Below are 144179 nucleotides of genomic sequence, written 5' to 3' on the forward strand. Positions count from 1 at the left end.
GAAATTTGACTCTAACATTTCCCTATCCTATTAGCCCGGGATGAAAAAAAAACAGAGATAAAAACTAATAAGCGCAAAAACTCTGAAAAACCCTAGGTGGTAACAAACGTTGTTACCAGACTTAAAGGGAGATGAATAATGGATTTTTAAAATATCAATTATTATCTCTGGTAACTAATTTGTTTTTTTAAAGACGTGCAAGTATTATGGTATTATGCTGTAGAAGGCTAAAATGATTCTCGGCGTTCTCTACGCCCAACTCAAGACGTCATCAAGACCGCTACGCTTGCCTGACTTAGCATTCCTACGTTGCCGTCCAAACAAAATTTACCAGCTATACTCCGTAACACTGGAATATAATATAAATATTTGTACTGCAGGGCCATAATAAAACACCGCCCAGAGAACACCATGCATGGGTATACATTTTGACCTGGTTGTCAACGTGGTAACTGAGACAGTCTATGATTTTTAGTGTTTTTACTATGCATGCACAATAATAATTGTATAATCAATTCGGTCTACTCACCATTCTCGTTCTCCTGTTTTATCCCATTCCAAAATAAACGATTGCTTAAAAGCAGAAGAAGTAGTTCTATAAAACCGCTTGGATAAAAAATTATACAATAAGTATTTCACCAAACAAGAATCTGACCATAATGTTCCCTATTTAAGTTTGGCATGGTTATCATTCTGTATTTGATTTCATTCGACAGTGTTCACTTTACTGGATAAAATATATTTAAAAAAACACACACTAGCGTAATTTCGAATCGACGTATTTTAAGTGATAAATCATGAACTCCGTTTGTTTTTGGCAGGAGGAAAATGCAGCTAGCCTCCGTCATTACAACATCCTTAATTTCATATGCAATCATTGTAGTCTTTATAGTCAATGGTATCTACCCTTGATAGTGCATTTTCATCCTTCTGATCGTTTGTGCAGTTTACGTCAAAGAAATTTCCCGGAGAAATTTGATCCAGGATGTTTTGCTCAATGAACATAAATATTGTAGGAAAACTACTTATTGCTGGATCTCACTGAAAATTAACACAGGTCGATATTGCGACCTCATTCGTACAATCGGTGTAGTCTCTTCAGTCAATGGAATTGTCATACTTAATGTATGCCCAATCACATAGATTTCTCATTGCTGAATTTCATCGAAAATCAACACAGGTAATTGGTCGATATTGCGACCTCATTCGTGCAATCATCTTTTAGATGAATTTGGAATGTGAAAAGCCAGAGCCGCGAGCAGAATAACATGAATGATAATGGCTGTTATTGTCTGTGAGAATAATAGAGAAAAAAACCGTTAATTTTCTGCGAATTTTCTGCGAATCGAATGAATGGGAAATTTGCGCTAGCGTAATTTCTTTTTTAATCAACCTATATTCAAAATGATGAATTGCGAAATCATTTGTATTTAGCAGGAGGAGGTTGCTTCCTACGTCCTTACAACATCCTTTATTTCATCTTTCATTGGTGTAGTCATTTCAGTCAGTGGAATTGTCATACTTAATGTATGCCTTATCCAACTTTGATATTACATAGATTGCTCAATGCTGAATCTCACCGGAAATCAACACAGGTAATTGGTCGATATTGCGACCTCATTCGTGCAATCATCTTTTAGATGATTTTGGAATGTGAAAAGCCAGAGCCGCGAGCAGAATAGCATGAATGATCATGGCTGTTATTGTCTGTGAGGATAATAGAGAAAAAAACGTTTAATTTTCTGCGAATCGAATGAATGGGAAATTTGCGCTAGCGTAATTTCTTTTTTAATCGACCTATATTCAAAATGATGAATTGCGAAATCATTTGTATTTAGCAGGAGGAGGTTGCTTCCTACGTCCTTACAACATCCTTTATTTCATCGGTGTAGTCATTTCAGTCAGTGGAATTGTCAAGCCCCATCCAACTTTGATATTACATAGATTGCTCAATGCTGAATCTCACCGGAAATTAGCACAGGTAATTGGTCGATATTGCGACCTCATTCGTGCAATCATCTTTTAGATGGTTTTGGAATGTGAACAGCCGGAGCTGCCAGCAGAATGACATGAATGATCATGGCTGTTATTGTCTGTGAGGATAATAGAGAAAAAAACGTTTAATTTTCTGCGAATTGAATGAATGGGAAATTTGCGCTAGCGTAATTTCTTTTTTAATCAACCTATATTCAAAATGATGAATTGCGAAATCATTTGTATTTAGCAGGAGGAGGTTGCTTCCTACGTCCTTACATGGATAGGATCCATGGTCCTTACAACATTCTTTATTTCACCTTTCATCGGTGTAGTCATTTCAGTCAGTGGAATTGTCAAGCCCAATCCAACTTTAATATTACATAGATTGCTCAATGCTGAATCTCACCGGAAATCAACACAGGTAATTGGTCGATATTGCGACCTCATTCGTGCAATCATATTTTTGATGATTTTGGAATGTGAACAGCCAGAGCTGCCAGCAGAATGACATGAATGATCATGGCTGTTATTGTCTGTCAGGATAATAGAGAAAATGCATTTACGATGCACAATGTCTTTAAGAAAATAGAAAATGTATTGTCAAACATGTCAAATGCCCTCATGAGAACCAAGAAATCTTTGTCGAAAATTGGTGCATCAAATCAAAGATTCTACAAGGGGGGGGGGGGAGATACTACAAGGGATGCAGAGCGCGCGCAATGAAACGCTTGGCAAGAGCTCCCTACGGGGGGGGGCACTTTCATTGACAAGTGGATGCCATGCGCTACCCCAAAAAAAAACACCAGAAAGGACTTATATTTCTAAGATAGGGCACGTTACGTACGTAGCGTAATAAGGGTGTCAAAAACGCTAAAAAAAAATCCGGGAAAAGATTAGCACTTCCCACGCAATACTTTCTTTAATTCAAACAGTTGCCAAAGCTTATGACAAGTCTTCGAATACGATTGGTTTGTTTTTAGATTTTTCAAAAGCATTCGATACAGTTGATCATAACATTATCCTGTATAAACTTTCTCATTATGGAATTGGAGGGGAACCACTAACCGGGCGTTCAAATGTTCGTTTCACTTGATTGTAATATTTCTGAACGTAAAAATGTCCTTTGTGGAGTTCCACAGGGCAGTATTCTTGGCCCACTTTTGTTCGTTACTTGTATAAATGATATTAATTGCTTCAATTTATACTTTTCGCTGATGACTCCAATATATTTCTGTCGCACCCCGACCTAGAGCAATTGACGTAAATATTTAATGACGAACAAAAAAATATTTCTAATTGGATAACAGCTAACAAACTCTCTCTTAACCTAGAAAAAACTAACTACATGCTATTTAGCAACAAGATTATGACTGTCCAAAAGACGTAATTTTAAATGATACTGTCACTCAAAGAGTGTGATCTACTAAATACATGCTATTTAGCAACAAGATTATGACTGTACCAAAAGACGTATTTTTAAATGATACTGTGATTCAAAGAATGTGATCTACTAAATTTATGGGACTGATCATTTGATGAAAAACTTTCTTGGAAAGCACATATTGACAATATTTGTAAAATCATTGCTCGCAACTTTGGTGTCATTAGAAAATTGAGTCATTTCTTACCCCATTATATTTTGTTATCACTATATTCAACATTACTTAAATTATGGACTTGTTGCATGGGGTAACGCATCGAATTCTCAAATTAATAGACTTTTCATATTACAAAAAATAGTGATTCGTATTATTAGTCATGCAGAATTCAGGGCACATACAAATATTGTGTTATTGAGAAATAAAGTCTTGAAGGCTAAATATTGATATTCTTTTCAACTCGGACAATTAATGTACAAGTTTATCAATGAACAATTACCATTATATACAGTAGCGGACCGTGACCCGGACGAGACAAAGCATTGGGGGGGGGGGGCACTGCATTGTCTGTGAACAATGCTGTGCCCCCCAATGCTTTGTCTCCTCCGGGTCACGGTCCGCCACTGATTATATACCTTTAAATGATTATGATTATAAAAAGGATAATACAGTTCATAAGCACTCACTAGCCAGGCGAGTTCCTTTCATTTACCTCTGAATAGAACATCTTTTGCACAGAAGACATTTGTTTTTACTGGTCCAAAATTGTGGAATTCTTTTTCAAAGGATATTATGAAATGTAATTCAATACAAAATTTCAAAGGAAAACTTAAAAATATCTTCTGAATTTATATATGATTATCGTTTTTTCCCAAAAGTAATGTAATTCAGAACTTTATATGTAAATTTGTTTATCAATTTCTCTTTGTATATATTTCTAATCGTTTTATGATTACCGTATACAGTTTATACTGAATAATTAGTTTTTGCATTATCTATTTATTTTTATTTTTGTTTACTTTTTATTCATTATACATATATTTTTTTGTTTGTTTATCTCTTTATTTTATCTTATTTTTTTAAATAAATGGACTTATAAAAGGGAATCTTCACCCTACAAACTCTACTTTTTAGTTGGTCTCCTTCCCTTTCGATTTTATGGTATCATTGTATTATAAAAATTGATTGAAATGTTATATTTTGTAAATATGTATATGGAACTATCATTACAAATGTAAAAAGATTGAAAGAGGAAATAAATGAATTGAACTAATTTAACACTACGTGTTTAGAGTACGATTTGCGCGAGGTAGGGCCGTACTAAACTCGATGTATGTAAAGGTAAAATCGACGACCGACGACCGTGACATAACAATTAAAATTTTGCTGTACTTGTCAGGGGGGGGGGGGTTCCAATACCTGTTAAGGGTAGGGTTTCACACGCCAATACTTGTTAAGGGTTGCATTAGTCAGAATATGGAAAATACTTGTTTAGGGTGCTTTTCGAGACCCCATGGTCGCGCATGGTATCCACTCGTCAATGGTAATGCCCCTATACAGCGTTGAGTACGTAACGATTCTTTTTTACCTTTGAGTATCTCGATCTGGTTGTGTACAAAACATAAATTATGAGAGAAATTGTGGAGTAGTGAAGAAAAAGATGATTTTCACATTTTAATGTTTTTTTTCTTCAAATATTTCTTTCTTCTTTAAACATTGTGTTTATCAAATTAGAGATGAATATATTTTCTGGGTAATAAATATAATTTTCTGGGTAAGGTGAAATTATTCCCATACGCTGCCCGAGCATTTTTATCTTATTGAGAAAAAGAACAACGAAAGCCGCTCCTAAAGCACAGCATAGCATTAAACAATATTCCTCTTAATTTTGATATACTCTTACCGGAACTGGGGGTTTTGATACTGTTCATGGATCTACGACCCACTTAATATGCATTGCAATTGAAATTTACACTTAAATCAAAGGAGCTTTCCTTGATAGGACTAAAAATCATTGAAACAAGAATTTGGGGGTATGTCTTTCAATCATAATTATTGTTTATAAAATCTTTTGCATTTTTAAGAATACTTTGATGAAACACCCATCTGTAGATTTTCACTTTTATTTGGCACCGATTTACTCCTATTACGTACGAAAATTTATAGGATAATTGCTACTTATTTCACTTTCTATTAATGGTTAAAAACGTTTTAAATTGAAAAGTTTAGATTGAATAGTTCTGCATTTTAAAAATATCAAGACAGCATGAATGGAGGGGGTAACGTAACTGACAGAAATATGAAGACTAGAATCTCATTCCACCAATCCAATTGGGGTTTCTTTAAAATAATTATTGTAGCGCAGCTACAATAATTACTGCACTGCGCTTTATATTGGGTATTATTATTACCCCTGCTGTAGCTGAGCCGCTATAGGCGCTTACCGTTAAAGCATTCAAGGAATAAATCCTACCGGGTACCCACTCACCTCACATGGTCGAATGCAGCACAATGTGGGTAAATGTCTTGCTGAAGGAAAACGCCATGGCTGGGATTCGAACATACGTCCCGCTGATTGAAAGACGAGACTCGTCACCACTACACCACGACGCCCCACTCCAATTATTATTATCATTAATAATTATTATTTTCATTATCATAATTATCATTATCATTATTTTCATTATTAATAATATTATCATCACTATTATTATTATCATGATTATAATTACTATCATCATCATCATCATCATTATTATTTATTGGTATATATACACAAAAATTGACCAGCAGCACATGCTAAAATGGTCAATTTACAAAAAAAATCATGAAGTACAATATAAAAAACCAAATGAACGAACACGTCATTACAGTAGGCCCTTTTCTATATTGGTATATATACACACCAAAAATGACCAGTAGCACATGCTTTAACAACAAATCATGAAGTACAATAAAAAAAATGAACAAACGAGTCATTACAGTAGGCCCTGTTCTATACCAAAACTTTAGTCAAATTAATAAAATATCAGGCAATTCCAAGAGGAGACAGATTTTTTAAAAGTAATAGTTATATTCATGAAATAGTATAGAACAAAATACAATGACAGATGAAAAGAGTTTTCTAGGGATCAGTACACAAGACAACACGACTAAAGCGTCACAAATTTCTGCATGCATTGACCATGTTGACCAGACGGACTATTCAGTTTCGCAGGTCAACCGATGTTATCGAATGATGGAAATATGGTACCCTTTTGTGGTCATTTGCTGTGTCCATCCTAATTTTGAAATTTAATATTTTTTTTTCAAAACTAGATTTTATGACAGAGTTGATATCCGTGACCCACTGTCAGAGTGGTTTTCTTACATAATTATTTGAAATACATGTATGTACAAGTGAAAGAAAAAGTCATTTCATCATGACTTTACAAAAACAAAAAGTGTACACTTTACAAAAACCAAAACAACAACAACAACAATAAAGGGCGCGTCGTGGTCTAGTGGTTCTGACTCTGGCCTTTCAAACAAAGGGTCGTGGGTTCGAATCCTAGCCATGGCGTGTTTTCCTTCAGCAAGAAATTTATCCACACTGTGCTGCACTCGACCCAGGTGAGGTAAATGGGTACCCGGTAGAAGTAATTCCTCATATGCACCAAGCGCCTTTAGCAGCTGCATGGAGCTACAGCCGGGGTAATATAGTGCGCCATTGATAGATTGGCGCTTCATAAATGCTATATACTATTATTATTATTGATAAAAAGGGGTCAGATTGCCTAAAAAACAAAGTGTGGCACCAACAAATTCGGTCAATCTTACCAGACACAGGGGGCGCGAAATAGGGGGGTGTTGTTTCAGCCTTCCAGTTTTCTTTTCCAAAACCGTGTATAAAAACGTAAAATTTACAATTTTACTGCGATTGTTTGCATGGTCAGTCCCACCCACTTTAGGTCTTCGGTTCAGCCCCCCCCCCAACGGGCCCCACCCCTTTCAAAACCGTACCGCAGACCGTGATCGATCAAAGCTTTTGGTTTATTTTGTAGGAGGGCTCCACCCCGAGATGCGTTAAAGTCCTTTTCTTCCTCAGAATCTATTAATATTTCGATGGTCTATATCACAAATTCGAAGCCGAAAATCGACTGCCTATATTTCCATGATTGCACAGACTGTCATATAGCTTATGAAATGTCAAATAAAGTTTGACTTCATAACAAATATGAAACTAAAATACAAGATAAAAATAATTAATACTAATTATACTTATCAATACGAAGTTGTAAACTTCCGAAAGGAGGTAGCATAATACAACTGTACTCTATATACGAGGGCTTGGGGCGCCATCATAAAAAGATAATGACGCGAGAGGCTCCATTGATCTATAAAGGTCATGTTTGGGTCAAGGTGAATCTATGGTTATGATCCCATGTGAAGCTTTCACAGAAGAATGGAAATGACTGTGACCCCACCCCCTCCAAACAAAAAATAAATAAAAATAAATAAATAAAAAATGAAATTAAACTAGAAATGAATTAAAAAAAATAGAAATAAAAAAATAATTGTTAAAAAATGAAGTGCTCAGACTTTATGAAGTTAATTGAAACGAAAAGTAATTGTTGAATATATCTGTAGATGTGACTTCTTTATAATCTTGAATAAAATCTGGAATCCATAAGTGATCTGCGAGGTCCCACTTCTGAGGGCAACACTAGCTTCGACAAAAACTTAATGGTTATAGATGTATCTAACTCACAAATATTACAAGATGAACATTGACGGCTTCAAAATAATTATGCCAATCCTGAAATTGGTTGTCTCAATAATGTGGTATTTCAAAGGAAACCGGAGAGACAATTCATGCGGACAGAAAAAAGGAAGAGAGAGAGAGCGCGCGCGAGAGGGAAGATGGGAGAAAATGGGACATCAATAAAAATATAATTGCAATGCATGCTTCGGTAACCTAATATTCGGCAAACATTGAACAATATCGGTCAAAATTTATCCACTCACCTATGACTTCCCATGCGAGCAATTGTATCCAGATATTAAAAAAATATTTTCCTCAAAACGCGGTTTATTGGAAGTTGTAAATTCTATTGCCTTTTGTCCGTGCATATATTCTACCCTTTTGAATCTTGCTCCTATTGTTCATCTCATAAAAGAAGGGAGAACCCCATTTTAGTACCGAAACTGCGATTTTATTGCTGCCCCACCCCGACAGTTTCCAAGTGACCCTCATTATTGAAGCAGTGTCCCATTAATGTAATGTCTACTTCCCCTTTCACTGATTCTTCCTTATCCACTTCCAAATCTATTTCTACATCCTTCATGCCCTCTTCCACTTCTGCTTCATCATCAACTTTTACTTCCGCGTCTACTTCCGATTATATTTCCCACAATTCCTTGTCCATTTAACTTCCTCCTTCATATTTTACTTCCTGGTACATTATCACCCCTACGCCGATTGGGCTCCGTTCCTCCAATCCATTTTCACTTCAACCTCCACTTTAAAAACACAGGCCTATATACTCCCACATTCTGCCACGTCGATGTACTTCAACTTCCGTTCACCTTCATCAGTGCCAACACTTCCCTGTCAATATCCAGCTCAACTACAACTTCCACTTCCGTTTTCACTTCCACTTCCTCTACCAGTTCCAGGCTTTCACTTCCTCTTCCTCTATTCAACTCTCTTTCTGTTTCGCACCCACTTCCTTTTTTTCATTAACGTTCACTTCCTCCCCGTTTCTTATTCCATCTCCACTCCTATATACTTTCATATTAATTTCCAAACCCGTTTCCATCTCAAGTTTACTTTACTTCCACATCTTCACTTCTTCTTTCACTCTTACTTCTTCTCTCACGTTCTCTTTTTCACTCACACTTTCTTTTCACCACTTCCTCTCCTTTCCGTCTTCATCATCCATACCCATTTCCACTACCACATCCATGTCAACATCCAGTTCCTCTTTCATTCTCACTTTTACTTCCATGTCCTATACCACTCTCACTTTCCCTTCTTCCTCCCTCCCGCTCCCTTGGCTTCACACCTAGTTCCATTTTCACTTTCACCCTCATTTCTATTTCCTATTGCACAAGGGGTCCGTTGCAGAAAGAGTTGCGTTTAAACGCAAGTCAAAAAATCAATCGCAAGTCCCAAATACGCGCTGTTGATTGGTTGAAAATCAAGTTGCGCATGATTTTTAGAGTTGCGTTTGATTGCAACTCTTTCTGCAACGGGGCCCAAGGCCCCGTTGCAGAAAGAGTTGCACTGCCAGTATACGTACACTCCCTTCCCGCTTCCACATCCATGCCAATTTCCAATTCCACCTTAATTTCCTCTCTTCTATTTCCTCTACAATTCCGCCCCATTCCCACCTCTGTTTCCCTGTTAATTTCAATTTCCACATGCAACTCAAAGTGACTATTCTACTCCTATTTCACTACACGATTTCTTGGTGGGTTTTTTTTCATCCATAATTTACGAATGATATCAAGTACAACATGAATCAAAGCTCTTTTTTTCAAATAAGAGCTTTGGAACGTCAACGTATGCTGATATTTTTGTTATTCTTCAAATGAACTACATGGCACAAATTGAAAAATCTAATTTTTCGAGGAATCATTGTTTTGGAGAGTCGTTCGTTGAAATGTATTGTTCACAATGTATTCATAGAATTTCAATGACAATCACGTGATTCGTCCCCTAGAGGGTGAAATTGCCTGTTATCACGCGATCATTGCATGGGCACAGAAGGTTGCGTCGCAGTCAAACAAAACAATCACGATATTTAGAGTAATGTATAAGGTGTCTTTCTCAATGCCGCAATATTTTCAGTTTTTTGTGTGTGTGTGACTCCCAAATGAAGCCCATTTGATACGGTAGCTAGGCCCTACAATAACTGATTAGGGTCGGTTATCACCTTCGGAAATGCCTCTAGATCCCTCTTCTAAAGATAAAATGAAAATAACAAAATAAATAGTTCAACTTCAGTTAAACTATTTATAAACTAAATAAATAGATTAAATTCAGTGAAAAGAATATTGAAATCGATGGCCCAAACATAGATGGCCATAAATTAAAAGAATATACTATGAGAAAGTGGTGGTGCTGGGGGTCCTGACCTAATTACCCTAAAAATCAGGTTAGCATGCTAAAATGATCCATTCACTTAAGGGCGAAAACTTTCTTTGGGGGGCGGGGGGGGCTGTCAATTTTCTTTTCCAACCACAACCCACTTCATTTTGTGGTGTTTTTTTTGTTGTTTTTTTTGGGGGGGATTTTTAACAAATCTACACACCCTCTTTAAAATCGTTCCCAGCCCCCTGACTCAACAACAAAATTGTATGTTCTTTATCTATTACCATTATATTGTTTGTGTCACTATACCACTATATCGTTTATGTTACATGCAAATATTATTATCTCCATGTATACATATTTCTACTGAAAACCAAGCAATCACAACTTTTTTCCTTGGTTGCCTGTTACTTCCTTGATATCCACTTTTTCTTTTTGACGGGGTCGCATTTTGGCCTACAATTATTTCATGCAAGTTTTCAAAAAATCAATGTATATTTTCGAAGAATTCAGTGGGTAAAATTGTTGAACTTCGAAAAATGACCCACAAAGCAGAGCAAAAGTTACAAATATATGAAATAGATATTATTTTCATTCTTATTCAGATGATTACGGGATTTTCCCTTTCATTGTCGTATGAAATAGAGCTTGGCAATGAAGGGTCACTTTTTACAATTTAAAATAAAAGTTTTATAAAGTATTATTAATCCCTTTTCCACTGAATGACCATGTCTTGACCTGGCAGTGGGTCAATATCATACAGGAAGCCTTGAGCCACTTCAGGTAAATCGGTGTTAAGTATATGTCATGTCATATCGTGCTTCCTTTCCCTTATTCGTTATGTTTTAATCAATAAACATTCCGCGTTTCATACAACTGAAGACTGTATCTCATGATCTGTATCCTTATTTTCCCTTTTTTGCATATATTGATAAAATTAAAATAATTATTTTTCGTAATCCAGGTCAAAGACTTGAACTTGACAAAACCTCCAAATCAATATGTAAAAACAAATTTGTTAAAAACAAGCTTTAACTTTTTTTCTAATGTAGGCCTATGTGTCATGTTCCTTTTTCACGTGGAATTATAGTCTCTAATTTGATAATGGCTGGTCGATTATGAAAATTTTTAGTATCATTGGTCCTCTTCTTCATTTCTTTATAGATAAAAATCTAATAGTCATCCTTCGGTTACTTTTGTCTGATATACTGACAGAAGTTGGTCTTTCAGATTATTTACAGAATGATGAGAAGTTATTATGATTTTATGAGAGAAAATGTTGTATACTTTTTCTTTCTATTTCTTACTCTCATACCTTTTTGGTACAGGTCTATATCATCTTCGGCAATTTCGGTTGCGACTTTTGATATAATTAACGCCATTTTGCCCCCCCCCCCCTTGATGCATGCTGAACATTTTAGGACTACAAAGTTCAATATATTGTTTTGCATGATGCTCAAAATGAGGCATATAAACTGGGAACAAAAATGACCCCTGTTTTATTGAACAAAAAAACCAATAATTTGCCCCAACATTAACACAAGAAGCGGTAACAAAGAGTAATTATTAAGCAAAATGGCACCATTTTAGGGTAAATGTTATCTTCTCCTTCTTAAGATAAATCTATATACTGTAAAAATGGATGGAAGTCCCAAAAGCATGGATGGAATTTAAACTGCTACCATTTAGATGTATGTAAGATTATGCTCGTCTCTTAATCCTAAACTGATAATTACATTTTAAAGATGGAAATTATATATTTCTTATCAGTAATTTCAATCATTCTCCAACGAATTCCAATACCAATATGGGACCAGCCGCCCAAAACCAACAATAAGTCGCCCACATTGATTTTTTTTAAGTTTTCATTAAGCATGGTAGAGAACAACTTGTCAAATTGATCAAAAATAAGCCTCACATGTCCTTGATTGAATGCAGAAGAAATTCAGCGAAAACTGACCGACCACTTCATTTTATTCCCCGCCCTTTCTCTCCACACACACGCGCACCCCCACACCCACTCTCTCTCTACCTTCTTTGCCTCAATTTTTCCCCAACTCTCTTCCCCTCTCCTTTCTTTGATATGGACATAGGATCCATGATATGGACGGTGTTTGCATCACTTTTGCAGTAATATTGTGTCTATACATTGAATTTTTAATCAGGTATTTCGTACATAATTTTCATCCTCATGGATGTTCAATATAACAGATGAAACCTTCAGAAAGCCATAGAATTCTAGACTAAAATTCTTGTTCGGTCTGGAAACCTATTTCTTAAATATTAACAATAGTAACTTCGATATTATGGTAACTACCATGGAAAGCTTGATTGAGATTGGCTGCGGAACCCTGTTATCATGGTAAAACCTACCGGCGATGATACCACGCGTTTTATTGGAATACTATTCTTTTTATTACTCCACACAGGAGCGGATACAGGATTTACCAAGGGGGGGGGGGGGGGGCATTTCCCAGATGAAAATTTGACTAGCCAAACAAAAAAGTTCATCTCATTCGTTCATTCAAATTGAAGGTAATTTCGTCGGCGGGAAATTTGACAATAAAAAAAAATTCCTTACTTTCAAGGGGGGGGGGCAGACTGTAAAAACCGTATGTTTACATTACAAATTGTGATTATGGCTCTCAAAAGGATTGGGCACACACGGTCCGGCTGTGTCCCCCCCCCCCGGATCCGCCACTGACTCCTCACGTCAATGTACATGAATAAAGAGAACTATTCACGTGATTTGGAATTTTTAATACAGCGTTTAGCATGAAAAGGAAAGTATTTTTCACCCCAAAAATGTACTCTGATACAAGTCGGGGTTTTTTCATAAAGCTGTTTTTGAGCCATGCACAACGATCTTGTGCGAAGTGGGATATCCAATATTTCCCTGGCGTTTCAACAAAATCGGGACAAAATTTGCAATAATCATAATCAGATTTTGGCAAAATCATCTTGCCTTCAGATGCTAATAACAAGATAAAAAATATGGATTTCAAATTTTTCTGATGGGATTGCATGATTGAAAAATGAATAGATTATAGCGCCCAAGAAAATCTTCCGGTCGTGCGTAAGGTTGTGAGTTCGGAGCGACAGTCACACCGACACATCGGTCTCAGAACGATCAAAGTTATTACGTTATTTCCAATAACATATCAGCGATATTGGTCCGACTGCATAATTTACAGACAGCTTTATGAAACATAACAGCTTGTTACACTTTCTCCGACAAATAATATCAGTTGTATTCACCTTGATCATTATAGTTTCTTATTTTCTCATTTGAAAATTACATTAAATTTTCATAAAAAACAGAATTCAACCGCTGTTCCTAATTTTCACAGACATACTAGGCATATACGTGAAAAGTAATATTCTTAAATGTACGTTTAGTAACACACGTTAAGCTTGAAACTGCGAAGTTCTACTCGATCGTTATTAAATGAAAACCGAGGGAACATGCATGTTTTGTGTAAAACAAAAATCACTAAAAGTCCATATAATGTGTTAATTTTACGCAATGTAGTACAAATTTCTGCCTATGAAACATACCTTTTACCATGATTTTACCCAACAAACACACATGTTCCCTCTTTACACATTATTGGCTATATGATTTAAAATTTCAAAGAAGACGAGGAAAGAAATATTCTCATTCATTGAATTCGAATAAATGGTGAGATTTCAAGATGAAATAGTGCATATTCAACTAAGCAGTTTTTAATCCTGATATACAAAGCTGCCCGACACTGCAAAAACACTGGTGTCAACTTAACACCAGCCCGGTATCTATATTACGTGTCCATATCGAAGAAATGTTGAAACACCAGTTCGGAATCAAACCAATGCTGTTTTAATAATGATTGATGTGGCTATCTGGTGTTAGGCCAAAGCCAAACTGGTGTTGTTGAACACTTCTCTGGTGTGGACACAATAGATTCCGGGCTGGTGGTAATTTGCAGTGCAGTTTGAAAATCACTTATTTTCAGACATCGAGAGAGGCAGAGATCTACAATAGTGGTAAATTTATTCGTGACCCTTTGTTTTGCTTGCACGGGGTCACGACACGATTTACCGTTGATATCGATATAAAGCACCTGTATATTTTCTAATCTTCTCTCATAAATCTCATATTATTTTAATAACTTACAGGTTTCTTTTCAGAGTTTTCTTTGTGATACAACCATCAAGAAATGGTGAATAATTTGTTTTTAGGTTGTACTTTTTTTTCAATTAGACATATGTATTATGTATGTATAAAAATGTAAGAGAAAAGAATGTATATCAGATACTTTTACAACAAACTGAATTGATTTAGAATTTATTTATGACATTTTTTAACTTTATTTTTGTTAAGAATTGACTAATGTAATCACAATATTTGTACGTTCAAATCAAACTTTGTAGTTATGGTTAATTTGATTTGATATCGCTTTTTAATTTATGATCATGAATGTTATATTTTACTATGTTCAATTTTGTGTTATGACAGAACAAAATAAAAGATTACTTAGATAATGTATATTTTCTGCGGAGATATCCATGTAATTCGCAGTTTAAAATAATATCTAAAATAATAAAAACCAGTTTATTTATTCATTTATTATTCATTTATTCATCTTTAATTCAACACAATCGATAACAAACGATGGAGGTTAGTCGGGTTCAGTTGAAAAAAAAAACTGTTTTACAACGGAGCCCTCCACCTATGGTACAAATACAAATAAAAGAACATTAACCCGTTTAAAATGTTCACAATTTTGTTCAAAATTACGAATTTAGGCATATACGTCTTGCTGTACAAAATCATATTGCAATCAATGATCACTGATATTCTCCTTGAGCATGATTTGACCTCTGTGCACTGATGGTCAAGTAACTTTCAAATTGACACATATATCAGTATAAAAATTAAACAAAGTCACCGTACAGATATGGTAGGTTATTATGTATAAAAATGGACTTTAATAAACAGGGATTATAGAGTGGATAAAATGGTTTAATAGTGTTGAATTATAATTCAGACACTGAAACATCAATTTAAAATTCAGCTTTTTTTATTCACAAGCTATGTAAGAAGCATCGAATCTTTACTCAGGACCAGTAACTTAGAACAATATTACGGTCAGTTTTATAAAAAAAAAAAAAATACGCAGACACAGGCATGACAGGTAATGTAATATGAACTAAAACTGCACTTCAAATTATGACAGAGTTAAATTCTACAAACTAACACAAAAAAGACTTTTGAAAATATAATTAACAAATGAAAATCATGATCACTTCGAAAACAAGGTGATCAGGCAATGAGTGAGAGAAAAGGGAGAGACGAGTAGTTTGAATTTCTCCAAATATACTTTTTTTTCCAAAGTCAATATAGGCCTATTAGACAAACTGGAATAAAAAACAAGTTAATTTTTAAAACAAAATGATCATGCCGAGGTATTGTGAAAAGAGAGAGGCTGGTGACAAATATTGTGAGTCTCTCCAAATATATTTCATTATATTCAAGTACTGAAAATCATTTTGTTACCTTTTTTCAAAAAAGCGTAATTATAGGCCTATATTGGTTTACAGCACAATGAATGAACACTATTTAATCGATCGGACTTGCACCAATCTTGCGCCGCTGCTCTCGGCGGGGAAACTAATGAGCAATCGACACTGATGATGCTCACCATGCAGCGGGTGTCTGTCAGCAAAATCTGTGGTGCATGGATGCTCTTTGAAGGTGGTAAAAACGTTTTTCTTTTTTTTAGGTGGTAGAATTCTTCATGATTCTTGACCAACATAATTATACTAAATTTTCATTGACATGATTGATCAATATAGGCATAATAACAAAATAACACAAAATCTTTTAAGCAAACCTGTTGGAAAATATGCAAATATCTTACAAATGTAAACTAAGAAATTATTAATTTGAATACAAGTGTCAAGATAAATCTCTCGATGAAAGAAAATTCTCTTTCTGTATTACAAGTAATGTTTACTGCAAGTATGTTTTACGTCTGTTAAGCAAAGCCTCTTCATGATTGAAATGCCCACTTCAAGATTTTTTTTACAATAAGCCCAAGCTCTCAATGAGGTAGGCATATTAACATATTTTTTTTTCAAACAGATTGCTAAAAAAATATATCATAAGTATTTTATAACAAGTAAAACTGATAGAGGTATAATTGGGCATAACAACTCAAAGAGCAAAATAACTGATTTTTGGGCGCTGTATGAGCATGATGGGAAGGCGATATCCTGACCCGAGTATAGCCTTCATTATGCTTACTGAAAACATGTTTTTTGTTGTTGCTGTTGCCCGAGCGTGGCTTTTCACGTGGAGTTACATTTCATTTTTTTTTCATCAAAGTTCCATTTTTGTTGAATGGATCATCCATTCTCAAATCCATAAATCGTTGGGTATGACTGTAGTATTTCAGATAGGAAACATATTGCATTAATTGCATCAGGTTTTATAGTAGTCGATATATTTTTATATGGTTTGATGTCATGATCAACGAATTAAATATCAGACTATTACTACATAAAAAAACACGAAAGCAAAATTGAACAATTCAAAATTAAAAAGTTACAAAACTTCTGGTCAAACATTCGAGAACACACAGAAAATAGTTAATACAAAGCCAGTCTAAACTTGATAGGATTCAGCTTACGAATTAACAAAAATGAGGTAGGCATATAGATCTGTTATTCGCATTCAATAATTATTATTGATCCCTGAAATTTACATAAATATTACTGAGAGGACATAGTATTTTCCCTTATAAGTAAAGTAAAAGAAGATAGATAAAAATTGAAATGTAATCATATTTTGTAAACAACATGCAATCCAACGTAAAATATTTCACGTTTTGCATATGCAATGTGGTAACATAATTATGGAGGTATAATATCTTAGCTGTTTCGACATTTTGTAAAAATAACTATATAATTATACACAAATCACATGAATATCATAAAATTTAATCTAAAAAATGAACTGATAAATATGATACAATAATCATCATCTTAAGAGCGACAATTGGCAAAAGATATGTTTATATTACTTCGCTCACAACAAACTCACAAAAACACAATTTAGAAGGAATCAATATTTCAACAAAATGACAGTAAACTGACTGTACGTAACGCTATTTCAGATCATATGCGCTCTAAAAAATATTGGGTAAAAATGCTCCATGGGGGTAATTATGTGTCCATCCAACATTGGGTATTTCCTTTCGGCATTTACATTTATCCAGTGTGATGAAATTTTGCCCATTCTAAAGTAATTGCTGCTTATATTTCAACTTTATTGGACAATATACTTCCCGCACTGGGTAAAATACTATCCCAAATCGGTTGGACACAATTACCCTCAATATTTTTTTTTACAGCGTGGTGATATCATCGTATCACTGCAGCAATAGAAGAAGATATTTCAGCTTTTCAGAGTATGCATACTATAGTTATAATTTTATACATTGAAATCACATTAACAAATTAAAGGATTTATTATACTAAATGTAGATAGTCTTCGGTAACACAATTCAAAAATACATGACAAACACTAAATGTTAACTAAGAAATAAAAGCTTACTCAAAATAAAAAAATGATGACATTATTATTTGATACATTTCTTTCTTATAAAGAAATTACAATAAAGTTGTTCATCCTTCATTATTGCAAAGATTTCGCCAAAAAAAAAAAAGAATCAACCTTTGATGTATTTAACTTTATCATCCAATATGCATTACACCGGTGTGTCTCTCTATTAATGAATAGATAAATAAATGATGATGATTATGAAGAATTGATTGTTTTGGTCGCAAAAAATACACTAATAGTATATAGTGCAGTGGTAAGTAATAACGGAATAATAACAATAATAGTGAATCTACATGGTAAGAAATGTAAAATGACATTAAAACCTATACACAAAAAAATTACAAACAGATATTACAAACAGATGTATGTATGTATGCTTTAAACATATGCACATCGTATTGTGTAATAAAGTGCAAAAATCGCACGAAAAAACCCAAAACATCCCCCATGAAAAGATGCTCAAACGAAATATCATGAACGATATTGCCATATATTGTGTTTGATATAATTCTATAACGATTGCATGATTTTTTTTCAATTCGCAAAACCTATGAGCTTTCTATCGAAACAAAAATTAAACTTCTAACAGAATTTTCAATTTTCTCCAAGTCGCTACTTTATTGGTGATATAAATCATTATAATATGATTATTAATGAATTTCGAACACGAAAAGTAAATCATTCCTCTGCTTGTTCTCTTAACTAAATTATATATATAGCTTATGTTTTCTAGGTCTTTTATTTACACTACAAGCTCATCAAAGATTTTAATTGGATGCGTTATATAGTATTAAAAAAGACATGATTTTTCGTTACTAAAATGTTCGTGAATTTCAACATTTTTAACTGCTTACAAATTAAACTTGGCTCGAAAATGAACCCTTATTCTCTCTACGACCTTTACAAAAAATGAAACCAAAATTGTCTATACTCTAATCAGCAGGGATCAGAAGCGTACAAATTTCAGGGATATTTTTTTTTCAGCTTATCAAAACTGGATGGTAAATGAAAATGTGTAAATATCATTGGGTAAATATTTGAAATCCTAAGTAACGCACTGGCTTTGAAATCCGAAATTGGCAATATCCCCTATACGCAAAACGACTTTTCTTCAAAATTAGTCATAATTTATTATTTATGTTTATTGTAGGTGATTTTCATGATTTTATTGTTCAGAATCTCATGCAGAATTAACCATCACTACCTAAAGTATAGAATCAACATGATAAAAGCTCTTTACTACAAATTTTTATTTTTATGAATACCACTAGTAGTATTACGAAATAAATGCTGTTCTCTGTCTCATTTACAAAACGATGATGATCTTTTTGATAACAATGAAATTCAGGGTTTTATTCAAAAAACATAATCTACAAAAACAGAGCTTAAAGTATAAGCATATTGATATAATCAAAGTGTTGGCAAATTAAAGGACAAGTCCACCCCAACAAAAACTTGATTTGAATAAAAAGAGAAAAATTCAACAAGCATAACACTGAAAATTTAATCAAAATCGGATGTAAAATAAGAAAGTTATGACATTTTAATTTTTCGCTTCATTTCACAAAAAAAGTTATATGAACGAGCCAGTTACATCAAAATGAGAGATGTCACTCACTCACCATTTCTTTTGTTTTTTATTGTTTGAAATATGAAATATTTTGATTTTCTCGTCATTGTCATGTGAATTGAAGTTCCATTCCCCCCTGAATACGTGGAATTCCATTATTTTAACCATTCGTGCTTCAGGCAAGGAGGTCCTAATCATCAAATTCGTAAAAATTGAAATATTGTATAATTCAAACAATAAAAAACAAAAGAAATAGTGAGTGAGTGACATCATCGACTCTCTCATTTGGATGTAACTGGCTCGTTCATATGACTATTTTTCTTTAAATAAGCAAAACTTTGAAAAGTCATAACTTTCTTATTTAACATCCGATTTTGATGACATTTTCAGCATTGTGCTTATCTGATTTTTCTCTATTGATTCTAACCAACATTTTTCTGAGGTGGACTTGACCTTTAAGGTTGTTTAATCTTCGTAACCTTATCTTAACTTACTTTCCGATCCTTTTCCAACTGTATTTTCAGATGTTTTTATTGCATAAATAAAAATCTTATTGCATCTTGACTGATTAGAGCATAGAATGTCAGGTATCATGATATTTGAAAATAGTAAAGATCGTAGTTTCATTTATATGAATAATAACAATAATTACAATGTATTTACACAATTACACAAAGCAGCATCAAAAATCTAAAAAGAGAGAACAAAGGTATTTTGTGAATGTACCAAAGTCTTGCCCATTTGGAATGATATTATTAAGATAATTAATGCAAAAGATAAAACGAAAAATCCACCTTCAATTTTTCAGAAAATGTTTGGTATGCAGGATGATAAATTATTAACTTATATCTTTCTTTTGTTGAAATACTACTTTTATGTCTGCAAATTTCAAGGTAATTCACCTGTATTTGAGGGTTTCTAGGCTTTACTAAAATCTAATAAGGTTTTATAATATTTCATAGCCAAGAAAAAGAACAACATTCCTCTGCATTTCAAAAATGGAGTTTTTATTTCAATGACTGAAATACCTTCATTTATAATTCTGATGATAAAAATGGAAGTTTCGGGATTTTACTTCCTTTGAATAAATCAAGTTAATTGTATAATTAACCCTGAAATTCATACCTTGTGAGCGCCAGTGGAAGAGGTTGGCAGAAATATTGATGGCATAGAGAGGAGGTGTGGGATGATTGGTTCCCTTGGTGATCTTTGAGTGAGACATTGAGGTTTGGCTGCTTCTTTCGAGCGCCAGTCTGTTCCATTAGGCCTTGGTTGAAGATGCTTGTAGGGGTAGACTTCCGGGGCTTGAGGGTGCTTTACGTGCCTGTCTGGTTGACTACGCGGTTGGCGTGTGTGATTCTGTTCGGAGAATGCTTTCCAACCAAAATTCCTTGGTGGCTGAAAAACTGGTGAGGAATTGCGATTGTATTTGGTGATACAGGAATCATGCATCTCCTCGTCCTTTTCGAATTCGTCGTCAACGTCGTCGTCAAAGTGTGAAGAGTACATCTCGCGAATTCTCAGCTCGTTTATGACTGCCAGGTTGAAGTCTCTTCCAGAATTTTCCCGCCTTCCATTGATCTGTTTTATGGGGAGACCCAGGTTGTTGTATTTGCGCCTAAGCTGAATTTCGGCAATCTCGAGTTCTATTTGGAACTGTCGCTCGAGTTCAAGTCGCAAGTACGGATCTGTAGGTAAATCTACGTCATCTTCGTGGTCATCCACGGAGTAACTTGATACTTGTGGATCTTGTACGTTGAAAGAATGCCGGGAACCGTTGGCGAAGTACTCGGTAAGATGTTTTCCATCTGGGTTCGGTAACGGGTTCGGTAATTGCAATGGGAATCGCTTGTGAGTCAGTTTGGAGTAAGTTTGATTCTTGGTCGTCATGATCGCGCCCTGGTTAGGCGACATAAATCTATCTGGAGATGAAGTAGAACTTGACGTGAGTCTTGGCTTAGGAGAGGTGTAAGCTTGAGGTTCGGGAAACTTTGTATGAATATGGCTTTTCAAGAACCCATCCTCCGCTAACATGGTTACTGGTGCAGTTGCTGATGATTTTATACTTCGCTGTCCTTGAGTCATAGACAGATCGAGTGGAAGGTCTTTCGAGTTATCAGTTTCTTTGCAATCAATGTGGGATTTGGTGTCTGGCTTGTATATAGGGTCACTTGATGGAACCGCACTGGGCCGAGAAGGTGTAAGAGCCCCGTTGGCTTCGGCAATTGGCTGCTGACTTGTTGCAGTTGATTGTGATGGTATTGATGGTGACGGTTGTGGCAAAGATTGTGTCGAAGTATGAGGAGGGGGTGCTAGGGCACCTACCAGAGAATGTGAAGGTTTAAGAATCTTAGAGCCCCCTGCAGCAGGAAACAGTGCCGAGTCAGTCTCTACCAACACCTTCATCGATTTCAAAGACTGATTGGTAAAATGAAGGGAAGAGTCGGTGTTATAACCCCTCGATTTAAGTGGTCTTGGTTCCTGCACCTCATCTTTCTTCGGCGTGGTATCCACCCAGCCTGCTGGAAGCAAATTTGTAGGCACCCTTGCAATCATTGTGTCTTCACTTGTAGGATGGATGCTCGTCACGTGTGCCAGAAGTGATTTCGGCAGCTTGAACTTTCGGAAGCAAATCAAGCATTCGAACGGCCTTCCCTTGAGACGTACTTCGTTATCAGGGATGCTCTCTATCAAAGTTTTCTGTTGATTGACAAGTACCTTCATACTTCGCTCGCCACCGTGCATACGAATATGGATATAGATATCGAAATAGTCCAGGAAAGACACCCCGCATATTTTGCATGTGTAGCTGATACCCCCTTTATCATTCTCAATCTTTGAGATTGAGGACGTGACAGACTGCGCTCCTTGGTTTCCAATAACTTCCTTGCTCATCACCTCGCTTTTCATTCTCTGTCCTTCAGCGATGTCATGCCTCAAGAACACAGGGTGATTGTCTGCTCCCATTGCCATGGCTTTACACAGTTGAATTGAAATGTCTAGACCCATTTTTCGGGAGACTCTTTCTGCAGCACTCCAAGACGAACTAGAGTCAGAATCCTCGTCGCCATCTTTCCCGTCAGTTAAATCTGATACTATCCCATCGCTCTGCGATCGACTGAAGCGAGCTGGATCATCTTCGTAGGATTTAAACCGTTTGCAATGCCTTGCGTGCCCTTGATCATCAGAGTCAGTGTTTACTTTCTGAAAGCTATCATTGGCATCCTCTGACTCCATCTTTCGTGTCACGTTCTCCTCATCATCTGGGGAGAACACAGCCAAAGGTTGGTGCTTCCTTCTCAGATTCATCCCATGTCTTCGCATTTGCAGATTGGCGTCTACACTCATCGTTTCTCCCGTTGATGACATTCTTGAAGGAATTTCCGCACTCTCCAAGATAATGATTGTCACTCCCTGTACCAGACAATTATTGGGACTCTGTGTAAATAAAAAAGGATAAAGGCGTATATATACTGTTGTATTGGTTTCGAAATAAAGGGATTGGCTTCCCAAGCAGCAAGATCATTAAATAAAACTCGTCAACAAATGAACAAAATATATTCATATAGTGTTCATTTACGCGTGTCTTATTTTTCTACGTAGGAATACGACCTATGTCTGTAAATGATATGGATGAATAGATATTTATTGTACCCCCGTCTCGCCGTTGCTGTTATGATATGCGACAGGATTTGAAATGAGAAAAAAATGAGGGGGGGGTATAGGTCAATAGACAGGTTGAACCTTAACACTGTTCTAATAGAGATAACCACTGATCGTGGCTTCGTTGTATCAAAGCACCAGAAATGGTAACTTTGCCTTAAACTATAACACGTATAAACATTATAGAGTGAGTGTATGAATGAATGAATGAATGAATGAATGAGGAATTGATGAATGGATGAATAAATGAATGGATGGATAAATAATAAATAGATGAACGAATGAAGATGCAAGTGAATTAAAACATAATGTAAACGAATGCCTATGGAAATCAATCAGTACATTATCAATAGAAATGTTCTGACTGTTCTGCATGGCTTTTCTCTGGTACGCATCGGATTAAGACCATGGGCATAACTAAACTTTCGTAGGAGCATAAATCATCGAACATTGCCGATATTAAACTTAAGCCAGGCTGACACTTGCACGACTTTTGGCCACGATTTTGACGTGGTAAGTCGTGCAATTTGGGGGCACGAACTGGAAGGCTCCCGCAATGTTTACGACTTGTTCACACATAGTTCACGACTAATTCACGAATGTGTGCCCGTCAGTGTCCACATTGACACGAACTGGCACGACACGTTCACGCATAGTTTGCGCATAGCTTACGCACTTCCCGCATTGGCACGACGAGTTTGTGCGATTCGGACGGTGTCGTGCTGAACTATTCGTGGACCCAACGTGAGCTGTTCGTGAACTATTCGTGACAGTCGTGGCATGGCGCGCACTGCCACGCATCCTTCCGCATCGTCCCGACGAGTTCACGAACAGTTTGCGCATAGTTCACGACCCGGTCACTAAATTTTGTCGTGACCAAAATTTTGAACATTTCAAAATTCTCGTCCCGACATGGCACGCAGTCACGACGTGTTTTAGTACACTTCACGCCAGCTGACGACTAGTTTGCGCACTGGTACGACTTGAGTCGTGCCAATGTGTGACACAAAATCGTGCAAGTGTCGGGCTGGCTTTAGATTCTGTGATACTATTTCTATGATAGCTCATATTTTCTTTTTTTATATAAATAGCCACGTATGAAAACCTTTATTCCTTTTCATGCTTCACGTCGATGGGAACTAAAGGAATAATGACCATATTTTTAGCTTTATTTTTAGAAATCGAGATACGTTTGGTGCATTGTTCCTATTCACTTTGTGCAATCACGCATTTCTATTTGTTGCTACGATATAATAATTCCTAAACTTCACACGCTATAGTGCTTTGGCCAGGGGTCTGTTGTACTAAATTCAGTTAACTTGGCTGTATGCACCAACCTATTATTTCATGTAGTCAGGGCCGTCGCCAAGGGGGGGGGGGTGTCGACACCCCCCCCCCCACACTTATTAAGATATCGTCGTAAATCAGCGCTGCCGTCGGAAAAATTGAAAAAGGGGCAAGAAGAAAAAAAAGAGAAGGGAGAAAGAGGAAAAAAAGAAGAGAAAGGGGAAAGAAAAAAATAATAAAATGAAAGAAAGAAATAAAGAAATGAAGAGACAAATGAGAAGGGGAAAGCAAAAGGAAAGACAAAAATCATAGAAGAGAATGGGGTAGACAAGGTTTTGATTAGGTAAACTAGCTGGGTGTCGGTGTAATTATAAATGGGGAGTATGAGATGTTAGAAAATTATAAAATGTCTGTTACGCAAGCGCAGGGCTGATTATTGGACTCGTTTGTTTGTATTCATTTCCATTTAAAACAAGATATATACATGATCAAATTAAAAAAGAAAAATCGTCAAATAAAATATGGAGGATTGCCCATTTCAGCGGTATTAACATGATACCACTGACTGAACGCTTGTCGGGAAAATGACAAATTTTAGGGTCACGCAGGGCTGTTCCAACTGCTCCATGTACCTTGTTTTACTTGGTCTTTGAGCTCCATTATCTTCATAATCTTTGTCAATAAGATAAGGTCAAATTTATTTATTTACTTATTACGTTGTGATTCATTTTCCATTGCGATCGTGGGGGGCTTTCTGCAGGCTACCGACAACGTTTATAATGTCCGGGTTTAAGGTCTAAAGCTGAATCGAAATTCAGCTCGCGCTTCGCGCTCGCATTATATTTTTAGTGAAAATTCTGCTGAAAATGTTGCTTAAATTTCCCTCAGAATATCAAAAACTTCCGCTCGCGCTTCGCGCTCGCATTATGTTTATTGAGATACACAGCTTGTAATATTACAGACACAGAAACTGAGTTGTTTTAATGTAAACACATATAAAAAAAAATAGATTTAAAATCAAAATATCCAAAATTTTCAGCTAGCGCTTAGCGCTTGCATTATGTTTATAGAGATACACAGCTTCTTCAGTCAGAAATGCAGAAACTGAGTTTGTTTCAATGTAAAAACATGCAAAATGTTTAGTTTTCAAGTCAAATTTTTCAAAATTTTAAGCTCGCGCTTCGCGCTCGCATGCATGGTAATTTATATTCAGGCCACATGAAATACTATATGTTGCTTCTAAAAATGAAAATTTAGTGAGTACTAACCCTTTGAAAAGAAAAGGAAATCTGATTTTGACGTCCGCGACGGGAAGTTTGGATGAAAATACCCCCCCCCTCCCCCCATTCATGAAAGCTGGAACTGATCCTGGGTATGACGAAAGAAAATGTGACTAAGGAAAATGAAAACACTTCAAAGATTCATGGTCGCCGGATGTCGGTGATCGGTACTGACATATAATCAGGGCCTCCACACCCCTACTGGACAAGGCCTAGCGACGCCCATGCATGTAGATGAACTTTAACTGCAGTATTTCAATAATGATTGCAGATGGAGTTGTCGGAATAAAACAAAATAAATTCAAAGTAAATGACGTAGGCCTATAAAATCAATGCACACAAACACGAGAAGTAGCACAATGAAATAATATAATAACAACATCTAAGGTGTTGAGGTTTGGATATGAGCCCTTTTTATTTTTGTTTTCATTATTATTGTTTTTTTTGGGGGGGATATTGTGAGCAAGTGAAGCAAGTGTACAGAAAGGTCGGTGTCTTTTATGGAAACTTCAATTCTATCAGACTTAAAAAGTAAAAACGGGATCCCATATTGGAAAACTTAGATGATAAATATGTTTTACTATACACGAATAAAAAAAGATGTCTGAAATGTTTGTATGATCATGATTGTTTAAGGATTTAATAGACAATACAATAAGTTTACTACAGATAACTACACCCCCCCCCTGGGAGGATGTGGGGGGGGGGGGCTCTCAAATCTTCCAAGAGTCAAAATTTATATAAAGGTTTTGAATAATAGAGAGTGCTAGCGGATGAATTAGGGGCTTATAAATGGACCCTTTGCAGGTAGAATTGTAATCAACGCAATTTCGAAAACAAACGGAACATCTACTTGTTGTTATCATTATTATCATTATCATTATTGTTATTATAAATAGTAGTAGTAGTAATAGTAGTAGTAGTAGTAGTAGTAGTAGTAGTAGTAGTAGTAGTAGTAGTAGTAGTAATAGTAGTAGTAATTTTATCATTTTTAGATTTTATTGCAAACAAATATCAAAATATACAATCGCATGCAGTCCAAAAACTAAAGTATGTGACTGTTTAAAGAAAATGAATAATTCAATTCAATTCAAGACTTTATTCCAGACACATAAGCAGAGGTCCATATGAACAAACATCATGGACCTTATATGCCAAGACAGACAGAGATAAAACTAGATCGAACAAATTACAGATGATTAGGTAAGAGAGTAGAACAGGGTACAAAATAATCACAGTAAATGATACTAGAAATGAACAATGAATACACAAAAAAAACAAAATGACAGCAATGTATGAAAAGCACAATGGAAATATTTACAAATGGCAAAACGAGTAACTTGTTTCAACAAAAGACAAAATAATACGTAACTATCTAGATCACGACTCATGACTCTGCCATTGCATTGTTATACCAATGCTTCCACAATTTTAACGTGTAAGTAAACAAGGAATTCAAGTATAAGTTCCGATTGGCAATACACAGATTGGCAATACACAGATTAAAATAAACAAATGGGTTAACCCTTATACTTACAATAGTATTTTCAGAAATGTAAATTCTCTCAATAAACTTAAAAGTTAAGTTTGTAACAACTGCTTAGCATGAGGGTACATGGATAGGAGACAATCTTAATGTCCAGCTTGAAAATAGTACTTGAACACACACCAGATAAAAGTAATATTTTCTACATCTCCGAAACAAACTGATCAAACTATGTTCTTCATTTCTATTCATAACGTTCAAGGACGTTGGGTGTTCATAATGGCGTCATCTATCGGTATTCATGTACATTTTTATAATTCATATTCAGCTGGTTAGCGGAGCATGCAGAGCGTCCCTTGTATACAATTACGTCTAGTTGGGTTCACGTGCATTTGCTCAGGCGGTTACAACATTTTACACTCCTTAACATTCTGTACAAAAACACAATATTCAAATCAAAGCAACCATTTTAGATGGCGCATATTTGTATTACAGGCTTTTGAACGCTAACAATCCTGAAAGGTCTACATTGTTTGGAAGACAACCCAAGTGAGTTGGAGGGGTGGGGGTAGTGTACACACAATATCGCCTCAAGATAACCACCCCTCACTCTAAAAAATGGAATGTTAACTCAACATTTTGAAAGGTTGGAGGAGTGACAACATTTTCTAAATGTTGCATTTACCACTTTAAATGGTTCTACCCAACACTTAAAATGTTGGATTTAGCTTTATACAAAGTTGGATGTAACATTTGGAAAAGGTTGTCACTCCTCCAACCTTTTAAATGTTGATTTAACATTCCATTTTTTAGAGTGCTCCCTTAATAAGCCTGTTCACGGTTCTAAACAGCGCACGAGCAGAAAAGGGTATTTTGAGATAAACCATGAAGGTGGCTTTCAAAGTCACTGACATATGCATTTGTGATTTGATGAATATTCAAAATATTCATTGTATCACATCCAAGCTGAAGAGTATTAAATAGAGCCTTAATAATCACTGGTATTTGACAGTAGCGTAAACAGTAGTAAAATGTACCAAAGGCAGACAATAAAACAGATTTCAAAACTTTATCCCTGATGTACTATAGTCACCTGGTCTATACAATGACTTTTGTTCTTAGAATGTGAATATTCTACCGGTAAAGCTTACACAACATCTACATTTGAAAATGATAGTGCTTATCCTAATGAAAAATCACAAAGGTCATTTGAGAAAAGTTGATCATGAGCTAACCGTGAACTGGCGTATTAGGCAGTTAGGGCAAGTCAATCATTGCTACGGCTGCAACCCTCGTGCAGGATGAATAATTCACCTGCTCGGTCCGTGGTATCAGGACCGTGAACAACCGCCGGAACGGGAGGGGGGAGGAGCACTCATATAATGGCATGCAGTTTTTTCGGGCGCCCGTAAGCCCCGGGGTACGCCCCCTTTCACGTCTCGCCAGTTGTCCCTTTAGACCAGTTCGTAGTTATTTCATGGACAATATTGGTCAAATGACCTTTCATTTATTTCATTGTGATAGGCAGATTTCAAAGCTAGATATTACGTATGCATGCCTTACATAGCAGGATGAAGAAATTGAATAGACCAGGTGACTAGAATAGCACACCAGTAAATAAAAGGTATTTGTTGTATATCTACTTTTAATGCAGCATGCTGTACAATGTACTTGACAAACTGTGAAATAACAGTCCTTCGTGGACTCATTGCTGCACTTTGTGGATGTGAATGAAGAGCACAATTCAAAAGAATATATGAATAATCAGGACATCAAAGTTGGTGCTTATCTCATTAGATTTTAAACCACCATGTCACTTTCGTAAAAACATAGAGATAATAGGCTACTAATTGGTATACATCTCTACGAGTACAAATGACCTTTTTCTGATCATGCGCAGAATCTTCTGATCATGCTCAGAATGGAACTACGAACTGGCTTTAGCATACCATATGCGGAGGGCTTCTTAAGCCCCTAATTCCATAAGCAACCTCCGTTCTTAAAGGGATGGTCTGGGCTTAAAGAATTTATAGCTTAATAAATAGAGTAGAATTCACTGAGCAAAATGCCGAAAATTTCATTAAAATCGGATAACAAAGTTATTGAATTCTAAATTTTAGCAATATTTTGTGAAAACAGCCATGAATATTCATTAGGTGGGCTGATGATGTCACATCCCCCACTTGTTCTTTTGTATTTTATTATATGAAATTAGGTTTATTCAAATTTTTCCTCCAAGAACTAAAAAAATTAGATTGACAACTGATTTAGTGCATTAGATATTTATTGCTGCAGCTTATTTCATTATAAGGGAGAGATATTATTCACACAAGTATGAAATAATAAAAAAAATATGATTTTATGTAATAACATAACAAAACGGAAAGTGGAGATGTGACATCATGAGCCCACCTAATGAATATTCATGACGACTGTTTTCACATAATATTGCTAAACTTCAAACTTCAATGACTTTATTATTTGTTATCAGATTTTGATGAAATTTTCGACATTTTGCTCAGTGAATTCTACTCTACAGTGCGTATTAAAAAAAGTTTACACTTTGAAAAAGCCCTGGGAATTAAAAAAAATCTACAACATGTGGGCAATTTTTTCACATATAATCTTGGGGTTGGGTCTCATCTATCCAATGAAAGTAAAAGTTTTGACAGAATGTTACATTTGAGTGAGCACTGTCCATTTTTGTAAAGCTCGCAGAAATCTGTTTGCGCAGAAATGCTTGTTTTTCACGCTGTGTCAAGGAGAAAGGGCGAAGTCAAACTTATCCTGCAAAACATTTCTCACACATTTCCCTTGCACTTTTAGTCAATTGAAATAAAACGGATACATTCAAGCATTTTGTAACAATTTTGCCACCCAAATTGAAATTTCAACACTAAGTAAGCACAACCTTTACCCTTTTTGTGCCAGCTGGATCTGAGGATATAACTGAATCTGAACAAAAGTTCATATCAGACATCTCCGGCATTTGTTCACTTAGTTTTTATCATTTAAAGTGGGTTTACATTTCATTTTTCATTTAATAGTTGTTTCTCCACTCTTTTCCCAAACTTGACAATGATTAACAAAATGAAAATCAAGCCTAAGCCATTTCATGTAAATCACAGCTCAGTGTAAAGCAAATATCGTCACGATGGCCTCGGTGTGTGGAGGGAGTGGGTTGGGCGCAATGCACTCTTCGAAGTGTTTTGGGCAAGGAAACAAGTGAAAAGGTAAAAGATATCTTCAAATCAATTTTACTAGCTAAATTCTATGTGTTCTTTATGATTAAGTTCTACTTTTATTCGCATAACTATTTCAAAGTTCTGCGCAAATCATTTTTCACTAACTTTTCAAATGTAAGTGGTGCTCACTCAAGCGGAAATATTTTTCGACAGTTATATCGTCATTTGCTTAAATGGATCTGTACCAATGTGAAAATGTTGAAAAATCTTCATGATATTAAAAATGTATAATTTTACAGGACTATTTCTAAGTGTAAACTTTTTTTGATTCGCTCTGTATATATAAGGATATAAATGTTTTCAGCCCGGACCATCCATTTAAGGCCATGGTTTCAGATTTTGAAGACATACTCCTTTACACCCTTTCAAAATCCGAGAGCTCCCCCAGATTGTCCTAGGAAGGCATTATTTTTAGGGTAAGATGCCAAATGGGGGGGTGTCCTGGAACCGAGAAAAAAAACATAAAAGAGACCTTGCCCTCTGCAAATACAAAATAAAGTACATGGCATGAATGAGAATATAACTAATATGTGAGAAGGTCAGAGATTTAATTTTTAATAGATTTGTCGTTGTTTGCGTGCAGCCCCTCAAAAAAAATATTGTATTTGATTCTTCATGTTTGATTCGGCCGCAGTTACTCCCCCTTTTCGTGTCATGTGTATCTTTCAAGGCTGTTATATTTTCAGTTACATTCCTTCTGTATACCGAAGCATATATTTTGGTGTATTGTTCTGTTTTACTTTTTGTAGTCAAGCACATTTATTATGACTGCTTCATACACATTATGCAAAGTCACGCCGAAATGTGCATTGTAGCGGGTTGAAGCAGTATACCACGCAAAGCCATATGTCGTTATGCACATTTGCTCAAGCGGTGTCATATGGAATTGTGGATTTAACAAAGTGAAGACGTTACGCAAAACAAAATTACCAATGAGTTCAGCTAAAATTAAATCAACAATATTTTATGGCCTTCATAATATTATGTAGGCAATATTATTCTATACTATACTATACTATGTATATCTTTGAAAGCTGTAGTATTAGCTGCAGGCGGTATGAAATAAATGACATTGTCATTATATGGTCTTGGATTATGGATAAAACATTTTAGTGGCGCCTTGTTGTCAATAACAAGAACAAGTTGGTTTATTACTTAACAAGCTATTCACATAAAGCTTTCTTTGATTCACATTCTACAAAATGAACTTTATATATCGAAAAAGAAAAAGAAGAAACATGTTAGGTAGAATTACAGGTATGAGATTGACGCAAGTACGATCATAATTATGTTCAGTAATTATACTATTTATGACTTTATTCAAATCAGTTTCATTTTGGTTTACTTTCGTCCATATCTCACAAACTATGAGACAATAATAACATTCAGTTAAATAAAACAAAATTTAATAATAAGATATACCAATTTCAATGATGCAACGGAGATTCTGATTGTTGATGCAAATAAACGGATGAAAATATTGAGAGAAATTAAGAGAAAATGTAATTATTATTATTCTCCATTGGCAGCACCCCCGGGTATTCTGGAAGTTGTGTAAAAGTGGAAAAAGTGTTTTAAACAAAAATGACCTTCATTTTGTAGGGAAACCCTTTTAACTTTTTTTTATTGCTTTTCAAATTTCTTGCGAACAATTTGACCTCCTTTTTGTATAACCTTATTCCTGTTCTTATGCAAAGCCGGTGTTTTTTTTTTAATATTGTTCTGATTTTATTTTGAATGATGTACAGTGCGTCCCCCAAAATAAAAAAAAAACGAAACCGAGATTTATCGATGATTTATCATAACTTAATCACAAATAAAATAGACAAAATGACCTACCATTTTAAAGCTTAGAATTTCCTCTTTCATCTGAAATTACTTAGATTATTTCTCATTCACGCATGAGTGAGTAAGTACAACAATCTGCAAGTCACAGATACAACATCAATAGTATAGCTACAACAACAGTAACACTAATACCAATAATAAATTTGATATATTGTTTTAGTCGACAAGCGAAGGATTTTTTTCCCTCTTGTTCTCGATGGATCTGGAAAAAAAAGCATCAGGGATCACTAAAAGTTGGTAAATCTAATTTTATAGATATGGTGTAAGGTATACCATAAGGCAGAGCTTCTCAACCTATTGTAACTCGAGGACCACTTGACTCTCATATTGTTTTCGAGGCCCACCTAGCAAAATTTTAAGAAAGCGATATGACTACTTGTCTCGACTCAAAGATAGACAATGATTATAATGAGCATATTAGTGCGTATAATTTTCAGTAGCCCGGCCTTTGAGCCCTTCCTCATAACAACATAACAACGTAATAACAAGAATGCTAAAACCTTCAACATTCGACACACATTGCTTATGGTTTTGCATCTCTGCCAGTCATGATGAACCCAAATTTAATGTATTCAGGGTCATATTTCATTAGTTACATTCAGAGACTTTTCAATTTGTTCCCTCCCTCGCCCTTTTTAAATCGCTTTAAAAAAAGGTCCATTTCGATGAAAGTATGTTTTCGTGAAATTTGAACACAAAGCCCTGAAGCACGTTCGAAACAAACAGTTCAAGAACTAACTGCATTCGCAAGGGTCCGGTAAATTGGCGACAATAACCGAATTCTACACAATATGCATACATGATGAGGTTCACATCAAAGTTAGATCGAAACCATCACAATGTGCATGCATATTGCAACATGCATAAAGCATGCTTTAGCTTTGTTTGATCAAGGAGGTTTTAAATGAGATGCAGTAACAGCAAATAAAATCCCTCCGAACAAGGTTAAAAACCGCCAGCATAAAGTATGCCAGGCATGCACTTTGCTCAACATCTCTTGCAATTGTGTAGACAAATGATTCTCGCATGACCCTGCAGCTATAGGTCTTTATAAAGGGCTACTGTGATGATAATTACTGTTTCGCCGCATCTTGGTCTGGTTACATATGTAGTACATTATTCGGAGGCATGCGAAAATAAACTCTGCAATATGTCCTGAACTATGACTCAAATTTACTCGACTGGGCATGTGCGGGCACTCATCTGGCAAATACAATAATGCATAACAATATTTCACCGACCCATTTGAAATTTTCATTCGCCGCAAACGATCGGAAAAGTGTTAAAATCTGGTTTCAGTAAAGGTAAAATTCTTACTTTTTTCACTAATTAATGATTAATTGATATAATCTGGGCAAATATCTCGGCACTATAGTGATTGGCTATTAGTGTCTTGTCATGCATTCAAATTTCAGTTTGTTTTTTAATATGAAAGATGGAAAATTTACACAAATGGATATTCGTAAAATTTCACTCCTCTGATTTCTTCGCTGAAACTGGCGGCTTCGAAGGCGGACATCAAAAAAGTCCTTAGGCCTACTGCCGTTCTTTCTTTTGTGCTTCTTTAGAAATGAACAGCTGCTTGAATAAATTTGTTGCCTTTTGGAACTCCAGTCATAGAATCTTCTTGATCAAACATAACATATTCGGGCTGTCGGGCAGGTCCAGGTCTGTAAAACATACTATAGTTGTTCCCCCATTTTTTCTTCTTCCTCTGGAGCTTCCAGCGGCCCACCTGGGAGAGCTTCGCGGCCCACCGTTTGAGAAGCACTGCCATAAGGTATACCGAATATCTGTGGTTTGAGCGTTTTGGTCACAACTCAGAGTGGCGACCGACCGACAGTCTGCTCGGGCGCCGCTGAAATTTAGGCATCGCTGAACGATTTTTTTAGAAGTCGAGCGGGCTGTAAAAATACTTAGCGGTGGCCGAGCAGTGCCCGGTCGATATTCATTATTCAAGGCCAAATCTGTGCCCGGGAGGGCCACTTACATTGACGACTGGATACCATGCGCGACCAAAAAAACACGTAAAAAGGATGTCTTTTTCACGATAGGGGCATAGGGCACGTTACGTACGTGATAAGGGTGTCAAAAACACAAAAATAATGAAAAAAAGGGTATCTATTTCGCTATGAAAATTACGTGTTTAGGGTCGAATTTGCGGGGGTGATAAAACAAAATTAAAATGTTTTTTAAAGGATGTCCTTTTTGCCCCAACACTTCGTGTTTAGAGTCGGATTTGTAGGTGTAGAAGGTGGGGTCGTACTAAACCAAATAAGGTAAAGCTGACGACCGAAGGACCCGTAACAATAAAACATTCCTGTTCTTGTTTAGGGGTTCATTTCAGGGAATTTTTGCCAAGAGTATCATTTTGTTTCCAATACTTGTTAAGGGTAGGGTTTCCAGAATATGGAAATTACGTGTTTAGGGTGCTATTCGAGACCCCGTGGTCGCGCATGGTATCCACCCGTGAATGGAAGTGCCCCCCCCCCCCCCGGGAATCTTGTCAAATCGGGGAACTTATCTGTTTGGCGTCCGAGCAGTGATCGGCTGACGACCCACCGAGACCCGGAAGGTCCCCCACCGGCCTACTTTTAGATAATCGCCCGTCCGGCGACCGGCCGATGACCGCTCGACAGCTGTTGATCGAACGTGTTCAATTTTCGACCTAAATCGTTCGACGGCGACCGATCGATTACGTCGGCGCCCGGACGGTGACCAACCGGGCGCCGAGCGTATTTCGGGCGGCAAGTGAAAAGGGAGCAGGCGCCGCCAGAATTTTAACTCCGCGCTAAATTTTGAGCGGCGACCGAGTGATGCCCCCAAATCAGTAGTGCCCGGACGGCCGCCACTCGGTGCCCGGTCGAAATTGGCTGAAAACTTGCCGCTCGGTCGCCGAGCAGGCTAACATAAACGTGTATATGAGAAGGGGCTAATCCGATTTGATAGAGAAGTTTATTTAAGAGAGCTTTAGTTCATGAAATAATACTGTTGACTAAACATGTTTGAAAGCTCTGTATAATAATTTGATTTTTTCAAACCCATTTGAGCTTACATCTTTTTTTATTCAATTTTACGCTCATCTGTTACTTATTACTAGTATGTTGTATGAAAGTGAACTTAAACAATAAAGTTCGATAATAGATATTTTTTTAGTTTTACATGAAAAGATTAACATATCTTGTTATACATGCATATTTTCAATACAAGAATACAAAAAAACAGTTTGCATATTTTACTGAAAATTTGTGCTTGGTTTCATATCAAGTTATATTGAAAACCCGTAACAGCTTCAGCTTTCTTTTGGAGGGGGCGGGTGGTACGTTTCAAAATGATTCTCTTCGACACAATACTGAAAGTAGAATATGTCAACATTTGTCTCCTCGAAATTTGACAAGCAAAAATTTCATCAGTTAAAAAAGGTCGGCATTTTCATTTTTTTAGTTTTCACGTTTTCCCGGGGGGGGGGGGGGTCGCCAGATTGGTTTCCTGCGGCACGGAGTATTGTGGTATCCACATTCATGACAATGGAATGTATCTGTCCAGAACGAGTTTTGCTCACAGCGCCATCTATAGTCTATTTGCAAAATATCTCTTTCCCAAATCCCTGATAATAACATACCAGTGAGTGAAGATCATTTTCTAAATGACAAAAATGTTTGATATTTCTACCCAGTGAGGTGTAACGAGGTATAAATTTAACATGTTGACAATTGATAAACTAAAAGAAAAAGAAATTGAATCCGGTTTGAATACATTCCTTGTTGCTGAGTCTGGTGAAGTTTCAAGTTCCCGTAAACAATTTTGCCTAAAAGGATGATTAAATTCTATATATATTTTACCAAAGAATCTCCTTTCTACCTCCTTCAATTAGATTGCTCGTAAGGTTTTCCTTTGGAGTTATGATATTGATTGACAGATGAAAATATATAATAGACCATTATGACTCTGTTCAAATATAGGCCTACAGAAGCAACTCAGAGTTTAGCATATAGAGAAAACAGCTTCAATTAGAGAGGGCAATGACTGGTGCCTGGAACAGTCTTCCTTTTGCTTTTACAGTAGTCTCAAAATATACATCTACATCTTTCAAAAATAATATTGGACAAGGTTGGATTGGTTGGAAGATAGAATGTAGAAAGTTAGTGTGTGTTGAAGAGAGAGAAAGAGAGGGGGAAGGGAGGGGGAGAGGGTGGGTAGGGAGCGAAGAGAAAGCGCGAGAGAACGTGAAAGATAGTTAGAAGGGGGTTGACCGGGGTATGAACAAAAGATGAAAGAAAGATGGAGATGAGAGATAAGTTATGGCACTGCCTCACAATGTCAACTGAAAGCATTTTGACTGATAGATAAAAGCGAATGAAAATCATCTTTAAGATAAGGGTTGATTGAGGGCGCTATATTCTGTTGACTTTCTCGATCTACCTCTCGGGGGTGATCCCCCAAAGGAACTCTTGGACCTGACAGAGGAAACACAAGGCTACTTTAATCTCTCCATTGAAACCACAAGTAAGAGTTTAATATACTCTACCTTTCTGAGTTCCTTTAAGAACGAAATTATCACTACCCTTCTAAGTACTCAGAATGACATCCCCTTCTGCTGATCTTGTTATTAACTAGAATACGACTTTGTGTTAAGGCACGGTTATACGGGCAACTTAAATATATGATAAGTCGGTGTATAAAGGAACCGGTGATTCTTTGAATAGGAAGGTGGTCGGGTGATGCGGTGAAGCGTGTGTTTTTAACATCCTACTGGAGGGTTTTATTGAGATGTTGAATGCGGACAGGGTTTAACAGAAGTTAATGACGGCGCCGCGGCGATGTGCGTTGCCCTATTAAAATAGCATCTTCTTCATTCGATACGACGAACGCGAAGACGTCGAGATGCGGTTTTGGGACTCGTAGAAAACGGCAGCTTCGGGATAAGTACTTCTTCTCATCGACTGTCTCATCGCTTGCACCCCGGAGCGGTGTTTGGATACAGAAACTAATACGTGTTTAAACACCCGAGAAAATCCTGCTGGTTGAGGTCGTGTAACATTGAGATACCTCGAGGAGTTTCCAGTGCCATCCCCCGTCAGATAGACGTGTCGAAATCTGACTGTTTGTCTAAGACTTGCTTGGCAAGCTGAAGTTTACCCGGGTCTCGACCTCTGTCTCGCATTGTCATCTCTGCCGCTCGGCTCGGTCAAAGTCACGCCAGAGGTGCGCTGGGTATTTAAACGGAGCGCCTGTCCCTTTTCCTACTCGCAATGTCAATTTACAAGTCTCTCCTGTGATTTATTAACTTTGTTTGTATTCATCTATTTTTTTGATTGAGTGACGTTACAGCATTCCTATTTTAGTCAATAGGCCTGCCTCCGTGGTGTGAAAATTGCCCTCTTTAAATACAATAGCGTCTAAGTCAATTTGACAGAAAGAAAACCGACAATTCCTTGGTGCGTTCACCTTATTTCTAGGACTGGTATTTTTCTACTCGGAGATTGACAAATACGAGTTCTCATTTTCTTCTCCCTTCACTCTCACTCTCTCTCTCTACAGTGTGTATTTGTTTTCATGGTAAATATAATTCAATTCAACATTGCTAAACTATTGCTTTGCAAACATTCATGAGAGGCAATTATGACAGGAATTCCATCTTCATGCTTTCATTAATTTCCAATTTTCGGGTGAGAATGAGGAGGTGAAAGGATCAGCTACGTGACATTGCCAAAGAACTCCTTGTTTAAAACCCCCTATCATATCACATCATCTTGAAATCGATATGGATTACATACACCATCCTTTTATTACTGACGTGCAAGAAGCAACTCGTGAATTTATTGGTATCAGAGGAGTTAAGAAACAACGTAACATCATCCTAGACTGACGGAGATCGCGTGTTTTGAACCTTCTTCGGCAGTTCAGTTTGATGAGAAAAAATCTGAGTATACTTTTGTTAAGAAATTGAGAAAGAGGACCGTGGACCAGGAAAGTTAAAAGGGAAAGAAGGAGAACAGCAAAGAATGAGAAAGATTGACAGAACGACTGATGAACAAGGAGAAACAGCAATTGCACCTTAGTGGATTAACGGTGTAGGAAACAGAAAGAAACAGACTTTGAAGAGAAGAAAATATTGCAAATGCCCAAAGTGGAATAATCGCGTTCAAGAGAACACTCTAGTGGAGAATCCTAAATTAATCGAAATGGATGTGTATTCAACAGGGACTCTTCTTATCTGGCTCCTACAAATATTTGTCCTGGAAACTTGGTAAGTTGTGGATATTTCCTTTGTTGTTCTTGACTTGACATAACCGTTTAGAAGAGGTCAGAAATGGCTTTAATAGTTTGCTCAATTGAATATACTCCTCGTTGATAAAAATCATTAAAATTGTCATGTTTGATGTTCAGTTTTTTTTATTGCAAAATATTGATATTACTTTGTTAGAACTAGTCATGGATCGAACAGTAATCATGATGAGAATCATAATCCTTAATTTTTCCAATGTAGAAGAGGACGAATGAACACCGATGGTTTAATAATTGAGTGGTACGTTAGTCCTAAAAGTTAAATGAATTACCTTTCGAGCTCAAGCCAATGATAATCACATGGGTAAGCAAATTGCTATTTAGACAAAATAAAACGTATTACTCAAGTAGTTTGAAACATTAAAACATGTCATTGTGATTTCGTTTGCATTCTAAGATACGGTGCGACTGATGAAATTACTTAAAATTATAATCGTGAACCGATGGAAGAAAAAAGTATCTCATAATTATCATAAAATAATACTTAATATTTAGTTCCTTTCTGCTTACACAAAAGGTATCCTAGGTTGTTTATTGTAAATATGCTGGCATTAAACCGATAAAGTATATTTGCTTGGAAAAAAATAAGGAGGGTACTTCAACTTTGAAAGTTTTTCCGTTGATCCTTTCAAAATGTTGAAAAATATAAACATTTAGGCTAATCTCTTATATTCAAATGATTCAATTCATTTTCTAAGAACAGTTACCTCGCATTTACACAAGAATCATACATGTATAAAATAAAACGCAGTAAATTGAACTGATTCTTACTTGTATTTTAATCAAAAATTGTCTTTCCCTATAGTTTTTGTCAATGGAACAAATCATTGGTATTAGCTTACCTAGTGATGGACTAGTTATGGGTTTTGTGTGAGCTTGTAGAACTCAAGCATGAGCCAACTTTCAACTGGACGACTGACGAAAGGCGTCGAGATGGTCCACTGTGATCATTATTGGCCTAAAATCATCAGATGAGGTTGACGAAAACTTATGGATAATACGATCTTACTGCAGGATATGATTAAGATCAAATAAATAATAGCGTTTATGACTTTATTATAAGATGAATATGTTCATAATTTTGAAGTATATGATCCAGGTTTGTTTTTATCAATCTTAATGTTACAGTTTTATGCTTCAGCCACATCAACGGAACCTATTCCAAACTGACCGATATAGTCCCAATCGAAATAATGTGATAGCTTCGATTGGTCTGGATTAGGTTTCGTTTGTGTAACTGTAATGTAATTGAATTAAATCTCCTTACAAAATAAGCTCCTTGCTTCTTTATAGAACCCGCTCATTCTGAGCTTTACCATAATTTGATCGGCTGTCTCCTAGCATTGCAATATCACAGGCAGAAGCCGAATGACTGAAAATAAAAGTTTTCTCGGTAATAGGCATTTACGAGCTGAAAATGCAATTGAAGGATGTTCCAAACAAAACGCTTTCAGCGCGTAAATCTTCTGCTTATTGGACGTAGGGTTTGCCATAATTCATATTGCTTGAGAATCGCTGATCTTGTTTCGCATTGAACTTCTTGATGATGAAGTCATAGGCCGGGAATTGTGGGGAATGCTATATACACTAACTCTTTTACGGTGATGTAGCTGTTGGTATAGTCTCATTGATCCTTCTCGGAGTCCAACTTGAATAAATGTTGATCGCAAATCCACCATCTTGGTAGTAACAGTCATGACGATGGCGATATGTGTTGTCAATGTTATTATAATTGATAAAAAGATTTAAGCCTATCATAATATTGTTCATTGATTTCCTGGATGGAGGATAAATATTGATTTTTTCCACGGGTCGGGTGGCAAGTTTCATCCTCTTCACCATTTTTTCTCGTGTATTTTATTGTGATTCATGATTACGTCTGGAAGTATATAGATAAATTATTGTGCAATCGACTGCAATGCATTCCATTTTCATTTCCCAGAGTATTTTTCCATCAGTTTGATTGCAGTTTATGGATTCTTTTGAAAATGAATTGATTCTACCTGTTATTGCATCTTACTAATCACTTGAAAAGGAACATATTTGTAAATGAATTAATTTTTTTTTTCTATATAAAGAAAAATCAAGCTTCACAAAAGCCTGTTAAATTGGTCTAATCATGAACCCTACCACAAATGGTCTAATATATACGAGTTAGTTTTATTTCCAGGGGCCCGTTGCAGAAAGAGGTGTAATCAATCGCGACCCTAAAAATCATGTGCAACTTGATTTTCAACCAATCAACAGCGCGCATTTGGGACTTGCCATTGATTATGGCTTGCGTTTAAACGCAACTCTTTCTGCAACGGACCCCTGGTCGCCTGATGCCATTCTAAAGCATAATTGGCGTACTATTAAATCTGCTTGATAGCCATTTGGTCCAAGCATCATCAGTAATTGTTTGTCAAATATGAATTGGACTTTGGTTATCTTTCTCACTTGGTTGACAAACGCGATGACGTCTAGATGCAGTTTATCTAAAGCTCAAATGGTTTCATCTACTTTGTTGTCCAATCGTTAGTTTGATGACCACCGAACACAATAGACATATGAATAAGAAGTGTTGTACAACCTCAGGAGTGTATACGCATTATTTTACGATTTTATCTGTCTCTTTGTGTTTCGGTACGCGTATCTCAATTATTTGTTTTATCAAACACGAATCATTATTCGTTAAATATGTTTTAAACGGCAAACGCTCAACCTCATACATCAGGGGCCCGTTGCAGAAAGAGTTGCAATCAATCGCAACTCTAAAAATCATGCGCAAGTCCCAAATGCGCGTTGTTGATTGGTCGAAAATCAAATTTCGCATGATTTTTAGAGTTACGATTGATTGCAAGTCTTTCTGCAACGGGCCCCAGGAGACCCTATTATAGGTGAATTCTGCCAATCGACCCAAATGAAAATGTGACGAAATGTTAAACTGGCTAAAACGAAGCAACTAGCTCAATTGGATGAAGTGGCCTTAAACCAAATAAGATTGTGTATCATTTAGACCAAGTGGACCGACAACAAGCATGAATTCACCGTCTTGGAATAAGACAGCCTGCGCGGTTGGTGCAGGAGGTAATCGTCCCGTGTATTTATAAACCTCACCACTCATGACATTTTAATTTAAGGAGATACTGAGATGTATGTATACATTTCGCAACCACCAGGATTTATGGGTATCGAACGTGTCTGATTACTGGGTTGGTTGAGAGCTGATACTACCAAATATTCCAGGGAATGAAAAAAATTGAAAAGATCGCCAACATTGGGAAGGTAATCCGACATCTAAGAAGAGCCTCCCAGCATCAATTTAAAAAAAAGGGGGAAAAAAGAAGAAGTTATTTAGTATTTTCATGTTTTTACTATGTCTCCGCGGTGAATTCATCCAAGAAATACATGATTAACAGTTGGACTAACTTTAATACTCAATTACCATGGTAACGGTATATTGTGCAACCAATCTGCTATTGATGCGATGTTATCATGGAGATATCCTCAATGGTACCTTATTATCAGCAATAGTTACAGAACATTCGCTTGAGTCCCTTTGAATCAGGAGTTCTTCAATCATAGATATAGCCTAAAGCAGATTCTGGTCAGTAACTGTTTGAATTTTAAGAGACGGAAGGACGTTTATAGTCATGAACAGCATATTCATGAAGATTTTATTTCAATGGTATATCGTATTTCCATTTTCTCCTTTGTCACTGTTTGTGGTTCTGTGGTAGAGTACCTGCCTTGTGGATGGGAAGTCGTTAGTCCAAATGGGTCGAGCTGTACCATTCGTACCTTCTTCCTTATGCGTATTTGAAAGCTCAATTAAATATTACATACCTGCTGACAGACAAAGAAGTTACCCGCAGAAATTAGAGTCATCATAATGTCGTATGTTCTTTAGTAGAATTTATGGATATGGCTTAATGCATTCCATAAACGATACTCTTTCAGTACCTATTATCATAATTCTGGGACTTCGGACACTCTTAACCTATGGTTTATGTACTATAATGTTATGTATTTCGCAACATTATATTGTACCATGGAGCTATAAAACACAGATTGTCCCTTCTTGTCTTGCATAACGTTCAATTGCGATATATAGAGTTGCTATTTTATTTGTGTAAGCCACGAATCTTGGGGGAATTGTGATAAAATAGGCAAATAACAAAACGCAAAGGCAAACGATACCATTCGAAAGAGCCGAAAAGGAACTCCAGCATACCTAGAAATATTTTTTCTGATGGCAGTATAATTACCTAGATCCACTCCATTACTGTTGTGTCAGTATCACTACAATCTCGTCACAACTAAATTTAGGCAAGTCAACATAGCCGAAATGCTCAGAATAGGCCTATGTCAAACCGTAAAACGTATGCCGTCGGTTCCCCCTGCTTTCTGTAGTCTCGCCTGACGATAAAACGTGCAGACATTTCGATTTACAAAGGGGACAAAACAAAAATGGTATTATGACTGAATTATGTGAAGGGGCAGCCGAGAAACGGTTATGAATTCCCGTTGTCTCAGAACGATGGGGGCTTTGTCCCAGCAATTAGCAAGACAATCGCTCACGCTGGATTCCCGCGAGAAACCCGGTGAGGGGTCCTATGAGTGGATGGGGGCGCAGGTATGTTAAGATGGTTTGCTGGGAGGGGGTGTTATTAGTATGTAGTTGTATGTGTTGTTCCCAGTGTTATTGAATCACCAAGCTCCATGTTTGATCCATGTTTTGGCGAAAAAAGCTCATACAGTCTTGAATTACCATTTAGTAATTCTGTCTTTTATCAAGACTATATACTTGGTTTCACCGTCGAGGTCTGCACTCATCTTGTTTAGGTAAAGTTCTAGACGCTTGTCGTTCTGTCGTTTGGGCATTCAGTTCGACCCACCAAAAGCTCAACACAAATCCGTATCGTAGCAAGTCGAAGTCACACAAAATAAAAAGTTTACGAAAAAAAAATATTAGGCCTACTCTAATAACTTCGACAAACTTTTCAGAAATTCAATACACCCTGAATGTGTCATTCATTTGAACTTGCAAAAAAAATACCCTCGTCATCAAGGTTTTGTGGGCGTGGCCCTCATCCTTTACCCTAAAATACTGCAGTACATCTACCTGACCATTTCGCATTTCAGAAGGTAGCATCTGGAAATCACGAACCGAGCAACATCTATTTCAGTAGTTCCATAGATTATCTTCCCCCTTCTCATCTAATCATTAACCTATTCTTTGTTTTTGTCATTAACCTAATGTCCTTTGACAAATGTGTCATTACATTCCCATCCACTTTTCTGCATTCTAACGAAATCAGTTTGCTTAGTGGATCTTGAATCTTAAAATGTTCTCGTGTGTTCCTTTCTATTTTCAGATGAATTGCTCTTAGAATAAATTTCTGAAACCATATCTTGCTAAAAAAAATTTGCTGGTGGCGTTCTTTTGGGGGGATTCCAATGCATTTATTTTATATAAAGTTGAACTTGAAATTCGTATGGTGGATGAAAGATGAAAATAAGCCCAACCCGACTGGTATTGAAAGACATGACGAGTCCGATTTAGTCTCCCCGAAGATTTTCATGGTCGAAATGATAAATACTTTGAGCTCCGTTTGAGCAGGAGATCCATCAAATTGGATTACGTAAATATTCCAATCGTTTTGGATGGATTATAACATAACCCAATTATGTGCAAGTCAAGATGGGACATTGAATATATAGGCTATATGTAACGTGAAATAATGTGGCATATTACTGCTTCTCAAACAATCCTGGCTGCTTCGTTTAGCTAAGAACACCCATGGTGTTCAATTGTTTTACGAAGTTTTTCGTGTGTGCAGCACACACGAAAAACCGTTGTCATCACTTAGGCATTTCAAAAACCGTTGTCATCACTTAGGCATTTCAAAATGGTATTGAAGAAATACAGTAAAAAAAAAAGGAAACAATTCTGTCAAATATTTAATATGTAGATGTTGATTAATCTTGCTTTGAAGAAAGATCATCAAAGGCATAATTCTTTTTTTTTTGTTGGTAAATCACCACTTAATTGGTGGGGAATATTTCTCTAAAAAACATACATTTCCAAACAGCTAATTTCAGCCAGTGGACGTTTGGGGGCAAATTCAACATGTGGAACCAAGCATCACCGACTAATATTTGTCATTTTTTAATGAAACACTTATACCGCTCAACACAAACAAGAATAATTAAGCAAGGAGACGAATTATGTGTGGGAACGTTACCAGTCAGATTTTGTTCTAACATCACGTCAAAATAACGAAAAAAAAGAAAGGGAAAGAGGGAGAGACAGGAGGGGATTTAGCGGAGAAGAGATATCGACATAAAGGGGCATAGAGTGAAATAAATGTAAAGAACTGGAAAAAAAGTAGACAGAATACAAGAGTGAGGTCTTGAAGTCTGTTATAATGTGAGATTGATTCTAGTCTGTATTCATAACCTAGATCGGGAGCTTAACAATGTCTCCGGTAGAGGCTCTCGAGATTCATGTTTGTAAATGAGACTTTTTTCAAATAAAACATGGCAGACATTTCAATTTCTTCATTCTTCAAAACTCTTGCGACGGGTGCGTCGAGTCTTGATTATAGTCGTGGCTGATCTAATCCGAATGTACACTTTAATTAATGAAAACGAACGAACATTCTTTTTATTGTTAGCGTAACATGACTAAATCACCGGTTGCGTGTGTTTCTCAAGAACGGTGGATCAAGGGAATAGTAAAAGAACATTAAGATGGTTGTCCAACACTGACGCCACGTAATCGATTATAACTAACAAAGTTATTTTTTTTTTATTGTTTGATTGATCTCTCCAAATAATGTGTCTGCCTTTATTTTTTTATAAGCACGGTGAATTTCTATTTCATTTAATTTTATTTGTCAATATGACTTCTCCAGGAAAAAGGGCTAAATCCTTTCTGTGTGTTCGTGTCAGTCTGTCCCTTTACATACCCAACATTACCCCTAATATCGGTATATTAGTAATCAGACATAAGAACTGGACAAAGTTGGAATGTGGCGAACGTGTCGATAGCAATTGGATGATAATAATTATCTTATTTCGATATTCTACTTTCTTTGATTCTCTTTTATTTTCTGTCGTCTTCGTCATGTTGGTAGAGAATGGGAACTCTGATTAATGTTGTACCAATAACCGCACCATGGCTCGAACCGAGGACCATTTATCCTCACTCCACATAACCCATATAGACCACGGTACCTCTGAACAATGCTATAGTTATCATTGATCCTGAATCCTGACAGCAACGATTGTTGATAAAGTAATCGTCTACGATTAAAAAAAAATTAATGAAATTCAGCTAATTTCAAGACGTACAGTATGAGCTATCCGGCTCAGTAATGGTCATGATTACTGTTCCAAAACATCGGAATATTGATATCAACTTTCATTTTAGTTCTTAGGAGGGGTGATATTCAAAAGTATGCCTGTACAATGATAAATGAAGTTTTAGAAGCGCTCTGATTTTTCATGTGAGCGGAGAGGTGCCAACGCAAAGAGATATTCCTAGTCACTTCCGTCGTTTTTTTTTGTCCCAGGTAGCGAATTTCATGAAGATTATCTTCGTCAGACGTATATATAGGCTTTCTATATCTTTTAATAGTCGTTATATCAATGTGGGTTTTGTAAATTGGTCTCGACATCCTTGTCAAGAGGACTATTACGAGGACCATACTAGACCGGAACAAAAGGAAGTCGAACTGAATGAAAGATCAAATAAAAGAAAATAGGGAGAAAATTGCCGAGCAGGAGCTTTACCTTTCCCATTTATCACAGGATTGTATACAGTGTATACACGGCAAGGTTGCTGTCGTATTGTCGTCCAAATACCTTCTGAACAACACACCGAAGCCATTCTTTTCGCTTGGAGAGCATTATAGACCTTTACTGTCTATAGGCTTTATTTGGCTTGATCTGTTGTTTGTTGTAATCTGATATTACGAGATTTGAGGTCTTGATTGTCATGTGAAGCAGAGCGACTCTTTGCCACAAGACTGTGTATTGATAGATGTTCCTGCTTTTGGCCATCCCGCCTCAGCTGAAATTTGGACCAAATTAATTACAATTCTCTCATGTGCATCCCCAAATCCCCGAAACAAAGTGGGAAATAGGCCCTGATCATCAGCTAATCCAGAAGCTTCATTAGCGATTAGTTACAGACCAGCTAGGAAGAAAAGAGAAAGTACAGAATTTCCTTGGGCCACTTTGCCAGCCTTGCTTTGCGGGGTTCCCTATAGTAATCTATTTAGAGGCAATTTTCTTTGTGCGTCATAAAATACTTCATGAAATTTACTTTTCTTTTTATTTTCCCCGTTAAAGGAATACAAGTTGACCCATTGCTAAAGAGTGACCTTTGATATTGATAGAATAGATTGATAATGTACATTTAGGAGAAATAAGTACTCCCATTAGCATATTAGGCGCACAAGGGAAGCATAAAACCCGCAACCTTAAAGGATGGTAGTTTACACGTCAATGGTGGATAACAAGTTATGAAATGTAGACTGACCGTTAGATATACTACCTTGAGCATTTTAAGAATTCTTTAAAAGTTAACAAGTGGCGGGTTATTTCTAGACTTCATATTAACTGCAAGCTTAAATGTTCAAACTACATGTTTGCATTATTCCACTAGTATGTAGAATCTACAGCGGAACAATTGTCGCCGGAGCAAATGTCATGGAACCTCTCTGACCCCCCCCCCCCATGTTGCTGATTTGTTTTCACGAAAACATATACGTGCAGGCTTTGAATATTTAAACGTCGAGTGTATAGAAATGTAATAATTTTTAAACTCTAGGTAGGCAATATATGTATATATTCCGGCAAGAAAAGGGTATACATAATAATAAAGATGATGATCGCATACATACATGAAATATTTATCATGTTTATTAGATTAATATTTAAGCACACGTACCCCCACACATCCCTCGCTCACGCACTCCCACACCCTCACACATTTTTTTCCCATTTCAGTCAGGCACACTCACACACCCTACACACACGCACCATTCCACCCTCCATGACATTTCCGCACACCATACCAAATAATACCACCCATCGGTCAACCACCCAGTAATATGCTTATCGAGCCCTGCAACAAGTAAGTCTCGATCTAATGAAGATTGTCATCGGCTTATAGACACCCACGTCCTACGCTGCAACGCGCTGTGAGAATCGCCGAATATTCCCCTGACAGGTATCACAGTCTAACTCAGGGTCTCTCCACCTGAGATCTATTCCTGTCTGTTTACGGACACTGGCTTAGGCAATGCCACAAAACAGAAGGATGAAACACTTAGTTACAGATTATGTAAAAGATGAGTATTACAACCCCTTTCGGGTAAACGCGTTAAAGCAAACAAATCCGCTCCAAAGGACGGCATTCAAATGGCAGGGGAGGTCCGTGCGGTAAGATCTGGACAAGTTTTAGAGGACATGAATTCAATAAATGTTTATTCGCCTCTCTTAATCCATTGTATGAGAATGAATTATGTTAGACTCCAGTTACTTTTTTAATCCTATTGCTCAGCCGTCTATCAATTTCACGATACTTGCCTATACGGAATCTAAGGATAAAAAAAATGTATGACATGTGAATTGAGCCATCGTAGAAATCTCTCTTTGGAAGCAAACTGTATCACTCAGGAACATTCTTTTAATATTTTAAAAATCTACATCAACAAACTATAATCGGCCAGTTTGAGGTTATATAAATTGGTATTTGATAAATAATTATTTATTGTGTTATAATATATATGTTTATCAAACATTTCATTTTTAATCCATAGACATTGTTTTAGATGATCTTTTTACCTCTCTGAATAGACACAAATAAAAATGCATTATTTTGAATGTTTCCCTGGACATGTTCTTATTTGAATGTTTCACCCGTCTGAATAAATACAAATACAGAATACATTCTTAAAAAAATGAAAAGAATTCTACAAACAAAGACATTGAATAACAGAGATGCTTTAACACGTTTTAAGGTAGACTTAATTTGTCAACCGACTCGGAAGTTCGTCACTTGACATTAACCTTTACCTACAAGGAGTAGCCTCCCAATTTACAACCAAATGGTGACATTATATTCTACAACACATTATCAATATACCTTTGGGATTAGGGCAGTGACCTGTACCGGAAAACATCTTATAATATAGAGAGATTAGTAGGGTCCATGGTCATAAGCTGGTTCTACAAAGAATCTCCTGATTGATTCTCCAGTCAATGGCTATACCGTTTGATCTTTTGAACGATTTACTTACGCAATATGTAATTATTTATGTAATTACTTAAATACAAATCTAAACTCTATCTCTGGTGATTTGTGAGTAATATTTAATGTGTAATTTTGAAATAAACCTTTTAATGTATGATTTGACCATGGTAGAAAAGAGATCTAGACATGTAGTCCTACTGGTTCCTATTCGTACACTGTAAAAACTCTGGTGTTAAAACTGACACCAATTGGTGTTAATAGAGGACCACACCCTGAGGTGTTAAAAATAACACCTCAGAGATTGAACATAACAGCAAAGAGTGTAAATGTAACAACCTTAGGTGTTGTAATAACACTTATATGTGTAAAACTAACGCCACCAATTTAACACTGGTGTGAAATAACTGGTGTGGTCCTCTATGTACACCGGTTAACACCACAGTTTTTGCTGTGTAGTCCCAGGTATATGCATGTGGATGCTTAAATGAAATAATCATTTATTGCAAAATATTGATTATTATTCATTTATTCATATCGTTTTTATCATCCTTGTTTTATCACAGTAAAATATTATCATAAGTAAAATCTATTTGACCCTGATTACGTAGGGTAATCATGCAGTCCTCTACATCAACTTGTGATCTTGACCCAAATTCCGACATCATTTCTTAAGCGATTGCTACCTGAGCTTGTTCCTATAATGACAGAAATCATAAATGAATCATGTATATCTGGTTGCTTCCCTAGTAAATTTAAGTGTGCTAACATCATTCCCAAATTAAAAGGAAATTCTCTGAACAAGGAAGAGCTTAAAAACTATCGCCCTATTTCAAATCTAAGATTCTTTGCCAAGATCTTGGAAAGATTAGCTGCTTCTCAATTACAAGCTATATCTTAACGAAAATAATTTACATGCCAAATTTCAATCAGGTTATCGCCAATACTATGGTGTAGAAACGGCTCTTTTTAGGGTAACAAACGATATTTTGATATCATTAGACAGAGGTGAAGAAGTTATTCTTATATTACTAGACTTTTCGTCAGCTTTTGACACCATTAAACACGACATTCTCCTGAAACGTTTAGAGTATATATTTGGGATACGTGATCTGGCTCTACGATGGTTTCATTCATATCTTTTAGGTCAAAGCCATCGTGTCGTCATTGGAAGTGAGAAATCAACTTTTCACTCTTTAACTCAAGGTGTTCCTCAGGGATCTGTACTGGGGCCGATCTTATTTACACTGTACACTTCCCCACTTGAGTCAATCATTGATAAGTTCAAAATACAAAAAATGTTTTATGCGGATGACACACAACTGTATGTTACCCTTAAAAAGTTTAAGGATTCTGACCCCACTGCTGAAATTACACAATGTATTCAAGAGATTAAAGAATGGTCACATCAGATCAATAGCCTCAAACTAAACGGTGAAAAAACAGAGTTTTTACACATTTCCTCACGTTTCCGAGAAACGAAAGTACTTCTTGTAGAAATCTAGGAGTTATATTTGATGATAAAATGACATTCGATGAATTTATATCCCCCAAAATGTCGCTCTGCATCATATGCCTTATACAAAATTGGTAAACTTCGTGAACTCTTGGACAAACCCACCACTGAAAAATTGGTACATGCTTTTGTTTTATGTCACATTGATTTCTGCAATAGTCTCCTTTCAGGATTACCTATTAAACAAATTTAAAAAACTGCAAACCATTCAAAATTCAGCTGCGAGATTAGTAACACGAACACGCAAAGTATGAAGCAATTACTCCAGTTCTCAGAGAATTACATTGGCTGTGTCCGCAATTTATAGGCCAAGTTGGGAGTTGTAGACAAATCCATAACAAATTGCTACTTGATCAGGTCTCTTACCATCTCTGTCTAGTTTTCGTTTGGTCCATCCATGGAGCTATCTGATCAAGTGAACATAAACCAAACTATAGCCTATAGATGAAGTATAGCACCTCATTTGGTCGGTCCTATACCACCCATTTCTCATGAATCGAGAACAGGTGTTAGGTCTCGAAGGAAAGCTTGTATTGTACGTGGATGACCCTTTCATGTTAACCCCTTGCCTGATTTGAAAATGATACCAGATTCGATTCTTAACAATAAGGACTATTATTATGAAAAAAGTTGGTATATGTTTTATCATGTTCATGCTGTGTAACATATCTTTGGACGAATGGTTTCATTTAAAATTCCTACTTACGGCAACTACTTGCCGAAATCATCATTCCCCTTTTAGTTGTCAACGGATTCGTATATTTCTTTTAAGTGTCTTCGGCAATGATCAGGTATAATGACTTACTTGATTCAGGAAGAGATAAAACAATGGATTATATCAAAAACTGTTCGAGTAGGCCTATTAGTTATCATTGAGATTGTACAGTAATAGTGAAGGATCTATAGAGTAGTTGCATCAAATAGATGAACAAAAAATATATTAATGTAAAATCGAATTTAGGATAGTAAGATCTTCATCATAATCATTTTTGTTAAAATCATTTATAATATTTTGTTTATGTTTTTGATTATGTTGATTCAATAACACACATGAAAAAAGACCCATTAGGCCTAAACCCATTGAGGTAACTTTTTTTTGGTACAACGTCAACATAAAAAAATGTTTGTAAAATTACTACTCAGCAAGCTCAAACACCACGTGAACAACTTCTTCGTTTCAACAACCTGTGCTCGTAAATTTAAGAAGAAAATTATGTGAGAAAAAGGTCTCGCGTTTCCTTCCATGTAGTCCCAAATGATTATGATAACTGATATTATTTATATTCTAAAGGCGTTCATGACCTATAGAAAAGGACTTTATCAGAAAAATAAATACATACACTGAATGTGTACAGTATCCACCATTGTGATAATGATGATGTTATTGTAAAGGCTCTTAATGCAAAATGCAAAAATACATAATATGGCCTAATGGGTCTTTTTTTCATGTGTGTTATTGAATCAACATAATCAAAATATATTATATAAAATCACCAAAATATGCGTAACTGGAGATAATGAGTTCCCTATTATTTTTTGAACTGCCCTACTTCAATCCAGGAAATTATTTACTCATTGCACACTTATGTACACTCATTACTTACAGTGACTCATTCAAATTGCAGTAATTTTATCGTCCTTTTTTGTCATTTAAATCGGTGCAATCAGCGCACAATTTATAATATTTTATCACACACCTTAATGATTATCGATATTATCATGTAAATGCCTTCCTCTATTTTCCTACATTTACGTTTTTCAGATAAAAATGCTGATAAACTTTTTTTTTATACTGATACCCTGGACAGTACAGCAGTCGGTAATGTATCAACACACCAGGATAGTTGCCAAGTTTTGATGAAGGGAAGGTGGGGTGGGGGTACATGACATGACCTCAATAGGAACTATTAATTACCCTTCACTCCTTCCGCCGATTCCACGTGTTGGTTTAAGGTAGGGGGCGATGGGAAAGGTAGTAGTCATTGCTTGTGCAGGTGAATAGATAATGTGCAAGTAGTAAATAATGGTAATTTTCCAATCAATCTGTTCATAACATCCATATGTATGTTTTTAACTAAGGTTGTACTTGACATTATATCAAAGGTTACCATAGGTTTACCCGATATAGCATCACACAGCAAGCGCACAAACAGTAGTATTGGAGGTCATTACAGGAAGAACCCTCCAATCCTAACACGTCTGAGGCGTAGTCCAGTGCGTTGATACTGGTTTGACGGTACAGACTGTACAGAGTATGATAATAACGCTCAAACACAATAATGACTGTGTTTCATAATTCATATCAAATAATTATGAGGATTCTTGTTATTTCATAAATTATCCCCCTCTCAAATCCCAAATCGTTCATACACGTATACTGTATACAACGCAAAATATGAATATCCAATCACGTGAATTATTCTCTCAACCAATCAGGGATCAGCTTTATTTTGCTTGTTCAATTATCGATTTAGTATAGCTTTTCATTCAATGATAATACATCAGTAGTACTTCTGGTTTGCATGAAAGGATCATCCATGAACAATTCTTCTTGTGTAATGATATGTGTAGTACGATATTATATGCACAGATGCGAATGTGTATGTTCAAATGAATAAACTAAACTCAATCATAACTCATTAAATAGTTCAATTATCATAATTATATATTTTATTTAAGAGCATCCCATAGTACCTTATCGGTAATCCTAATGAAATCTTAGTGAAATCCTGTATGAAATCGCACAGATCATTGGTGCATGGTTATTTTAGTATTTGGGATGATTATAGACCTATCCGGATTTAAAATAATAAACTCATTTCTACTTTATGAACAGGGACCTTCCAATATAAGAGTAAAAACGTTTCAATTGATTCCGGTCTATTGCGATATGGTGGTGTGAATAAAATCCTGTCTGACAAATATAATTGCATGGAAACCCTAGTTTTTTGTTATAATGTAGACATTACCATCACAACGCCCCAATCAAATCATTCTATTCAATATTCCAAAACCGCTATTGTACATGTAACACTTGAAAGTCGTAAGCGTAGGAAATTGCTGTAACCACCGAAAATCCACCTTTTAACATTTTTCCTTTATTCATTTTGACCCCTTTCTACGTGTGTCCAAGGATGTGGAATCGATTTAGATAATGGCTGTAATATCATTGATTTAACCTTGATATTAAAGAATAAAGTTTGAATAATGGTAGAGTGTTGTCTTCTATTCACATCTGAGGGAGTGGTTTGTTATATAGGCGGAGTGTGCCCTGTTTCGAGTTCGATGAACTCTTTCATTCGTATGCACTATGTCGCATCTTTCACGACACCTTTCTTCCTTCCACCTATATACCTTATTCAGTTACCGCGTATTTCGAGTCATTTGAATATAAGATGAAATTTATTTTTTTGTAATACTGAACCTTGTTTTACTTTGGCATTGACACGTATTCGCAAAGTTAGGTACTAAGTCAATTCTTAATTTGATTTGCAATTGAACCATGAGTAGCCAAAATTATGTACCAATCTGTCTGCACTGATTTGGATCGTACTTGCATTCCCGTGTGTAACATGTTAAATGCTTTTATAATGATTTTGTAGGCCTTTTTGTATCGAATTTTGGAATAGTTTTGGATGGCTGGAGTGAAAGAATTGATAAAGAATCAATCATCTGGCGTAAGTAACCTGCATCTAGCAACTCATAAAAAATGAAAAAATCCATATTTTATTGTTCGAAACAGAAATTGGAAACAGATATCTCTCGAAAAATTTGTTTTGCCCAATTAATCGTGGGCCCGGCAGCCACTGTGGAGCACCAGATCGACGTAGCACTATTCCTTGTACTGTAGAACGCAAAACAGGGTAGCAGCAACTCCCATTTTTTGTGTCTTTAGGTCTGACGCGGCCGGGTTTTAGGGGTGGAAATCTCTCTCAAAAAGTAAGGGGGACAGGGGGCTGGAAAGTTAAAGTAAGGTCATCTCGTCCTAAAATACATGTTATATTTCGATTTTGAATGATGAATTTATTACCATCATAAAAAACCAGAAATAGTATGGGAGACATTTGATATTGTGTCCCCTACTATTTTGAGTAGGGGGGACACGTCCCCCCTGGGATTTCTGCCCATGCCGGGGTTTGAACTCCCGACCTCCCGGTTGTGAGACGAACGCTCTATACCAACTAAGCCAATTGTATACAACTATATCAAACGTCGGCAAGGATGTATTGTACAATTATTATATTTTTATATACCAGTGAAAAATACTGACGAATCAAACATTCACCGTTAGCAATTTAAATTTATCCATTCCTAGTTAACATAAAATTGTAATCATACTCATAAACTATCAAACATCGAAAAAGACACGGAAAGATGCATCTTTAAATGTGTTTATGGTATACTATTCTAGATTGCCTTTCTTTAGCAGCCAGCCAGGGACCCGTTTCATAAAGCTGTTTGCAAGTTACGACTGACTTTACGCACGACTGGTGACCATATCTTGTGCTACATGATATCTCTATGTAACTGATTTAGTGCCTAAGAACAGGTTCCAGTCGTGCGTAAAGTTGTGCGTAACTTTACGAACAGCTTTATGAAACACCACCTAGGTATATATTTTGTTGGTTACAGATGATCATGGTTTTTCAGTTAGTCTTGTGTCTGGCAGGCTACCAGAGTTTGCACCCATAGGTATAGATCTACTGTAATTTATCATAAGTTCTCATCTCGTTTGGTTACGGGTCAGAGTCTGTTCTCCAAGTGACGATTGAAGACGATCCATTCCTCCTTCCGGGTGACGTTGCCGTTTTGACAGTTGGGTCTGATTAATCAGGAAAATCTTGTCGATTGATTTCAATTATCCAGACGTTCCTGTTCCCCCCAAACACGAGAGTGTTAGCCAAAACAATCGGGACGAGCAATAAGCTATTCAACTAGACTTCATGTCGAGAAGTTTGATTTTAGATGATAATTCGTTGTCATGATTGTGCTTTGGACATGGTGAGCAGTGAGCACCAAGAGGGAGAGTGGTAACATTGACCATCGGGTGAGGTTTTTTTTTGCTGGTTGACTTTCCTCTTTCGCGATGCGGTCATTTTTCTTGTCTAATTCGACTGTCTTCTTGACCCAGTGAATTGTATACTTTGAGAGTCAATGATCAAACCGGTTATGGTATTTGGTGAACCTGCTAACTGTTACCACTTGAACAGACACCCTAGGTGATCTTCCTCATCTCGCTTACTGTATGATTTTGTATTTTTCTTATCTGAAATTACCCCTCTCAGATAGTAATTCTGTCTTTGTCAATTATCTCTCCTTTGAGTCATTTTCTTTAGAACTTCCCTTTCCTTCTCTTTTCATCTTTCATTCAACTCTTCCATGGTCCGCCATTTCCGAAAGAAACATTGCTTACCGACGGATCAATAAATAATGTAGGCCTATAGTTACACTGTACTACAATATATAACAAATTACCTCATAATAATGTCTTGATTCCGTGTTTTCTTTTTCCACACTGCCTAGAGGTCACCCAAAGAATGAGATACGTCCTTCGTAGATTATTCATCCCCATCCTGTCTCGAATTGGGCGTTATTAGTCCTTTTGATGGTCTCATGGTATTATTGCATAATTAGTATTTACAATCGATGTGAAATGTTGAATACATAATTAGAGAATCAAAAAGGATACAATCATTGCGACAATAGCTTGTTACGTGACGTGGAGTGGAATGAATATTATGTTTTGCAGTTTTTTGTTCCGCATAGCGATTCGAGCTGTGCGCATTGTACCGTCCTATAATATAAATACATATTATAACACCTTCGACACATCAAAGAATGGCATGAAATAGGTCTACAGGAAACATTTTGACCTTGTTTATGTATCCGATATTGTCTAATGATGTCTATATTACAACATGCAATAGTAATAAACATCCATATGAAATATTTATATAAGTTAGAACACGCAGACTCTTGTTTCATAGTAGACATGGTAGAAGTGAAAATCCGTCATCAAAACACTCTAAGGCCAAGGCCTTTTTAAAATGATTGTCATCATTAATATAATCATGAGATGTTTTTACTGTCAAACACCTTTCTGCCCAAAATTTAATCATAACGGCATGTAACATGTCTACTAATGAGAAGGACAGCTACCTGAAACCATCCTAAATTGAAGCATTTGGTAATAGTCAGTTGTTGTGGTCTATTTCTGAATTCGATTCCATTCGAAAAGCAGAACTTCCCTTCCATGGCATAGCGGTTGGGTGTGTCTCCTGCCTATAGATTGAATCCGATGGGAGGAAGTAAAATTTTATTAAATTATGAAATCAAGACAACAATTAATTTCATCAAATAACAACAACAATGTGACCTATTTTGAACTTAGAGTCTACCAACCATGACTCTCCGAAGTACCTGCAAACTTACTCGAAGCATGAAGCTAATACAGGGAGCTGATAATCTCAGGTAGAGTTCAAGAAGGCCCAGTCTACTTACACCCATTTGAACTGGTGGGACCAAACGGGAAGGAAATTCTGGAATTCCAAATCTGTGTTGCAAGGGTATTCCCCGGGGGTAATGCGTCATATTGCTTGGACCTGAATGAACCATACAGGGGGGCAGGGGGCTCCGAGAATTTCGAGAAGCGACATAGACAAATTAGTTTGATTTGAGAAAGAGATGAACGTCGTGAGGTATTTTATTTTACGATTACGGCAAAGGTATATCAATGACTAAGTAATATCTTCTGACTCAATAATGTGGATCATCTGGTAAACACGGTGGTTTCAACTGTCCACCGAGTTCAATGAGTTATTTTTAGAGTTCAACATGTTTTTTCGATTTTCATTTTTCGATGGAATAAAAGCAAGAGAACTTCTGAAGAGGTTGCATCGAGCGTCGATGTAGTTATCTGTCTTTGCTTTTGTAGAGAAAATAAATAAATTACGGTATACTATATGACACCATTTTAGTTTTACCATCATAATACCAGGGAGTGCTACTCCCAACTCCCTGATATTACTATGTCATTATTTTTGTATCAGTAATTTTTATCAAGTATGTAATTTCTATCGGACAATGCACTTATCAATTATACCTTCAAATGAAAATAGAGATATTGTCATTGGAATGTCGATTAAAAATCAAGGGTGTTTTATAGGTTCCAATATAATATAAAGAAAGAAGAGGAAGAGGAAGAAGAAGAAGAAGGGAAGGAGGAGGAAGAAGAAGATTCCTTACTAAAAATAGCTATAATAAGCACAACCAAACATCCTTAGTGTTGCAACATTTAAGTATGATACTTCCAGTACAAGATAATTCATAGGCGGAACTCGACATGCTCGAACAGAAGATTACAAAATGGAAACAGCTTAATTCTATCTGATTGATATAGTCTGCAGAAACTCAGTAATACATACAACATTAAAGCAAAAACAATACAAAAGTTGAGGAAATTCCAGTTGAAATCAGACTATGAACTTAAGAGAGAGAGAAAAAAGAAGGGATCAGTCATTCAGAGCCTGGTTTCATGGTCAATTTGATATGTTTGAAAGCCAACTTTCAAGTGCAATTTCATTTCGGTTGATTTTGTAGCCTGTTGTCTAGTCTCATTTCCAGCCGTCTAGGGCAATGCCCTCTCCCATTGGGGGTCGCGCTCGATAGGGATCATTGTTTGTTCTATATATTCTAAATAGTTGTGGCTGATTAGCAGTATAGGTAATCAGCCAATGGAATTTGAGAGGCACAACATGATGAATGGGACCGTTCTTTTTACAAAGGCATGAGCGAAAATTTGTGATCTTTTTTTTAAAAACGAAAGTCTACTCTGTATAGATTTTGACATATTCACAAAATAGTGTTATATTTTCCCTTTCTTTCTTTGTTCGTTCTTTTTTCAATTTGTACATCGTAATTCTTTTTTTGTAGGGGGGAGTCCAGTACCACCACCCCTTTCTTTGTACGCCAGTTCTGATAAGTATGTTGTAAATTTATTTAGCAGCATGATTAATGTTTGGACTAAGTAAAACAGATTACCGGTAATGACTATCAATATCAACATATTTTATTAAATGTTATATGTTTTAAAATTGTTATTCCTCATTTAGCACATAAGCTTCTGGGTACAGCCAGTAGAAAGCCTCAATTATTACAGGAGAGAAGTTATAAACAGAGCGAAATGTGTATGTATGCAAAACAGTCATATTTATAGTTCCTTGGTGACTTTGCCTAATAAAGTATTAAGCCCGGTGACGTCTTTTAAAAGTAAACAACGTATACCTACGTATGGTCTATTATCCATGATTCACTTTTGTGATATTCGTTAGGACATCAAGTAAGAATAGTTTCCAAGATCTATAGTTAATATCCGCGAGAATGAATTAAATAGGACCGGTACATACATTCCTCATCAGCGCATGCAGTAGCCGTTAATATTGACCGAGGTTTATAGGCAAACATGAGTTTGTCTAAAGTATCAGTTCTTGTTGTTTTATCTGTGTTGATTGTGGACAGTATGCCCAGTCAAGGGCTGATCTACAACTAAACTTTGTTTATTTAACGATAAGAATATCATTCCATCATTGATTAACCCCTGTTAGTCAGGTTTTTTTCGACACCAATAATAGTCAGTTGCTTACCGGCTTCAAATAAAATCGTTCCTGATTCATCCGTCTCACCAACAAAACCGACTCAAACCGATCGCTGTATACCATTGTAAATAACGGTAATTAATAGGTCAGGTCGGTTTGGAGTCGGTTTCGTCAGTTGAAATAACGTGTTTTTTGTTTAAATTGGAAATTATGTAGAAAATATCATGATAATGAGAAATAGCTGTATATACAATACACTGCTAGAATTTCGGTATAGAAACTCTACTGTCGATAAACCGTCGTCTGACTTACGATACTTTTGACATCATTACACCTGAATTGATCATTTTACTTTGCGATAAATATTGTTTGATAACTGTTAATACTAGCACAAGATGGTGTTCATTCATTTCAAATAATAAAGTAATACTTCATTATATAAGCACAGTTATAGTAACATTTACTTTCCTGTTTGGTTTTCAGTGTCAATGATTACTTTGAAAAATATTTCCATCGTACCTGAAGGAACCCAAAAAAATCAGATCGCCAAAGAGAGCAATACTTGCATGACATTTAAACTCTGGTCTATGTCCGATAAACATAGTATCGTGTCAAAAGATAACCCTTGTTATCGATATCTCTGTCACCATAGAAACATACTAATACAAATCATAAACTAACTTGATGTAATAAATCATACATTTTACATTTATCAGGAAGAGTTGGCATATAATAATTCTATTCTTAAAACAACTACAGATTTTGTTGATTATATGAGAGAGAAAGAGAGCTTTATGAATGTTGTTACACGAGTCCGGTGTGTAATGGAATGGCCGTATATTATATAATTACCACCTTTTAGTAGGGCATTATTGTACATTAGTATGGACTTTGCGAAAAAGCAGAACCATGAACAGGTCGAACTACTATGAGCGGATGAGAATATTCGATAATGAAGAAAGATATATCCGAGGCCGCCATCATTACCAATGTAATCGCTTAGGATGGCGGTCTCTCGCATTTATTTAAATCATCATTCTGTCTAATAAATAATACATTCGTTGAAATTTATTTACGTTGCTTATATAACGATTATTGTAGCATTGATTTGTTGTATATATTACCTTTGTTTATGTAAACTTGTGAATGCAGAAATAAAATCAATCAATCAATAATCAATCAAAGTTCATCAAACCAATTTCAAGCAATAAGATGGATTTAAAGTTCAAATATCGTTGTGGGACTGTACGGACGAAACTCTATAGAACATGTAGAATGGGATCTTTGATTACATTGAAACTGACTTTGAAAACTGAATGTGAAGTCTCAATGGCTGCATAGGTAAAAGACCCACGTTCATACCTTAGATTGAGGGTCAACTTAACGGGACTTATTTATACAAGTAGATAAGGAGACACATTTAAACCAAATTAAACACTCCGTGTTGAGTCTTAATGGCTTGTTTAGCATACACATTTATGATAAGGAGTCTCTTTCTGTCTTTCAGAATTCACTGTCGAAATGTTATTCTCTTAATTGCTTTTATTTCGTTGTGGGTTCAAATGATTGCAATGGGGTAGAAACGCATGATAGTGACGTAATCCTATTGAGGTACGTAATGATGTTGATGAGAAGATAGTATTGCTTTCACATTTTCATTGCGAATATATTTTTCAATTAAATTTTTTGTGTGTGTGCAGTAAGAAATCGTCATTCTGTCAAAGCAATATCATACTTACTTCTTCACAAGCACTGACAAAATAACCCAGACTCACAAATTCCAGGTGGAAGAAATTACTTAAACACCTTTAGGTCGGTTCCTCAAACTATTTCCAGGCAGTCACGTCTTAATTCGTGTAGTCTGTTGCTGGCAGTCGGTTTTAATTTCCTTGAGGACCAAGGGAGACAGAAAACAGAACAGCTTAAACAGGAGACTGCCATTTTGTTTTAAAGTTTAACAAAATGCATCCATTCAAAACGGTTCCTGGCAATGGAAATCCATTTAAAGTGGTCTGGTTTTTAATATTTTTCATGCGGCTGATTGATCTTAATAATGATAATAAAATAATGAATTTGATGATAAGAACAGTATTCTTCTCATTCTTGAACAATATTCAAAGGTGAATGAATCCCTTTGCATTAAACACAGTATGGCAATTTTAAGAGGGTTGTGCTATAGGTTGATTTTTTTCGTAGTTATTTACTTTCAAACGGATACGGGTTTTTCTCAGAGCTTCATTAAAGAACGCTTAAAAATAGAGCCCAAAATGCGGACAGGTCAATCGTGAAGAAAGTGACAAATTCATAAACGAATCCCACGCAATTTACTGGGAAATTGGGATGTAGGACTGAACATTTTCGATTGTATACCTTGAAAATTGGCTTGTTTCTTGCTATTTCCGTCACATAAAAAGAAAAACACTCGCTTGGACACCTTTACCGTATATTTTTTCTGTATCAGTATACTAAAGTTATATCTAAGACAAAGTTAAAGGAATTATATCTACTCTGTTTATCTGAAGTGCGGGCTCTTTGAAAGTATACCTTTAAGTCGAACTTCGATTAAGTGGTCACGCCATTCACACCAAAGCGGAGTCTCCCATTTCCCTTCTGAGCCCTTATTCCGTCCTACCATCTCTTAACTTCCAATGCCCCGCCACACCGACTTCAAACCAACCGACGATATGTCATTGTTCATAACGTAATAGCTGTTGGCAATCGGAGGATGGTTTCGATGGTGTGGCTGTAGTATGGGGAAAGATTAGTTTGTAGATGGGGAAGGGGTCAAGGCTTTCGGATTCGATGGTCACCAAATAATTGAATACCATTACTCATGAACCCATGACCCATAATGAGTTAATTTATGAGCTGTCGATGCGTGTGCTTATTTCATGTATTTCATTCAGTGTATTAATGTTGAATGTCTGATGGGCGTTGGCATGATTGCGAACATGCCGAATGACTTTGCATATGGAATCTTATTTCATCAAATTAACATTCATTATCTCCTTCATTAGCTTCATGCTTTGAAGTTGATTAAACTGGGTAATTGTCAACGTTGAATGCAGGTGAGAGTGGGAGTAACTGAACAGCATACATTCACGTGATGAGATGTCAACTTTTAAGTTTGGTTTTATCTCTGACCCCATCCCCTCTCTCTTTCTATCACTCGGTCTCTAGCATGCTGTGTATATGTGTGTAAGGTGTGTGGGTTGGTGAGTTTGTTTGTGTGGGTATGAGTTTTAATGGCCTACTTCTGGGGACATTTTCCTACAGTTTACCATCAACCGGGGACGTCCTACAACCGGTTACGTCCACGGTCCAGAAAACCATTCTTCCTCATCTCATTTAGAACTGTTTTAATAAACTCATTATTTGTAAAATGCTCCGATTTATAGTTTGTAGGACCATGAATTGTAGGACGTACGTTAGGAAATGTATTTCCGAAGATGAGCCCAGTTTGTGGATTAAATGAAAAAAAAAAGGATAAGCGAGTCCCGTTTGTCAAATTACTAAGTGTGTGTTTGTGGAGGAGGGGTGCGTGCGTACTAGTATATTATGCAAATCAATGAAATCAGTAGATCGGCAATAAAAATATCCCTATGTCATAATTTGAAATGAATTTTTGTTTTACATAATACTCGTCTACATGTATTTAATTTTATATGTTTCTAACGAATCGTCTTCCTAATGCCGCACATGGCTATTTTTTTGTCAAAGAAAACAATAAAAATACTCGACATTTGATACATTTGGGCCTATACGTTTAGTATTTTCTAGTACAAGCCAAATGATAAAAAAATCCCTTTGAAGGAATATATTGACGCGTCGCTAAGCGTCGATGTTTTCGGCAACATTGCTTTTGCTGTCTTTTGCTCACCGACTATCCCAAACTGTGAGGCAATATGTACTGTCATCATGTTTCCAAATTTCTTTTTCATAATATTGTCATTTAATCATGTTGATGGAAGGGTATTTCATAGGAGTTTGGGTGGTATCATTATTCACATACAAAGATTTAAAAGATAGTATACCATACCGGTTAGTATCCCATGGGAGGGTTTATACTCCTTTAGAGCTATATCATCTATGCTTTGGAGGTCTATATCCCCATAATCCCATCAAATGTTCCTTAGGGTAGCCTATTCATCGCCAACATTAAACCCAGCAATAAATTGATATCATGCATGTCAAAGCGGTGGGATGATACAATTGCACCCGGAAGGCGGTGGGTGTTTTTCACTCTAAATGTTGGCGCCTCCGCCGAGACGAGGCCCGGTAAATTGGAGTGGTTTAGCGGGTTTGGCCATGCGAATCCTCTGGGGGTGATTGTGTGGTCGCTTGCAAAGAAAACAGTTTATTCTTCGCAATCACCTCAAAATTGACTAAGCTTGGTGAAGGACCTTCATAATGAAGAATATAGGGTTGGTAGAACATTTAGACTGAATTTTATTTTAACAAATGTCTAAACTTGTCTTATTCTTCGTCTTTTGAAGAAAACGAATTCACTAAGATGTTTTATTCCGTTTCCAAGCAAATCAATTACAAGCTAGTGATCAAGAAGTTTCTCAAAGTCGAAATCACTAGAACTAATTATAAACTACAATTATTTCTCCAAAACAAGAGACCATTACGTCATTCCCATGAGAGTGAGTAAAGAGTACAAATATTCTGTATGCAGTCATCTCTTCTGTTAATGATACTATGATTAAACTTTTTTTCCTCATTTTCAGTAAGTTCATAGCCTTTGTCGTTTCACCAAATGCCATAAATATACTAACAAATCTAAACGCAATAAAAAAGAGAAGAATGGTTTATACTGTATGACCCATAACAACTTTTTAGAAAAAATCAATAATAGGTGGATTACATTTGTATTCCACGATTGTTGTAAAGTTGACTTTTGTAGTCAATGAAACTAGACACTGGGACAAAATTGAATATATTTTCTAACTTGGAAAATAATAACTGTTTGGGATTAAAAATGCTTCGGATATGACTATAATGAGAGTAGTAAAAGGGCTATTCGTGCATCGTCACCACTTTCGTGATCGCTCTCGTCGTCATTTTCGTCAAAAATGGAATTGAGAGTGGCATAACTCTCACGCGACTTCCGAAGGTCAGCTGATGTCTCTTGAGAATTATCGATGTGTCGCCAATGTCCAAGCATGCATGACGATCGATAGATCACTGACAGAATTAGAACCGAGAGTAACTTTCTAATCCTATTAGAATTCGTAAAAGAGTGAAGATTTATAACAAATGAAAACCGGTATTATTAATTACATTAAGCGACGTATGCGTCTACATTCATCCTCCCTAGATTGTCTCTTTATAACTATCTTTCTCTTTTCTTCCGACATTCCACTGCAATCAGATCACGTGATGTTAAAGTCTACCAATCAGATAATACCCGGATGCTGAATCTGAAGGAATTCTGCCTTAGTGTGTAAAGTACACTCTTACAAATGTTAGGCAACATACTGTCCACAGAACAATCGGTTAAAAATTTATAAAATTCTGGGTATTTTTGAACCAATAATGTGTGCTTTGGGTGGATACTACAAAGTAGTATTGGTAGAAAATTATTCAGAGTTGGGTAACTTTTTAACCAATTGTTGTGTGGAGAGTATGTTGCCCAACATTTAAAGAGTGTACATTTAAGATGAAAAATAGCCGCACCAATATTTTGCACAAAATAAACTGAAAGGCTATAGGTACATTATTTCAGATGATGTCCGTTGTATTTCTGCATCAGTGCATAAAGTGGAGTAGAGGTTGACAATACTTGAAAAGCACAATTTATCTGCGAAAATATCCTATATGATCATGGCATACAAAGTAGATAATTGGCTATCGTTTTCAACAGCTTAGTTATCTGAGTAAAAATGATGCAAAGCTATGCATTTGGGCTGTGATATAAAATTGATTTTACAATATACAATTACATGCAGCCTATAACTGCAGAACCTACATTAGGTTTAAAAGCCGTCAAAAGTTCAAAAATTGCAGAAGTAAAAATAGCTATTGATTAATTCGTTTAAATAAATTAGAGTCAATGATGTTTTAGCTATCAACATTCCAACAAGTGTGTGGCGATAACACCTTTGCAATATTTAACATGGAGACCGTTATCAAGAACAAATTTGATGTACAAAATGCGACAAACACCATCCAAAAGTCATAAGTCTCCCATAATTCGAACTTTCTCAAACAATTTTATCAAAGCATAAATCAGAGGCTTGTTTCCTGAAAGGGTCAGATGTGTTTCGCACGTCCTTCGTGCAGCCGCCTTGCCCCGTCGCCAGTCGAGCTGACGTGTAAGGTGAAGTAGCCCAAGATTTATTATAGACTATTTCACATCCATCTAGGGTTATATACACCATTTTGTGATCTCCTCTTTGGTTTGATGTAACAGCCGTGTACGAAATGGATAATTCTATTGGAATTTGGAGAACGTCTGAGTTTTGAAGATGTTCTCGTGAAAGATGTGCCGAACAATTTGCCAATAACCCTTACAACGAATCTGCTGAATATCATAAAGACTGTCTCTTATGTAGGTTTATAGGTCCTATGTAGATACTTTGTTGACTCTGAAACGGTATAAAAACGATCTACCAAGGTTACACTCAATCTACAATATCAATATGCTGCAACCATAGATATACATGTCTTTATTTTGAAGTCTTTTGGGTATTTCCGTTCTCACAATATCAGTCACAAAAGTTCAAACTCAAGTCTCGAAGCAGACCCCGGCTCTTGATAGGCTGTTAAGTTTTTGTTTAATCACATGCAGAAAAGATTATATGTAAGGCATCAAAAAGGAATGTGTAAAACGTTTGTTAAAGTAAATTCTTATGGATGATTTTTTGTTAGTCCAAGTAATGACTTCGGATTTTTTAAATCAACAAATATTTTCGTAGATTTTAACATTCAATCATTTTTTTTTCAATTCTTAATCAATGATAATGAAATTGACTTTTATTATTTTAAGGTCGTACATTGTCAGTTATGCCATTTCCTATATCCATGAAGGTTCGCTGCGTGTTGAATACTCCTTCATCTTCAGTTACACGAACATACAATTCCCAACTTTGAAAGTGTGTAATCTACTATGAATGTCTTGCAAGGACTAAAAATTTCAAGACATTAGTGGGACACTTTTTGTTTATTCCACCCATGATTTATTAAGCCACGAAGAGAAGAAGATGTTTATCGCGTTTCTGACAAGAGACGAGGGGTGAGAGAGAGGCGGGAAAGTTCGCCTCCCTGTTCATTCTGTTTATCCTCGCTTAAGTTGAATTGTTTATTGGATCGTCTGCTATATCCAGGGTTAAAGAATTATATTTAGTTAACATCGTACGTGAAAAGTCTTCATTATGTCAGCAGTCATACAGTTATGAAATGGATATGATTCCGTACTGCGAACATTCTTGAGCGTGACAAATACTAAATTATCTCGAGAGCCTTTTGTTGCACCGATATCGCGCATAGCCATGGTGTAATTTTTCTGCAGTTGGCCAGACCGAATGAGTGTATTCATGCCACGTTTCAGTGGATATTGCGATTTTTTATACCTAAACGATTAGAATAATTATGGTTTAGCCACTCTTTCTGTTTTGTAAACACTCCAACCATTCATTGTTTACTAGCCTAGGTCTATAGGTTCGAATGACTTAACGAATTACTTGCGTATATAATTATGAAGGGTCAACTTTTGGGATTCTTTATTATGCAATGCATTGCCTATTGGCTAACGTTGAAACGAAGAAGTAGTTTGTCAATCATATATTTTAACATAACTGATCAATTTTATGTTTTTGCCACATTCTAACAAACTATATGGAAGATATATCCATACTTTCTTAAACCATTGGTTAAGTTATTTGGTATCCCATTTCGTCACTTGTTGTTCAAGTTCTTTGTAAAGGCATGGGTAACTCGAGCTCAACTACCCCTATCGACCGATTTGTCGGGAAGAGAACGTGAACTGCGCAGTATAGAGGACTCGATGGGGGGGGGGGGTGAATCTATGGGATGAACGATTATACTTGCTGACACTATTTCATTTCATAACCCACAAATCAACGTTCGTACGTCATAATGTCAGAAAGACAAATTGATACGGATGGGTGCCAGGATTACATGATACAAATAACGCTACAGCCAGACCAACAAGTTCGACTCCAAACCGACAGATGATACGTCATTCAAAAGAATGTAATAACTTTGATCGGACTGAGGTCGGTTCTGTGTAGGATGACTGTAACATAAAGATCCGCACTTTGATGGGTATGAGAATGATGGTATCCGGCAACCAATGACATTAGACAGACACGGACCTGTCACAATTAAAAACATCCACCATCTCAATAATCAAGTACGAAGAAACGGCGGAGTCAAGAGGGCACGATTGTTAGTAGAGTTGTCCGTTCCGACCATGGGGATATTCTGTCATATCACTTCTTGAACGACGTTGGCAGAATACCGTATTTACACTCGGTTCGGAGTTATATCTTAGTGATAAATCAAGAGATAAATGGTTTAAGTCAACATCCAATGTCCTATTTTGTGAGACTGACACTGCCAATAAGGATTAATTGACACATCGAATACCGATAGAAGAGATTAAAATCGACTTATTTATACATCTGTCAAGACTAGATACATTCCCAGTCCTAAACAAAATTTTAGAAACGCCAAACCGATTAACCTATACACTAACTGAAAATAAGATTCTATTCTAATTATTTTTTTAAAGTATGAAAGCATATAAATTACGTGAAGCGAGCATGATTTGTTTCCCCAACATTCCCTATTTCAGCAATAATTGTAAAACTGAAATATAATGGCACAAAGGACCCGATGTGACATTAGAGTAGAACTCTACATTCTGATCCTTTCTCGATTTTTGAATGTTCACGTCTTTCGATTGATGGGTTGTATTTGTGAATATAAAGGTTATATTAATCACATTTTGTCAATAAAATTTGAGAAAATTTCAAAAAGGTATCTCATCGAAAGGGGCGGCACCAGGGAATTCTGGTAAAGCAAAATGTCCTGGAGATGACAACTTTTTTTATCAAATGAATGATATGAGTATTGTAGAGTTGCACCATGGTTACACGATCCATATCTATTCATATCCATTCCTCATTTCGTACTTTTTCCTCCCCCACTCGATTTGCCTCACTTTTCACCACTTCCTGCCCCATTGTAGCACTGGTCCTGCCCAACGAGGACCAAGATCATGATCCATCGATCAAACGATCACAACGCCTTAGCAGATTGTCTTGAAATTGATATATCTTTTCACGTGTCTTTGTTTCTTTGCATAACCAGCATGCTGCTCTTAGCCCAAGGTGGAACTGTGGAGAGGAGGATGGGCCACGCCTGGAACTCACCAGAGACCTCCAAATTCTGCAAGTCCCATACCTGGTTCACCAGGCAACAGCTCAAGCTATGCCAACTCCACCCCGACATCATACCCAGTGTGACCCAAGGGGCGATGTCAGCCATCTACGAGTGCCGTTACCAGTTCAGGAACGAACGGTGGAACTGTCCAGTCAGCAACGTCACATCAGTCTTCGGCAAGACAAGGTTAAGAACAAGTAAGTTGACCGGGGAATCCATTAAAATTACAATTAAAGACAATTCCAAACGCATACGCAACTTGATTTTCAACGAAACAGAAGTGGCATTTGGGATTAAAATCGAATTTGATTAAAATTTCTGTTTTATGCGACTCATTCTACAACGGGCATGGGTAAGATCGATGACGTGTGTTTTGTTGACCAACTCAACATGCTTAAAAAACAGCAGAGATTTCGCGAAGTTCATGACCTTGAGCTCAGATTTTGATGTCTGTTTTTACACAGTATTTCAACTCACAATCAATCTCCAGATGTGATAAGAACAATCTAAGGTAGATCTAAACAGAATCTGCAGGAATATTTTTTTTTAAATGTATAATGTTGATCAATTTCTTGTGTAATTTATTGTCTCACATGCCTCAGAGTAAAGACATAAAAAGAAGGGACGCATAGAAGAAAAATAAGGAAATATATGAAATAAAAAGAGAAGGAACAAAAGGAAATGCATATCCAATACCTTCATAGTCATTTTGTTTATTGCTAATGACTCTGACTAATTCGATCCTCACTCGGTTGATGGCCATCATGGATTAGTACTATACATCTATTCGATTGTTACATTGTAGAAAATTTGTTAGGCGATAATTACACTGTAAAAAAAACTGATTTTACAGAAAAAAAGAAGATTTTGCAAACAGCAATAACAGAATCATTTGGTAAATTCATAATACAGGAATTTTTCTGCAATTTAGCAGAACAGGTCTGTTTAACAAGGGGAAAAGGGTGTTTTATTAAAGGAAATTTCTAAGGTTCAATACACCAAATACCAATTTCCTGTAATTTTACATGAAATAATGTACGATTACGCAATCTGGTAAGATTACAGTTGTTCACGAGACTCTGCTGCATGAACTTCTTTTATTTTAAGGATAGATTTTATAACAGTGTAGAGTATTATGGTCGTTTCATGGATAGATGTGGAATTGTTATGATAACTGTTTTTGTATCAAACCCTTGTATGAAATAAAAGGGAATGCATTTGAATCTGACCCTTACGAGCTTGTCTCTCGCTGGCCTGTCCGGACGGTTAATGACCTTGGTGAGTAAATATGACAAGGCAATCCGACCTAAAACAACAGCCCCGAGAAAGAGGCCGAGAAACGATACATCTAGGCTAATAGGTGTGAAGAATCTGTGACAACCGAATGACCTGGTGATGGTACGGTTATACCTGAGAGACGCGAATGTCCCAACTGGACTTACTAGTATGATGCTGACAAGTTAAGTGGCATCGTTAAAGAAACAGAGCACAGTCCTTTTGTTCATGGCATTATTTAAATCGGTGTATACCTGACCTACTTCATACACTTATCATCCATTGCATTGGAATACGTGTCAGTAAGAGTTATACTGGTGATTTTGTTTGGAACTAGAAAAGTATGTATTACACTTATTTTACACGCCAAGTAAAACTGCAATATGGATTATGATACTGGACTACTGGCGTGATACCGGAGACAACAACATTTTTACGAAAATTGATGTCTTAGAATCCTTGTGGTTTATGAATGGCAAAAGTTCTTGTGTTTTGTGACTGGCCAATCAGATATAAATTAAATAAAATGATTTAGCTGATAAATATTCTTGTACTCCTTAGGTAGGAATGTAAAGCAAATTCCCTTAACTAATGAGGTTACAAAATCGTGGCTAATCATTAATTTTCTCCTCGTTCGATTTACCCTCTCGTACTATTTCATTATTTCGTGCACCATATCACAAACTGCAACCCATGAAAACATTTTCTTGTTACATTACTGATTCTGATTAAGTTATTGATGATCTGATAAACAGGGGAACGATCATACGATTTCTTTAATGTCACATGAACTGATGAATAGTTCGCTATCTACTGAAGATAGCAGAATCTTTCAGTTGTGTTGTACCATAGTAATTAGTGTCGAAAGTAAATCTTTTATTTGAGAACTTAACCTAATTTCTGTCAGCTCTTTGTTCAATGTCTGTTCTGGATGACACGTACCTGTCAGATTTCCTTGTTGCAACATTCAAGATTTATCATGAGCTTTCTCTGAATCTCAACTGACTGGTGGCACGTGCGTCTTACTCTGGCCATCGACTGGGAAAGATAATCGTGTCATGTGATTAATCACGTGGCTTCTCACATGACAGGTGCACATCTGATTGCCAAGCAATCGGAATACCGAAAAGGGAAACACGGATCAAACCAATTAATGATCCTGATGATGACACTCATTATTTCTAATTAAGGGATTACGTTTATTGCCAATTCGATAATGGTCCCTTCAAACAGTCGATGACAGCTGCCTGAATCACAACAGGTGAATATAATGACGTAAAGCAAATAATTAAATATTATTATGTAATATTGTAAGACGATGATGTTAGAAAACTTTGACCCAGAGAAGATGAGAAAATCCGTAATATAATAATAATTAAAGGTATAAAACAAGGTATAAACCTCCTTTTTCATCCTTCAAAACGCAATGAAATTATTATTGCAGGGCAGGTTAAATGATTATTGTTAAGTGTAGAAATTGAAAAAAGGGAGACAAAATAAAAGACATCAAACTTATCGGTGCTTGCGTCACCCATTCCGTAATCAGGTTTCTCAAATGTGTTTGTTATGTCTATCATTGTAATTATGATGATGACGGATTTTCTTAAATGGATGACATCAAATACAATGTAAAACTTGTGAACATTGTGTATAGATACAACCACATGCCACCAAACTTCTCATTGGATTTAAGGGATCAGCGCTAAGAAATCCCTCTAAGTAAAACATGAGTGCCACATTTCATGGCATGGCATCCTACATCGCCTCCATTTTATCACGTCGATGAAGCTCTCATCTAAGAAAACAACGCCTGACTGCCAAGGTGCTGAACCGCCAAGTTGGGGGCAGAACTACTGTTTGTTGACCTTGAGAGAGCTATATTACGAGATTGGTCCAACAAATCTTAGTTATGCACGAAATGCTCGATGAAGAAGCATAAAAATACACAATATACACGGGGATCGCGCCGGACTAAATCCTCACGATTATTTGAGTAGGAATTAGGATGGTCGCTTGCAGAGGAAAGCAACCAGAACCATTGCCTCTTCAGAAAACAAACATGGCGGTCGACGAGCGAACACATCTCTCGTCGAGGAGTATCACCTAGATTCGTCTTTGTTTGCATGTAAGGTGTGAAGAAGGTCAAGTTTGGGGCGTCAGGGTTTTCCATTCAAGACATTCTCTAGTGATGGCAGAAGATCAAGATCGGGTTTCGTTGGACCTTTTTTCTTTCTCGATAAAGGAGCATTGTATGTCAAAACTGTTCTTTGTATGTTCAGTTTCAAATTCGAAATAAAAATACACGAAGAAAATCATATTTTAAAAGAAGAATGAGATAATGGTATCATACGATAAGGTATCATTGTTATTTGGAGAATAAGCTGAGGGTGGCATCTTAGAGTGTTATCATAATTGAAATCAAATTGTAGGCCATTTTCTATTGCAAAGTGTAAAGATCCATCCATCAGATGTATTATTTAGTGAAAATAAGGTTTACAGAATTAAAATAAATTATTACCTTCATTTTTTTTATTTCTTGTGAATAATTCTAACAAGACTACTTGTGTTTGAAAATAATCATATTCATATTTTTTGTTAATGAGAAGACTGTTTTTCAATCTTGATGTACTACAAATTATTTAGAGAAAAGTTTATGTAATTGGATTAAAGTCATTACGAAGCAATGATGTCATAAAACCATTCGAAATAGTGTGCCGAATTTTTATCGAATAAACAGGAGAAATATTCAATGACAGCAAATGTACTATATGCCATTGTTTTGAACCTCTCTTACATTAAAACTGTGCTATGTCAAAAAAATGTGACAGCCATTGATTATAAAAATATATGCTTGTTTTAATGTAGAAGTTTCTTTGCCACCACGAGCATTTACTTTGGCTAAACGCGGCGCTCATAATAAGTCAACATCCCTCCCTGCCCTTCCTGTCCGAGCGCGCTACTCCTCCAGACACGCGTTCAATCTTTATCACTATTATCGCTAATGACAGTTGTATTCAGGGTGTTTATGTATTCTACCATTAATTTAAATATTATAATTAAGCAAGAAACTTTTTAAGAACATTTTTACCCAGTACCCTTCCTGCATGGGTGACAGGGTGAAATATATAGTAAGAGGTATTGCCATTTTTATTGTCATTTTTGTATCCGACGCCAACAAAAACCCTCGACTCTCCCAACCTCATAAGTCCAGGATATATTTTATACATGTATATGCCTATTGGGAAGCTGCATCTACAGTGGCGTATGTCGGGTTTACCCTGTAAAACTGAAGGAGTCTATCTACCCAATGTTCCAGCGTCAAGAAAAAGCAAACCAACGCTGCTCTCGAAATGCCATGACAATAGCATTCCAATAACTCTCCTCTACCAAATAACGCAAAGCGATTAGGAAACTTGTAGCGGAGTTACAGGGGACTGACTCGAAGGTTGTCGCGTTGCAGCCCTGCTTTACTTCCCTTTCTTCAATTCGATTCTATTTCTTTACCCCCTTCGCCTTCTTCGGGGCCCTTTTTCGACCCCCATTCACCCCTCTTCACACGTCCTGCCATCTGTCACGCCCCTAGAGTACGCCTTACCGATGAGGTCGAGACGCGTCTTGGACATAATTGGAATACTCGTGCCACATGCATTCATGGGTCTAGCCTCATTCTAACCTCATAGAATCATTATTCCTCACTTGGCTACAATATTGTCTAAATGTTGTAATTTGTAAAACAGGTGAATAATGGACGCTTTTGAGTTGAACCGTTGAAATGGGTCGAGATGTCTGTGGGTTGAAGACGATACCTTGCTTTCGACAACCTCGTCCAAGGCATTCTCAGTCCACCATGTCCACCGTGTAAGATGAGATTCGGGTGAATAGTTATAAGGATAAACAAACATTCGTAATGTCATCCCTATTTGCAGTGACTCACATAGTTTCCCAAATTTTCAACTACATGAATTCTACTCCCACACTTTTTATGAATTATCTTCACACATATTTACAACTTACACAAAATAAAGGCCTATACTTATCGGTTTTAGATTTCCGAATTATATTACCCTCGTTTGCCGCAGGTTCACCATTAATATTTTGACTGAATTAACATGTTATGAAGAAAGAGAACTTTCCCTGAGATTATGCGACGTGAGATGGTAAAGGTATTAATGAGGAGATAAAAACATGTCCATGTTAACCTGTTAACGAGCGCAGAAATTTATTTTTTTAAATATTGATGTTCGCTCGCTCTCTATGCTCGCTCACCAAATTGAAATCAAGAGCCCATTAAGATTCATTGAGGCTTACCATGATAGGATTGAGTGGCGGCACCAAAGGGGGGGGGGCATGGTGAGCTTTTGAAACATGCCCCTCCCCAGTTGGAACCGTTGCCCCTCGGAAATTTTTAAAAATGAAGAATATTATTTCTTGTCCGCCCTTACCGAAACATTTATTTTTCCCTCCACTTGCCCTGCTTTAAATATCCTCGTGCTGCAACTGTTAACAACTAGGCTACTTATTCATGACGGTATATTTCTCAAGCAGAGAGCCCCGCTTGGGAGTGTTATCATAATGTTTGATATCAATTCTACATCTGCAATTAGTCAATATCTACAGTATGTAAGCCTAGCCAATTTGTGATGTGTGACCATCACATTTGAGAATTACATCTGAGGAATTCTACCTTGAAGTGAGACTACACAGCTGAAGAAATTTAGAATTACTTCTGTATCTTGTTATAGATGAATATTGTGCAGGTATTTCAGGACTACAGCGAGCTAATGTTCAGTGAAAATATACGTTAAGGGTCTTTGGAGAATAGGAAGAATGTGTTCTTAAGATGTATAGAAAATAGTTTCTTAGCGTTGTTTACAGAGTCCACCCGAATCAGGGCTAGCATTCTTCTCTACTTTGTCTACCGGAGCCCGTGTAATCCCATGTGTTCAGACTGTACTGAGATGCCCGATGGATTCCTTTTTCATCACCAATGCCCAAAGTCTTCATAATTTTGTTAATCACGAAACGAAACGTTTTCATTGATGGGGTTTTCGCCATCGAGCGGTTGAATACAAGAGACGGTTCATGGTCATGATGGTTGAAGGAATTCCACATTCAGTTGACAAAATTACAAAAGAAATTGAATGAAAATTTACAGTTTTTGTTGTTGCATTTTTTCAAAGAGGTAGGTCTCGTTAAAAACATTATTACTGATCAACGATTAATATCTGATATGCTTATATGAAAAAAAAGGTGAAGCAACCTGTTATCTGCTATCTATTAATGTTTGTCTTCGGAAGAAGTGCAAGAAACCCAGGGGAATACAGGTCTTATTATATTTTGTTTCATTTTCATTCATTTCTACAAAGAAGGAAACGGCTACGCATAATTCTTTCAGCGGACTATATAGATCACAAAGTTCAGGAGACTCGGACAAGAGCTTCCCTGGGAAAGAGATATTGGGGATCCAGTTGTCATGACAACTAAGATGGCGCGTTTAAATCATCCTTCCCCTTTAGGTTGGGTGTTATACATAGTGCAGCTCAGCAGAACAGTGCGGGCGGACCAAGGGTCGAACTTGATGTTCTTTTTAAAAAGGAGAGGATAACATTGCTAAAGGTCTGTCTGCTAATCACTTCGATCATGCCGAATGAAAAATAGGACCATATGTGAGGCCCTTGCCACCTAAGGTGCTCTGGGCGGAATCATTCTTCCACGTTGAAGGAGTCAAGAATGAGGATGTCGTTTTTCATCGAAGATGTGTTTTTGAACATCTTCCAGCCTGGCATTGACGCTAAAATGGCAAAAGAGTATGGCTGCGTGATCAGTCTTTATTTTTCTTCTATAGAAAGATCGAAACTCCATTATTGACGTGGTTCGTATGATATGCTTCCGGTCCCGTTAGAGTCCACCTGAAATGACAAAGGTCTTTAGTTGGCCATCAACATTAGTAAGTTAGTGGTGCTGCCAAACTTGTAAAAAAAAATACTCTTCCATGTCTTCCCGGAGATAAATCAAGCGTTTGAATGTACCCCTTAGAGAATGCAAGTAAAATTGATTAGCTATTAAGCCATGTTGCCATGGTAGTTACCAGGATGACAAAGTTACAATTATCGTAGTATCTTTGTGTAACAGGCCCCGGATCATTAATGAAACCCTTCCTCGTTTTAATTTTATTCCTTCCCCCTTCCTTTTCTTACTCAATCTTTTTCAATTCCTCCTTTTCATTTTCCGTTCGACTCTCCTCTTTTAGGTCGTCCTACTCTTACCATCATGTCCACACGAAACGTCATCAGTATAATCCAATATTACAAACCATTAACATACATGTAGTAAAATAATTTGATCGGTTAATTTTAACATAGTTATGATTAGACCAATAATCTAAACTAACATACCAACACGAATATTAGTTAGACCGTCCTATATCTATTAAGTTATCGTAACTTATTACCTGTTGCAAAAAAGGTAAAATGTAAGCCTGTAGACATATGACTATTATACAAAAATGAATACATAGTTTTGTGCTGTAAGCCTTTCATACTGTGTTTGGTCACATTGGTTGCCTCTTATAAAGAAACAAATATCGTATTTTCTCTCTCTTTTTTATCGACCCATTCCTAAAATAATGAAAAGCGTTTCCCGATCTTTCTCTAGCTATTCATAACAACTATCCTTTTATCATTTCATTTTATTTATCATAATAATGGAGAAGACAAACCGTGTCTTCTGCTGCCCATACATTGTTCGTCAGATGAAGACCATGTCTTTTAGGTGACGTCTAACCGTCGGTGATTATGAAGTTCAACCCGAGATCGGTATGTCTTTATCGTAATATCGTCTCCTTCGAGACATTCATGAAAAATAAGTGTCCTTTTAATGAAAAACAGCCAAATGTACAAGACACAGCTGTGTGCAAAATGATGGCTACCCGTCTGTGTTTCGGTAAATCGGCGTTTCCTTGGAATGCGGTGATTTGTAGTTTCACAATGTTTTGTTTTACAGGATGGCGCCTGTAGTAAATAATGTGTCACGTGATCAGACACAGAATAACCTATAGAAAGGAAGTACGATAGAAGGTTTTCGTATGTCTATAAGATATGTTTTGTTTTGCATTTTGAGGGAAAGTGTTTCAGCTAACCTTGATGCATAAATTTTTACACAAGTACATCGTGAGAATGTGTTCCATCTGCTTGATTTCATATGCACGTGTCGGGCGTTGCTTTTATTTATCTAAACTTTTGAATCATATTCGACATATTTGAGAAAGCATTTTTTTTTAAAGATAGGATGGGAGAATTCCCTATGGTTTATTGGCTCAGTCGTACTACAGGTTTTAAGTTTTAATCATTCCATATTTCTTAGGCATTTTTCAGATAATGTTTATTTTGCTAGGTGTACATAGACGATAATTATTATTACTACTATTACTATTATTGTTACGAACTTATTTTTCCGTATGTGTGTGTAAATTATGTAACGAAGCAAAAGTTAGGGGCTAGCATTTGATACAAGCTTTGCTTTTTTGGCAAGCCCCTCCGTTTTACTCTAAAATACCAAAATCATCTGAGCTAGCCTTTTTTTTTATTGTGTTTATAAAATCTATAAGAATGTTGCATATGATAATATGTTTTGTAATGATCTTTATTTTGTTATGTTATGTTCATTATATTATGTACAACATTGTGGAAAGGAAACCAATAAATGAAATGAATAATGAATGGAGAAGCCAAAGTCAAGTATGGAAACCTGTCTGCATCATAATTAGTCATGTAGAATGCGGACGCACTGTCTTTCGCGAACGACCATGAAAAACGGTTATGATGGTTATACAATCAATGAGGTACTTGACAAGCATCTCTTATTAAGATTATCAGGGCTACAGCGGCTTTCCATACCGAGTATTGTCTCAAATCAATGGCATTGGTTTTAAAACGGTGCCCACATATTCCCGATACCCATCTTTCATACTAAATAGCGACATTCAATGGCAATCTTCTTTTGCTTTAAACAACAGCTAACGCCTTAAGTAATAACGATAATTTATGAAACAGGGCTCCGAGAACAGTTAACCTCGTAATTGGCAAATGTTTGTTTAATAGTTGTCAAAGTATAACCTGGTGGCGTTCTTGCGGTTGCTCTATCATAATGTGCATCAGAGCAAACTTTAATCTAAAAAATATAAAGTGCCCTTTACACCACATTTTTCTTTATTCATTACCCTTATTGATGTGTGAAACAATGGAAATTTGGATGGTGATAAAAGAAAACCAAAATTACAAGCTGTTTACAGTAGCCAACAGGTACCAAACATTTAGCTCGTAGACGGTAATTATAGAGTTATAAATTGCGATGTTGACGACGACAAACGAGTTTTGGCGGTCGTTGAGCCGACACATTAAGCGTAATTCTCGCGGTTAATTTGCCCATCAAGTCAGCGCAAGAAAAAGAAAAACACACCAAGGCACTAGTCTCATTCATAAACCATGTAAACAGACTCATTAACAATATGGTAATAATGGGTCCATCTTTAACCAGACTCCACCGGATGCTTTGGTTCAATTCCCAAGAGAAAGGTTAGGCAACTTTTGAAAATTCCGGAATATAGACCAAGGATTTGTATCCTCGCCCGTCAATGTCAACCCCAATATTATTTGGCGCCATTTTGAAAGCGCCACTTTCCACCCTATATTCTGCTATCAGAATGCTCCATCTTCCCCGTATATTTCTTTTCTTTTTTAATGATCATCTTTCGTTTGACATGTTTGATGATCAGCTTAAATTCAATCCCCATGCCGCCGATCGTATCGTTTTCGATGCCATTCCGATGGTGATTATCGGTTGGTAAAGGTGTCGCAATTTTCAGTATGTGGGAGGTTTGTTAATCGATACCGGAAGAGTAGCTGTCGTCTGCGTATTTCTAAAACCACACCTAGCACAATGGTTGATGCATGACCACGTGATCTGACGACAAGACTAGTTTGATCGACCTTTACTAATAACCCTAATGCCGATCAAAAGCCGGCTATAAATTCTTGGAGAACATTAAGTCGGGAGTGATTAAAACATGTAACAGTCGTCAGCATATTCCCAAAAAGATGACACTGATAACTTATGACAATTGGCTCATGGATTATCAAGTGACTATTAATGTTTAATCATCTTTTTCTTGACATGAGCTTCTGAAATTATGAATCGTCGATCTACTGTATCATGCGATGCTTTGTGAAGTAGACAATCTGTAGGAAAAGGATTAATAATGCAGTGAATTGCGTCGTTTCATAAATCAAACTTAATTGAACATTCAAAAATGATGATAGTGACATTTCTTGTTTGCAACATTTTGTTTATATATCCATCGGTCATTTGGCGTGTTAGATAAAGCAACGATTATCGTTTTTACATATTTGATTCGGTTTTAAGACATTTTGTAAACTTCTGTTCGTTCCTGAAAAAACGAATTTGTCCAGGCTATTTCTACACCTGACAATGTAGAAAAGTGGCGCCCTCCTTTAAGTTAAGTTGAATTCAGTATCCTTCGAAGTATCACAAAATATTATTGAATTCCGTTTTGTTGATCCTGTGTCATCGGTGTTTCATTTATGGATTTCTCATTTTATTTCTCATGTTCCTTCCACTTCGCATTTCACTACTTCAAACCCCCTAAGCTTCATCATCACATCCCACTTGTAATAAATATTTTGATTGGCAAACATCAAATCGTTTTCTTCTCTCACTACAGGTGTTGATATCTATTAACATGTTGGATTATTGACACGATGCTAATATACTCAACACGTCACTATTCACCCCCCTCTCTCTTCGCTACTATTTGTTTCGTACCAACTCGCGGTACTCGAAATATGTAGACATAATCTTATTCGACAAATAGAATTATGACGGTTGCTATCAAAGCAGAAACGTGATAAATTCATAAAGTAAAGCATGATAAGAAGGAGATGAATTGACCTTTTAACATTGATTTCCCCTGCTTATTTTTCTTCATTATTTTCATCACAAATGTCGGATCGGTGATGTGGTATATGAGTCCGTAATCACGATTTTCGTGACTATTGCTTATAGGTAGAAATATTGCAGTCAATCTTTTATTTAATGGGCGAGGAGGGGGATCATAACGAAATAAAATATGAAACGGACAATCGTATAGTCGGTGTATCGAACACTGAAAGCTACTTGTCTTCATAGTGGCTCAGTGTTTGAAAGTCTGCCTCTTGAACGTAAGGTTCATGGCTCGATCCCTGACCGAGTCATACTGAAAAATGGGGCATTCTGCCACGACTTGTCGTCCTCCCAGGCGCTCGACCCATTAAGAATTATTATAACATGAATAATGGAAAAATAATCAGACCCGACCATGGGTTGTTCAGATTATAATAACCCAATAAGAAATGAACTCCTAAAATGCGTGTTTGTGAATTTCGAGCAGAATGTAATGAATCCAGGAACAGTTGTCGAAGAGAAATGTTTCTTCCGAACAATCCAAGAGATAGATTAGTTACCATGGGAACGGGACTGATCTTCAGACCTCCTTGGGTGCAGCGTAATGAGTGCTGTGATAGGATGACACGGACGCCAGAACTCCCCCGTGATTAGACCACCGATGAGAGGTATACAATCAACCCCCTTCCTCCAGCTCTTAACCCTCATCAGTGGCGGATCAAGGGAGCGAGTTGATCAGGGCATCCCTTCTTGTCGATGGGGCTGTTGCTTCTACTGTTGGTGTTTTCTTTGTTGTTAACTATCTGATTTGTTTTGTTTTGTGGGTTTTTTTTGCCTACCAGTACTTTACTTTGAGATTTTCAACATCTTCTTTTGAAAAATCAGGAAGTCCCGATGTTTACCCCCACCATACATTTTCCCTCTCCACCCTCCTCACCCCCCCCCCCTCTCTCTCTCTCTTTCTCTTATTTTCTTTCTCTCCTAACTTCCTCGCTCTTTCTTTATTTCATTTACCTTGCTCCTTTTTTACTTGAACTACTTGAAACTGATAGTGTAAAGCTATATGTTTACAAGATGGATGAACAATATCCATATACAATTACCTTTGAATCAAGAGAGAGTCAAAATAGTAAAGTAACCGAAAATTGTCCTTACATCGCACATACCCATCTTCTAGATTTATACAAATCCGACTCTTTCTTGCTGTAATATACTTCAAATTCACAGTCCTTGGTTTGAGTAGTTGACACGGCCCTTCCATCGAGACCACCAGGCTCTTCTCTTTACGAATTTAAAAAGCATTTAAGGAGATAATGAAGTAAATCCGAATTTAATTTGAATGGTATTTACAAGCTTAAAGATACAAGATCCAGCTTAATAGATCCATTTGTGAGGCTAGTGTCCGATCGGTGATATCGTGTCTATCTTAATGGTACAATTACCTCCAATTTGTAAAACCAGCACGTCATTTAACATATTTGGGGGTTCCAAAAGTAGGATAAATTACCAGATTATTGGTAGAATTCGAGGCAAAACTGGACACGTTAACCCCGCAAACCTAATTGCCCTTTTTTCAATGATGTGAATGGGTATGTCATTCACCTTTATAAAGTCGTGTAAGAAATGAGAGACTAAAGAATTCTTTAAAAATCTATTACATGTAATGTAGGAAAAACAATGTGTTCGTCTGTTTTGTTTTGTTTTAATTTTAATGTTCTTTGCAACCCTTCCTTAAAAAAAAGAAGAGTGAATGACCTGTGATTACACTAAATGCAAATGTTTGCCCGGCATGATATTATGTAACTAAATACAAACTGGTCACAAGGTCTCTTGTCTCATTGACTCCGATTGTACTCAAAATGATTGAGTAGATAATATACTGGTTGTACACAAGGATCAGTAGAGTAATGAGCCAAAGTTTTAATCTAAGATGCGAGCGAAGCGAGCGAGCAAAAACTTTATTTCCTTTTCGTACAGAAATTTAATTTTGTGATAAATTTTAAGATGTTATTCAGAATGTTATATCATATTTCACCCTTTTCCCTTTCCTTTCTCCCATTATTTTTCTCGGTCGTGAAACTTTCTTGGACGCCATGGCCCCAAGTTTCCCACATGCACGCCAATGATATGGACGAAAACACTCAATTAGCTTGAGTAGGAAACATTTCTATTAAAAGTTAGGTATTTTTCGAGAACTTTGGTTCGGCAGCCTACCACCTATTCCCATCTGATCAAATTATCTTACTAGCGTCGAGTCAATTACGACTAGGATAGAGATAGATAGTACCCAAGTGATCGAAAAATGTAGTCAGATCTGACTATTGATCAGAGTGATCTGGGGCCCGTTACAGAAAGAGTTGCAATCAATCGCAACTCTAAAAATCAAGTGCAACTTGATTTTCAACCAATCAACAGCGCGCATTTGGGACTTGCGATTGATTGTTTGACTTGCGTTTAAACGCAACTCTTTCTGCAACGGACCCCAGGTTAACATCCATGATTGAATGTTTAATATGAAGGGCCGGAATATGCAGACCTTGTTTCTATTCACTTTGTGTCGAATTTTGAAATTGAAAGTGGAAACATTTTTAAAGGACTGGTAGAGGGGTAAAGGTGAATAAGCCAGGGGGTGTCTCGGGGGTAGTGAGGTTATACCAGTCACCAAACGGTCCCATGCTGTTACCCCCCATTTCTGATCTCAACATCAAATTTAAAAGTGTTTCCATTCAATAAAATTCTATTTATAGTTCAGATTGTTACTGTAATAGTAAGATCGTGCAGACAAAATGAATATTATTCCATAGATTTCAAATGACTTTTAATACAACTCTCCTCTTACAGAGATTGAGTGTGCAACCGTATTTACGAATGCAAATATGTATTAGTTTTCATTTTTTGTAACATTCGTTGAAATGACGTTATGCGTCTATATTCGTTGGAGATAAATTACAAGTAGGCCTACCTTTTTAGTAGGTGAGCTCGAAGGTTTTTTGTCCAACAATCATTTTGTCCAATAACCATTTGGTACGATCATCACTTCGTCTAATCGCCAGTTCGTCTATGACCATTTCGTCTAATACCCATCTTCTTTCATTCATTTCGCCCAAGTAACACTTATCCAATTAGACCAAATGGTTTATGGACTAAATGAATATTGGACCAACTGGTCACTAGACGAAATTGTGAGTGGACAAATTGGCAATTAGACCATGTGGAAATTGGACGAACTGATGGTAGACCAAATGATAGTGGACGAGTTCGTAATTGGACGAATTGGCATTGGAAAAAATGAAAATAAACCATCTCGAAGTGTAGAGAAACATTGCTACCCACCCACCTGCTTATAAATTTTCAGGAGTGCAGTATAGTCTTAAAATGTTGGTCAACATATTGTCCACACAACAATTGGTTTTAAAAATCTATCCAACTCTGGGTAATTTTCAACCAATACTGAGTAGTTTCACCCAAAGCACACATTATTGGTTCAAAACTACCCAAAATTGGATAAAGTTTTAACCAATTGTTGTGTGGACAGTATGTTGCCCAATATTTGTAAGAGTATGGGGACTGCTGAATACTACAAAAAACATAGATAATCGAAAATATCACACCGTCACCTTATTATATAACTGAACAAATTTTATCAATAGAATTACATTTTACACAATATTGTACATATCTCCTCTCAGCTATCTTGCACGGTGCGTGTAGGCTTGAGGTAATTCCGATGAACTTGGCTCCGAACGAATTACAACGTAAACAACTTTTGGCTTGCACGGCCAGTTTGAGGTCATGCATGTTATGCCCCTAATGGGTCTTCGTAAGCCGGAATCAGCGCAATCTGAAGTCTATTATCATCATTGACTTCTTAAGAGATGCCTGCGAGGGACTTTTGAGACGTTAAAGCCCATTGTAAATTTCCGTTCTTGTTCCCTTTGTCAAAAAAAGTTTCTTTGTCAAATTTTTTTATATTTTAAACTTCTACAAATTCTTTTTTTTTTTGCTTTGATAAAATTGGAAATATAGATTTCTTCTATACGTTATTCTTTTTCATTAGCCACCGACTGCGATTATTGATTATGAAAATTAAAAATTATTCTTTGTCCGTTCACAAAAACAGATCATATTATGTTATATTCTATGCTGCCAAATGTAAAATATCAAATAATTTTGTAATATATTCTGTTGGAAATTGACGATGGCTGAATAAATAAGAATTTTTATTTTAATCTCAGTTCAATATTACTTAATCTCATCTTTTGAAAGAGTAGTAGGCCTATGTGTTCTGCCTTAAAACAACATTAGTATTTTTATATTGCTACTGTGCAAAGTATTACCGTACACACTAAAGACGCTGTCGTTAAAAATACGTTTCCCCATACCTATCCTTCATTCGAAAAGTGATCAAATTTATTTCTCCTATCTATGATAATTATCTAATTATTATAATTAATTATTACAAAGTGAAACATTGTCTTGGCATGACCATCAATCCTCTGATGATGTTCCTATCATGACGTCACAGTGCTCCCAAAGCTGGATTTCATTGGCAACTTCAATGGCGCCAACTATAAGGTCACACTGGTAAATGATTCTACAACAAGCGTGGACACTACGATTAGCGGATATTTCACTAATAACAATAATGTGTGTAATACTCGTCAGACGATATAATCATTCAAAACAACTTCCTAGATTCAAGGAGTAGATCACTATTTGTGGGTAGATACCTTTAACTTTGACTTCTTTCTGTCAATCTATCTGCCAAGAGAATTGACCTTTACTGGAGGGCGTGATATTGAGATGAACTATTTTTCTCATGCTTTTCGCTTTGAGCACTTCCTATGAACTTGAATGCATCTTTTTTTCAGCTAAATAATAGAAGATTTGGAATATACGTACTCTACAGATATTTAAAGTGGTTCCAAGAAGTACTTTTGTTTTATTTGATGATTCATATGATACTTTTTAAAATGCGTCAATGCATCATAACCAACTTCCCGTCATTTTAAGCTAACCCCAGGAAAAGGACTCCATAACTGTGGGGTTTTTTGGGGGTATAGTTGGAAGTAAATGACATGTACCTATCATGCACAGAGTTTGATTTTTTTTTCTTTTTTTGCCAATTCCTTTTGACAGATGTTTCATTACGAATGGTCAGTTAAAATCATAGAAAGCATATCCGGAAAGACGATTTGTTTGTCATGAGATGAGCATGAGTCGATTTTGTCATCATTAATGAATAGTGATTAAATGCCACCATTGTCACTGAGATATTATAATTTTTGAAAGTATCACTTTTGCATATCATCGTCGGAGGTGGGTTTCAAGATTGTATTGATTTGTCTTGAGATGAAAAAGGTGGTATAAACGTTGATCTTAATTTGTGCTAACACTGTTGATGCTAGTTTGCAGTATTGGAAAGGAAAACGGAGGCGCGGTAGAGCGGGGATTCGAATCCCGATGACCCGGGTTCGATTCCCACTTGGTGCGCTATGTCCTTTGGCAAGGCATTTATCCTCATTACCAGGTCCGTCGGAGAGACCTAAGCCGTCGACCCTCTGTTGCTTTCTTACTGCTTGCTTACAATCATTCATGGTTTCGTAGCAAGCAGGTAAGAAAATCACCACCATTTACTTTATTATATGTTTCGGGATACTTTTAATTTTATTTTACCATATATTTTTCTCCAATCTGTTTGTCCTCATCTCCATTTGTGAATTAAGTCTATCTGAAATGCATTTTATGTGCAGGTTAATATTGATAGCAACCTTCAAACACAGACCTCGTTTTGAACCTTGGACTTTCTACTTCTGCTGAGATGCATTATGCAACCACTAAGCCCCATCATTTCCTCCATTAAACTTCTCAATACTCCTACAGTCTTGGCGAATTCTAATTCTGACATCACGACCTGGGCTTTCTAGGCGGTCTCAACCAGCTAAATGGGTCATCGGTTTGTTGTACCCACCTCGGGCCTCAACTAATGGCCCCTGACACCCTCTGTGGGTGCCACAGGGACCCCTCCAACCATCCATTCTTATCCTCTCTATCTTCCTCTAACCATCACGGAGGACGCGGGCTGATATTTCTTTGTTATTTACTGATGAACGAGAGAAGAAGGGACAATTTCGTTCCGGAATGGTTGGTGGTTTTGCTCAATGCCAAAATGTTGGCATATTATTCGTTTCAAGCCAGATTTCATTTTCAACGTCAACGTTCTTTCGGCAGAGGAGATGATAGGTGAAAACATCAATGTGGAATCGAGGCTTAAAGTTCAAGTCCACCCCAGAAAAATGTTGATTTGAATAAATAGAGAAAAATCAAACATGAATAGCGCTGAAAACTTCATCAAAATCATGTAAAATAAGAAATTATGACATTTTAAAGTTTCGCTTATTAAAAAAAAAAACAGTTCTATGCTCGACCCATAGATATAATAATAATAATAATGATAATAACTCTTATTTACCCAGGGTAGCCATTTTCAGCGGTAAGCTGTTCTTCCAGAGGGCCCTGCATAACAATATTTTATTATTACCCTTCTCCGTTCTAAATGCTGAGCGCCAAGCAAGAAGGCAGAAGGTCCCATTTTTACAAGTCTTTGGTATGACTCGGCCGGGATCGAACCCACGACCTCCCGTCCATGAGGCGGGCGCTCTACCACTGAGCCACCCATGTAAATATACAAATGATAGAGTCGATGATGTCACTCACTCACTATTTCTTTTGTTTTTTTATTGTTTGAATAATACAATATTTCAATTTTTATGAATTTGACAATTAGGACCCCCTTGCTTGAACCACAAAATGTTAAAATAATTGAATTACATGTGATCAGGGAGGAATGAAACTTTGTTTCACATGACAATGAAGAAAAAATCAAAATATTTCATATTTCACATAATAAAATACAAAAGAAATAGTGAGTGGGTGATGTCATCGGTCCCCTCATTTGGATACCGACCAGGATGTGCATATAAATGTGTTGAAAAAATAAGCAAAACTTTAAAATGTTATAACTTTCTTATTTTACATCCGAATTTGATGAAATTTTCAGTGTTATGTTTGTTTGATTTTTCACTTTCTATTCAAAGCAACTTTTTGTTGGGGTGGACTTGTCCTTTAAGGGTAACCTTAATCGTCTAGAACAAGGAGTTAATGATATGTGTTTGGCTTTTTCATGATTATGCTTTGGCACTGTAAATGAAAGAGGTTGATTTTAGGGTTTCTTTCATTCTTTCTCTCTTTCATTTCCTTTCTTTCTTTCTTGTTTTCTTTCTCTCTTCCCCCCCCCCCCTCTCGTTTTTTCTTTTTTATTTCCTTTTCTCTGTCTATCTCTCATAAGAAACACTCTCTTCCCTTCTATATTTCTATCTCTCTCACCCGTCTCGCCTTCTTTTAAAATTTATTTAATCACCGACTAACCTCGATTTAATCCCTACCTATATTATGATTAATCATGTTAATGTTTCTCGGTATCCTACATTTTTCTGTTTTATCTACTTTCTGATATATCATTTCACTAAAAATACATTCAACTGCCACTTCAACTGGTCATGCATTGTATATTAAACTCAAAATATTTTTATTTAAGGCCGATTTAAATTTCAGGGCTATAGAGCAGTTCAAATAAAATACAATTATCATTACTTCTGTTGTCAGATGAGGGTCAAGAGAGCATCATTCTCGACCTCATTGGCATATCTGTTTCAATCTTTTGAGGGTTTACAAGGGGCTTCAAAAATCTGAAACATTTTTTTCTTCATGTGAAACTAGAATCCTTCATCCATATTTTTCAAAGACCTTGAAAACTATCAAAATATTTCCTGGCCCCTCCTTCTCTTGATCTACTCGTTGAGATCTTCCAGATCCCAGCATTATTGTTATCTGGATACCGTCATAGTGTTTGTCACAGGGGCGACGCTTCGAGGGGGAGGGGGCAGCAGGGCGGCGACCGCCCCCAGTGATTTATCAAGTTGGTATTAAGAAGAAAAGGAGAAAGAGAAAATAGAGGGAGAAAAGGGAAGGAAGAAGAAAGAAGAACATCACAAAGAGAGATATTCGTTGTATAAAATCTAAACATATTTTATTGTTCGAAATCAAATCTGAAAGTAGAAATACGCCGAAAATTATTTTTTGCCCAATTATTGATCTTGGGCCAGGCAGCCACTGTGCAGTGCCAGATCGACGAGTCTCTACCTCTTCCTTCTCTCCATGCTGTAACTCCCATCTTTTTCGTATTTTGGTCTGACGTGGCCGGGACTTGAACCCCGACCTCCCAGTTGGGAGACGGACGCTCTACCAACTGAGCCAACATACCAGTCCTCTCTGTGCACTATGCAGCCCCTGAAATCAATTGAATTGAGAAAAAAACTGTTTCGTCCCCCCCCCCCGCAATCAAAATACGCTGGCGTCGCCCCTCGTTTGCCACGACTCCGATTATAGAGACCATGAATTCTGATATTATCATGGTAAAGATTGACTTCTTTGAAATCGCCAAATCCACATGCAGACCACCAAATAACTGATGTTTATTTTCCCTCCCTACATATTTCAACGACACAAGGAGTTTTAATTAACGATTCTGCCATTATTGACCATTAAAGGTGATTTATGATGATTTAAATAAAAATATGTAGCCATTCGAAGTCGGACATGATTAAGCTAAAACCCAAAAATGATCTACATGTTTTTTTTTTCCGTACAAGGCATCAACTAATAGCCCACTGGTCTTAATTTGCAAAGTTACCATCAAAAAGGCCGTTTCAACAACAGTCAAAATCGAGATTTATATGATTCTTGTGGGATTAAAAACGAAAATACTTTTTTAGCAAAATGGATTTGCCCTTATTCATTCTTCTTTAGCTTAAAAGACTTAATTCAAACAGCCTTGTTTCCAATAGTCTAATTGATTCAATGAGATTACGCTAGACCACTTTGAAGTACTTGGGGAAATACAAACGTGAGAGACGGTAAAGGATCGAAACATAACCGGAGGTCAACGTTGCTGGTGTCTCCACTATAGCTTCCATGCATTTTTATCAGGATTTTGCAGGAACAAAATAAGGAGAAAAACGTGTGACGTTTGATTTATGGGAAATCATTGTCTGGATTCAATGAACGTATTATTGAGACGCAAACACAAATTCTATCATCTTGTCCTTTGTTTTAACACTGCAAACTTCAAATCGAACTAACTGTTATTAATTTACTTTTGACTTACAACCATTCGAACTCTTTCTTAATCTAACAACACAATCTAATAATTTAACTTCAACTTTACCACTTATATTTTAACTTTAACAACTTCCGTACTATATTAAACTACTCTAATATCTAAATTAAAACTACTCTACTTTAACATACTTACTATACTCATAATGACTTTACATCTTCTATCTACCTACATAACTAAATTTACTTTCAAACCTCAACCTATACAAGAAACTTTACTTAAATGTAACTATAACAACTACCAAACTCTACTTTAACATAAACACAACTAACTTTCACTCATTACTTATGTTTCAATAACTCCCGAAGGGACTGTACAAGGACACTAATAATTAGCCTTAAGAATTTATAGTTATATTGTCGTCATCACTCTCTCTTTTGTAATGAGGACACCGCGGACACACATTCGATAATACAAGCGAAAAACCTTCCATTCATATTCAGTCGCCTGTACAAGTGTTAAAGAAGAAAAAATACCGAAATCTCCTGAAAACAAAATTACATGTAGGCCTATATATTCACCTCAAACGCAACAAATGAAATATATAGGACCTTTTCCTAAAATCTGGATAATGGAAAGCTGTTTATCATGCTTAGATAGAGAAGTTGAGAGCGAGGATAAAAAATGAGGGTTCGTTTCTAAAAGGGCGTATCGAAACAGACTGTATAAGTTGTGTTCTTATTAAGTCACATTTCTGACAATTAATTTCAATTAAAATCGAGACACCCTACGTCCGAGAGTTCTCAATCTATTCTAGAGTACTGGATAAAGGCCCCGTTGTTAATGAACGTGTTTTCCTGAAAAGAATTGAATTGGCAAATACTCTTTAACTTAACAAAATTAAACAACACTCCCTGATTCATTCTTTCTTCGCTCTGATTTCATGAAGGAAATCTTCAAACCTACATTCTGCTTGTTTATAAAAATATGCTGTCTTATGCTAATTTACAAGAAAAGAATAATTGGTGGATGGTCACAAATGTAGTGCTTTGGGAATTGGTAAATGTAGCATAAAATGATTCGGAGATGTTATGATCGAAACTTTTTTTACTTATGTATTACTCATTTATGTCTTATTCATATAGCCAGGATAAAAATTATATGAAAGGAACAATAATGAAAAGAGGAATAGCCTTTTATAACGATACAGTCGTCTATCACAACTTTTGCATACACCCACCCCCACCCCCTCCTCCAGCGTCAGAACAGAGAAGTTACAATTACATCAGAAAACTGTTAACAATAATTGAAAAGGGAAATTAAATCAGGAAGCTGGAAAGAAATAATGATATCAATATTCCGGATATTAGGTATAGTTCTACTTAAAACAAATAATACAATCTTACACTAATGCCAGACAACTTTTGAAAACGGAAAGGGTAACAATATCCAACATTATTCCAGGATATTGAAAACACATCTTCTTTAATTAGAAGCATGTCTATTTACTGTTGAGAGGTTGTTGAGAAGTTAACATGTTCCGTTCTCGCGTTTCGGAAACTGTCATCGTTCAATACTTGAACTCATACCGACATGACGCTGATATTATTCGTGGATGTTGTGAGATTTAACTTCTGCAATACTTTGGGATATTGTTTTTCCCTGAGTAAAGACACTGATCACTGGATATGGGTCGCTCGACGGTACAGACCCCCTCGGTTTAGGGGAATATGTCGTTTGGGGAATGAATATTGTGGATTTGGGCTGGCGATGAGAGACGGAGTTACGGAGCATTATTTCCTCAGCGTCAGTCCTACTAGTTCAAGGCGAAGGAATATAAAGTTTTGATTTATAAATACGAATATTTTCAATATTTTTTCGTATTATCATGGCTTTAGATCGAATGTAGAAAGAGAAATCATATAAACATGTCCCAAAATGTATATTTTGTAAACTCGCCTTAAATGATTGAGTTAAACTTCTAAACATTACCCCTGGCATGCATATTCTTCAATCTGTCGGGCTTAAATAGGGAAGTTCACAGAATCCATGAAACATTGAAGCACGCTATTTCGTTCTAAAGTATTGAACACTTCCATCATGCATTGTGTTATTTTGAAGGAAAATTTGAGAAAAGTATGACTTGAGTTGAAGGTTGTTTTATAATACCAGTTTGCTCCGGTGCAGTGGTTGACGAAATTCAATCGGGCTATGTTTTTATAACGTTGCCAACTCCCCAGACGGAGTCCGCTAATAGAATGAAAATAGGACAGGTTTGAGACGCACTTGCAAACACGATTTGATCTAATGAAATCAATCAAGGGTTGGGTAAATCCTAAACAACGATGCATAAATAGCCGGCTTTTGCAACTCTACCCGAGCGAAATGGCATTGTAATTGGTCGGGTGAGTGTCGGGAGACCTTTCATGGGGAGGCTTGGAATGAGACCGGAATGTCTTCAGGTGCAAAGTGATGTAGAGAGATGCTAGTCCTGTCTTGGTATGATGATGGAGGTGGACAGGAGGATCCTCCTTTTAAAAGAAAGAAATGTCGAACACCTTTTTAAGTACCTGGTAGGCCTAACCTCTTTTTTCTTCCAAAAAATATTAATCAGAAGCTACAAAGCGTAGAACCATTATAATTATGGCAATATTAACGATAGCGATAAACAATAATGACAGTGATGATATCCTTAATGATCGTAAGTGATTTGAAGGAGAAGACACGAGGGAAATAACTGAATTAAATAGAAATGCTAGAAATGGACGGATCGGACGTAGATGTGTAAAGATATTTGCAAGTCGACAGGTAACATATTTGACCCTCCAAGGCCAAAACCACTGCACTTTTCATCCGCTACCATGGTAACCACATCCGTTCAAGGATGCGGGAGGAGGAGAAAGAAGGGGGTGGGGGTCATCTAGAAGAGGACTCACTTCAAATCCGTAAAGGGAACGTTCAAGGGTAACATATAGCCGATTGATCATGGTGATTACGAAACGAATGCGTGTAATTCGATGTAAATGGTTGACATGGTCGAGGGCGAGCACCACCAGATGGACTCGAGAATAGCACCTGATGAGAGATGGCCAAAGCGTGGAGATGCGGAAAGAGAGACGGAAGGATGGAAGAGTCGAGGAGAGGGAGAGAGAGAGGGGGAGAAGGAGTAGGGAGGAAAGGAAGGGAGAGTGAGGGATGAGGGAGAGAGAGAGGGAGAGATATGGAGAAGGAAGCATTGAGTAAATTGGGAGAAAGGTGGATGATGTCGGGGGGGGGGGGGGGTGAGTTCGGAGAGATGATGATGATGATGTCGGGAGGGAGGGGTGGGATGGGTCACGGACTTGAAAGACCGTCAGAGAAAGGAGTACTGTACAAATGAAGTTGAGAGAAAGGTGGAAACATAGAGCTGCAGAGAAGAGAAAGTGGGTATTGAAAGAGGGGAACAGGACGGTAAAAGAATGCGTTCACGAACAAGGCCAGCGAAGGTAACGAAGTTGATGGTAAGGTGTAGCGGAATCCCCTGGGATATTCAACCTATCGCGGTGCAATCGACATCAAAAATTATATGAGAGATTTGTTTATCCATTGCTTTTTTATTATTAACGCACCATGGTTATCATAAATAATTGACTTAAACCTTGACGTAGTCGGAAGGACATGAAAGATCAACTATACTCCGGCTTGCACGTGTTCCTCAATTTTCAAGAGTTAATGTTTCTATTTTGATGGCTTAATTCCGACATTCATATAAGAAGGTTGTTGATTGATGCTTTAATTGATCCGACATTATAATAAAGAAAATATGTCTCCAGTTGTTGGATACTAAAACGACCGTAGCTTTAAGGTCTATGGTGCTTCGTCCTGGTCATGTCTATCGCTTTCTCGGTCGCCCCTCTATATATACTACGAGCCGTCCCTACTTTACCGGTTCGTGGTGTGGCTGTTCGAAAAGGTTGTGCAGGTATACGGTCACTGAGATCCACACACATCAAAAGTCTTTCATTTATCATAACATAACGGCGAATATGATTTGATTCAAAGTGTTGGATCTAAGCATAGAGGGCGCTCTGCGAGTCCTTTTAGATGGGCTGACATCAAGATGGTGTATTATTTTTGTACAGTCTGCGTTCGAAGTTGGTAACCTGATGGAGAACACCATTTGACTTTGCCCTTTTATACACTTTTATTTATATATTTGCACTTTGATGATACCCCCTACTAAACATTTTTAGAAAATTGCAGATTGAAAGAAGGTTTAAAACCTGTACAAAATGTGAGAAAGATGCCAACAATGAGGATCCCCAAGCGGTTGTACGTTGTAATCATCTGTTTTACACCTTGTTTAAAGAGAGATTTCACAACATCGTTATACCATATTTGGCAATGTAAAACAAGATTAAAACATGTTTTCAATCAAATTAAACCATACGTATTGTTACACTAGCAATGTTGATGTTTATAAATTTTGCTCACAGGAATTTGTGTACACCAAATGAACATCATGTTGTAATTATTTTGAAAAATATTCTTGTGACCTTTTGAAACATAATAGAGGAGTAGTCAGAGATCCACTGCTGAATACTAGCGATGAATAAAATATAATTCCATTGGTATACAAGACCGGAAAATGGAAAGTGGCACCTTTTAAAGTGTTCCCATTGTGGCATTGGCTTGCATATTTTAAGATTAACGTTTAACTTTTTTTCTTAAAGTGTGTAAATTACGAAGAAACACAAACAAAAGGGGGATATGATATATATTTCTATCTAAAATCAATTTTAACTCCAACAAAAATGGTAAAAAAAAACTTCCATCCCTTAAACTGCTACTCAACTCGGCGACGAGACGGGGTTGGCACTCGAGTGGTAACGTATGTGAATCATGAATAATCATGAATCATGACTTAGTATTAATCATCAAATATATCTAGAAAACGAAACTAAACGATCTTTATTAATTTTCCTTTGCTTCTTTTTTGTTTGTTTCCACCTGCAGGAAATCCCGAAATGGCCTACCTTCAGGCCTTGGTATCCGCGGGTATCATGTATGACGTCACAAAAGCATGTGGTACAGGCACGGTCCTCCAGTGTGGATGCGACCGGGTATTCGGTCAGAATAACCCCGATGTCGAATGGAAGTGGGGCGGTTGTTCGGATAATCACGAATACGGCAATCATTTTACAGAAACGTTCATCGACGACTCGACGGGTAAAAAGACGGCGGCCGATCTGATGGCGGTACAAAATTACAGAGCCGGAAGAAAGGTGGGTAGTCAATTACCCCAAATTTCCGATTGGCCTTAACAGCCATGTATCGCATTTGGTCGTATTTCATTCCACGTATAACTAATCACCTAATAATCATTCGATCTAGTTATCACCTTCCCTATAGCCTATACGATTACATCTAATTCACTGTCTGACTACGTCCAATCATGGATATGGAAAAAATTAAATGGGGGAACTAAGTAGACACGTGCTTATCAAGACCCATCCATGTCATCTCTAACCCTCCTATTTGTCTTAATCTCTTTCTCACTCTGCCTCTCTCAGTATTTTCCATTCCTTCACACTCTTTTATATATCATTCTCCCCTATCTCTTTTTATCTTACACTCTCTCTATTACTATCCACCTAGTCTCAACCCAGATGTTTTTTAGGCTTACACGTTTTACTTTTATTTTTGAACTTTTGGAAAAGACCATGCCCTGATCACCCCCTCCCTCCCCCGACTTTCCAAACAACTTACAGACCTACATCAGTTGCAGTGATTATAAAGTGAAAACCAACGGATGACAATGGGTGATGGATAGGAGACGTTAAAATAATATTATCAAATCAATGAGTTTAGTGAATGTATAAAACTCTTGAGACACACCATGGTGGCACTTTGCATCCATTAAAGGTACAATCGTTGCTTCGTATAAAGAATAAATTGGCTTCTTGGTCATGTTGGTAGTATTTCGAACGAGAAAGAAGTGGAATCTCGGATGAAGACATAGGATGAAAGTGAATTTAGCCTATTCAAAACAGAATTTTGTACTTTTGTTTACAATTTAAGTTTGTAAAGAATTATATATTGTCGTCCAAGTTACCTTCACTCTTCCCTCTTCTCTCTCTCGTTCTCCCCCCCCCCCTGTTTGTCTCTATTTCTCTCTACCCCCTCTCTCTCCCTCAGCCCCTCTACATCCTTCCACCCCCGATCCCTTTTCCTTCCTTCTCCTCTGGGTTCCTCTCTCTTTTTATTGTTGCATAGCTATTCCTGGTTCCGTGCTTAAGATCTGTGTGGTTTGTAGAATGATCTTTAGCAATTTCTGACGAGCTGACAGCTCAACTTTGGAGCTAGTAAATTTCATTATAGATTTGCGATATGACTTTCAGTTAACCTTGCCTTCTCATGACATGGTGACATAGTGACACCGTGTAACACCTCACATCCTCAAGAAACCTCCTGAAAATGTATATCATCCCCTGTGACATTATGATTAAATGATAAAAATTGCATTGGCATGCTTGGGGTATTAAAAAATATCCTGATCATAACCGAATATTAAATCAATTTGTTTGGAGTATCAATAATTGCCTCTTAGAGTCGTGGTCGCTTTTCGATATTAACGAATTCGAAAATTAAGTATATGTAAATAATGATTACACGATATAGGCCTAAAGTCATCCTCACTTGCCACGTAGTCAAATCGTAAACGTTGATAACCGCAGTAGAAATAAAATATACTACAATTGTGTAATGTTGCTCAGGGCCAATGTAGTTTTAAACAAACTGGGGATTACAGCCAATTTAGCAGTTTGGAATTCAATCGGTAGCTATTAATTACCAAACTCCCCAAAATGGATTACCAGACATCCTTATCCTGAGTCCACATTCTAGTACCAGGTGGTTCCGATACTGAATTCAGTAGCCAATGGATTACGAAGCAGTTTGAAATGCCATGTTCTTGTGAAAAGGTGCAAGGGAAATAGTAAATAAAAAACAACCCTGTAATGCACCTTTAAGGCGACCGTAAATTCCTCCCAATGAGTGTATTGCCTTGGGCGTAGTAAACACGATGACACCGATTTCTCATGTGCTTCAAGTTCATGCACCTTCTACTCGAGGTTTCCTCCTCTTCTTGGTGAATCAAAAAGACCCTCCTTACCCAAGAGAATCACAAGCTTCAAAGGACGCAAATATACACAATGCAGATTCGCGAAGAGGGGGCGTTATTTCTGACGCGGGCGCTCTCACACCACTTTACGACCCCCTTAAGATCGATTGACTGGAGGTGATACCCTGCTTCTATAGCAACCAAGTCAAGATGGTCGCCAGCTTGAACCAAAAAAATACGTTTAGTCATGCCGTGATGTATACGGGGAGAATGACGTCTTTGTAGGTGTTACCAGAAGACAGAAAGTGTTATGTGTTGAGGGCATAACGCACCAAACATGCTAAATAGTTTGTATTGAAAACTATCATTTGAGGAGTAAAATGTGTATTTTATGGTAGAAAAGGGCACGCAAAGTAGGTTTGGAACTTTTATGAGATTTCTTCGCCATTATCATGTTACGTCCATCCTTTCTGATCTTCGAAAATTATCATAATACATAAATCGATGATACACACACTCTATTTGATGGCGATTGCTTTATTCAGGTTTTCTGCACCGGATGCCTACTGGGAGTTTAACCTGAAAAGATCCTAGGGTCAACTTCAACACCATCAAACATAGATATTAATGATAGTTAGATATCTACCGTGTGCCGATTTGTACACAATTTAAGAATCCAGTAGCTCCAACGTCACTGGATCTGGCTATGCATGACACCCTACTGCACAAGTCATTCTATTCGGTATCCAACCGGTGCACCATGGTCATCCCATGCGCTCTATCTTTTACTCATTCCTGGCCACGTGGCACTTATCCGGTATCCTACATCTCCCAAATCGGTACCCGTCTCGGAGACGTTATGTTCCCGAGCTGCACCCATTCGTCACCCTCACCGGCACAAAACTTGGAGGCACACATCCGGTTCCGGAGACGAAACTATCTTGCAATTTTTTTAAAGCTCTATTAGACAATGCATTATATAATGCATTTAATACTCATTCATCACCCTACCCGACACACACTCGTAGCACATTCGGCGCATATTCGCCACACATTCGGCACGCATTCGTCACCCTACACGGTACCCATCCGGCACCCACGTACCGATTGTCACTCTATATGAAAATATTCGGCACACATTCGTCACCCTACACAGGCTACACGATATCTTACCGACACCCATGTACCAATTCGTCACTCTATTTGAAAATATTCGGCACACATTCGTCACCCTACACAGGCTACACGATACCTTACCGACACCCATGTACCAATTCGTCACTCACGATCACTCTAATTTTGAAAATATTCGGCACACATTTCGTCACCCTACATGGAACCCATCCGGCACCCATTTACCAGTTCGTCACTCGATTTGAACATATTCGACACACAGTCGTCACACTTCACAGGCTACACAATACCTTTCCGGTACCCATGTACCAATTCGCCTCTCTATTTGAAACATATTCGACACATATTCGTCACCCTACACTGAACCCATCTGGCACCCATGTACCAATTCGTCACTCTATTTGAAAATATTCGACACATATTCGTCACCCTACACGGAACTCATTCTGCACCCATGTACCAATTTGTCACTCAATTTGAAAATATTCGACACATATTCGTCACCCTACACGGAACTCATCCGGCACCCATGTACCAGTTCGCCACTCGATTTGAAATATATTCGGCACATATTCTTCACTCTACATGTTATCCATCCGGCTTCCTCCAACCATTTCGTAACGGTGCACTACATTATACAAACAAATATTTAATGTTTATTATGGTCTTTTCGACAAACGTATATGGATTGTTACGTTTATGAGCACTTGATTCCGACACTGCCTTATTATGTATTGCCAACTTTTTCTCTGTTCATTTAGTGATTGTGTTAATTTTACAATGTTTACCTTACATTTGTTGTGCTATCTATTTCATGATCATTTGATTTGACCTAACTTATTTGATTTGTTGCTATAATTAATTTTATAAGGAATATTATAGGAATTCGATGACAATTTGATAATCGATGTTCACTGAAAATGAGTCACAAGAGTCACATCTAATATCAAGGACTTTGAATGGTTCACGATTAGGGTTTTCTATTAACAGTCTCATCTGGAATAAAACATTGCGGAATTACCCAATATCAAAACCAAGTCTAGAACTTTATCAAGTCGTGACAGCCCGACAAATGTTTTTATGTTTTCAATTTCCTCGATATTATTCATTGTCGTTTTGTCAATTTGCTGTTTCATTTTCATTCTTAGGTTATTGAGAAGAACATGACGATCAAGTGCAAGTGTCACGGTGTATCCGGATCCTGTACGTCAAAGGTTTGCTGGAACGCTATGCCAAAGTTACGTCAAGTCAGCGAGTTCCTCTTGAAATCGCACATACAGGCCTACCACATGACTTACTCAAAACGGAGCCTCAGGTTGCGCCCCCTCCAGGAGCGAAACCGAAACCCTTCCAAAACGGACATCGTGTATCTCACCCCGTCCCCCGACTACTGCGAGCCCAACAAGCGGCACGGGTCGGTCGGGACGCACGGACGGCGGTGCAACAAGACAAGCACCGGTGTGAACGGATGCAGACTAATGTGCTGTGGGCGTGGCTATCAAACTATGCTAAGACACGTGACTGAAAGTTGCCACTGTCGATTCCAGTGGTGTTGCTCGGTGGAATGTGAAACATGCAGTCGCGTTGAGGAGCTTCATGTATGTAACTGATGCCACGACATGCCTTATTGGACAATTGAACATTTTTTACGCAAAATGGATATATTTAAGAAGTCTTTAAAAATGTTGATATTATTGCATATCTATATATTTTGGTGCTGTTATTCTTTTTTTGTTCTAATGACAATGTCCTTTCCGTTGTCGACAATATTTCTCTGTGGTATGTGCTTGCTCATTAACTCGACATGCTACATTTAAATGAATTATAGTGAATTACCACTTGAAACCGATACATATTTTACAATGGTTGAATGAATGACGTCATTTATCTATTTCTAATCAATGATGTGCCTAAAAGTTATGTTTAATGACAGGTTTTGTGCACGGAACCTTGGAGAATACAAAAATGTGTCAAGGTCGGGGTTAAAACTGATTAGTAGATGGCTTGAATATTTGGTTTGTATGAGGGTTCTTCGACTCCAGTTATTTATTTGCCTCTCATGCATGAAAATATTATGATTGTAACCATGGTAACCATATGGAGTAACAATGGTAATTGACAAGGTGTCAACCGCTGAAGTGACAATTTATTTTTTTATTAACGGTAAGAGCGATCACATACATTCATCACAAAACCTTCATTAATGTGATATAGCTAAGAGTCCAACTTTGCACTTTTAATGAAATTGTTTTTATTATTATTATAAAGGGTGCAGACCAAAGCAACACCGGGGGTACGTTTAAAGGTATAACGTTGCTCCTTCTTTGCACCTTTCAGAAAGGAAACCACATATACTAATGTTCCCATTGTGACACTGGTCTGCCAACCGACTCCATATTACACAGAACGAAGATGCTTGACAGACCACCGAAAGACCGAAAATTGGCAAGGTCTCTCGACTCTGAAAGACTGATTGATACTCATTGTCTTGCTGAACTTAGACTGATCATACAGTGATCCATCAGGAGTATTTCATTGGTATTTTAGAGAGCTTTTATGCAACAAATTGTCATTCGGCAATCCTTCCATAGACATTCACTGGTGTTTCAATACAATAATCTTTCAATGATCTCTCATGAATCTTTCAGTGATTTCTGAAAACATCTTGAGAGACTGTCGAAAGATCATGGAAAAATCATTGAAAGACTAAACAAGACATTTTAAACTTCATGCATTGGTTGTTGATTGATATTTATTTTTATTAATTTCATTTAAATATACCCTAGGAATAAATGACAGATACAAAGAGAAAAAAAAGTTTCTTGAAAACATTTTCTATGTTTTTTTCCTTTTGTTAATAATAATAATAATAGCCAATTTTTATAAAGCGCTTTTCCCAGAATGGCCCAAAGCGCGTTGCAGCATATTATTACCCCGGTCATTGGATTCATTTCAATCCCGCACGAAAAGTGCACAATTTCCACTCCCTGGGGAGCATTCCTTGCATTCATCGCAGCCTCATTATGGCGCTGGCAAAATCGAACATACAATATCTTTCACATCCTACCGTTGTATATCATATTTCATCCTTTAATTTTGTATTAATGCCAACATTTCGATTGTAAGTTATTTACTTGACGAAAATTGTGGCAGTGCTGGGGGTGAAACCAATGAAGGAGTGTGACGTCACTGTGAGACAGAAATCATCACATTCGCATCACATCAAAATGAAATATTTTGACAAAGAATTTAATCAGTGTATTGCTACCATTTGCGACCAATATCAACGTACTGCGGAAAACGTGTTTCGATAACCGATTGCCTTATTTACCATGGATAAGCCTTTTCCAAGGTTAATAAAACGTTTTTCAATAAAGAACCTTTTTCGTAATGTTTGCGTTTCTTTATTTTAGCTCCTAGTTTTTTTTTCGTCTGCATCAATTTCCAATCCTGGTTCATTTAATAATATTTATTTCATGGTCTTTGTTTTTTTTTGTGTGTGATAATAGTACTTCCAATCGACATGATAAAGGTGATGGTAGTGGTTTTAATGATGATGATGATGATGATGATGATGATGGTGGTGGTCGTCGTAGTGGTGGTAATGATTATGCTGTTAATGGAGGTCGTGAATATGAGGATGGTGATGGTGGTCGTGATGGTAGGATGATGATGCGTCTGATGATGAAGACGACGACGACAATGATGATGACAATGATGATGATTACGATGATGATGATGACGACGACGACGACGAAGACGATGATGATGATGATGATGATGATGATGATGATGATGATGATGAGATGATGATGATTACGATCAAGATGATAGTGGTGGTGATAAATTCGCATATGGCAGGAAAAGGAAGCGAATGCGATTATTGTAGAATAAATAATATATAATTAGTTTATAAGAACATTTACAGGAAATATGAGTTATTGACAGTAGAAAACAAATCAGATAGGCTTACAAATGATTTAGAAAAGTATTTAAGTAAAGATTGAAAAGAGGCTTGGAAGTTTGATTTTCAAAATGTCAACATTAATTTCTTGAAAATAAGAGATTTGGAAGAAAAGAATGGCGAAAGGGTAAATCGAATATTCATTAATGTCGAGGGTTGTAGAAATGAATCAACAAAAGAAAAAAAATAGTAAGCATAGAGAAGTGGACATTTCATGTGAAAGAGGGAGACATACAGTGATCTACTCGATGCATATAACACAAATGATGAATAAAAAGCTCTGTATGGTGAATAAAGAAATTAAGTTAAAAATTAAAAACGCCTTTCCGTAAAGTAAATGGGTAATGGCTTATGTTCCTGGCTGTAAATATATTGCCATATTTCGTTTGGAGAAGTTGAATCAGTCGCTCATATCTCGAGAAAGACTTTTGATAGCCGCCGATGGACGTACGTAACATACGTATCTATTCACAGTGAAAGCATAAAAATTACTGATAAAGCTATCGACTAGACATTTCAGGGGTTCTATTACGTTTTATATATCCGAACTATAAAACAATCCATTCAATGTTAGCCCGACAATCAGCTGCCATCATTCATCCGTTATGAGATCCGATGTAGTCATTCAATAAGAGATGGGGTTGAGTTTCCGAGTAGAAGTCATCGTCTGGGGTGTCTTCCTGCTCCTCATACAACCCCTGAGGTGTTCCATTCGGCTGTTCGGAAAATATCGTCAATTTTCGAAACTATAGACTTTGTATGGAAAGCCGAAAGGGGAGAAAATAGTTTTTTTTACATTTTGCACCCGCCCTGAGAAAAAAAAAACATAGTTGAATAGTTGAAAGAAAGAAAGAAAGAAAAATAGAGAAATAAATAAAGATAGATAGAAAGAAAGACAGAAGATTCAAGATTTATTAAAAACATGTGATCGCAGCTTAAAAGCTGAAGTGACAGATGTTTTACAATTAAAATACAATGAAATTAACAAATAAGCAGTATAACAAAACAATCAAGAAATACACAGAAATTAAAATATGAATTCAAATATTAAGGTATTTTCAAGGTAATAGTGGTAATGTTAGATAATATTTGACGAACTATGAGAAGATGCATTTTACTAGAGATTTGAAAGACTGTCTGAGAAGTAAGGAAAGAAACTACGGGAGAAATGGAAAGATTTAGAAAAAATACCCAAAATGGCGTTGCTGGACAAATTAAATTGTACTCTGCTGAAATAATATAATAAGGACAGAAAAAAAATCAGACAAATAGAACACTGAACTTTTCATCAAAATCGGACGGGGAATAACAAAGTTAAGACATTTAAAAGTTTTTATATTTTATTCAAAATCTGTTCACCAAGAATGAAAAAAATGGATTGACAACGGATTTAAGGAGAATAATCATTACTGCAACTTAGTTTGTACAAGGAAGACGTAATCATAAACACACATGTATGAAAATATGTAATAATCAGGATTTAATCTAATTATAAAAAGGAAATTGAGAATATGACATCAGTCCGAGTTATAAATATTCACGACGTAGTGCACATATCTGTTTTCACAAAACGTTGCTAAAGTTTAAAATTTTATAACATCGTTATTTGTTATCAGATTTTGATGAAATTATCAGCGTTCTGCTCGATGAATTTTACTCGATTTTTTTAGTTGTAATTACTTTGAGCCCGGTGTTCGCCTTAAAAATAAAAGGTAGTAAGGAAAGAGTCAACTGATCTTATTCACAGACAGTAACAGACAAAATAATCGCACTGAAATAAATCAGACATGCTTGCATGCTCTAGATATTATTTGATACATGTAGGCCATGCTATTCATCTACATATCCCCCATCTTAATCAAGGCCTCATGGACATGGACCCGGTTAGAAAATGAAAAGAAGATATGTTGAGTTGATGACAGCTCTCTCAATCAGCTATCAGGGGCATGGGATTTCCAGTTGATCTTGCCCGGTCACGGAATCGGGAACTTGCCCACCAGACAGAGCTTGACAATGCTTGACGGAAACTAACACAAAGCGACGGGTTTTAAGGTGAAATCGTTTGGAAATGTAAACAGTTAGTAGTACAAAAAATTAAATTAGAATGAAATCATAGCGAAAATAAGAATTTCAGTCTCATAATTTTTTTTGTTGATATTATTATGCTCTGTGCTCTAGAGCAGTTGATTTGATCAACTGGATGAGTAAGGGGACCCTCACACGAAGGGGGGGGGCTCTTCTCAATTATTTTAGTAACAATGGTGTTTAGATAAGAATATAGATGTTGATACGAATAATTATAATTATCTATTCTTCATTCAATTCTAGAAAATTCTGTCCAACGTGAAGTTACATTATTACTTAAAGAGTCCAGAAAATGCGAAAAGAAAATGCAAATTTAAACACAATGTAGGACTAAATTACTACTAAACTTGTTAACAGAAGACTATTTCTATAATTATGTTATCACTGTACAATATAAATTGAACAAAATTAAACATGATATGTTGATAAATATAATTGCTTTTAAGTAAATGATGTTTTGTATTTCAGATAAATTGCAATAGCACCGGGAATAGCATTGACATAGACATTAACATAATGTACCTTAACCCTTACTTGTACTTTTGATGACTTGAAAAATAACAGATTATGTTGAATACCGCGGAGTCTCGAATATTATGATCGCCGGTGCGTGCATCTTTAGTTTGTAATCATGGTAAACATAGATCTGAATTTAGTACTCAAACAGAGAAAGTTTTATTCCCGTCTACCAAAAAAAAAGAACTGTGATTAAGCCCTACTCAAATATCAATATAACTACATCTGTCTGGGTATGTCTTGAACTACTTGAATGTTTCCTCCTGTTTTCAACTTTGACACACAAGACATTAATGACAAGCATAGCGTGCAGCAAAATGATTATTGATGAAACCAGGGGGATATAAATATGATCAGCAATGAACTATGGTTCAATATCAAACATGTTAAAGGACGATGTAATATTCGTTAGTTAATCGGTATGAAAGCAGTCAGATGCAAGAATAAGTTCATTCAAACTTGATACTATTGATTTGTTTAACATATCGGGTAATTATTGAAATATGAAATCACTGGAATACTCGAAAATATAGTTGCCTATAAGGGCCCAACAGGCGAATGGGAAGGGTAACATTGACCCCACCGATGCACTGTAAAAACAAACATTAAATTGTTTTTATATACTTTAGAAATGGGGCTCTAATTATAATTTTTATTGGAACAGAAGATTCTTGTCAAAGTGAATTCATTCTATTAATTGCAAGATGCTTAATTACAATTTGAGAATATTGTTTTCGAAAGGTGATAGATATATAAATGAATTAAATAAATTAATTAATAGGCCTACATAAAACGAGTGATTAAATCAGGATTGTGAGCAAAATGTATAGATGAGCAAATAACTAAATAAATGAATGGATAAATGGAAATACCCATTGATTTTGTGAATATGGTTAAGTGAATATTATTAAGTATGGATATGAAAAGGGGTAATATGCAAATGTAAGCAAACATGGCAAAGATCGCCCCACATATAGAAAATGCTACTCCATGGAAAATGGAAGCGGAAGGGGTGAAGGGTGTGGCGAGAGGGGTGACATGAAAGGAAAACGAAAGGAGAAAGTCCCCCCCCCCCATAAAGAGGTTGAAAGTACTATTCCCCATCGCTTTCAAATGTCTGTCGATAAGTGTGAGTGAATCGATTTAAAATAAATGAGTGGCTTCTTGAAAAAAAAAGTTTCGGAAAACTTGTGGAATTGATTATTCATAGTCTCGTTTCAGACAGTCCTCGGTCTCTGGACATCTGAACCATACAGGTGTTTATCAAACTCTTACATGAGTCAGTCATTTGTCGAACTATCGTGAACCAGCGTTAACTATCAAGAATTGATACAAGCTGAATCTGCTCACCCTGGTAATTTGGTATAATAATTTTTTAATTCGTAGTGATTAATGATTGGGTGACAGCTAGCATCTCTACCCGTTTTAACCCCCATTAGGCAATATTCAATCGGCTTCCTTTCCAGGTCATCACCTTCCGTTCAAACCGAACACTGACCATAGTCACACTCAGCCGCAATACACAAGGGGATCCCCCCTTTTCTTTTTAAAGTCAGCCATACCCCGTTGTGAGTTCTTCCCAGTGGGACCCGTGTCCTGACAAAGTTTATTTCCCTATCTATCACAGTCTTTGACATGACAATTAGAGTGGGTAGGGTGGGTTAGGGTCCAGGGTGGGGTAAGGGGTTCTGTGCCTCTTCACATCCCTCAATCAATGATGGTTTCTGGTAGTGGTCGTTGCCGTTTTATACAAAACGGGGTCCTTGAAAACCTTGTCAAGAAGGACAGAACGTTTCCAATAACAAAAAAAAAGGAAAAAGAAAAGAAAAGATTAGAAAGGAAAAGAAAAGAAAAGGAAAGAAAAGAAAAGAATAGAATAGAATAGAATGGAAAGAAAAGAAAAGAAAAGAAAGAAAAGAAAAGGAAGGAAAAGAAAAGGAAAGAAAAGGAAAGAAAAGGAAAGAAAAGGAAAGGAAAGAATAGAATAGAAATGGAAAGAAAAGAAAAGAAAAGAAAGAAAAGAAAAGAAAAGGAAAGAAAAGAAAAGAAACGAAAAGAAAAGAAAAGATAAGAGAAGAAAAAGCCCAATAGTCATCGCCATTTCCGGATGTAGTTTCCCTTCAAAAATTATGGCAACAATTTAAAAAATAGTTATAATAAGGTGTGTGTGTGGGGGGTTATACCCTGCCCCCCCCCGGCCCATTCACGCTATCCTTCTTTATATTGTCCTATCCCGTTCATAATGTACATTTTATGCAACTAATGTGTACATTAATAATTTGGTGTAGGTACCACAATTAAGGTCTTCCCCATTCTCTTTTGATACATACCCCGTCTTGCACCACTCAATCTTATCTGGCAAGATGAACGGGTAATATCTATGTTTAAAACGAATTGGAGGAAAACTAAAAAGACGATAAAAAATCATGACTAAGAAGTGCAGAAAATATAATTATGATTGATGATCCATGGTGTTTCGCCAGCGAAAAGATTGTTTGAATTTATATGATACCAATATTGGAAACATTAAATTATTTGAATTTATTTCCCTTCATTTATTTAGGATACCGTATAGATTGACATACGATATTTTTGTTATGCAAATTAAGTCCGCTTAGTGGAGTTCGGTGCACAGGTACGTTGACTTGTCTCACTCCATTTTTTGCAAGGTTCAGGAGTCAGACGCCTGTATATCGGCCTCCGCAGTTTTGGGGAAACTTTCTGTTGTTTAACGTGATTTAAACGTGGTTTTATGTCCTGCCAGAAAAGAGTAAGTGTTTTCTGAATTCATTGGATCTTTTATGTTTTCCATATATGTTAGACTAATTAAATAAATTCAATTTATAGTGTCTCGATTTGCCCGGTTTAGGAATAAGAGCAGGGCGTGTAGTTTTTTTAACCGGTTTTCGGTTTCGGATTTCCGGTTTTCGGTTTTTATCTAGAATAATAAATTATGCTAATTCAAAGCGTTGATCTACCAAAATTAAAATTGTATGATTTGTATCAAGAACTTATTACTTGTGAAATGAAAATGAGAATAATAATATTATGATTTTGATATAAACAGAGCAGAATAGTATTTGCATAAATAGATAAACATATGAACACTAAATCCAAACAAGTTTTGATTTAGGATCGAATCATTTCAGAATCAAATGAATGTTTAACTTTATTGAAGTATACTAAGAAAAATGTTTGGTTATTGTTTTCACATTCACTTTTACAAACGCACATACGTGTCGTATTTAATTGCTAGCTGGCAAAGGAATTATTTCATGTAGTAACCAATTGTTACTGTCTTTGAAACGAATTAGAAGCAAATGCATTTGAGCTTTGACTAGTTTGATTAAATTGAATTATGTATATGCAAGATAAGCAAAGTTATTTTAAATAAATCTGTTCATAGCTAAAAGCAAATTGACAAAGTCAAAGAAAGTTGCGATTAATTCCAAACAATAATTCTACAGATATTATCTCCATTTTTTTTATTTGAGCAAACAGACGTGAATTATAATTATAATTTCGATAACAATTCGGTTTCATACTAATTATGATTTAATTGTTTTAAAAGACAATAGACAATGAGTGTTCATGTATGAGAACAATGAAATAACTACACGTGAAACAACATGCAGTGTGATAAAGCAATTTTATTTATTAATATACTGTAAACTGAATCATGAAATCATCTATGTAAACGAAGACTTGTTATTGTTTTATATATTTTGTTCAAACAAATCGAATAAAATATACGTTTAACGGCGTTATATATCAGTACGGCGGGATGTGACGGTTTGTGTTCCTTCTTTCGACAATCCATATGGTTAGCATTAATTAATCGAGTAAATTTCATTTAGGAGTTGGGACATCTTGTTTGCCGAAGAGGACTTTGAAAATCTAAGTTCAGATCAACTTCCACACTCCTAATTTACAATAAAACTGTCTAAAATGTCAATTTTAGCTTTAAGACATTTTAGTCATCCTTGTTGGAAGAGAAGGCCTAGTTTATTTCCCCGATAACCCCGGTTCGACACTCCGGTTTGACACCTCGCCCATAATAAAACACACAATTTTTCATAAAATGACAGGAAACTGTGGGTTATCCTACCTTCACTTGATACGGGAAGGGGGACGACTAGGAGGCATTCCCCTAACTTAAGATGACACTAAGGATATTCATATGATGACAGTGTCTCGGGAGGAAGACAAAGAGACTCGATTGAGAAATACGATCCCGATATCTCGTCACTGTCATGGTCATAAAGGGTGTTCGGAGCAGTGGCGTAGCTAGGATTTTTTTCCTGGGGGGGCACTGGGGGTCCTTGCTTTTTCAGGGGGGCACCATTTTTTCCGGTGTGTGTGTATGTGTCACTGGGGCGGATCCGACTTTCGCCAATAGGAGACAGGGCCCGAAATCATCTTCACCTATTTTCCCCCGATCAGTCACTTCTTGGTTTTATTCTTATAAAACAACATAAACATGAAATAATCTCATAAGCCATATAAAACGTGCGAGCGCGAAGCGCGAGCGATTTTTTTTTTCATGTATTTTGTCCTAAAAATTTAATATTCTGGGCAATGTTATGTATAATCCTGAACGAGATTCGTATGTAACTAGATGATTACTGCGAACGCCAAGCGCAAGCAGAAATTTATATTAACTGTTCCTAGTATTATCGAAAAGGGATCTGTTAGGGACTGCTTACAGTTACCCATGAAGACGGTATATATTTCAATAATGGGAGTGCTTCGCTAATTTTTTTTTGACATTTTTGTCATTCTAAGCACTTTTTGTATTAGCAAATGGTATAGGTATGTAACTAAACAATTGATGCAAGCGCGAAGCGCTAAAGGAAGAAAATTGAGATTTTAGACCTAAAGCGGGACACTCTATTCATATTTTGGAAATCATAAATAGGATATAGTTAATTGGGTATCATTAATAATGCGATCGTGAAGCGTGAGCGGACAATTATTGATATTCTGATGTGAAACTGGCTTATTTAAGTACATTTTAAATAAAGAACATGTAGGCTATCGCGCATGTTTTAGATTTAGACCTAGAATCTGGGCCACCTGAATACATTTGTTTAATGGAACTTTATGGAAAACACGTAGACAATAGGAACTTGGCGAAACAAACAATGTGGCCACGCAGCATGAGCTTAAAATGCTGACATGTAGACCATAAAACGGACATTTTTCAGAGTACTTAAATTTGTAAATGAAAAAAAAAATAATGAAAGCTTCGATGTCCGAGGTAAAATATGTTTTGTATATTGACTTCAAAACTTGCTCCATATCAGCCTATTGAGCAAGATATGAATCTCGTCGAACAGGCAATTCTGGCGCGAAGCGCAAGCAAAAATTTTATAAAGTAACATGAAAGATTTGTTGGGTTTTTTTTGCAAGTCTTCCCCTCACATTTTTTCATTCACTCGTCTTCCTCTTATTTTCCTCTTCTTTTTTTTCTTGTCTTTCTCCTTTTCTTTTTTTTTCTTTTCTTTCTCCTTTTTTTTGCTCTGCCAATTTTTTTCACGGGGGGGGGGCACCGGGCACAACAAATCTCGGGGGGGGGGCACGTGCCCCCCAGCCCCCCCCCCTCCCCCGTAGCTACGCCACTGGTTCGGAGGAAACTGACTTGCTTTGAAAGGCATGGGATCATCATTTTGCGCAAAAATCAAAGTGGCATGCCTTGTTCGCAATTTACAAAATTGAATGTTGAAAAGGAAAAGTAGTCTTGTAAATAATGGTAATAATTTAGTCTTTAGAGTAAATTCAAAGTATGGCTTAACTCAACTTTTAATTTGAAAAAAAGAAGAGAACATTTCAATAAACGGTTGGAAAATGAAAATAAAGCTTTTATTGTTCGACATCACATGCGACCTGCTCCCGCTGTTGTCATAGTTACAAATCCCAGCAAAAAATAAAGAATTACGATTTACATTTTGGTAACATGTCTATTTTCTGAGAATGTATCGGGTCTTGTGTTTTATACTCTTCATCCTCTTGAGTTCAGAAAATCAAATAAGGACATTGGAGAAAATAAATGGTGGATGTATACCGACACAATGCGAACAGAAACGCATAAAAAAAGAGTTGCAAAGCAGTGTTAGTAAGTTTTGAACAAACTGCAATTCAAAACAGCTGACGGACCAAAGGGGATCAGAAAATATTTCAAGTATCAGGGCACCAAATACCTTCATGCATAAATATCCCTCTTTCCCTTTTCCACAAAGACGATCGAAGTATGTCGCGATTTGATTGAGTCATCATTTACGTTGCTAACATGGTCACCACAATTTGACATCGATAGTTCCTCGACATCGTCCACACGTAGGACTCCCTGGGGTAGGACTTCAAAACGTTTTTACCCATCAATATTATCTAGCAGTTATTGGCGGAAACATTGGCTAAGTTTCTCCACATCGTCCAAACGTAGGACTTCAAAACGTTTTTACCCATCAGTATTATCTAGCGGTTATTAGCGGAAACATTGGCTAAGTTCCTCCACATCGTCCACACGTAGGACTTCAAAACGTTTTTACCCATCAATATTATCTCGCAGTTATTGGCGGAAACACTGGCTACGGCCCAATTTGTCGTCTTGCTGAAGCGTTGTATCTGGTAATTTGTTTGACTCGAATGGACGCATCTATTTTGGTCGCGTCCTCCATCCGGAGTTCTCTCCTTGAAGATGTCCGTCGTGATATTTTATCCGGGATGTGGTCCATCATGTCGATGATGTTCCGCAGCAACTGGTGGTGGATTAACATTCTATTCAATCCTCCGCCCTCCTTCACCAAAAGGGAATGTCCGATCTCACTCACTCCTCCCCACCCCCGCTCTCTCCCTCCCGGTTTATTTCCAATTCGTCTGATTGCCAACTCGTCTACTATCCTTGGTCTACCATCAGTTCGTCCAATATCAACATGGTCTTCTTTCATTTAGTCTAATGCCATTCCGTCTAATAACCAGTTGGTCCAATAGCTATTTAGTCCATATACCATTTGGGTCTAATCGGACTAAGTGTTAAATTGCTCAAAATGAATGAAAATCAAATGGGATATTAGACCAAAATGGTCATAGACGAAATGGTGATTAGACGAAGTGATGATTGGACCAATTGGTTAATGGACCAAATGGTTGTTAGACGAAATGTTGATGGACGGAATGGCGTTAGACTAAATAAAAGTAGACCATGTGGTGAATGGACGAGTTGGCAGGAGACGAATTGGCAATTTAACTTCCTCCCTATCTCACTGCCCTTTCCTGATCACGCCACGCCCCTCCCCCTCCCGCTATTTCTAATTTGCCGATCGAATAGCAACGAAATGTTTTATTACAGCTCATTGTATTTGAGTGTATGTAAAGTTTATGATATATAAAAAGTTTTAAAATATCTGTATTGAAAGATTTCTCTTTTTTATGGCAGTGACAGATCCAAGTGGGAATGGGGCACCTGAAGGAAAAAGGTGATAAATTTTGAGGAAAAAAAGAAAAGAAATAGAATGTGTTCATTTCTGGGGCCTCTCTGGCACCATATGGTGGGGGCTGTGCCTCTACCACTGGTTAATCCCGATCACGGTTGCTGTTTCTATTCAATCAAATATTGTCTATAAATATTATTTGAAACCTATAACTGAATTTCCGACTGTTGCTTTTCAATTTTACTCGAATTATGCCGTTAACTTTTCAGTGGATGACTTTGGAGTGTAACTCACGACCATTAAAAGCCGACATTTACGACTGCGGCGAACGAGATAGAGTGACACGTTCTGAAACTCTTGGCGTGTAAATAACTCCTCTCCAGTCATCCGATAGTCGTGATACAACAAAGCAAATTTTGCATCGGGATAGGAAAAGCATAAATTAGAAATTACGATGTTTATAGATTTTTGTTATTATTCTCGACCGAGGGATTTATAAACATGGATAGCATACTCTCACGTCTATCTTGTAAATTTTCATAAATATGTGTCGGTTCCTATCCTGATATGAAAATACAAATATTTGCATGGATTCCAGCCGGGGTCTACAATTAACGCAGTTTCAGAGCCGCAGAAACACCCACAACCTGGCCAAATATTCTACTTACTTTACAAGAATTTTGTCATTTTTACTCGAATATTATTGATGTAATGAGGAGCGCCTTGAATACCGGTATACCTAACAAGGTGGATGCACTATACAAATATCCTATATTATTCTTATTTCCGGTGAAAAATAAAACAAAATCAGTGATTCGACTCTAGAATTTAACAGAAGTGAATTTAGTGTTACAATAACCCTCGGTAACAAAAAAGCATTTCCTATGAAATAAATAAATGGAAAATGAAAAGTGCCGCCGCGGTAAAACGTAGGGTCATCGTACTGCTTATGCGCATGGCTTCATACAAACAGTTTTTTCTTGGATGAATTCGACCGCAGCCAGGTAATAAAGGTGCTTGGTAATTTCTGAGGAGATAAATGTACTATATAGTAGGTTCATTTGAGGTTCATGAATACGAAATTAGTTCCACACTTAACATACCATCATAACTCTGATAAAAATAAATTCTAGTTTCAATGAACGGAATCATAACGTATGTCCTTGACTTTTGGGCTAATGCGCGGGGCAATAAATTGTGATATCGCACATCAATCATAATACTGCTGAATTTGAAATGATGCCTGTGATAATCTTATAAAGAGGATTCCCCATTGTACATCTTCTCGTTAAGTCTCCATTATGGCACTTAGGAGTCATAATGCTAACACGTTCAAGCATTCAAGAAATGTCTTCCAAGAGCATGAAGAGAAGTGCGCCTTTTTTAACCAATCTATACCCGTATGCCTTATATTGTGAGGGGAATCTCATGTAATCCATAATTTTAAGATAATCCGATATATAGACCAAGAAGTTTATAAATATATATAATTACAATGGATATGTTAACTCCTATTGTTAAATGTTGTCATTATTGTTTTTGTGTTATTTATCATTATTATTATTATTCATTTTTTTTGGGGGGGCGTCCAGAGGAGGCGTGCTACATGAAAGGGGGAGCGTTGTTTAAAAGAGGGAGGTCTGAGTCGTGTAACTCTATGTTACCTCTGTCATTCGGTTGGAAAAAAGTTACGTAATCTTTTAGGTAGTCCCCCCCCCCACTCCATTAAAATACCTTGGTGTCCCCTGTAGTCAGTCACTATAACCCAATCGTCGTGATCGTGTTGCAAAACTCCAAAACTTTGAAAAACCTTCATGTTCCGTTATTCACATAACATGTGCTACGAACACGATACCTCAAGGAGTCTTTAAATGGGGCATGGTGTTCCAAATGATGTCACAACTAATTATGAAAAATGGAATGCTTCTCAATTGGTCAGATCGCCCATTTTACTTTGTGAATCAGCCTAACTTCACTTTATATTACTCAGCAATCATTTGATATCTTCCACTCTCTACAGGGAATGGTTTTCTTTTTTCTTTTTTCTTCTTTAGTGATGAGTCTTCTGCTGTGAATATTGATTGGTCACGATCTGACAAAAATTTGATAATGTGGTCAACGTCCAATAACCACCACAGAATTTGTAAAGAATCATCTAAACAAATATTGCGTGACATGTCAGTCTTTCGTGTCGATATGGCCTAAGCAAGAGGAATTAATTAATCACGAGAAGTGGCTTGAATTTGATGAAACAAAACGTAAAAACGTAAAGATGCGCAAACTGTATATCCTTGATGAAAGAGTGAATACATCGTTATACATGTATAAATGTGATATTCTCTAGGCATTGCAAAACATCCATTTCAAGATTGTGAATGTACTACTCTTTGATTGATAACTTTGCAGTTAAAAATCCGACATGGCTTATATTTAGAATATCACAATTTCATAGTATTAAAACGACACAAAAAAAGCTCCAGGAGTTGTATGGGGCGGACAGGACGCGTATTTTTTTTTAAAGATATATGAAACGAGGAAACGCATCGACTAAGCTTTTGCAGAGAACACGTTTTCATTTAGAAAATGAAACTACAGGATTGATTGAAATCCTTTGAGAAGAATTTGTTTGAACAAGATCCAGTTATCGTGAGGGGACAGCGTTGGCGGCGGAAGCCAAAAATTTTAGGGGGGACCACGAAAAATTTTTGACAAGCAAAAAAAAAAGTTATCAGCTTCCGATGCCTATGGGGGAGAGGGACAACCTGCACTCTTCACCCTCCTGCTCGATCTAGCAAGTGGAAAAGTTTTGCATATATGGTTATTTCTCTCAATAACGACAGAAATCTAGAATCCGATTGATCAGCAGCGACATGATGCAATTTAAAGGTTTTGAAAAAAATACACATCTTACTTCATACCAAATTTATTTTAAAATGTGAGGGAGTGAAATGAGAGAGAAGAAAAATAACTCGATTTACGATAAATTACGTGTTGATTTATCATTAATTTAGATGTACCCACATGTCGGTGAAATGTAAGGCCATTGCTTTGCCTGTGAGCCGCAGCATTCTCAGTCTATTTTGTCCTAAACCTGTTACCATTGTGAGCGAGCGAAGAAAGCGGGTCGGCGTCAACCCTATTTTCATGAGGCCTTCCAAAAAATCACTGAATGTGCTAAAACTATTCAACTAACACAATAGAATGCTAATGAGCGAAACTTGCAACTTTTTATGATAAAAAGCACAAGGATTTAACATTGAAATACTCATAGATGCACTTCAGGGCCCCGTCTTACAAAGAGTTGCGATTGATCCGATCAATCGCAACTATGGAAAGCCATCAAAGTCAACAAATAAAATGCATGTTTGTTCAAAAATAAAAATTCTAGATATAGATGTATATCCAAACATTCATTGATTTCTTTACAATTTGGTGTGATCTCCTTTGTTTACAAAAGACATTTGGCAAATTTCCTGTAGAAAAAAATGACACCGATGAATTTTCAGAGTTACGATTGATTAGATCAATCGTAACTCTTTGTAAGACGGGGCCCAGAACTGGGTCCCGTTGCACAAAGAGTTGCAATCAATCGCAACTCTAAAAATCACGCGCAATTTGATTTTCGACCAATCAACAACGCGCATTCGGGACTTGCGCATGATTTTTAGAGTTGCGATTGATTGCAACTCTTTCTGCAACGGCCCCTGCACCCTACCCCTACATCCCCACCACCACCACCACCATCTTCATCATTCAAATTATGAACAAATCTTGCCATTCTGCAGGACAAAGGTATTACTGATTTTAATTTCAAACTAGGCATGGAGGCTCAGTGGTAAAGCGTCCACCTCATGAACGGGAGGTCGGGGGTTCGATCCTCGGCCGAGTCATACATGTACCAAAGACTTATAATCATGATAAAAATGGGACCTTCTGCCTTCTTGCTATAAGCGCTCAGTATTTAGATTAGAGAAGGGTAATAATAACATATATGTTAAGCTGGTAGAGCAGTTTCCTAACTGAAGTGGCTACCCTGGGTAAATAAAACGTTATTATTATTATTTTGTTATTTTATTGAGTTTAAACCTTGGATTGTCATTTTTTCAAGCGATCTACTTATAATGACAATCCTTCTCCCGCAAATTGTGTGTATTATAAGAAGAAACACCGGCTTTCATCCAAAAACTTTTATTGGTCGCCAACTCACCATTACTAAACCAATATCACCACCCCCCCCCCTCCATGATAACACTTCATGTGAAATCATACCTATAGGGATTTTTGTGTGACCACTAATACATGCCAGGGAAGTATCCAAGCGTGACCAATGGCAACAACACAGCGACTAATATACGGCTTGAATGATTGACTCTGACGATGGGAATTGTCGGAGGATCCTGATATGATTATCTAGAGATGATGTGAGTTATATTTTACGACTATGGTGGTTGGACATTGTGCAGGAAGTATAAATGGCGTCGCGTTTCATCATTTTTGTAGCATACGCTTTAAATCAAATGAATCGATTGTTTTTGCACCGCCTCACGACCGGAAGTTGTTTTTTAAGAATCACCACAGGAATTGCGATGTAGACTCAAGAGAGCAGCAAACTGTCACGGTGAAGTTTGATGAATGCTCGGTCATTATTACCATTACCAAGTTTGCAAGAATTCAGCTAACTTAAAAAAAACAAGGAAATATATATCTAAAGTATAAAAACAAATCATGTTTACACAGCCTAAATACTTTGCATTCATCGATACTTTTCTATTTTGTAACAAACTGCAAATCAAGGAAAAAAGGAATTGAAGGAAAAATTAGCATTGGACAAATATAATATAGCGATCAATTGTTCAATTAAAAATCTTATATAGCTTCAATATTGTTTTCATTAAAAAAAAGAACAGAAAGGAGAAGGCATAATTCACACATGCTGTTCTGGGGAGCGTTTCATCAACATTTTCATCTGACAAGTTGTCAGATCTGACATCTTTCTCTGATTTTGATTGGCTAAGAGGCACTGTTCTATGGTACATGTCGGATAAAATGGGACTTGTCGGATGAAACGTCTGACAAGTCCTTTCATGAAACGCCCCCCTGATCCCCCCCCCCCTTTGGGGAGTGGTCTTTTTCGATTTCATTCTATTTTATTCCACTTCTATTCATGAATTCAAAATTATTTCATGTTATATTTGCAATTTCTCTCTATCTCTCTTTTACACACGATTTTGGGATTTCCCCATTGATATGCATGTACATATATTTTCTTTAGAGTTAGGTCCCCCCCCCTCACCAATTCGTCTAATACCAATTCGTCCAATTGCCAACTCGTCTAATATCATTTGGTCTACCATCAATTTGTCCACTAAACATGGTCTACTTTCATTTAGTCTATGTCATTCCGTCTAATAACCAGTTGGTCCAATAGCCATTTAGTCCATATACCATTTGGTCTAATTGGACTAAATGTTAAATTGTGCAGAATTAATGAAAATGAAATGGATTTTAGACCAACTAGACATGAGACGAAATGGTCATAGACGAAATGGTGATTAGACGAAGTGATGATTGGATCAAATGGTTGTTAGACGAAATGTTGATGAACTGAATGGCATATGACTAAATGAAAGTGGTGAATGGACGAGTTGGCAGTAGACGAATTGGCAATTTACCCCTTTGATTCTCTCTCCCTCTCTCTTTCTTCTCTCTCTCTCCCTCATCCCGATCCCACCTCTCTCTCTTCCTAGCTCCCCCCCCCCTTAATTCTCTCTCCTACCTCATTATTCTGGTCTGTCTGTCCGCCTGTCTGTCATCAGGACATTACGATATGACAACCAGACCACCTCTGATGTCCATCTTCTTAAAGCCCTTCGCCAATTGGTCAACCCCGCTTGATTGACACAATCGTGATTAGGAATTCGAATTCGGATTATCCTAATCCGGGTAACGAGAGAGACCGAATTATCCGGGATCTCGTGAACTCATTTCGGGACTCCGGGATACGACATGTTGCCGAGGGGTCAACCCAGTTAAATCAACAAATTATTCAATTTCTTTACATATTCCTTTACAAATTTTCCTCCCCCTGATTGATGAATCGCGTTTTTAGCAAGTGCAATTATGACATATTTTCTTATCCCTGCCATTTAGTGTGCTCCCGGCATTCAATCAAGTCAGCATATTTTTTAATGCTTATCGGATTTGTCCTGCAAGTTTGCTGACAATATTTCAAAACTGGATGAATAAAGCCCAAACAAACTGATAATACATATCGCCGCCCACGCCACTCCCATAATTCACATGCCACGCTGTTGTAGCCTTTTATACGTAGATTCATAGAGTATGTCTAAATGGTAAATTCCTTCCAATTGTTTTTTTTCAATTTCACTTCATGAAGTAATTTATTCATTTATTATTTGATTTCTTAACTTATTCAATCAATGATTTATTTACTTGTTGAGGCCAAGGAAGTTTAAGTATTCGTTTGTTTATCTATATTTTCATTTATTGTCATTTATTTACTCGATATTTCGCATTTTAACGAAAGTTCATTTCGAAGAATTCTTTTCTTAAATTAGCTTTAAAAAACCTGATAGAAAAAGATCTTAAAACAATCAATACCACCTAGGTTAATCGACATAGAGAGAGATAACGGATGATAACATGCTATATGTTGTATGGTCCGCTGGCCAGAGTTTTCTAAAGTGTCTACCCTGGGTAAATAATAATATTACTAAAGCATAACGTATTCGAAAAAAATTTAGCGATCTTTTCTTTTTTCCGTAATTTCGCATGCTTTAAAAGTGTATTACGTAGTTTTGAACGTAAGCAGTAGTTAACAGGAGATGAATATTATTTGATTAAAGTATACAGTCGTAATAATAAGTGTTCACATATCTGGGACGTTTCTTCGGTATAAAGAATGAAAAGGGTTAGTAAGAAATGACTGGGTATCTGTTTAGCTTCAGCAGCACGATGTCAGGAATTAGAATACCAGGTCAAAATGTGGAAGAGGTGAGTCAAGACTTGATCACGTGACTGGTTAGGATTTACCTTCAGCAGACGATGTAAGACAGGTGTATGAATCCACCAACAGGTGAACGATAAACACCACAACCATACAGGGTCTGGAGTCGATCAGGATGACGAGGGCGGAAAGGGAGTAGTGGCTGCACCTTAAACTATTCATTACTCAATTATAATTAATACAATGTTGGAAAATTTATCCTTAAAATAAAAGAAGTTCCTGCAGCAGAGTATCGAGAACACCTGTAATTTTATCACATTGCGTAATCTTACAGGAAATTGGTATTTGGTGGATGGAATCTTACAAATTTTCCTTAAATAAAACGCCCTTTTTCCCCTTTTTAAACAGACCTGTTCTGTTAAATTGCAGCAAAAATCTTGTTTTATGAATTTACAGAATGATTCTGTTATTGCTTTCTGCAAAATCTTTTTTTCCCTATAAAATCAGGTTGTTTTTAACAGCGTATGTTAATGGTGAAAATAAGCCTTATTGAGGGCTATTGCTTTTAAGGATCATAGGCGTGACATCCAGAAATCCAGTATTCTTAATCTTAATAAATCATCAATGTATTTCTGTTGATGAGATTTTTTATAAATCAAACATCAATTTCAATACTATTTAAATACCTTTTTTTCAATTTCGATATGATTAACAAGACAATATGCTTTCAAGTTGTTTTTTTATGATGATCACAATCCCCAAAGCACCCAACTTAACTCCTGAGGAGCGTTTCATCAATATTTTCATCCGACAAGTTGTCAGATCTGACATCTTTCCTTGATTCTGATTGGCTGAGAGGTATTGTTACTATGGTAACTGTCGGATAAAGTGGTACTTGTCGGATAAAACGTCCGACAAGTCCTTTCATGAAACGCTCACCCTGGTCATACCGCCCGAGCGTTGTTGGAGCGGTCGTGAGCGGTAGGGAGAGAGGGTCGAATTTCGCTCACAAATTGGGGGAAATCAAAAACAAACAAAAAAACAATCGAAATCGAAAATGGTGAACGGTAGAGAGCGGTAATGATTTTTTTCTCTCCGCTCCACGACCGCTCCAACAACGCTCAGGCGGTGTGACCAGGCCTTTTAATTCTTTCTGATTTTCTTATTCTTGTTATTACTTTCAATTCAAGGCCTTATCATCAACTTTCCCGGGCCTAACCCTTACAATGTCAATAACAGATCAGCAATCAAGTAAATTGCTATCTGAATTTTATGATGATTGAAAAAAAATCTATATTGGGGGCAGAATTTTTTGTAATTATTAAACCAAATTGACTTTGTCCCCCTTGAAAATAAATTTTGAAAGGAAAGAAGGGTTTTTATCTTTGAGCTTTCAACCACAGCAAAGAAATAATTTACATCTCGCTCTCAACATTTATGATTTTTTTTTATCCACATTTAAATAATCTCACTTATTTCTTACTTTTTTCATTCTGTACGTCTTACATTCAGAAGTAAACACAAAATAAAGCAATATTTGAGTTCAAACACTGTACATAGGATTATGGGATTAATAGGGACAAAAACAGAGTGGTATTGAGGTAAATATTTTGAGGGATCTAATTTAAGACAAGCGCACTATTTTGCAAAACCTGCGAGCGATTAAAGTTAGCAAGAGCAAACAAAATTTAATTAATGGTTTTATGCCTAATTGAAATATAGTTGGCGTATTGAAAAGTAAAATTTACCAGATTGGAGGAAGACAAGGGCGTGGGTAGCAGGAAACCTAAAAAAAATACGCCACTCTTTTGACACATGTACCTTCATATTGTTTGTGCCCTTTTTTTGGGGGGGGGGGTCTTTCCGCTTTATCACATCCATAATTTATTGATTGAGGTTTGCACAACTCCTTTTGTTACGTCTGATAGCTACACCATTATAACAAAAAAATGATGCAATTTAAACCAAGCATTCGTGCTTTGCTTCAAGGCTCGACATTCCCAAAGTACTGAAAATGTGATGAACATCGATAACTGATAAGTATAGACACGACATGTCTCAGAAAAAATCCAAATCAGAAGATTGAAGTACTGTCTTGTTCTCGATAAAAAATGGGGGGTCTTTAATATTATTATCTTGTAGGACCCTATATGTACAAATTTATTTATAAGTGGCGTAGTTTCAGCATTTCCTTTGCAAAGCACTAGCGTACCTACGGGGGGGGGGGCAGGGGGCAGTCTGCCCCCCTGACGAGTCACTACCCATGCAAAGGACGTATCCCTGCCCCCCCCCCCGACGATCGAGCTTGAAAGCCTTTTTGCCCCCCCCCCCTGACGAGCTTGAATACCTATTTTGCCCCCTCCCCTGACGAGCTTGAATACCTATTTTACCCCCCCCCCCCCCCGACGAGCTTAGAGACCCTTTTTTTTTGCTTGTCAGATTTTTTTCTGGAACGGTTCTTGACCTTTTGTTCTTTCTTTTTGCTTGTCAATTTTTCGGCGGACGGTGTTGCCCCCCCCCCCCCCCTCTGTGGAAAATCCTAGGTACACTACCGTTGCAAAGTATTTGTATTTTGGACTCTTCAAATGATTCATATAGCCCTATTTGATATAGATATGAGCCTGCATCCCTGACCAGAGTAATGCCAGTTACTAGTACCTCAATTCCCTGCCCAATCTTAAAGGATAGCAGCGTATTTCATGATCTTACACAGCGCCACCAATATAACTGGAGTCAAATACACGCCGAAACTACTTCATGTATGAAATAATTTAATAAATCGTATTCTCGGCTCTCATTTTGTCTCACTATTAGGTATTTCAAACGCTTAACCTTAAACATCATTTTGAATATGATCGGTCATGAAAATAATAAAGATCACACCACGTTGACAATCCTTGGAAGTTCTTGTGTAATATAATATATAAATGTAGACCTATTATGCACATGGGAGAACTTGTGTTGTTTCACCCCATTCCTCCTTTACTCTTTCCATGAATCTAACTCTCGCCCCATACCATACCCCACCCCCTTTTCCCCTCTCTTTCCTCAAAACATTTTAAAAAGACCGTTTAAGCAGGACAATACCCAACATGCATTTCGTCTTTAAAGGTTTCAACACAAGATGGCTTAATTAGTTGAAAGAACACCCACCGATATAAAATCCTTCAATGATTGATGTCGCCATGTCTAACCGATGAAAGATACCCAGAATGTTCTGTAATGTATTATCACATGTGTTATAACAAATCATGTATTCGATCAACTAAAAGTTTGCACAATTGAGTCTTTGTATAAACCAGATTGTAGGATTACTTTCAGGAACAACCTCCTTTTCAACAACTCTGATTTTACAGGAATCTATTAAGCCACGTCTTTCAAATATCTCAATTAAAACTAAGATTTTGGCCAACCATTAACAAAAAGAGAATGTTGTATTCAGATCATTGGCGATGAGGAAATAAGATTATGATTCTTTAGAATATTGATTTTGCAAGCCTCATTGATCTTATTGGTTTATTTTCTCATAAACGACTTGGGACTACACGTTTTCATGATATACCTACCACGGCTCGGTGTAAAAATGGCAGAGGTAAAAATGGCAAAGGTAAAAATGGCAAAGGTAAAAATGGCAGAGGTAAAAATGGAAAGGTAAAAATGGCAGAGGAATAACTAGCAGCGGTAATAATAATAATAATACCCAATTTTTATAAAGCGCTTTTCCCAGAATGGCTCAAAGCGCGTTACAGCATATTATTACCCCGGTCATTGGATTCATTTCAATCCCGCACGAAAGTGCACAATTTCCACTCCCTGGGGAGCATTCCTTGCATTCATCGCAGCCTCATTATGGCGCTGGCAAAATCAAACATACAATATCTTTCGCATCCTATACCGGGTACCCATTTAGCACCTGGGTCGAGAGTGGCAAAGTGTGGATTAACGCCTTGCCAAAGGACGCTAGACTGCGGTGGGATTCGAACACACGACCCTCTGTTTATAAGGCGAGAGTCAGAACCACTACACCACGGCAGAGGTAAAAATGATAACACTTGGTTGGTATTTCTCTTTTTTTTCCTGGACTTACATGCACGACCTTCTCATGTCAAATCGCTCTTCTGATATTCAAATTTGAAGAACAGTTTGGATCCCAAATATTGTACTTAATTTATAACAGGGGAAATTCACACTGACATAAATTTTATCAAAATGATATTTGTGAGGGTTTTAGGGAATCCATCAAAGATTCAAAAAGCTACTAAACTTTTACATGTTAATGGGGACGTCATTTGCGAGCAGTTTCCCCATATATGGTGTAATAAAAAATATCAATGAAATGTCATTTAAAAAAAAGGAAAATGATTTTTAATTGTACCTTAAGTATAATAACATACAAATAATGTCACATCCGATCCTAAAACATATTTTTAGCAATCATGAACCACTGATTAAAAAATTAAAAGTAGACATTTTGGTGCATAAAATAGGGGGTAGTTACTGGTATATGACGTCACAGATCAAAAACTCAAACTTCTAATAACTTTCTTAATCTTTGATGGGTTTTCCGCAAACCTTCACCAATATATTTTTTCTATTTTTACAGTAAACCATTTGTCAGGGTGAATTTCCCCTTCAAAACAGATCGATAGAATGGTACCTAAGAAATACCTATGAATTTAAATCCCTAATTCGCTACACATTTCAAAATTCATGCGGTACCCGTTACCATAATAACTAGTTAAGGAACCTGATACCCTCTTGGACTAGCTGCAATGAGGTATTACTCTGAAAAATGAAATCTAGTTGCTATTATATAATTTACATTCAGTGGCGTAACTACGGGGGGGTGGGGCACGTGCCCCCCCCCCCCAAAAAAAAAAAACAGGGAAAAGGAAAAGAGATGAAGAAAGAAAGGGAAACGTTGCGGGAAAGAAGAAATTATTGTGTATTATAATTATGTTATATTATTTTTCCCGGTGCCCGCATTGTCTGTTTAACGAGATATATAACCCCGTTGTACTAAACCATCCTGTTTTTAAGTCAGATTTCCTCGCACTTCGAGTTATCATTGTTTTATGTAGTGACATATGCTTATTTTTCATGACTACTTATTGCCACATTATAAGGTCTAAATATAAAACATTTCCTGTCCGCGCTTACGCTCGCATTAGTGGATTGGTGATAAATGTTTGCTCTTCATGAATTCCTAAAATCAGTCCTTAAAATGTCCCTTTTTCTAATCTGAATATAAAAAAATTTCAGTTCGCGCTCGCATCATTCGGTTAGTGAAATACGTATGGTCTTCGTGAATTCCTACAAACAAGCCTTAGAATGTCCCTCTTTAGTTTTTAATTTCCTGAATTTTCAGATTCATGTGTTTAGATGTACATTAATTCAAACAAAATCAAGCGTTTGGCACTCGCATTAGATGACTATGCACTGCAAAAACTCCAGAGTTGATTTAAAGTGATTGGTTAACATTGGTTTGACTTTTAAAACATCTGAGCTAGAAGGTCACACTTGTCACCTGTGTCTGTGATATGTTCCAAAAAATGAAGCCGAGAAAAAATTGCGTTCGACAATAATTATTTATTGCTTCAAAAATTGAAATATAAAGTGACCGGAAACACCATCTTAATTTCACCCCATACACTTATGTGTACTATTTAGACGTCTATAAGACGCCTATTTACAAAATCGTTGTTTGCATTGTAGGTTTAGCTTTTCGTTCTCAATAATGGTTGTTTTCAGGGTTTATTAGTTCTAATGCATGCACTTGTACACATTGTTCATCTTGGTTTGAGAATTTTTTAAATCGGCTGCTCACAAAGTTAAACAATACCTTTAACACCAGCCCGGAATCTATAAATGTCCACACCAGAAAAGTGTCAAACAACACCAGTTTCGTTTTGGTCTAATACCAGAAAGGAGGCACCAATTAGTTGTTTCAATACTTCTCTGGTGTGGACATATATAGATTCCGGGCTGGTGTTAAATCAACACCGGAGTTTTTGCAGTGTGATGAGATATGTATACTCTTAATGGATTCCTAAAATATAGTCCTTAAATTGTCGCTGTTTGGGGTCAATATATACGAAAATTTCAGCTCGCGCTTCGCGCTCGCATTGTTTTTTTTTTGGCGAGACAGGTACGTATCATGATTAAAAAGATTGCTTATAATGTCCCTTTTTAGGTCTGAATATCAAAACTTTTCAGCTCGCGCTCGCATTATTTAATCAGTAAGTGTCATACATATCCGTTTAATGGCATTGTCCTTAAAATGTCTATCAGGTCAGTATACCCAGCAACTGAGCGCGCTTCGCGCACTAAGTGACTAATTTTTTTGCTGGTGCCCCCCAATGCCGTGACCCACAGTACGCCACTGTTTACATTAAACTATATACGAATCATATTAATATCTATTCGGATCCATTATGATGTTGAAATTTGAAAAATTAATTTTATTACAGAACGTTTTATTTTTCTGTTATCCAAGTTATGTTAGTGGTTCAAAGAAATCCAGAACTCATCTATTTCAGTGTATTAATCAGGTAGTTTACATTACAATTCGTTTGGTATGTATGTGATAAAGTGCTGTTCTACTATACGAACAGACCAAGATAAATCCTTTCATCACTCACTAATTGAAATCATTTTGGCATTAAAATGTTTGAGTTTAATCATATCAACGATAAAGTATAGACCTAAAATGATGAATAAAAAAATCCAAACAATATCTCATCAGTTCATAATACTCGTTCTGTCTGCCCTTTTTACCTCTGCCATTTTTACCCGGCACCCTTACCACAAACTCATTCACCAAGTACAAATTATTCTAAATATTATGCAAATGAAGAGTTTCCAAAAAAATTGCATAAAATGACAGGAAAAGAAATAAGAATAATTATGAATTATATAATAAATTCACATGAATCATGTGGTACATTAACTATGTTTGAATTCTGACCAAAGAAAATAAAACAAACATTTCGTACAGGTGTGGACAAAAATTCTTGTTCATTTCAGACTTGAAAATTCACTATGACCCATCTTGCACTAAACCCATTTAAGTATTGGGGTGTAGAGTCCTCCCCCTCCTATGCAATGGGGGGGGGGCAGTCTGCTGTGCAAACCCTTCATTCGAGTTAAGGGTTTGAATGTGCAGCCTACTCATGCCTTGTGTAATGATGGCTCTCGTATTGGAACAGCAAGTTTTGTATGTGCTAGTCTTTGCATGGAGACACACTTGTTCATCAAAGTTTCAATCAGGGTCTGTGCCTGCAGACTAATGGGGGGGGGGACTAAGTTCCGATCCTAATCACAACCTTGGACATATCATCCATTTTCTAGTTTCCTTGAAATTTACGCAAGAGTGGTGGGTTCCAAACTCAAATATGATAATTTTAAGAAAATTCCCATGGAATATTTAGTAAGTATGGGAAGTACATGTATATAAAATAAATTTCCAATATAAAGTGCTTCTGTATGGCCTAGTTGGCCCACAGGGAAAAAAAATGGACCATCCAAACACCCATGTCAATTATTTAAAAAAAAAATAATAATACACAGTAACAAAATACATAACTTTCACTTTCACTCTGTCAGATTCATGATTTAAATATAATACTCTTTATTCACATAAATATACAGTACAATAAAAGGAGTACATAAGTGTACTCATTCGAAATTACTGAGTCACCCCCATCAAGTTGCATTTCAAGCCCTGTTAAGATGTAATGTGACAAAGCTCAACATAATTTTGCAGTGTTCAGAATTGTATATCGCATCACTTAGGCAAATAATTGTGATTTGATTCTAAGAACTTTCTAGAAGATGTGCAAACAAAATAATGACATCTCATCGTTACTTCAAGCACAAAGAATTAGGGGGGTGCTTGGGGGATACTGCCCCCTGCTAAAGAAAAAAGTTCAAAGACCAAGTAAACAAAATCTAAAAGAAAAAGAGAAAGGGAAATGGCAAACGGTGAAATAAGATATTATTTTTCAATCCTCTGTCAAACTCTATCACAAAATTAGATTTTCATTTTAAGACCAACATTTTTGCTCACTCGCTTGAAACGTTTTAGAAAGTATGCCCCAAATGTGCCTCTTTAAATATTTGGCTCATCATGCCATTGATGTAATGAGTCATGGTGAAGGATGTCAGGGTTTTTAGGTTGATTCAACATTTCAATATGATTTGAGTTTTCCAACACTCATCTCAATGAAACAAATCAAGGACTTTGTTCAACAAAGTTAAACATGTAATATGCTTTTTTTCCTGTACTTTGTCGAACCATGTCTAAATAAGCATTGAATATTGACACTTTTTCAAAAAATAGATCATTGACTGATGGATTGTTTATCTTAAGGCCACCGCACACCTTACGACTGTTCGTGATCCGATTTTGGAACAAATCACATTTTGCTCATTTTCTAAAGATGCGAATGGAATATAGGCCTATCATTTTATTTGAGGTTGAAATTAATTGAAAGAATACTAATATAACCATATTGAAAGATTGCAAGCCTTTATTTTAGAGTGAAGGCCAAATAAGTTTTAAATCGTAGTCAATCCTACGACTGCTATGACGTAATTACAACTAGATATTAAATTTACTTTTATTGTAAGAAGGATGATGGCATAGTCACATATTAGAACATAGGTATTCGTAAGATGATTTACAACATTACACAGTAAGATATTCCAAGTCTCAATATTAGCATCAAATTCTACTATGTTTTATTCAAAAATTTAGTAGCAGACCAATCGTAAGGTGTGTGGTTGCCTTTAGAAATTTTAGGCATCCCATGATAATGCACATAAAACATACAAATTATTTTCCTTCAATCTATCAATTTCAGTGTTATGTAGAGATCAATAGAACTAAAAATATGATTCTTCAAAATATGTGTGGATTTACATGAACGAAACACACCTAGTTTTAAAAGCCAAGAGATAAAATTGACAATAAGTATTATTGTCATGGCAAGAAATACTAATACAGTTCTCAAAGTGATATGTAAGTATGAAAGTCATGGGGGTGTTTCTCAGAGTGACATAGAGTCATGCTCTAACGTCAATGTGCACTTGTTACTTAATGCATAATTTGATTGATGAATACGCTGTCATGTGCGACCTGTGCTCATGATCCGTGCAATGCCATGATGTGCTGTATACCACACGCAACAGAAATTTAAGTGCGACTCAAAGTTACACTCAAACCTTTGAGAAGCACCCCCCTCCCCGAAAACCCTTAGATCACTGGAGAACTGAAATGAGCGTTTTCTTTGACCAATTCATATGATTACTCTACATCGTATAGAATAAGAATTGTCAAAATGTGAGCATGTTTAGATTTTGATGTTTTGCAAAAATATGAGTGTTACACTTAATCCAATTCAAATACTGGCAAATAACATAATTTGCATTAAGATGGTGTGTTAATGACATACATAAAAAATATAAAAATAATTCAAAATAACCTAATGTGATTGCACTTGATAAAAAAAAAACCTACTTCGCTAGTCATTCATAAAATTGTAGACAATTAAAAAAACTTTTTTTTTTCAAGCTAAAATCACATAAGCTTCAAACCTGATGCATAAAACAGTAAACTAAATTTATAATTACAAACAAAAACTATAACAGGTGACCATGGTTGTCTCTTGAGACTCTTTAGGGGTGGAAACATTATCACCCAATACTATTGTATGGTGGTGGTGGGGGGGGGAACTAGATGCTTTTCAGGGCTTAAACATTAAAACCAAAATCTTTATATCATATTCTTTATAAGTGGGGAAATTGGTGCTCGCCAGGCGGGTGTGATACTGGATTCAGTGCTGGTCGTATGATTTGAGTGGTGGAAGATTCCGACTGTTGCCGACCACTAAAACCGTACATGTGTTCTTTGTTTAAAAGGAGAAATTCATTAGCACTAATAATTTTCTTTGCATTATTAGTACAAAATGACCAAATTGTGTTTTTTTTTTATCTAGGCGATCAAAAAGGACAAATTGCATCACATTCCATCCAGGTGCATAATATCAAATTACAATTTATAGCATTCAATAACAAATCAAATAATAACAGTACATGTTTTAACTTTTAAGGCAGCATATGATATTAGACATATAATGACTGAATACTGATCTCAACAGAAGATGCCAAACTGATCGAAAGAAATGAAGAAAATAACTCATATTCGAGTCCATTACCCCATAAAATGCTAGTGATGTCTCTTTTACTTTGCTTTTCCTGAACTGATATTTGGATGTCATATTTTCAAATACATTGCACTTACAAATCAATATGAAATGACAGTCTAAAACAACTTTCATTCCTAACAAATAGGACTGATTACAAGAATGATTGATGAAATCCAAGTACTCAAACTCTCAAATCTCCCGTTTTGCCATCATGACTTTGAGCAAATTGATTATACATGCTTTGTAAAAGAAAACATACAAAATCAGCCATCTCACCAATTCAAATGAAAATTGCAGGTCCATAATTTATCACAGGATTGATATCATTTGTTAGATTGATTCTATATACCGGTCTAATGTATGGGTCCTAGCATTATTGCAAATCTCATCCACATGCATGATACAAGAATTGATAAATAATTTCTCCACAGAAGCTTTCTTGTCTTTGTATCAGAATATTATTAAGTAATAATAATAATAGGCATTTACATAGTGCCATCTATCTAGAAATATTCTATTCCGAGGCACGATGTTAATATTATCATTACCACGGCTTTACCTCGAGCTGCCTTTTAGTGCTCATGCATTCAAGGAATTAAACCTGCCAGGTACCCATTCACCTCACCTGGGTTGAGTGCAGCACAATGTAGATAAATTTCTTGCTGAAGGAAATTACACCATGGCTTGGATTCAAACCTACGACCCTCTGTTTCAAAGTCAGAAGACTAAATCCACTGGGCCACAACGCTCCAAGCATCGCACTGTCAACTCACAGAAGCTTTATCTTTGATTTTTTTTCCAGCCAAATTTGTTGAAAAATTCTTTAAGCCATGAATAGCACTAAATTAAATGACTGTTGTAAATAAAAGTTTTTACAAATCACTCAATTATGAATTTTAGTTGAAAACATATTATGTATTGTCTTGTAGATCAAAAACATTTTTTTTAGCCATTTTGGGTCTGACATGCACTTACATAATGTTGCATGATATTGTTATCGTGTAACAAGGCATTGCAAATTTGGTCTAAAAATTTGAGCGAGACTTGAAAGTAAAAAAAACGTCTGCAAGCAGCATGGTCCTCAAGACACCAATATGAAGATGATGATGGTGATACGAGTGGTTGATCACAAATCCCACCAGGCGATCATTTTCAAGTCCTTTTGGCAGAGACCCTAAGGGTCAACGATTGGTTCCACTTCTTAACCATCTCAGGTACAAATTAGAGTCCACTGATATCTAATCATTGAACACCGATCATCAAGCTTTTGAAGGGAAGAGTCGTATTAAGAAAATCATCCAGAGAAAGATGATAGTGACACAAATGACCGGTCCCCAAACCCACCAGTTACATGTCTTGTTGGCGTGAACCTCTAGTCTCTCACTTTCCGTCTTCAGCTTGGAATAGTTGGTAGATGCCATCTTGTTGGATTCCTCTAACCTCTGTTTGAATTGGAAGATGCAAGAAAAAGAATGGGAAGATGAAAGAAAATAATAAGATAAAGTTGGTTTTGGAATAGCCTCCCGATCAATAACCATTCATGTTGTTCATTACGAGTATTTAGAAATAAGCTAAAAACGTATTTGTTTTCTCAATAATATCCAATTTCTGTTTATCGTAAGCACTTTGAGAGCAGAATTTACTTTCTGGTCATATTACTGTAAAGTGCGTTCAGCATTGTCAATGGAAAAGCACTATATATACTGTGTGAGTAAAAAAAAAACTGACACCTCACAAATCCCATTTTAAGAAAAAAATATGTCATGAATGCATAATCATTATATATGACTGGAAAAATTTTCTTCCAAATAATTTGATACCATATTTATGTGGTATGTGTTAACGCTTGGAAGATCACGATTCTTTGCAGCAATGTAAATTTTGATTTGCGCCAAAGTAAGGCATGACTGCAATGAATGAATTCAGATGTCAGTGATGTCCTGATTAGTCTACAATAGTTGCATTAAAATCCATTTCAAAACACTTTTTCAGTAATTTACATAATTGTTCAATAAACACTATTTGGTATCAATTCTCACAAGTTATTGCATTTAAAAGGGATTAGCAAATATGTTTACTAACTCAAGTAGGATTGTGACATCATTAGCATCTGGGGTTCATTCATTGCATTCATGCCTCACTTTAGCGCAAATCAAAATTTACATCACTGCAAAGAATACCTCCTAATCATCCAAGCGTTAACCCCATAAATATGGTATCAAATTATTTGGGAGAAGATACTCTATCCAGTCATATATAATGATTATGTGTTCGTGGAATATTTTTTTCTTAGATTGCAGATTTGTGAGGTGTCAAGTTTTATTTTACTCACACGGTATATTTAACGTGTGTATACATATATGCATTGTATGGATGGTTCTGAAAGTACCCTTCCTGGGAGCCGTTTGTAAAAAAATAATAAAAAAGGGATCTCCTGCAAATTACAAACTGCGGTAACAAGCTACTAGAATCATTGTATGTGATGATGCAACAAATTTTATCTGTTTCAAAAGATAGGCAAGATTCTAACCAAAGAAATCACAGAATGTTGTGGCATGAACTATTGGTGTTGTGACACATCGCACAGGATGCATATTTCACCCTGCCCTCCAAATGGCCCTTCAGGGTAAAACACTTGTGCACCTGAAGGGTCTTTCTAATAATTCTTATCAGCCCTCCAGGATATAAAGCAAGTTGCACTTACTCTGTTGTCTTCTCTTACAATGTTACCAGCAACCATCGAGTTGTGTTTGAGATTTCTCGTCAGTGACAGCATCTCCTCTGCCAGCTTCTCCTGAATGTTGTGATGATGTTGGAGGACTGCATCTAGATCTTCAGTTGTTCCCCCATCTCCCCTATGAACAAATAGAAGTGAGGATAGTTTGTCACTCATTCATGAAATAACACAAAAAAGTAAACTTTTTTTGTTAGTTTTGCCAAGAATTGAAGTGCTACTAGAAAGAAATGGTCAGATTAGAGTCGAAACTTAATAAATCATCAAGTCTTTAAAAAGCTTCCACTCAATTTCCAAGAAAGAAACAATGAGAGTCTTGTCTAAAAGACAAACATTTCATAACAGACATAGCAAAAAGATACTAGAAAAAAAAGGAAAAATTGTATGAGAAATGTGTAAGTCATGATAAATTTTCATGAAGCAAGGCTGACACTTTAATGTACATTTACAGAACCCTATATGAATTTCTAAGGCCATATACACAAACATTGACTGCATGCAAAGTGATACACTTCAATTTAATTTGAAAGAAACAGTGAGAGCTATATGTCCTGTCTGAAAGACAAACATTTCATGACAGACACAGAAAAAAAGAAATTAAAAAGGAAAAATAGTATAAAAAATGTGTAAGCCATGACATATTTTTGTGAAGCAAAGCTAACACTTTAGTGTACGTTTGCAGAACCATCCTATTTGTTTCTAAAGCCATATTACACAAACATTGACTGCATACAGTGATACATTTCAATTAAGATTCTTAATATTTCTAGAAAAGTAGCATCAGTCTTACCTTCTTTGTCTGACACCATTTGTACTTGAAAATGTGTCATTCTGTATTTAAAAAAAAGGGAGAATAATAATATATTGAAACAAGTCATTGTTTTGGGTTAAAACAATCTAGGAAAATAAGCACTCCTGAGAAAATCTAGAAGTAGAAAGAGTGCCTACTGACTGGAAACTGTTTACATATAACATTTACATTCATCAAATTTTTAAACAAGGAAATAATAAAATATTAGGTACACGCAATTGGTGAAATTTAAGCACACAAAATGAATTTGTGAATAGTTTAATGCTGGTGTTTTTTCTTGGTTTTCCATGAGATCTGACCATCACTATTTATCCCAACCCCCTCAGTTACATGTAAGCCTTTTGAGCACCTCGTAAAAGTAATTTGGCAAGTAGGTGCATTCCCCCATCACCCTAGATATGACACTGGTTGATCGTAGACCCCCCCACCATCCCTCCCCAAGGGTACTCACATCTCCTAGGAGCTCCTTCCTCATCTCATTAGCATATCTTGAAGACAGCTGTTGATGAAGGTCTTTGGATCTCGTCACGGTTGGTGAGTTGGGGTGCTGGATACGAGATGTCTTCGCTGGAGCTAGTAGCTGGGTCTTCATAGCTTTCTCGCTGGCTGATGGCTAGAACATGAAACAGGCAGAAAACATTTTTTAAATTTGCAGGGGCTCCTTTTTCACAACTTACTGCCTAAATCGGGGCTCCTTTTTTTTTAGTTTCCAGGGCTTGTTTTTATGCATTTTGACCCCATGGATTGTTTTCCCTGACATGAAACACACTGAAATCAAACCAACAAATATAAGACACCCAGTACATGTACAACCAAGCTGAGCTAGCTGTGAACATTTGTTTTGCATGTAACGAAAAATAGGTCTATAAATATTAAAATGTTTCCCAACATTCTTGTATTTCTTCATCATGCAAGCAACATGGAGATACCAATTAGCGATTATTTTAATTTCAAAGTCACATCTCTTTTGAGGTGGTATATATCACACTTTGGGCATATCTTATATTACAGGTCTTGGCCTTACCAACTTTTCCATCTGAATAACTTCTTTTAGAAAATCAACCTTCTTACTGTAATCCTGCAGTTCAGCAGCTGGTTTCCTGTCAATGGTATCATGAAAAGGTCATAAGGATCTAATCAGGATTTTTAACAATCATATAATATTAACTCCAGTGTCCCTGACTGTACCGTTTTATAAAACTTGTTTTAATAACAGAATTATAACTGTTGAAATCTTGGTGTCTGACTGGCTGATAGAGAGTTTGTAATAGAAATAAAACTATTTATTAAAAAAAGGGAATCCCTAGTCCCTACTTGTGTAAAAATAAAAAAAAAATGTATGGAAATTATACAAATTTCATTTGTTTTCTGTATGGTGACTTACTGGTCATCTTAAGTGGTTTCATCATTTCATTTATTGCTATTAAATCAATATGTAACCTAAAGAAAGCCCAATCAATCATTCAAACAATCCAATCTCACTCCTTTCGGAACAAATTCATAGCCTACCAGGCCTGGTGAAAAAAAATAAATGTTTGTCGAGAGGCTATTTTACAGTTCTCATTCCAAATAGTTTGGCTCCCTCAATTTAAAACAAAAAAAGAAATTACCCATTCAAGAACTTGATTTTACATGTACATTTTACTATCTATAAGTCAAATGCGATTTCCTCAAAGTTCTGTTAAATATTCCCCCAAAATTACAAGAATATTCATCATTAATTCCCAAACTCAATGTTTCATGATGAGATGAAGTTTTATTTCAATTATACCACGATTAAGATGCATGTAGCTTATATACTTACATTTGAGATTTTTTCAAGTCTGCTAGCTTATCTTGTAGTGCACAGACATACTGTGGAGAAAGATCAAAATGAATATAGAGACAACATTAGCCTAATCCGAAATCAGTGTGTGGAAATTAGATTAGAAAGAGTCAACTTGGTTTATAGTAGCTGCATCATTTTAATTCTTAAACATCACCATTGGCATTGCCATTGCATCAGAAACAAACTTTTAATCAAAGCTTCTTCAACTTACATATTGTGTAATTTTGATTCATTTCTGCAGTTGATTAAACTTAACTGTTTGTGTTAGACCTCTAGTAAGGACTTTGATATTGATGGTACTGTCGTGGTAGACCCTATTTTTACTTAATTAAAATTCAAGGCAGCAACATCAGTGACAGGCAGGACACTTGACAGGGCCTTAACCCTTACTAAATATGGCCACTGCATCTAGTCTCGCTCTAGATCAAAAGCTTCGGTCTCTGTTAAATTGGTTGTTCCGCTGAACTCCGTCGGCTCCACTCAGTGACTCACCAAATAATAGAGACCAAAGTTCTCACTCTATGGCTCGATCTGTACAGGGACTCAATGGCCATATGTTTATGTATTAAGTTCGGACCAACCAAGGGCAAGGAAGTGGGAGTTGCTCGACAGCCGAAGTAACTCACTGTTTTTGTCTTTTTAAGAAATTAAGTTTATTTATTCCTGTTTTTGTGTATTTCAGGCCAAAACGGAATAATTATCCTTATTTTGGTCCAGTCCTTATGGAATTAAGGCAAAAATCCACTTGTTCACTGCAACCATCCTGCCTGTGGGGAATCTTCAGGTAGGACTATGCCTTATGGTATACATGCCAATGCTGTACATAGCACACTTTAAAAAATCATTAAACTATCACTTTTGTGACTAAAATTACTTATTTCCATACAGTTGCAATTTATTTTTCATTAGTAAGTTGGGTCCGAGTTGGGAATAATTTTTGTATTCACCAGAGCGCTCAAAAACTTGAATTTTTGGCGTATTTTTGTGTACGCCCTCTATTGGTGGAAAGTAATATGGCAAGAAAATTTTCATTCTCTATTTTTAATTAAGAAAAAAATCATTTAAAGAATCAAATTTACATAAGAGCCAAGTTATAAGATAAACAGCTGTATTGGAAACTGACAGTGTAAAAAAAAATCAAGCATTTGTCCCTAAGAATAAGAGAAAATAAGCCAAACATTGCCACCTTTATTTTGCCACACATGGAGATATAACTGAGAACAAGGTTATAATTATATCATAACATTGTTCATTGAAATTTGAATGAGTGCAAAAATCGATGAGCTTCATTGGAGGGATTTTGCATTGTTAACCCCCTAACTTAGTAACTAGACAGCTGGCAGCCGTCTGTTTCGAGGAGTTTTAAAAAAAAATTTTTTTTATTTTTCCTCGTACACAGACAGCTTGCTATCGTGCAGCCACCACGTGATTAGGGGACTTGCAATGCAAAATCCCCCTGTCGGGACTCTTCAATTTTTGTCTTTAATGAATAAAAATTTTGAAAATTAATGTGACCAAAATGCAAATTAATATTCCCTCTTGGCATTAATTGCCATAAAACAGAGAAAAATCAAGTTAAAAAAGAAACAGAAACAGTGACTTACCTTGGCTGTCGCGCAAATTCATTTCCCTATTTTATCCGATCTTAAATACATAAACATATGGCCATTGAGTCCCCTGTACAGATCGCACTAGAACTTCGGTCTCTGTATTTGGTGAGTGAAGCCAACGGAGCTGAGTTCAGCTGAACAACCAACATAACATTAACAGAGCCCGAACTTAAGCTTTTGGTCTACCCCCTAACATGCCTAATGGCAGCTGCACAATCACGAGCCACATAATTATCAAAATAATCATAATTATAATAATTACAATTAAAGGCATTATTAATAGAGACAATAATAATTATAATTATGAATGATTATGATAACAATTATGATTAACATGATTAATAATTATTTTAGACAGTAATACTAATGAAACAAAGTCATGTCTTGATAATAATAATAATTTTAATAATTGGGATGGGACAACAATAATGAAACGATGATGAGACGATAATAATATTAACAATATCATTGACACCAAAATAACAATGAGACAATAACGAGTGAGTCTGACTATTCGGCGGCGCAGCATACGGGGATTACCGGCCCGGCCGGGCCGGCGCCGGTGCAGCCAGACTGACGTTAGCGCTGACGATGGATGCATTCGCAAAATCATTAGGCCCTACCTTTTCCAGGCGCCAATCCCCCGATCTATTTTCTGCAGCCATTTCTTCACATCTTATTAAAAGTCGTTGGAAATTTACTTCTTCACGAGAAGCTGGCATCTTTGATATCAAATGTGATATTGATAACGTTACAATCATCAGATGAGAAATAAGTGACGTGGACAAAACTGCCGCAAACATAAATGTGAAGTTCTTATTCTGCTCATCGCCTACTGACACTGAAGTTATCAACCAATTTCGAAGATATTTCTCAATCTCGATCTCTGTCTTAATTTTTTATGAAGATTCTAAAATTAGAGTTAGTGATTTATAAGGAATCCTAATTTCTCTCTTGAAAAAAAATCGTACGGGGCAATATTATGAAAAAAGAATAATAGCGGTCAAGTTCACCTCAGTTTATTTTCTATGACAGCTGTTACTTGAAATAGATATGGGAGCCGGATGATAGAACATTATTTTTTGTCTTTAATTGTTATTTATTGAATTCATTCAATACATCATTCATTTCACTTGGAAATAAAAAGAAGTATCTGTAAGTATACACATAAGTACATATATAAGTATGTATGATGTTTTACATTGAACTAATTTGTAATATGAAACTCATTAAGTACTTGTACAGAATGAATGAAATTAAGAAAAATATATAATCCGGAGGGACAGGAACCCCACACCATACACATAAAACCCCAAACAGCAACAAATACCAAATATATATATATATACATCTATTAAGTCAACTTCTTTCTTGAAAATACTATGTAAAAACAAACAAATATAATACAAATCACATTACATGTACCTCCAAATCTTAATTAAGCATATACCATATTTAATATCACTCAGCTGACAAGCCATAGTCAAAAACACTTACTGATAGCATTTTAAGAATTCATCTGTTCACTGTTATATTTGAATATGTTATCATAACATATTCAATTAAATATGTAAACATTTATTGAGTTATCTTTAATTGGCCATGAAATCATACACCGTAAAAACTTTGGTGTTAAAACTGACACCAATTGGTGTTAATAAAGGACCACACCCTGAGGTGTTAAAATAACACCCTAAAGATTGAACATAACACCAAAGAGTTTAAATGTAACAACCATAGGTGTTGTAATAACACCTATAGGTGTAAAACTATAAGACCACCAATTTAACACTGGTGTAAAATAACTGGTGTGGTCCTCTGTGTCCATCGGTTAACACCACAATTTTTGCTGTGTAATAGGGCATTTCATTCCACAGAAATTAAAAGTAACCTACAGTAATATGTACATGGCAACACCCACTGAAAATGATTTGTTCACACAATCAACTATCTCGAGATTAAAAAATTACGTTTTACATAACATCTCATCTAACTTCTGCACTCTTGAAATAGTTGGGCAAAATAAATGCCCAACTTTTAACCAACCATGGGCAACATTTCTGTCCAAACAATTATTGGTTAAAATCTGTCCATTGGGTAAACAAATTATTGTGTAATAAATTTGCTCAAAAAGTGGATAATTGCCCAGAATATATATTTTTACTAACATTAATTACCCAACCACAGTGGACAGTGTGTTGCCCAACATTTTAAGTCTGAAGTACTGACTCAAATATCACTAAAAAAATCTATCAATGCGAATAACACTGTACTTATACTATTCTACCTAAGAAATTATGTACACATCATACATATTTTTTTATCATGTGTCTTTACATAAAAAGGAAAGTGTCCCCGTCTAAAAACAAATCATGTCTGATCTTTAAATGTTTATGTTTAAGTTATAATTAATTTCTGAAGTTTTATTCAGAAAGTTATTGATGTAAACATCAATTTCATAAACGTCAATCGACTGTTTATATTAAGCGTACCTAGTATTATTTTTCAAATAAAATACACTAAACACAGCAAAAACTGTGGTGTTAACCGGTATACATAGAGGACCACACCAGTTATTTTACACCGGTGTAAAATTGGTGGTGCTAGTTTTGGCTATAGGTGTCATTACAACACCTATGGTTGTTACATTTACACTCTTTTGTGTTATGTTCAATCTCTAGGGTGTTATTTTAACACCTCAGGGTGTGGTCCTCTATTAACACCAATTGGTGTCAGTTTTAACACCACAGTTTTTACAGTGAATAACACTCTAAGAACATGACATTTCCAATTTTGATGAAATATAACATTTCGTGTGAAATAATTTTCTGTTGAAAGATTAATTCATGTAATTAATGTGCTCATATTGGAATATTACCAAGAGGCAGATGTAGCTTTATCCCATTATATTTCTCAAATGTATAAAGATTATGATCAATTATGATAATGCAAAAAAATATGCATTCTCAAGAATTCCATATAAAAACATACACACTAAGAAATAGGGGATCAAATTTGAACCCTCCGGGTTGGTACAATAGCTGCACCCAAATGGGTGCTAATGAGTGTAATTATGCTCATTGGAGGGTGGATTTAGCTATGTTAAGTACCCTATATAGGGTGTGAAATTGAACAATGTGATAAAGGTTCGAATTTGAACCCTTTTTAATGTCAATTAAGTACTTGCATCTTAACAGGTTCATATGTGCACCTATTAGGGTGCAAGCGAGCATTTCTTGGTGCATTTAATGATAAAAGGGTGCATTTTTTCACCTTTTGCCACTCAGGGTGCAAGCTTACACCTCTAAAGGTTGGTACAAGTGCTTCATTAATCAAACATTTCTTATTGTGTAGAAGACAAAAGAAGTATATAGAACACATCTGAATTTCCAAGGTTTTAAAATGAGAGAAAATCATTGCAACAGTATTATAACACATTTTTTTCTTAAACATTCCTAATGAAAAACATTTCAATCACAGACACCATAACTTGTAACATAATTCATTCCAAAAAAATGTTCAATCGCACATGTTTTTCTTACCTAACTTATATGAATTCTAAAAGTTATATTTCTATTTGTTCAAACATTAATAATGTTTTTTTTATCAATATGTAATCATATGTCATGAAAGAATGCTTGTTTAATTCTGACTTTTTTCTTGTTTAATTATCTTAATTTCATACATCATCGTTACATCATTAAAGTCATGATCTAATAAAAGTCAATGAAATATTCAATAATTGTAAGTTATAATTTTATTTTATTTCCTTTCGCGTTTACATTGGTTCATAAAATCTAACTGTATAATTGCAAGAACACATCAAACAATTCTACTTCTTTATACTCATATCTGTAGGCCTACAAGAATTCGGCAAAAATACGAGCCAGGTTTTCATCCATGTGTTGCCTAGATTTTAGTTGTCGCCAGTGACCTTCGATTTTGTTTGTTGTGTAGCCGTCCTTATTTTTTTTTCAATCAACAGAATGATTCACAGTTTCATGAGAAAAGCCATGCTTCACCAAATTAGAGTAGAATTTCCAACAATCATGATCTTGGTCCCTGAAGGCACTTCTTTCGCTCAGAGTTTCTTTTGATCAGTCATCAACAGCCCCCGCAACAGCCAAATGACACTGATTGTCCCTTGTGATATTTTCGCTTCCCAACTTAATTTTGATTCATCAATTTGAACGACTTTGCCTAATTCGCCTCCTATCTTCTCCTCTTCATATTCAAGTAAAGTTACTTCACATATGTTTCTCGACAGAACATTTCCCAATCTACTGCCACCCCGGACTGCCACCTAGCTAGCTGCTGATTTGCATTTATGTCATCCAGGGGCGTCGATCCATTTTTCAGATTGGGGGGGGCAAAATCATGAATCAATTTTCCAAAAGCGCTCGATCATAAAAAAACAAACTCACACACACACACACATACACTCATATGCCTATATATGTGTGTACATATATATATATATGTATACACACACACACACACATATATATATACATATCTCACCAGCAGATTAATGCGAGCGCGAAGCGCGAGCTGAAAATTTTGATATTTCGATCTGAAAAAAAATGAGTTAAATGGACATTATTTTTAATATAGAACAAGATATATATATCCAACAAAAGATTATTGCAAGTCGAAGTGGGAGTTTTTTTGAGGTTTAGAACTGAAAACGGGACCATATTCACCTATTTAATCATGGAGAGTATAGGTTTTTGTTACAGAAATGATGCGAGCGCGAAGCGCGAGCTGAAATTTTTTGATATTCCAATCTGAAAAGTGGACATTTTGAGCACGATTTTAGACGAAGAACGAGTTGTGTATCTCAATCTCGCTTGCTGATTTCTGTGTAACATTACAATCTTATTTTATTTTTAGCACATGCGGAATTATTGGGGGGGCAAAACGATATGCTTGCCCCCCCAATATTTTCATTGGTGGGGCGATCGCCCCCCTGCCCCCCCCCCCCATAATCGACGCCTCTGATGTCATCATCAAATTTTGTGGCACCCAAAGTTTTGTGTCCACCGGCAGTAAGTCATTTAAAAATCCTGGAATGCTTAATTGGAACATGGACCTATCACAAGTTCCTCCGATTGATATTGTTTTTGAGTATTTTCTTTTATGGAACATCTTTCCACATATATACACTCCCATTTGTATCCATCCAGCCGATCTTTTGTTTCTATATCAAACGCATAATACATTCTGGGCAAAGATAAGTATTGAGAAAACATAAGCTACTGAAATTTATGATTCTTCTGGGCAATTAGGCCCTTAAATTGCGAAAAAAAGTCTTATATTCATAAGAGACTGAAGTTTACGATCCTTGGTAATGACATTGTTGAATTTTCTCTTTACTTGAATGTTGATGTCAGCTTTAGTGGCAGCTGACGTTGTGGCATGTAAATTACATACCACGGTTATCGGGAGCAGAACCAAGATCAGTATTGCTAAAGAAAAGACTAAAATTGGCAATGAATCAGCGTGCATGTGTGTTGGAAATAGTATTCTAACTTTTGATATTGTTGATACTCGTCGGATTCGTGGGAAAATGTGAACCAAAATTGTGAGTGCCAACGTTAAATGTCTTTCAGATATTTGTAAGTGATGTAAAATAAGTTTATCAAGATCTGTCTCGAAATGAAAAGAAATGTAATTTGGGGATAGAAGAAGATTATGGTTGAAAAAAAAAGTCCAAAAATCTTCTTTCGGTCCGATGTGTTGAAAATTGCGTCGGGTTACATGTTCCGATTGTAAGGAAATGCTGGCTCCACCTAGTTAAAGGGGAAGTTCACCCTGAAGAAAAGTTTGTTGTAAAAATAGCAGAAAAAATAATAAAAAATATTGGTGAAGGTTTGAGGAAAATCCGTCAATGATTAAGAAAGTTATTAGAATTCAAAGTTTTGAATTTGTGACGTCATATGCGAGCAGCATTCCTACAAAGCGAATGGTAAAAAATATATGAAATGTCATTTTCTCAGAAAATTGAAAATGGTTTTTACTGTGCCTTTTGTATATCAATAGACAAATCATTTCACACCCGATCATAAATAGAAAACAAAATAAAGTTATCAGGAACCGTACAAAATTTGAAATTCATTGATTTTTTACCATTCGCTATGTAGGAATGCTGCTCGCATATGACGTCACAAATCCAAAACTTTGAATTCTAATAACTTTCTTAATCTTTAACGGATTTTCCTCAAACCTTCACCAATATTTTTTATTATTTTTTCTGCTATTTTTACAACAAACTTTTCTTCAGGGTGAACTTCCCCTTTAATGATAATTTATGTGTAAAATCCAAAATCTGCTCTAATTAACTAAGTAATGCCTCTAAAATGCGGCCAAATCATGGTTTCGAGAACCACTCGTCGATTTGTATATGCGCACTTTTGTACAAAGTCAAAGGAATGGTGGAAATAGGGAACCGTGTGTGTGACTGAATAAACTAAACTAAGCACTGCTTTATGAAGTGAACTGTTCCCAATAATTTAATAGGAAGCTGATCAAATGTCCTTTTAAGAATTTCAACATTCAGTTTCAAGTTGCATGATCGGCGAGACTTGAAAGTAAAAAGTCAGCGAGCGACGCGGCAAAAAAATTGTGGGGCGGATCTATCACGAAAAATGTCAAGGGGGCTGAATCAGCCTCCCCCTTGTCTTTTTAGGGTTAAGGACTACACTCAATTTGGAAAGATACTTTACATATACTAATTCCTAACTTCCACTTTCTTGCCTCTCGATTTCACTGCTACGTTCTACCTCTTTCCACTTTTATATCGGTCCTTTCCAGGACTTAACACATGGTGTACCATAAACCACTCTTTCATGATTACTTTGCCTCTATGTGCATTTCTTGTATTCACAGTTTACAAAAAAAATGTATGGAATTACAAGCATTGTGTTGACTTGTTGTTCAACACAATAATCCTGTGACAAATGATAAATTCATTTAATATGGCCTAGGGAAATCAAAAAGTTTTTATAAGGTGTAATGCGATGTTGTGTTCATATTAAGCCTGAGTCGAATCGATTTTAAAATCGGTGTTCTTATTTCTTCCATATGAACATCACATACTTTGCTGACATCGTCAATATTCTTAGTATGACCATAAAATCTTGTTTAATCGTAATAATTTAGATGAATTTAGGGCTCGATTCGAAACATTCCTTTTTATTTTGATCGCATGCTCATAATTGCTTCTAAAAAACTGGATTGTCATATCAGGATTAATTCTCAAACATCGTCATAACTCATATTCCACAATCTTTCCTCACAATCGTTATATCAGCATTGAATAGCAATTTAAATGACCATCCAGAGAAAATTACGTATTTATTCCCATAAATTTATTTGGAGCTCATTTTGGATCCAACTACATGTACACAATCTCAGGCAAGTTACAGCGCTCTCCGTTGATTGCACTTGTTTGCTGGCGCTGACGCCAAGCACGCCTGTCGTTTCGGGAGAGTGAGTGTACGAAGCTGCGGACGGGGCTGGTGAATGGACTGCGAATGCTAGTCGACCGAAAATCATTCGGATCGACTCTGCGTGATTCATGTCTTTATTATTGTTTCATTTTGAACTTATATGTTGTCATCTGCAAATATCATTGTTGAAGATATTTTGGGAAGAATTCTGCTTTGGTCCCCGGCCTTTTTTGTGTGTTTTGTGATCATGGAAAATACAAACGAACTTTGCTCTGTCATCTGCTTGTGCAACGCTCACCCGGCCAACGCCAGCGCATACCGTCAGTGCGTAGTGCATATGCAAAGCGCATCGCATCGACGCAAAAACAAAAGACTAAATTTTCCCCGCCTTCAATATTCGATGCATCGATGTTCGATCGAATTAGAGCTGTCGAACACCGGTTTTCAAAATAATCGATATGACTCAGGCTTAGTTCATATGTCTTATCTTATTTCACCATCTTGTTAACAACTGCAGAATAGTGTATAAGTTTTGAGTGACATTAAGATTATCACATGTAGTTATAATTTGTTTACCTTTTTCTTTCTTATTTCAGGGCAATGGAAGTTTTCCTTTATCGGGTGCCTGTCTTATTCAGGCGAACAGCTACAGTTTTATTCAACCTTGGTCTTCAACCAAGGTACAATCAGAATCTTGTTTGGGGATCAACTAGAGTGCTCTGTGATGTTATCGTTCAGCCAGCAAGAACTTTTTGCATTGATTCAGTTGTATCAGATTTAAAGAGAGTAAAACTTTCTGAGTCACTTCCTTGCATCAGGGCAACATCTGAAAGGAAATCCTATGGGATCTATAGGACCGCTATCAGGACATGTTCCAGTGAAGCCGTGAGCAAGCGTCGTGTGATTCCCAACGAAGCAAGCAAGCAGTACTTAGCCAGCATAGGTCTCGACTGTGACAGGTTACAGAAGTCCCGTCCTACTGTGCTAAAGCAGAATGTGAACAGTCTACAGCAACATGTAAACCTCCTCAGGAGTCTTGGTCTGAGCGATTCAGACATTGTCAACATCATCTACAAGGAAGCCTCATTCCTGAGGAAAGATGTGAAGTCTGTGTATGAGTTGGTAGAGTACTTGAAGAACATCGGTCTGAAGGACAGTGAGGTGGCCAACATCTTTCAGAGGGCACCCCGTTTTTTCACCACACCTGAGACTGTCATGGACAATGTGGAGTATATGAAGTACCTTGATGTCACAGACAAGAATATCTGCTACACCCTGATCTACACTCCATCTATGTTCTACAGGGTTCAAGGTGGGGTTGAGCGGGTAGCTTCATACCTCAAGCAAGTCATGATGGAGGAAAATTTTGTGGGAGACCATAACCGTGTCATCCGTTACATCATGAGGAATGATCCAGCCCTTTTCATCCGTCAGGTTTCTGAATTG

At 36.5% G+C, this 144179-nt stretch overlaps 3 protein-coding genes across 4 annotated transcripts in view; 2 read left to right on the plus strand and 1 right to left on the minus strand.

Annotated features, from left to right (window-relative positions):
- Positions 1-36919: 36919 nt before the first annotated feature.
- On the plus strand, positions 36920-99961 carry LOC121415575 (protein Wnt-1-like). Its single transcript, XM_041608839.1, has 4 exons — positions 36920-38672; positions 68412-68680; positions 93889-94157; positions 98278-99961. Exons 1-4 carry the CDS (start codon positions 38608-38610, stop codon positions 98737-98739), a joined length of 1065 nt encoding a protein of 354 aa, XP_041464773.1. The 5' UTR covers positions 36920-38607; the 3' UTR covers positions 98740-99961.
- Positions 99962-129078: 29117 nt separating this feature from the next.
- LOC121415576 (vesicle transport protein USE1-like) lies at positions 129079-136151 on the minus strand. Its single transcript, XM_041608840.1, has 7 exons — positions 135906-136151; positions 133649-133698; positions 132869-132944; positions 132296-132457; positions 131824-131864; positions 131004-131154; positions 129079-129741 (listed from the first exon to the last, which is right to left on the minus strand). The coding sequence occupies exons 1-7, from the start codon at positions 136083-136085 to the stop codon at positions 129559-129561; spliced, it is 843 nt and encodes a 280-aa protein (XP_041464774.1). The 5' UTR covers positions 136086-136151; the 3' UTR covers positions 129079-129558.
- A 4615-nt stretch (positions 136152-140766) lies between these two features.
- Positions 140767-144179, plus strand: part of LOC121415578 (transcription termination factor MTERF9, chloroplastic-like) — a 3918-nt gene continuing 505 nt past the window's right edge. Inside the window, exons 1-2 of one of the 2 annotated variants that reach the window (XM_041608842.1) lie at positions 140767-140866; positions 143330-144179. The exon at positions 143330-144179 is cut by the window's right edge and continues 505 nt beyond it. In XM_041608842.1, the coding sequence (XP_041464776.1) occupies positions 143334-144179 (846 nt within the window). In that variant the 5' untranslated portion in view covers positions 140767-140866; positions 143330-143333. Of the gene's footprint in view, positions 140901-143329 lie in introns of both variants that reach the window. The other variant, XM_041608841.1, reaches the window with a different exon arrangement.

The sequence above is a fragment of the Lytechinus variegatus genome, chromosome 5, assembly GCF_018143015.1.
Source record: "Lytechinus variegatus isolate NC3 chromosome 5, Lvar_3.0, whole genome shotgun sequence".
Taxonomy (NCBI): Eukaryota; Metazoa; Echinodermata; class Echinoidea; order Temnopleuroida; family Toxopneustidae; genus Lytechinus; species Lytechinus variegatus.

Coding starts and splice junctions, on each gene's coding strand:
- LOC121415575 (XM_041608839.1), top strand. CDS start 38,608: ATGGATGTGTATTCAACAGGGACTCTTCTTATCTGGCTCCTACAAATA. Junction 68,681..93,888: donor CAAGACAAGGTTAAGAACAA/GTAAGTTGACCG, acceptor TTCCACCTGCAG/GAAATCCCGAAATGGCCTAC. Junction 94,158..98,277: donor ATTACAGAGCCGGAAGAAAG/GTGGGTAGTCAA, acceptor TTTCATTCTTAG/GTTATTGAGAAGAACATGAC.
- LOC121415576 (XM_041608840.1), bottom strand. CDS start 136,085: ATGTTTGCGGCAGTTTTGTCCACGTCACTTATTTCTCATCTGATGATT. Junction 133,699..135,905: donor GGGATTGGCGCCTGGAAAAG/GTAGGGCCTAAT, acceptor CTTTCTCCACAG/TATGTCTGTGCACTACAAGA. Junction 131,865..132,295: donor GGAAGGAGCTCCTAGGAGAT/GTGAGTACCCTT, acceptor TTTTAAATACAG/AATGACACATTTTCAAGTAC.